Consider the following 121,896-nt stretch of genomic DNA (forward strand, 5'->3'; position numbering starts at 1 on the left):
CTGCCTTCAGTAGAGTGCCATGATGTCACAGGACTCACAGCAACCTCCAGCTCTTGGGCTTCAGCGATTCTCCTCCTCAGCCTCCCGAGTAGCTGGGACTACAGGCGCCCACCACAACACCCAGCTATTTTCTGGTTGCAGTTCAGCCGGCTGGGTTTGAACCCACCACCCTCGGTATATGGGGCCAGCGCCCTACTCACTGAGCCACAGGCGCCACCCTGGATTTTTTTTCAAGAAAAATGATGAATCAATAAGAAATTGCTAGAGCTTTGGATGTAATCTATGATTTTGAAGGTGCTCAAAATTTAATCTTAAGTAATTTGAGAATATAGTCATTTGTGATTCTTGATGTTGCATTTTTGATAGTTTTTCTATTAACTTTAAGGAAACGCTATCCTAATATTGAAGACACAATATGTGGAACTTTACACTTAACAGTTTGGGGGCAAATTATTTCTGAAAGCAAACATTTCTTGAGTCATAGTATATTGATATCAAATGTTGCTTTAAGTTGCCTACACTATATGCTAATTCTGTTTACTAATATTGTAGCCATAAAAGTCATTATTTTTGTTTATTCTTTTCTCTAATCACTAATATTATTTAATGGTCATTTTGTAAAAGAAAAGCTTTTCTTGGAAACACTTTTGTGTGAGTATATTTTGCATTTAACAATAGTTGTGTAAAAATTTTAGCCCAAGACTCATTGTCATGTATTGAATTTTTATTTAATTCTTAGAATAACATAACGTGACCTTTTTTCTCTAGTAGTTCCCGTATCACTGCTTCTTTGAACCTTCAAATACTTAGCCAGCCATCAGATTTGCTACTTTAGAAATTCTTTGGATCTGAAACACAGCACTGGGAAAACAGCAAACCAGGTAATACTTTCAATTTTGCACCGAACAAATTACTTTTTAGAGGGGGACCAGATAGCTCCTGGGATAGGTAATTGGATGCAGCGCCTCTAATCTTCAGGTCAACCTTTGCACCTAGCCTGGGTTAGTGGTGACAGAAAGCCATTAGCCTCTGATTGCTGTTTGCTGACCTGTGTGAAATGAGTTGATGGCTCCCATTCAGTTTTGAGTGGACAAGTGTATGGATCACATGTGGTATGTGATAGTTGGTAGTTCCAGAAAAATAGAGATGGATTGAGTAGGCTTTGAGGTTAAAGTGCCGACCTATCAGATTAGGATCAACTTTCCATGGAGGGGAACTTTGCTCTTTCCTGGCCCTCACTTCATACTTACTTATTAAGTAGACAAATGAAGTGCTTAGCATGCTACTTTTATTATGCTTTATTTTCTTTAAGACTGTAAATTAAAAACTTGATCTCATTTCTAAGAACGGTTTTCTTCTTACTGGATGAATGTTTTGTAATCAGAATATAATTTTATAACTTATTTATTTATTATTAAATCATAACTGTGTACATTAATGCAATCATGGGACACCATACACTGGTTTTATATACCATTTGACATATTTTCATCACACTGGTTAACATAGCCCTCCTGGCATTTTCTTAGTTATTAATTTCATACCTCTTAGTGAACTCAATAATCACCAGATATATAAGTAATGAAATGAGACAAATGATAATTTTAAATATTGCTATTATTAAATTTACAATTATTTGTTTTCTCTAGCCACTATAATTTGAACTTTTTCCCTCTGAGAGAATATTTACATTCCAATTTTCTTACCTTGGTTTGAGTTTTGGCCTCACCTGGAATACTCCATTTGTGGTCCTAAGCTTCATACCTTTACATCAGTCCCTAAGTGAAGTCAAATGTTCATTATAAAACAACCCATAAAATTCTGATCCATCCATATTTAATTCCCCATTTACCTTCTGAATTGCACTGTTGAGTAATTCATCATAGCTTCTCTGATCTTATAATTTTATGCATTTTTTCTTACTATTCTTAACTGTCAATATTTACCAGTTAATAACAATAATTAATAATATTAGTTAGGGACTTAAGTTTTATTTCTTCCACATTTCCTAGATTATCTAACTGAATAGAATTCACAGAATGTAAGTATTTGTTTTGCAGGATAAAATTGTATGCCATTTCTCTTAAGCATTTATTTTTTACACATTCACAGAAATCTCTGAGCACTAAAACTCATGGCTTCTTTCCTTTAGGTAGACATAGTCAAGTATTACTCTGAGGAATGCAAAAGGCCCTGGAGAGAAGGCCAAGTGTGAGTTCGTACCCCTGAGTGTTGGTAACATAGAAACTTAGCAAACTGAGGAAACGTGGTGATCTCTCTGGAGGCCTATTGCTTCATGTATAAAATGGAAATAAAAATAAGTACTACCTATCAAACCAAGTGGTTATGAGAAAAATAAATGAGACAATTGTGTGGGGGGAAAAAACTTGTGAATAGTTAAGAGTTATGTAAATTTAAATATTTTACTAAGCAATGTTTCATTAAATATTCAATAAGTACTTATTGCTTTGATAATGCATTCATTACAAGTTGAATTGTGTTCCCCGACATACAAATTCAAATGTTAAAGTCTTAACACTAAGTGCCTCAGAATGATGCTTATTTAAATGAAGTTGCTGCAGATATAATTAGTTTATATGACATAATACTGGAGTAAGGTGGGCCCACTAATCAAATGTAACTAATGTTTTTATAAAAAGTAGAAATTTGGATAGAGATGCACATACTAGGAGAAGACCTTGTAAAGATGAGGGCAGAAATCTCAGTGATGCTTCTGCAGGCCAGCAATGCCAAATATTGCCATAAACCACCAGAAGCCAGGTGAGAAAGAAACTTGGAAAAGGTTCCTCCTCACAGTTCTCAAAAGAAACTAACCCTGCAAATATCTTGCTTTTGGAATTCTAGCATCCAGAACTGTGAAACAGTAAATTTCTGTTGTTTAAGACGCCTAGTCTGTGACACTTTGTATGGCAGCCCTAGAAGCCTATTCAACATCCTATATTAAAAGTATTACTCATAAAGAGTAGAGAGGATAACCACTGCTTTGTAAAACTTTTTTGCTTTAGAGGACACTATGAAGAAAATGAAAATAGAAACCATAGAATGAAAGAATGTATTTTCAAGTCATATTTTTAATAAGAAATTTGTATCAAGAACTCTTTCAACTCAGAAAATAGAACACAAGCAACCCAAGTAAAAAATGGGCAATGAATCTGAATAGACATTTCTCCAAGGAAGACATGCAAATTTCCAATAAGTATGTTGAAAAGATGCTCAATGTCATTAACCACTAAGAAAATGCAAATGAAAACCACAATGAGACACTACTTAACACTAGCTTGAATTACAACCAAATAAGGAGGAGATGTGAGGAAATTGGAACATTTATGCCCTCCTGGTTGAAATGCAAAATGGTGTAGCCAAACAGTCTAGTATTTCCTCAAATAATTAAACATAGAATTATTTTATGGCCCAGTAATTCTACATGCCAGGATATTTCAAAGACAAATTAAAATCTATGCTCAAAAAAAACTTTTTTATGGGAGTATATCAATCAAATGGGTAAACAACCAAAATCTTCACCAACTGATGAGTGTATATACAAGACGATATATATCCATGCAATGAAATACAGGAGAACCTCCATAGCTGTCCAGCTTCCCACAGTGACCACCTCCCTAAGTTGGCCTATTTTTCATAGACTAGGCATGTACCACGTGTATGTAGGCCTCATTCCTTATTGTAACCACCTCTGTATGTCTACCTGTTTATTACAGTTTCATGGGTGATAAACAATTTACAGAGGTTCAAGAAATTAAATATATATATAAACTATAACATGGATGTAACTTGAAAACATTGTTAAGTGAAAGAAGCCAGTTACAAAAAAATCCCATAATTTACCACATTTTTAAGCAATGTCCTGAATAGACCAATACATAGAATAGAAAATATATTATTAGTTGCTTAAGATTTGGTAAGTGGAGTATATGGGTGTGATAGCTAAAGATATATATGATGTTTCTCTTTCAGATGATATAAAATTGTCATGATTGTTAGCTTATGTGGAGAAAATACATAGAAAACACCAAGAAAAACTGACAAAACTTAAAAAAAAAGATTTAGGAATTGACTTACTCTGTATCAAACATTTTATAAAACTACAGAAATCAGAACTACATGGTTTTGGTGCAGAAATACAGAAGTAGATTAACAGAAAAAAAATAAAGAAGTCAGCAAGAAACCAATTTATGTTTGTCATTTTATATCAAGAAGATGGCATTTCAAACCATGCAAAAATGAATTCATAAAAATTATGTTGCTTCTTTCTCTAGTGTGAGGCTATAGCTTTTGATCTACTAGTTCGGCATAGGATTGAGCACGTGGGATGCTTGGTTTTCCACATATTAGGTTCAATGTAGGGGGATATGGCACACTTCCTGGATAAAGGACTCAATTACAACTCGGACTTTGGATTTTACCTTACAAACACAAATGCTGCAATTTAATCGTATATTCTCAGATTAACCTTAAAAAAAATTATGTTGTGAAAATTAGAAAGATAAGCTACAACCAACAAAAAAAATTCTCTCTTAAAGTATTCATAAATTCAAAATTTGAATAGATTAAAGCATATGAGTGTAAAAGTCAATGCTGTAAAAGAATTAAAAGCAAAATGGGACAATTTTGTCTGGGCGCAATGGCTCACACACCCGTAATCTCAGCACTCTGGGAGGCCAAGGCAGGTGGATAGCCTGAGCTCAAGAGTTGGAGACCAGCCTGAGCTCGATAGAGCAAGACCCCATCTCTTAAAAAAAAAGAAAAATAGCTGGGCATTGTGGTGGGCGCCTGTAGTCCTACCTACTCGCTACTGGAGAGGCTGAGGAAAAAGAATCGCTTGAGCCCAAAACTCTGAGGTTACTATGGGCTATGATGCTATGGCACTCTACCATGGGTGACAACAAAACAAAAAACAAAAGATAAAACAAAAAGGGCAATATTTATTATTAACATGGCTTATAAAATAATATATTATTAGAATGCATAGATTTAAAACTGTATAAAAACAAATGCATAAGTAATTGACCAGGAGAAAATATTTACAATATGCTGGCAGACAGTATGACTTATTAATAACATATATATATTTTTTTTTTGTGGTGTTTTATGACTATTGTCATGATGTTGGGCATGGTCATGTGACTTGCTCTGATTAGTAGTATTTGAAAAGATGCGATGCATTTGCTTTCCAGACAGTGACCTTAAATATATATATGCGGTCAGACTCATTCTCTTGTACATTTACCATTAGTGGGAAAAAACAAACAAACAAAAAACATGCCCACATAGCTGATAGTTTCTAGCCTGAGATATAAGAACGATTTCTATATTTGATTTACATACATACTAGAGTCAAGCCCAGTTATACCAAGGCAAAATTTGCCAAAGCTCGGGCAATCTGCAGACCTCAGATCAAAAACAAAGTAAATAACCACTTTCAAAAGTCATAGAAACTCAGGGCTTGTTTTATGTAAAGCATTATAACAGCAGAAACATGAATGTTAAAATATATGTATATGCAAAGTATTTATAGTCATATATACGAAAATAATTTCTAGTGGCCAAAAAGAAAAATTAGCTACATAGTAACCTCAGCAAATTATTACAAAATAAAATTTTGCTAAATATTTGAATATTTAAATGTTGAAATGGAGCATGTTACTCCATTTGTATTACGCTTTAGAAAATTATATAAGAACAATGTATGAAAATTGAGAGGAAAATGATACTTTCAAACAAAGTTGTAGAAATGTTAAATATATGAATTTTTGAGAATACAGTATAAAGGATGTTATTAAAGTATCAAATATGCATATTATTTGTCTAAGAAATTTACTTCCAAGGATCTTATGATCAGAAATATATGCATTTGTGTCCAAACATATACTTAAAAGGATATCTTTTGCAATGCTGTTTTTACTAGGAAAAAAAAGGGAGGGGAAGAGAAGATTTATTTATACATAGAATGAGGTAAAAGGCAGACCTTTGAGAAATTGCATGGAAGATTTCTTAGATATATTATCATGTGAGGAACAAATCATATAACTATGTATCTACTATGACTTATCTACTGTGATTTATGTTAAGGAGTAACTATATGAATATAAAATGTTAGAGAAAAGTTGGAAAGATATATAACAAGATATTTAACAGTGTTTACTTCTGAAAAGTAAAGGTAGGCAGAGGATTAGAAGATTGAAACAGGAGTCACAATTTCCACTCTATATTTTTGGGGTGACTTCCCCCCACAAACATGAAGGAAATATTAAAAATGTAAAATATGGGCGGCGCCTGTGGCTCAGTGAGTAGGGCGCCGGCCCCATATGCCGAGGGTGGCGGGTTCAAACCCAGCCCCGGCCAAACTGCAACAAAAAATAGCCGGGTGTTGTGGCGGGCGCCTGTAGTCCCAGCTGCTTGGGCGGCTGAGGCAAGAGAATCGCGTAAGCCCGAGAGTTAGAGGTTGCTGTGAGCCGTGTGACGCCACGGCACTCTAGCCAAGGGCGGTACAGTGAGACTCTGTCTCTACAAAAAAAAAAAAAATGTAAAATATTAAAAATTTAAGTTACAATAAAAGTAAAAATAGGCAGGCATGAACTTCTTTTTTTCTCAATAGGAAGGTCATTACTTCCTGGAGTCATTAAAGTGATATTTAACATATTGATTTCATGACAGCATTAGAATAAAAATATTGAAACTTATTAGAAGCTCTTAAATTCTAATTTATGTGGTATTTATTAGATATATTTAAAACTGAACAATTCCAAATATAGAAGTCATCAATCTCTGAATGGCAAGACTGTAGATTATTCATTTAAAGAAATGAGTCATGGTGTTACAAAGACCATCTAAGCAGCCTTCTTACTGTAAAAATTTCATTGCTGGGAGTTCTATGGGTAACTCTGGATACAGAATCATTATAAAAATTGGCTTTTTGGTAATCCTTACAGTTAAATTGACTGTAAAATTATTAACACAGTGGTGGATATATTTTCTTAAATGCCGTCTTATTATTTGGTTGGCAAGAATGAGGACAACAGATTGAAACCCAATAATATTTTCTAATTCATTTTATACAACATTAATATGAAATTTCTAAAGAATGTCTATGTTATATTAAAGTAATATAGATATTTTCTTCTTAAGGAGTTAAAATGTACTGTGGGTTTTTTCATTTCTTAACTAAGAGATTATATTTTGACATTCTTTCTCATAAAGTACTTCTGATCATAAAATCTTGATGCCCCAATTAGTGTCTCAGTAAGTTGCTACATTGTGCCTCTACTTTAAGCTTTCTGGAATAAAATGTTCTCCATTATACCCATAGTAGTTATCGTATATTATTATACTGATTCTTGTGAACCATATTTTATATAAGTAATAGTTTATAGTTCTTAGTCATTATTAAAATTAATGTTTCATATTTATTTTTTCAAAGATATAAAATGTTTTGCATTCAAAATACAAGGATTTCTCTTGTGATGTGCTTTGTGCCTTGATTTTTAATTCATACATTTTGTGGCTTTATTTTCCCTGAGTGTCTCTATAATAGCTTTGTACCTTTTTCCATGTACTTAAAGAAATACATATTTACAAAATTATATTTGGCAAATTTTTAAACATCCTTATTTATTCTGATGATGTATCTTTTCTGAAAATTCTTTGGATGATTAAAAATTGTTTTTGTATGTTGAGAGAAATATTTTAATGAGTGAATTTATAAAGTCTATCTTTTTCTTGTGGTTTGTGATAGTTTGTGTTAATCTTTGAGCAAACAGAATTACTCAAGATAAACAGTGAATCCTTTTGAAACAGAAGCGCGGAGCCATTTACCAATAAAATGTTAACAATTGTTCACCCCTCCTTATTCCATGGGCATTCTCCTAAAATAGAACATTTAACACCCTAATCATTGGAAAATGTTTCTTAGGAGATTATTTGTAAATTATTGATGTAATCCTTTTCAGAATATAATTAAAAAATAATTATTTTTTCTTATTATTTTTTAAAAATATGACCTAAAATGTGCTTAAAATATAATCCATATGGACATTTTTGAAATTTTTTTTTGGTGTCTGGTTTATATGAATGGTGAGATTAATTTAAATGAATTTAGGTGATATTGCTCTCAAATCTATGATCTATAAAGTAATTTTTCCTGTCTGGACCATAATACTTTTATCTGTAAATGAATAATCTGAGCAATGCTACATACACAGTAGGACAAGCTTTACTATTTCTTGAATAGTAATAATGGCTGAAATATTTTTGTAGAATTTCATTTCTGCTTAAATAACAATATGGGTCAAATACTAAAATAGTTCCAGTTAGCAATTTTCAAAAGAATTATTATTTTTTGACATTTTATGGTATGTCAATTTCTATGTTCATTGTATAATGTAGTGTATTAAATGGGATCCTCTGATAAATAGAACCAGTAGGAGATTATATATATAATATTATGTAATATATAATCTCCTTTTAGTTATATGTATATAAAACAAAGAATTGGCTCATGCAATTTCAGATGGTGAAAGATCTCAAAATCTACAGTCAGCAAGGTGGAGACTCGGTATAGCTGACGGTGCAGCTCCAGCCCAAACTGCAGGGTCAACACACAGGATGGGCCAAAATTTTAGTTAGAATCTTAGAATCTGAGGGCAGAAAAAGACGGATGTCTCAGCTCATTCCATCAGGCAAAATAATTTCTCTCTTATTCAGCCTTTTGGTTTGATTAAAGTTTATAATTGATCAGATAAACCCCATCCATTTTCTGGTGAACAACTACTTTACTCAGTCTACTGATGTAAATGTTAATCTCATCCAGAAACACCTCATGTACACATCCAGAATAATATTTGACCAAATACCTGGGCACTTTGGCCCAGTTGACAGATAAAAATAACCACCACCTGCAAAAAAATATATGTGAATACACTCAATAAATATTTCATACTTTTAGTTAAAATAATTTGTTAAAATAATTAACTAAAATATAATTCATATGGACATTTGAAATAATTTTAGTTAAAATAATTTTAACTCTAAAAGATAACATTAGAGTGCAGTGCTTGTGGCCCAAAGAAGTAGGGTGCCGGCCCCATATGTCAGAGGTGGCGGGTTCAAAGCCAGTCCTGGCCAAAAAACTGCAAAAAAACACATTTAGAATTTTTTATTTTAGAAAATTTAAAGAAAAATGTCTGACAAATACACCAAACATACAGTGAACAGTAGTGCTTGAAATGTCATTTTTTAATTAGTGGCATTAATTTAATTTATAGCACAGTTTAAAGTGCAGTCTATCTACTGAATGTTCAAGTATATGTCTCCAGTTATAATTTCCACATTCCTATAATGGCGAAAAAATGCAAGTATCTGATTATCATTTGAAAACTACCGATTAAATATTCAAGTGTGACACTAACAGGTGACAGGAAGAATCTGAGTGTTGATTAGAAATATAAGCATGTCTAAGCATTTACTTAGCAAATTAATTAAAAATTAAATGTATCTAAGATTTGAATAAAGGTAGCAATATAGAAAAAGTATGATGAGTGTAGAAGCATGCTGAAGAAATTTTAGATGCAAACTTGAAAAGTTTACAGAGAAAAATGTAACTGATAACAGGCTCATACATAAAAGAAAAAAATGATTAAAATGAGAAATAATTGTTGACAGGTAATCTAATTGAAATACCACATGAAAATAATCAGCAGCCGTGCTCGCTTCGGCAGCACATATACTAAAATTGGAACGATACAGAGAAGATTAGCATGGCCCCTGCGCAAGGATGACACGCAAATTCGTGAAGCGTTCCATATTTAAAAAAAAAAAAAAGAAAGAAAATAATCAGCAGCCTGTATTTGAAATGAAAGATAACACAAAAATTTTAATTTTCAGTATGATATCCCTTTACCTGAAGCACATGCAAAATATTTCATATTTTTCCACTTATAATAAGGCTTTTCAATGTATTTAATCAGTTTTATAACCATTGCCATGTCAAGAAATACAGAAATTCAATTATTTTTATTGAATTTTGAGAAAATTATATTTAAATTATATTTATTGGGAACGAATATGTTGTTGCTTTCTTAATAATTATTAATTCTATTATTAAGAGATGCATCTCTCTCTGTAAATGATGACAAACTGGATTTACGCATACCTACATGGTTATACACACAAATAAAATTTTTAAAAACTTATTGACGAATATTAAGTAAAAAACGCTTAATACTATACAATCAGTACAATACTATACTTCAGGTAATGGAAAAGTTATCTTATGCATATTTGACAGAGAAACAGTAGAGGATAGAAAAAAAATAAAGCATAAACCAAATGGTGTATTTTGTGGTTAGGTGATGATAGAAACAATACTGTCTAAGCTAACTCATATTATATTTAGTGAAAAATTGTTATAGACAAAGGAATCATATCTGTAAGAAAAAGGAGTTTGGGCTCAGTGCCTGTAGCTCAGCGGCTAGGGCTCCAGCCACATACCTGAGCTTGTGGGTTCGAACTCAGCCCTGGCCTGCTAAACAATGACAACTATAACCAAAACGTATCCAGGCATTGTGGTAGGCACCTGTAGTCGCAGCTACTTGGGAGCCTTACGCAAGAGAATCACTTAAGTCCAAGAGTTTAGGTTGTTGTGAGCTGTGAGCCAGAGTACTCTACTGAGGGTGACATAGTGAGACCCTGTCTCAAAAAAAGAAAAAGGAATATGGGATTAGAAGCATTTCTCAAGCACTCAAACATACCAAGTGCTTTACATACTTATTTTTAATCTTGAGTTTAACTCAAAGGAGTGAAATTGTGCTTTTTAGAGTTAAGGAAAATGACTCAGTTTCATCAACTACACGTCTGAAGGTGAAGCAACTATTTGGAAGTTGCTGAGGGCAGTCAGTGAATGCAGACCTGTCTCTCTGACTGCACAAGTGATTTTGGTGTGTAGTTCTGCAGCTGGCATTGTATTTACCTAGCTTTCTGAAGAAATACTAGATAATCATTCAAAACTATGGGAAAAATAGCCTTTAAGTTAGAGGCTATGTGACAATTACTTAAAATTGAAAAAAAAATTCGAATGAAGGAGCGTGTAAACATTAACCGCTTTTTCTCATAATCATATGTGATCCACTAACTAATTTGTAGTTTTGTTTCAATTATTGCTATACTTGACACCAACATGTTTGCAAATATTCTACTCCTCCTTCTGGACATAGGGATCGATTTCAGCATGTATCATTATCAGACCGAAAACTAATAATAATTAGTTTTCTAAAACTAATAATAATTAGTGCTGGCATTTCCTTGTGCTCAGCACCTCTTTCTCCCACTAGGAAGCAGTCTGATGAGTACAGCTGTGTGCTGCAAGAAACATCAGGGGTCCTTTGGATACAGTAATCTTTCTCAGGCTACAGCCACTGGAGTCTCCAGGACATAAGAGTTTACTGGACAGTATATCCCAACAATGTGCCATTGACCTCTGCAAGAACAAGTATCAGTAAACTAAAAGACTTCAGCTGGATCATATCCTATGGCAAACAGAAGAGAACACTTCTTATTGCTTTTAATTGAGACGATGGCCTCATATTTTATAGAGTTATAAACAACAACAAAAAGTTCCATTTTCTAACACTCACACACCCAAGACCAGTAGCTTTTCTTCACTGTATTTAAACATGAACGAAATTGTGGCCAGTCTTGGAAATGACTAAGTGTTTGCTATTGTCATTTCCTTCTTCACCTTAAATGTATTTTTTTGAATGAATCGTTTATATCTCCTTGCATATAAATTGTTTTTATTCCTGTCCTACCAGTTCAACAGACCTCAGCATACAATTCTGAATCCCTATATTTAACATGGCCAGTATAGTTGTCAGGAGCTATCGCATTCTCCATGTAAATAAATTTCTGCTGTGTTTATTTCACCAGATATCTAGAAATTTACAGAAAAGTGAACACAATCGCATTCAAACTAGAGTTACCACTGCATATATGTTTCTATTGCTACTGACACTGACTTTTTCCCCTGACTCTCATTATCTTCAGTGGATACTGTTTCACCACCCCATTATCTAGTCTTCCTGTCACACACCCCTCTACTCTATTCTTTGCTATTTATTATCCATAGGATAAAATTCAGCAATCACAATCTATTTTTAAATTATTTTTCAACCTCACTTCCCACTACACCACCAAACCAATTATCTATTTCTTAAAAAACTGAAAATCCTACTATTGCCTTAAGCCATCCTGTCCCACCGTGCATGAGTGACAATTCTGTCTTCCATTTCGAGTGAGGATCTCAAGGTTCTATATGCTCTTCTCCTGCCTGCCCTTCAAACTCTACTTTAAAATATAACTTGCTCTCTAAGGATATCAGGCAGAATTTACCACTCGCTCTTTTGTGCTTCATTATATTTAAAATAAGCAACCGATTATTATTTTTTGAATGTCTGTGTCCACAAATAAAATCTGAGCTCCTTTGTTGACCTGAGCAATATGACCTCTTTATTATTGTAGCCCCTGATTTTATTGAAAGAGCTTCCTAAGTAAATATGATGTTCCTGTTTATTGAAGGTGGAGGGTTAACTAATAACTGCTGTAAATTATTTCACAGCTCTTCCTTGTCTCCAAGACCTGCTTTAAGCAAAAGGAACTGGTAATAAAAAATTTTGGTCAGTGCCATGCCCTTTTTGGAACCAGAACTTTTCTTCAGGAATCTAGTTTCCTTTGCATGCCAAGCCCTTCCCCCATACACAATTATGGTTTTAATATACATCCTTCTTTTCTTTTTTTTTTTTTTTTTTTTGTAGAGACAGAGTCTCACTTTACCGCCCTCGGTAGAGTGCCGTGGCCTCACACAGCTCACAGCAACCTCCAACTCCTGGGCTTAAGCGATTCTCTTGCCTCAGCCTCCCGAGTAGCTGGGACTACAGGCGCCCGCCACAACGCCCGGCTATTTTTTGGTTGCAGTTTGGCCGGGGCCGGGTTTGAACCCGCCACCTCGGTATATGGGGCCGGCGCCCTACCGACTGAGCCACAGGCGCCGCCCCATCCTTCTTTTCTTAATACAGGTAATTGCTCTGCAGAAGACATGGGATAAACTTCCAGCGAAACTGGTAAAAGTAAATGATAAACTGCATTGTTTCTTTCTCCACTAATATTTGCTGCTGCTGCTGCTGCTTCTTCTTTTTTTTTTTTTTTTAAGACAGAATCTCACTTAGTCACCCTTGGTAGAGTGACATGGCGTCTTAGCTCACAGCAACCTGAAACTCTCGGGTTCAAGTGATCCTCTTGCCTCACCCTCTCAAACATCTAGGACTACAGGCACCTGTCACAAAGCCCAGCTATTTTTTTTTTTAAATAAAAATATTATTTTTCTGGCTCAGGCTGGTCTCCAACCTATGAATTCAGGCAATCCATCAGCCTTGGCCTCCCAAGTGTTGGAATTACAAGCATGATCTACTCTGCCCAGCCTAATATTTGCCTCTTGAATATTAAGTGGTCAGGTAATGAGAGAAAATTATACTTATGGAATAGAGGATATGAATGAATTTATAGATTATTGTTTAAGGAAAAGTGAGATTTTCTTGTAGTTCCTGAAATCACAACCTGTAAGGGAGTGTCTGCAACACTGTTTCATTGCCAATATTTAAACAACTTTTTTTTTGTACATACTTTACTAATGGTTTGTTTTAAAGTTTCATTACTTCCTTAGATATCTTTCTGTGATCTTACTTCATGGAGTACCAAAAATTACCTCAAAAGGAAAATATAGGGGAAAGATTTCAAGAAAAAATATTATTTGTAGATAGTTCTTTTTTGGAATATCTCTGTGTATCTTCAGAAATATAGATAAGGCAGAGTTGACTGGATGACTAAATATTCTGTTGGGTTGAGTTCAGTTACCTACAAAGGAGTCTAATACTTAAAACATATTTCATCTAAATAAATCCAGCAAGGAAAAAGCAAGTACATTAGAGAATATATAGCATTTGAGACAAAGTCTAATAAAGGGAGAGCAAATCACATTTTAATGAATTAGGGTTATAAATTTATCTTTTTGCTCAAGGACAATGTAGATGCCTGCTTTTTTTTTGTTTGTTTTGTTTTGTTTTTCTCCTCCCCTTCAATATCTCTTCTGCAACCGTATTCGGCTGCCTTCCCAGCTGGGTTTCATTGTCATGAGCAATGGAATGAAAGGCTTTTCAGAACGGCCTGTTAGTGCTCTCTATTGATGTTTTCAATTTTTCGGTTTATTTCAGGAAAAAAAGCCAGCATGATTTTTTTAAACCTTCTGAAAGAATTTCCTTCAGAGGAAAGTGGAATCAAGTTTTCCTCTTTCCTGATGTACATTTCCATCCCTTCAGCAGTCAGGATGTGCGAGGGCATCGCACACGCCGCTTTCACATCAGCTCTTCTTTCTCCGACTATCATTTTCTGTAGCTGGATGCACTTCATAAAAACAAAAAGAAACAGGAAGTTAAAAAATGCAAACTCGGGCGTTGTGGCGGGCGCCTGTAGTCCCAGCTACTCGGGAGGCTGAGGCAAGAGAATCGCTTAAGCCCAGGAGTTGGAGGTTGCTGTGAGCTGTGTGAGGCCACGGCACTCTACGAGGGCAGTAAAGTGAGACTCTGTCTCTACAAAAAAAAAAAAAAAATGCAAACTCATTTTGAAATTTCATGGATTAGTGCACAAACAACAAATTGTTTAAATAAATAGCTCAGAAATTATAGTTATTATTTGCATCCTGGAGCACCCTCGAATGGTAACCAAATCTTTCATGGTGATACTTAATGATTATTTTAGAATATGTGGAAAAACAGTGAAGCATGTATGCTTTACTCCGATACCACATCTTAGGCTTTTGTTTTCTTCGGGATTGCACACTTTGAAAATTTGGGTCTGAAAATGTTCCTCTTAGAACACTGTTTCATTGACTATTTTAAATGGGTGTATCTTTAATAAAAATGACTATACAGAAATGTAAGTGAGTCAATTTTATAATAATAGACTTTGCAGATACATGTGGCTCAATGTCTGTACAGTGAATTAATGTAGACTGCAGAAATATTTTATTTGTATTTTTCTCTCGCACTCCTAATATTAATTTTTTTCTGCTTTACCCTAATAGGAAGCTTTTTAATATTTTCATAGGTGTTTGGAAAGAATGTAGGTTAACCTTATTAAAGGCTTTGCCATTATCTGAGTGATAATGTTGTTCATAATGCGATGAAGCAAATTGAGATGGGGAATAGTAATGAGCACAGAATAGATACGTTTCCCATGCTTACTCATCAACTGTGCCTTTTGGACTTAGTGACTATTCAGAGCACTAGAAATATTCATTTTAAATATGCTAAAGCAAACAACATCTAGGAGCCAAATACAAATTAGATGAAGATTTTTATTTGCATTGCATTATGAGATTATGGGGCTAGGTCTCTGACCATATTTCCTGGAATAATCTAAAGTTTAGCCTTAGCTTTTCTTGATATTTCTACAGATGGCCATGAGTTTAGTCATTCATCAGGCCAAATTTTCTGTAAAATACTATCTATACTTTTGCCAGAGGTTCATTAATAAATTTTACTTTCTGGGGCGGCGCCTGTGGCTTAGTCGGTAAGGCACCGGCCCCATATACCGAGGGTGGTGGGTTCAAACCCGGCCCCGGCCAAACTGCAACCAAAAAATAGCCGGGTGTTGTGGTGGGCGCCTGTAGTCCCAGCTACTCGGGAGGCTGAGGCAAGAGAATCGCTTAAGCCCAGGAGTTGGAGGTTGCTGTGAGCTGTGTGAGGCCACGGCACTCTACTGAGGGCCATAAAGTGAAACTCTGTCTCTACAAAAAAAAAAAAAAAAAAAGATAAAAAATAAATAAATAAATAAATTTTACTTTCTAGTTATTTTTAAAACTCAGTCCTGGGTAATAATTTGTCTTCAAATTCCATGTACATATTCCTAAGTATGTTTTTGTCAAAATGATTTTTTTCAGTATTCAAATTTAGTGTTTTATTTATAACATTTCTTATTTTTTTGTGTCTCTGAGAGAATGAAACTTGAGATAGGAAATGGAGCATAAATTGAGGGTATATACTTTTTCTTTTTTATTGCTCTTTATAGATTTTAAAAATTCTTTCCTTTAAATCATGTCAAAAATTCAATAGTATCTAGCATAGTTATTTCTAGACAAGAGAGATACAGTCAAATTTAAGTAAGGTTAGATACTGGGAATGGAAAACAAAATTTGTTTCCTTCAAGGATCTGGTGTATTTGTTTTTAGTGTAGTTTATAGGGGGGGAAATGACATCTGAAACTTATTTGAATCTAACATGAAAATTTACTCAACCAGCACTATGAATTATTCTAACCACAATTCCAAATATATAAATCTATACAAGAGTACAAATACTTGGATTATTTGGATCATATTCAGTACAACTTTATTATTATAATTATTACTACAATGCTTATTATAGTCAATTCAAGAAAACTACTACTACACACCACACACACACACATACACAGATCTTAATCTAATCCATTTAAGTCTTTTTAGCTTTAGTCTTTCACTTGCACAATGCTGAAGGATCAAAGGAAGATGCGAAAATTAGATGGAAAGTATATTTTTGTTGATTGCATTTCATATCATGTCACTCAACAATATCCTAAATTATAATTGTATAAATCAAAATATACTATGGGTACGGCAATAGATATACTGATCATATATATTCTTATTTATTAGGACCACAAATAGAGGTGAAATTTCAAATGAATCAGAAAAGAATAGTATATTTGAATAAAAAGCACAAAACAATTAAACCTGATATTTTGGATAAAGATAAAATTAGCTTCTGATTGTAATGAATAAGTCAAATGCATCCTAGAACATTTACACTTCATTATAATGAATGAAATTACTCAAATATTTAAAGATGATTATTTATAAAATACTGAAAGAGAATAGGCTTTTTAAAGCATGGTCCCTAATGTAAACACTGTTAAATTGACTTTATTTTCATAAACATGCAATACATGTATGTATCAGCACAGTAGGCCTAGTTCATTATGTTAACCACCTGCGTATGTTGACCAGTCTGTTAGGTGGCCAATTTATAATATATGCAGTTCTTCTTTTAACAAGAAAATATGTTCCCTTTTGAATCACATATATTCTCTTTATATTTGGACAGAAATAACAAATTATTTACCAATTAGTAAGTCCAATTTTCTAGTACATATAATTTTCTGGGAACTCACAGGGAAGTAAAATTATAATCAGATACAAAAAATAATAATTTCATTATAAAGCAAGATAGCATTACAAAATATTGATAAATACCATTTATATGATCAAAAATCCTTTCAAAAATATTATCCCAGTTTTAATAACATTGAAGTGACTCTTACTTATTTTGAACTATAACTTTGAAAATTTGTTAAGTTATTCATTAAACAGCTACATTTTAAATGTATATTTAGCTATCCACCAAGCAAAAGCCTTAAATAGTATATAGCCTAATGAATGATAATAGGAAATGCATTACTTAATAAATATATTATAATAAATCACAAGAAACTCCATAATTTGAATAAGTGAAAGCATTTTGAAAGATAAGTCATTTTGGCTTGACATTAACACATGAAGAATTGGGCAGATGGAAATTAATGAAGAATTGTGGCAGATAGCCTTGAATAAGCAGAAGCAGTAAATTCAGAGGCAGTAGAGTGAAAACAAACACAGTGTTCACTACTTATAGAGCAAAGATAAAGGTTAAAATGGAAAATGATTGGGTTATAGCTTTCATGTGAGAGTCCCAAATTAGTTTCATAGTAGGGCTGTGTACATTGGGTATTTTTTCTTCCATTCTTGGGATACTTTACTAAGAAGAATATGTTCCAGCTCCATCCATGTAAACATGAAAGAGGTAAAGTCTCCATCTTTCTTTAAGGCTGCACAGTATTCCATGGTATACATATACCACAATTTATTAATCCATTCGTGGATCGATGGGCACTTGGGCTTTTTCCATGACTTAGCTATTATGAATTGGGCTGCAATAAACATTCTGGTACAAATATCTTTGTTATGTTGTGATTTTTGGTCTTCTGGGTATATGCCCAGCAGAGGAATTACAGGATTGAATGGCAGATCTATTTTTAGATCTCTGAGTGTTCTCCATATATGGGGGGGGTGGGTAGAGGGAGGGGAATCGGTGGGATCACACCTGTGGTGCATATTACAGGGGTATTTGCGAAACTTGGTAAATGTAGAATGTAAATGTTTTGGCACAGTAACTGAGATAACGCCGGAAAGGCTATGTTAACCACTGTGATAAAAATGTGTCAAATGGTTTATGAAGTGAGTGTATGATGCCCCATAATCATATCATTGTATACAGTTATGATTTAATAAAAAAATTAAAAAAAAATGGAAAATGATTGACAAGATGAATTAGGTTCTAATGGGGAAAAATTTTCAGTCCTCTAATGGGGAGTTTTGATTTTATTCCATTGTCCACAGAGGACAAAATAAAGTTGTTAGATAAGAATGTTAGATTTTTCTTATGTAAAGGTGTTGTATGAGAAACAGATATGCTTCAAAAAACAGGTTTGCTAACATATTCTGGAGGCAGGAGAGGCTAAAGGAAAGTAAATACTTTTTTCAATATATCACAATAAACAGAATGAAAAACTACTGAATTTCTAAATTAAGATAGTGCTCCTCTGTAAAGAGGTGTATGAAAATCTACCCCCTCCATGTCCAAGGGAACTGAGAGGCCAAAGAAAGATGCTGAAAAATCTAGTTTCTCAGAAAGAAATATTCAATAAGGGACTTAGGAAGAGAGGTGACGTCTCAGACATCTGCAGCGTGGTAGATCTCTGCACTCACTGTTCTAGTAAGAATCTTTCATATGGAAACTTTAGGGTAAGGCCATGTGCACTTGGTCATGTCTTAGACTTTCTTGTCAAAACTTATGACTGCTGTGAAGGTTAAGTAAACATTTTAATGAAGGTTTACTTATGCTACAGATATTATGTATAGAATTTAGTGCAGAATACTTTAATATGCAGGAGTCATACATTCATCACAAAGCAGCTTTGTTTCAAGATGGTGTCCCTGTTGCCATGTAATAGGCTGCCTACAAGCAGTAATCATATGAAAGACAGATAGACACACTCAAGGTAACCAGATTTCAAGACTAATAACCAACAAAATAGAGCAATTGACAGACATTGATTTGGAGATGGGAGGGATGTATATTTGTGGGGGTATGTGTGTAAGATATAGAGAGATGGTGATAGAGAAATAGTAAGCAAGGGAACTAGAAAAACTTTTCAGTATATGTATAATGAATATTTCAATGACCAATGCGAAAGTAGCATTAAAAAATAAAAGAAAGCTAAACATACGGTAATGAAAGTAGTTCACAGAAACAGGGGAGTAAAGTCACGGTATTGGTTTATATTTCCTGGGCATGAGAAGAGAACAAAATAAAATCCATTCTTTGGGAGTTCTCTTATTGAATAAGGGTAACAGTGGGGAAAAATGATGCAGAAAATGACTCTGAGAGAACAACCAAAGACATAGAAGAAATTCTAAGTATTATAGTGTTGTATCAATCAAGAGAGGAAAATTGGCGCCAGCTCAAAAACCCAAGGATGAAGAGCTTTAAGATGCAGCTGTGTGTGTATGTATATATGTACACACACATACACACACACAGCTATATGAGGCATTCCTCCCCTTCTGGCTGAGGGTATCTGATAAAAATGTAATTAGGACATCCTAGGTTGTCCAGTCACCTTCTCAGTCGAGAAGGCTTTTCCTTGCTAATGAAGCTTACAATGATGACTGAAATTGGTGAAAGTTATGGAATGGCAAGGGGTCCATGGAGAGTAAGACAGCACAGCACAATGGACGAGATACTGTCCCTTTGTTATATATAGCTCAGCTGAGAGGAGATCGGAGTATGTGCCCACAGGCAAGTCATTTATCTTATCCCCGCTAACTTCCCCTCCTCTGTAAAAACATGATATTCAAATTTGTTCTCTAAGATTCAGCTCAGGACTTACAATCATTTGACCTTAAGCAGGAGAGTTTACAAAGTAGAAAGAAAAGCCTTTAAACTCATAAAGCAGACATTAACCAAAGACACAACTAAAAAAACAAGTAGACCATCCAGAGAATGAAAGAAAATATTCACCTATTATATATCTGATAAAAGACTGATAAACAGAATCCACAAATAACTCAAACAAATCATCAGGAAGCAATCAAACAAACCTTTTGAAAAATGGCAAATACGTGAACAGAAACTTTTCAAATGAAGATATACTAATGGCCAATACTCACGAAAACATGTTCAAAGTCTCTAATCATTAGAGAACTGCAAAGCAAAGCCACAAGGAAATACAATTTAACTCCAAGGACAATGGCCAATATTGAAAAGCTCCCAAACAACAGACATTAGCTTGCATGTGGAGAGAAAGAAACTTACATACTGCTGGTGGGACTGCAAACTAGGGCAACCTCTGTGGAAAATTGTATGAAGATTCTACAAAGAACTTAAAGCACACATACCATTTGATCTAGCAATCACACTGCTAGGTATATAACTCAAGGACAAAAGGTCATTTTGTAAAAAGAACACCTGCACTCAAGTGCTTATAGAAGCACAGTTCACAATCACACCACCCAAGCACCTACGATTAATAGGTAAATGAGTTAATAAAATGTGGTACATGTACACTATGGAGTACTACTCAGATATAAATAGAAATGGCAATCTAGTATCTTTTGTGACAATCTGGATGGAACTAGAGGCCATTCTGCTAAGTGAAACATCATGAAAATGGAGGGAAAAACACATGTACTCAACCACCAAATTGGAACTAATCCATCAGCACCTAAGTGCACATATGGAAGTAAATGTCAATGAAAATACAGCTGGAGGGTGAGGAGAGGAGGGTAAATTCACTCACTGGGTACACTGCACACTACGTGAGTGTAGGGCACACTTATAACTTTGACTCAATCTCCACAAAAACACAGTATGTAAATAAAACATATGTCCCCCCTATTATTCTGAAAGGAAAACGAAGTTAAGCAATTGACTAAACTTATAACACTACCTCATGAATGAGGTGACATCTGTGCTAACTACCCTGATTTGATTTGATATCATAAATGTGCAACATTGTACTGAAGCTTCAAACTGTACCCCATAAATATGTACACTGCAATGTGTAAATTAAAATTTAAGAAATTACAAATGAGAATTTTAGGAATAAAGACTTATTATTTTAAAAAAAAGTACCTCAGGACAGGCAAAATAGGCTGTGTACTGTAGGTCACATCTGTAATCCCAGCACTCTTGGAGGTTAAAACCAGAGGATTGCTTGAGCTCAGGAGTTCCAGACCAGCCAGAGCAAGAGTGAGACTCTACCCAAACAAAAAAAATTTAGCTGGTCATTGTGGCAATATGTTCATCCTAAATCAGAGGATTCAGTCCTAGTGTAATCCTAAAACTCTTTTATTATCTCCTCACAGCATATATTGAGCCCCCTACTCTGCTAGGAACTGAACCACACTACTTTTTGTTTCTAGGAAAAAGATAGTTTAATTATTAAATCATATGCTTGTTTTTGTGAGGCTTAGAATTGTTAGAGGTGTTCTACCTAGGTCAACAATCCATGCATTAAATTATGCTGTTGGCATTATCCAGGATACAGGATAGAGACCATGTGGGGCATAGTCAGTGATCTGATTGGAAGGCAATACCTGTCAACTGGACAAAGTGAAAAGCTGTATAAACAAGACTGAAAGAACTGGGGTTAAATGAAGACTATACTAGTGGGGCCCAGAAACACTTCAGATTATAGCTTAGCTATAGTTTAAAACGTTGACTGAATTCAATCCAAGGGTTCTTATACAAAGACCATGTTTTTATATAACAATATGAGACCCACCATGTTGTAGTTGCCATTGGTTCAGAAAACCATCACTCCATTACCTGCTTTGTTCTCCTTAGGGAAAAAGGAGCGTCCCCTCCCCTGCTAGGAGCTTTGTCATGTTTCTTGCTTTGGCCAATCGAAAATAGGCAGAAAAGACAACAGATAAGTCATGAACCCAAGTGTTGATTAAAGAGAATTTGTGCTAACTACCCTGATTTGATCATCATAAATGTACAACATTGTATTGAAGCTTCAAACTGTACCCTATAAATATGTACACTGCAATGTGTAAATTAAAATCACATACCCATTTGTTACTTCCAACTTCTGCTATGAGCCAGTACCCCAAGTAGTTTTTATCCCTTAAGTTTGGGCCCAAAAGAAGACAAATAGAGCAGACCCACGGCCTGAAACAAAGCCCAATCGAACAATAGCCTGTAACAGAGTTGCTCCAGCCAAACTGTGCAATTGTTAATGTCTATGCCACTGAGATTTTTATCTGTGTTTGTTGTTGTCACTGCATAGCAATCATTAACCAAGGCACCCAGATATGTTGAGCTTACTGCATTTTTCTCATGTTTCTCATGTAAGAAGATGATGTCATAATCCAAGAAATACCAAGTAAAGGTAGAACACCTTCTGTACTATCGACTGGTATTTTCTGGTCCAAGGTTCAGAACTTCTCACTTACTTGAGTTACACACTCTATTACTTATACCTCATTTTTTTTCCTGTTATTATTATGATTGTCATCAGATCTGGATATAAATTTAGAAAATTGTCATGAATTTTTCAAGAGCCTACTTGAATAGAAGAGATTCCAGAAAAGAGCCTGACATTCTTTCTGAATGCAAATGGAACATTTTGGCTGACAATTCTTTCACAGAGAGCCAGGGTTTCTTTACCAGCAAGAGTAGAAGAGGAAAAAAATAGTTATTTCTATGTAATAACCCAAGTTATCGTTAACTCTGAGGCACCAATACGCCTGATACGGAAGCAAACGCACACCAGAGGCACAGTCTTCACAAAGCCTGGGAAGGTCCATGTATGAGATTTTGTCTTGATACTCACCTGATCAAACTCGAAGGGCTTCCGATTGCATTTAAAATACAAAAAAATGAGCCCCTTCCTTGGGTCTCAAAGCTCTACTACATCTGGCTTGTGCCAGCTCTTCCAACTTTATCACTAACCAACCATTTGTCCCATTTCTCATTATGATTCAACCTAATTTGCTTTGTTTCTATTCCTTAAGTATTATTAGGCTTAAGCACGTTCAGCGTATTAATGATCTATGTAAGTAACAAACACTTAATAACTGGGAACAACAGACTTTTATTATAACATGGTTTCTGTAGGTCAGAAATCTCAGGGTAGGTTCTGTGGCTATGACTCTGAGTGTCTCATTGGCAGCCAACCTTTCACCCAGGGCCTTTGTGTTCTCAAAACTGCACTGAGGCTAAATGTTCTGCTTCTGAGGTTACTCACGTGGTCATTGTCAAACTTCAGGTTCTTGGGGACTGCTGGATCATGCACAGGGCCCTGTGTATAGGGCTACTCACAATCTGGCAGTTTGTTTCTCCAACTCCTAGGAATGAAACAGAAAGAGAGACAATGACAGAGAGACAGAGAGAGGTGTTCAGAAAGGAGAGAGGGGAGTTTAAAAGTCATTAAACTTGACTTTTTGTTTAATTCCAGAGATTCAGATATAGCACAGGATAAATTATGGCTAAAACATATAGAGGGAAATTACAGTTGTGCTTGGTTGGAGAGAGAGGAGAGGGGAGGGGAGGGAAGGGGAAGGAAAGGGGAAGGGAGGAGAGAAAACGAGAAGAGAAGGGAGGAGAGGAAAAGAGAGGAGAGGAGCAGAGAGAAGAAAAAGGAGAGAAGAGATCATTTTGGTAACCTAGTTTCAGAACTGACTTCCATTACTTTTGCCAAAGCATAACAGCACTAGTATTAGGTCTGTTGAGCACTTGGGAGGATAGTCCACAGAGCATCAGTACCAAGAGCCTCGGAATATGTTAAGACACGGCCTTCCACAATCACAGTTACTATAAAGAGTATGCTAGAACTGGTTAGCAGTTTTACACTGGATTAATTCTAAATTTCTTAAAGTGCTAGTATGTTTCTATTAAATACACCATTATAATACTTGGAACAACAAAGAAATTTGGTGATTATATGTGAGACCTTTTCGAAGGAAACATTTGAATGCAGAAGACTCAAGAATTAAAATAACATAGTATGCCAGTTACATTCATTTATTCATTCATTAAGTTAAAATAAGACTTGACAAGTATCTATTATGCCAAGAACATACTAAATAAGGAGAGCATATTGAGTAAAATAAAAGAAATAAGCTGCACTCATGGAACTTAACTATTGCAGAGAATAACCACATTAATTAAAAGCTTAATTGCATTCAGACTTTTCTGGATAAGTGGATAAGTCCAATAGACTTTCTTTCTTTCTTTCTTTCTTTCTTCTTTTTTTTTTTGTTTTTTTGTTTTTTTGTACTTCCACAGATTCAGATATACCACAGGTTAGTCTATATCTAAAACATACTGGTAATACAGAGTGAAATCACACCTATGTTGGTTAACTTAAAAGAAAATGTTTAAAGTGTTTCCTCAACATTAATTTTATAAAGATGTTGCATCGTATCACCGTATGTACTTACTGCAATGGTAAACAGATAACCAGCTATGGGGGATAACATTTACTTCATATTGGTTTGTGACTGTGTTTTGATGGGCTAAGAATCTATGTTTATGGATTAAAAGCATGACATCAAATAGCTAGCTAGAGGCTTATGTACAGCATCACCGAAATTCATAGTAAACGTAGCAGGAGAGACTGCAGATTTGTTGAAATTCATTGTCAAGAAAGTATTGCCTTTTTGCCTGAAATTGATAAGGCCTGTCTAACCATATCAAGGAAAAGTTCTTCTTGATCATCTTAGTATTTTTTTAAAGCTTACAATATAAAAAGAGTGAAAAAACCTTCAGACAAATAGAATTATGAATCATGAGCAATTATTCAGCAGGCAGCATACATAGTTTGTTGGCATATAACATGTAACTTGGAAAAGTCAGAATATGTTTCTTCTTATCACCCTTGCCTGTGCTATCCTTTCTCTTGGCCAATTTTCCAGGAGTCTTCCCAGGGGAACAGAACGAAACTAGCCTGCTTGAACATTTTCTGCTATGTGTTTGACAGAAACAACTTTTGTCTTTCAAAGGGAAAGTAAACAATTGTTGGAGGATTGAACTTATTTTCAGCCTAATTACTATGCATATTATGGACTGAAACAAATGACCTAGGAGGACTTTCAGATGCTTGTATTTTTAATACAAGGTGCCTTCGTGTTTTTTTTTTTTTTTTTTTTGTAGAGACAGAGTCTCACTTTATGGCCCTCAGTAGAGTGCCATGCCCTCACACAGCTCACAGCAACCTCCAACTCCTGGGCTTAAGCGATTCTCTTGCCTCAGCCTCCCGAGTAGCTGGGACTACAGGCGCCCGCCACAACACCCAGCTATTTTTTGGTTGCAGTTTGGCCGGGGCCGGGTTTGAACCCGCCACCCTCGGTATATGGGGCCCGCGCCTTACCCACTGAGCCACAGGCGCCACCCGGTGCCTTCGTGTTTTAAGAAGTTTAATGATTTGGGATTTCATTTACACCAAATAATGAGAGCCGGTGCAAGACTGCAAATTGTGTCTTGGGTGTTGCCATGCACTGCTGCACTTGATAGATAATTTATTCAAAGTCCTGGAAGGCAGCTTTTTAAAAATAACTGTCATTGAGGAAGCCAATAAACATTAGTAAGTGAAACACCCTACTGGGCCAGCAGCTTCAAGCTGGTTTGAGGAGGGATGTATTTTAGCCAAAGTCATAAATGAATTCATGAATTTGTCCTAATTACAGTTCTCTATTTTAGTTCTATCTTTTTAAATTTTCGTTTATTCATGTCTTATATTGGTTTAGGTTAGTGGATATAGCATTTGAAAAGGCAGACTGATCTATATTTTCATTTTTCTTCCCAACTCATTAAAACTGTGAGATATTTTCATATTTTCTAAAAGGCAATTGCAATTATAATTATGTTAGTGGAAGATTATTATAAAAAACGTTGTCCTTCTAATTAGCTAGTAAGTGCCAAGATCAGTTGAGTTTTGCTTGGAACGTTTTAATTTAAGGCTAGATTTTGTGAAACCGTGCTTATATAGTGGTTTTAGTCTGTGAAAGACATAGACACACATATTATTTCACTTCTGCCTCCAGAAACAATGAAAAATAATTAACTTGTTGTATGTATCGTAAGGAGTAGAAACAGAACCTATGGGCACAGAATAAAATAAATCAAATGTTCAATAAGGGAGAATTTTCTAAAGATTTAGGTGACCAGAAGGAGAAAAAAAAAATTTTTTTTCCACAGCCAGTAAGCTTCAGATTCCTGAAATAAATACATGCTGGATAGCCACTTGGTAGCAACGTTGTACCGAAAATATAGGCTTCAAATAGCAAGGATACTCTGCCGGATGGTTTCAAAGGCACTTTTCAACCTTTTATTTTCTATCATTGTTTCCTCATAGAAAATTCCTCTAGGATAATTCTATCTTTATAATATGGGAAGAGGTGTTATGAAATATTACAGCAGAGAAAAATAGAAAATAGAGTTCCCTACACCATCACTGGGAATATTTGTTTTCCTCTATTTATATTATAAAACAAAATCTTTGGGGAAAAATGCACTGGAGAAGCAGTTATAAATTTGGAACTTCTGCTTGATTTTACAGTAATGTACAGTAATCATTCATAGTTCTTTTTATTGTTATTTACTTTCTCTTCTTTCCATCTTTTTGCATTTCTTTTTTAAAGTGCCCAAATAAGCAAATAATAATTTTAAGATTCATGTTTGTGGAACCAAAATATGATTAGCTAAATGCAACCAATTTCACAGTTAATAGTACACTGATTAGAATAGCATTTTATTATGCTAAATACCCACTGAAAATAATTCTTAGTAGCATGTTACATTTATCTGAATTTACTACTAAGTTGCAACATATGAAATTGCTAATATTTCACCAGTTTTGCATTAGAAATATGCCAACATATATTGTGATAATAAAAAAAAAAGATATCACTGGCTTAAGGCAAAAAAAATAAAAATTCTCGCACAAAAAATGACAGAGAAAACTGGGGTTTCTCTTTCAGGCTCTTGCAATTTTGTATTCTTGTCACCAGACCATTACAGATAGACACAACATCTATAGAAAAGGTATGGTGTCTGTGTCAAGATAGTCTTTTCATTACTCAGGTTAGAATTAGTACTTGCTATTTCTCCTCATAAGTAAGCCAAAAATGGTGTCATTGTCCTAACAAAACAGCAATTGATGTAAGGAAATTCAAGGAGCACCACAATGTTGTAGGTCTAATCTATAGAACGAATCCCTTGCTAGATAACACTGGCATTGGTCCGTTTTTCCCTCAGGAACTTGGACTGTCTGATAAACACACCAACAGAAAGGCACTACTATCGTTTTGCATGGCAGATGGAGACATTCAAGAGAGAGATGACAGAAGTCATGCATCTCATAAGTGAAGGATCCAGAACTCGAACTCAGGAAGTCCTGCAAAAGATAGTCTTTAATCAACATGTCTACTAAAAATCAGGTTAAGTTGTGGAGAGGGAAGTATAAGGGATTGCATATAAAAACAGTCTGGATTTAAGTCCTAGCTTTACCACTAATTAGTGACCATCAAACTGATTTAATTATTCTTTCATATGGATAAGAATTGGATAAGAATTACAAGATACTCCAGTTTAGTGATATTTAATATTTTTCATTTTTAAATATTTATAAATTTAATTCTCTATCTTAGTACATTATTTTCTAAGTAATATTCTTCCCTGCACAGTAATATCCAAGGATAATTGATATCCAAAATGTCTCTGGTATATAGGCTCTGAAGACACAGTCTCTTCAATTGAATCCAGGTTCTACTACCTGCTTGTGGTAGGCAAAATAATGACCTCGCACAAAGGTCCACTTCTTAATTCCTGGAACCTGTGAATGTGTTACATGGCAAAATGACTTTGCATATGTGATTAAGTTAAGGATCTTGAGATGGAAAGATTATCTTGGCTTATCCAGTTGAGCCCAGGGTAGTCACAAGGGACCTCATAAGTAAAAGAAACAGTAGCATAAGAGTCAGAAGACGAGTTGCAAGGACATCACCAAAGGTTGGAATGACAAATAGTCAAGAACTAAGGGGTATGGGCAGACTTTGGAAGTTGAAAAATGCAGGGAAATGGAGTCTCTCTTACAGCCTCCTAAAGCCCCACTGATGTACTTTGGATTTGTAACTTCCAAAATTATAAGCTAATACACTTGTATTGTTTTGTTTAAGCCAGTAAGTTTGTGTGGATTGTTTTATAGTTTCAAACTAGAAAGAAGGCAATGCCTGACATTGTACTCCCTGATGACTCATTTAAGCATCCATCTTCTTCCCTTTTCTGTCTGCACACTCTCCCTTAGTGATTGGTTTCATTATCACAATGATCAATGCCATTTATATGAAGTGACTTTTTTGACAACTCAGACTTTTACTGAGTTTAAACTAATATATCCAACTGTCTAGTTATACCTCACCTTTGATGCCTAATACCCAGCTTAAATTGTTGTCCTCCCCCAGGCCTCCCTGTCTCAGAAAATGAAACAATTATCTTCTCTGTTGTGAAAGCTTCATATTTAAGAGTTATCCAAGATTCTATTATTCACAGCCACCCTAATATCTAAATAAATTAGCAAGTTCCATAGTATTATCTCCAAAATATGCCTCTCTTTCTCAATATCTAAGCACTAATTTAAGACTTAATTATTTTTCATCTGAACTTCTATAGCAGATTCCTCACTTGTCTCCCTAACTCTACCCTTTCCCCACTCTGAGCATTCACCATGCAGAATCTTACTATTTTTTCATATTACACTAGATTATGTCATAATTATAATTAAAATCATTCAATGGATTCCCAAAACTCTAAAATAAATCCCCAGCTCTTTACTCTAGTATCTGGACATGATCTAAGCCTCTATCCTCTTTTAATATCATTTTGCTCTTAAGTACCACTCTGTAGGTTCCTGGTCTTCATGCTCCCAGAACTCTGTGAATGTATCGCCACTTAGGGTCTTTGTACTGCCTTTTCTCTACTGAACTGTCCTTTCTCCTTTTCTGAAAATGTGGATTGTTTGCTTCATAGAAAGTGTTGGGGAAGATTCCTTCTTCCTAAATTTTTTGGAATAATTTCTGCAGTACAGGAATAAGCTCTTCCTTGAAGGTTTGATAGAATTCTAGTGTGAAGCCATCTGGACCAGGGCATTTTTTGCTTGGAAGATTTTTTTATTGTTTCTTTGATCTCAGTGCTTGAAATTGGTCTGTTCAGGAACTCTATTTCTTCCTGGCTGAGTCTAGGGAGAGGATGTGATTCCAAATATTGATCCATTTCCTTCACATTGTCAAATTTCTGGGCATAGGGTTACTGGTAGTATTCAGAGATGATCTCTTGTATCGCTGTAGGATCAGTTGTTATTTCCCCTTTATCATTTCTGATTGAGGTTACTAGAGATTTTACTTTTCTATTCCTCGTTAGTCTGCCAATGGTTTATGTATTTTATTTATTTTTTCAAAAAAACAACTCCTGAGACATCTGGATCTGAGGCGGAGCAAGATGGCAGCCGAGTAACAGCTTCCTTGCATCTGGGCACCGTGAGTCTGGGGAGATAGGACTCCAGGCATCTCTGGCTGGTGGGAACTGCCTATCATCACTCCTATGAGGATACAGGGAGTCAGCAAGAGTCTTCTGGACCCCAAGAGGAGGACTAAAACAGTGGAAAACCGGCAAGTGGTTGCGTGTGTTCAATCCGTCTAAACCCGCCCACAACTGTAAGTTCAGTAGCAGCGAGACTGCAAACCAGAAAGGCCTTACCTGTGAACTGTTTTGATGTCCTTGGACTTGGCACTGAGTTGAACTGCCTTGGGGAAGGCCTGAGCGGGAGTGCGGAGAACTTTGGCAGTTGTCTAGGGCCCCAGTCTGACCCGCTGAGCCAGACGGAGCTAATAGTGTTTGGCGGTGGGTCACACGGATCCATTGTCAGTGATCTGCCCCGGCAAGCTCCGCCCTCAGGGTCGCAGAGCTAGAAACGGGTGGGAGCTGGTAACCCAGCAACCAAGTAGCCTAAGGGTGGGGTCTGAGCCGCCTTGCAGCCCTAACCCTCAGGGGCAGAGTGAGACCGCTTTTGGCACACTGGGTAAGTGGATAGCCACTTCAGCAGTGATTCCAGCGAGAAAGCTGGGAAAGCTTCTGCCCAGCAAGTTTACAAGTTCAAAGTGCCTTTTAAGTAGGCTGAAGAGAGATTTAGGGTGTCTACCTGCTGGGGTTTGAGAAATCAGCAGCCCCCAGTCGTATCAGAACTGTGACTAACATCTCATACCCCAGAAGACCACGTGTTTCCCAGACAATATTCAATAACATATACAAACTGCTTTGTTTTTGGTTGTGTATTTTTTCTATTTTTTTGTTGTTTGGTTTTTTTTGTTTGTTTACTTTGACGTTGCTGATGTTCTTTTGTTTTTTTTAGTTTCAATCTTTTCCATATAGATCCCTTTTTCTTTCTCAATTTTCCTAGTTTAATTATAATTTCCCATTGCTGCCTTTTTAAATAACTACAACTTCATTTTTGCTAGTGTTTCTACCGATATCATTTGTTTTTTCACCCAATTTTATCCCTATAAAGCTTTCTGTTTGCTTGTTTTGGTTTGATTTATAGCATTTTTGTCTTTCCTCTCTACTTGGTGGAGGTGGGGTACTGTGTCTGATCAGGTTAGCAAAGAGCTGCTGACCTCAAGGGTACCACCCAACTGGGTACCCCCATAACGTGGGGTTTTTTAAGGTTGTGTCAAAGTACCCTACTGTACACCTATATTGCCCTGTCTCCCTCTTTCTGTGCCTCTCTTCTTTTTGTCAATATTCCTTATACCCAACCCCTCTCCTTTCTCTATCTTTCTTTTTTTCTTATCACTCGGTCCTCCTTTCTTTCATCCTCCTTTTTTGCTCTTCAACCTTCTCACCCTTCTGGTCCTGTAACCCTTAGTCCACAGGCACAAGAACTTAAAGAGCAAGAGGAAGTGAAAGGAAAATTAGGGTAAGGAAACAGATGAAAGAAATCACTCATGAGGAAGAATCAGCAGAAAACTCCAGGCAACATGAAGAACCAGTTTAGAACAACCCCACCAAGGGACCATGAGGTAGCTACTGCAGATGATTCCACCAGTATAGAAATGTTAGGAATGACAGAATGGGAATTTAGAATACACATGTTGAAAACAATGAAACAAATGATGGAAACAATGTAGGAAATTGCTAATAAAGTGGAAAATAACCAAAAGGAAATCCAAAAACAGAATCAAATAAGAGATGAACGATATGAAGAATATAAAAAGGATATAGCAGACCTGAAGGAACTGAAACAGTCAATTAGGGAACTTAAAGATGCAATGGAAAGTATCAGCAACAGGTTAGACCATGCAGAAGAAAGAATTTCAGAGGTAGAACACAAAGTTCTTGAGATAACTCAGACAGTAAAAGAGGCAGAAAAGAAGAGAGAGAAAGCAGAACGTTGACTGTCAGAATTATGGGACTTTATGAAGCGTTCCAACATAGGAGTTATAGGAATTCCAGAAGGGGAAGAGGAATGCCCCAGAGCAATGGAAGCCATACTAGAGAATATTATAAAAGAAAATTTCCCAAACATCACCAAAGATTCTGACACACTGCTTTCAGAGGGATATCAGACCCCGGGTCGCCTCAACTCTAACCGAGCTTCTCCAAGACACATTGTGATGAACCTGTCCAAAGTCAAGACAAAAGAAAAGATTCTGCAAGCTGCCAGGAGTAAGCGCCAGTTGACCTACAGGGGCAAATCCATCAGAGTTACCGCAGACTTCTCTAATGAAACTTTCCAAGCAAGAAGACAATGGTCATCTACCTTTAATCATCTTAAACAGAACAATTTTCAGCCCAGAATTCTGTACCCTGCTAAGCTAAGCTTCAAAATTGACGGAGAAATCAAATCATTTACGGATATTCAAACATTGAGGAAATTCGCCACAACAAGACCAGCTCTACAGGAAATACTTCAACCTGTTCTGCACACTGACCACCACAATGGATCAGCAGCAAAGTAAGAACTCAGAAATCAAAGGACAGAACCTAACCTCCACACTGATGCAAAAGATAAAACTAAGCAATGGACTCTCACCAAATAAGACGAATAGAATACCACCACACTTATCAATTATCTCAATAAATGTTAATGGCTTGAATTCCCCACTGAAGAGACATAGATTGGCTGACTGGATTAAAAAACATAAGCCATCCATTTGCTGTCTGCAAGAAACAGACCTGCCTCCAAAAGACAAATTAAAGCTCCGAGTCAAGGGTTGGAAGACAATTTTTCAGGCAAATGGAATTCAGAAGAAAAGAGGAGTTGCAATCTTATTTTCAGATACATGTGGATTTAAACCAACTAAAGTCAAAAAAGACAAAGATGGTCACTTTATATTGGTCAAGGGAAAACTACAACACGAAGACATTTCAATTCTAAATATTTATGCACCCAATTTAAATGCTCCCAGATTTTTGAAGCAGACCTTACTCAGTCTGAGCAATATGATATCGGATAATACCATCATAACAGGGGACTTTAACACACCTCTTACAGAGCTGGACAGATCCTCTAAACAGAAATTAAACAAAGATGTAAGAGACTTAAATGAGACCCTAGAACAACTATGCTTGATAGAAACATATAGAACACTCCACATCAAAGATAAACAATATACATTCTTCTCATCACGCCATGGAACATTCTCCAAAATTGATCATATCCTGGGACACAAAACAAATATCAACAGAAACAAAAGAATTGAAATTTTACCTTGTATCTTTTCAGACCATAAGGCACTAAAGGTGGAACTCAACTCTAACAAAAATGCTCGACCCCACACAAAGGCATGGAAATTAAACAATCTTCTGTTGAATAACAGATGGGTGCAGGAAGAAATAAAACAGGAAATCATTAACTTCCTTGAGCATAACAACAATGAAGACACAAGCTACCAAAACCTGTGGGATACTGCAAAAGCAGTTTTGAGAAGAAAATTCATCGCTTTAGAGGCCTACATTCGAAAAACAGAAAGAGAGCACATCAACAATATCACAAGAGATCTTATGGAATTGGAAAAAGAAGAACAATCTAAGCCTAAACTCAGTAGAAGAAAAGAAATATCCAAAATCAAATCAGAGATCAATGAAATTGAAAACAAAAGAATCATTCAGAAAATTAATGAAACAAGGAGTTGGTTTTTTGAAAAAATAAATAAAATAGATAAACCATTGGCCAGACTAACGAGGAATAGAAAAGTAAAATCTCTAGTAACCTCAATCAGAAATGATAAAGGGGAAATAACAACTGATCCCACAGAGATACAAGAGATCATCTCTGAATACTACCAGAAACTCTATGCCCAGAAATTTGACAATGTGAAGAAAATGGATAAATATTTGGAACCACACCCTCTCCCTAGACTCAGCCAGGAAGAAATAGAGCTCCTAAAGAGACCAATTTCAAGCACTGAGATCAAAGAAACAATAAAAAATCTTCCAACCAAAAAATGCCCTGGTCCAGATGGCTTCACTCCAGAATTCTATCAAGCCTTCAAGGAAGAGCTTATTCCTTGAAGGAATTATTAGAATTATTATTAGAATTATTAGTACTGCAGAAATTATTCCAAAAATTGAGGAAGAAGGAATCTTCCCCAACACAGTCTATGAAGCTAACATCAACCTGATACCAAAACCAGGAAAAGACCCAAAAAAAAGGAGAATTTCAGACCAATCTCACTCATGAATATAGATGCAAAAATTCTCAACAAAATCCTAGCCAATAGATTATAGCTTATCATCAAAAAAGTCATTCATCATGATCAAGTAGGCTTCATCCCAGGGTTGCAAGGCTGGTTTAACATACGCAAGTCCATAAACGTTATCCACCATATTAACAGAGGGAAAAATAAAGATCACATGATCCCCCAATAGATGCAGAAAAAGCATTTGATAAAATCCAGCATCCTTTTCTAATTAGAACACTGAAGAGTATAGGCATAGGTGGCACATTTCTAAAACTGATTGAAGCTATCTATGACAAACCCACAGCCAATATTTTACTGAATGGAGTAAAACTGAAAGCTTTTCCTCTTAGAACTGGAACCAGACAAGGTTGTCCTCTGTCACCTTTACTATTCAACATAGTGTTGGAAGTTCTAGCCAATACAATTAGGCAAGACAAGGAAATAAAGGGAATCCAAATGGGAGCAGAGGAGGTCAAACTCTCCCTCTTTGCTGATGACATGATCTTATACTTAGAGAACCCCAAAGACTCAACCACAAGACTCCTAGAAGTCATCAAAAAATACAGTAATGTTTCAGGATATAAAATCAATGTCCACAAGTCAGTAGCCTTTGTATACACCATTAACAGTCAAAATGAGACGCTAATTAAGGACACAACTCCCTCCACCATAGTTTCAAAGAAAATGAAATACTTAGAAATAAACCTAATGAAGGAGGTGAAGGACCTCTATAAAGAAAACTATGAAATCCTCAGAAAGGAAATAGCAGAGGATATTAACAAATAGAAGAACATACCATGCTCATGGATGGGAAGAATCAACATTGTTAAAATGTCTATACTTCCCAAAGCAATCTACCTATTCAATGTCATTCCTATCAAAATACCAACATCGTACTTTCAAGATTTGGAAAAAATGATTCTGCGTTTTGTATGGAACTGGAAAAAAACCCGTATAGCTATGGCAGTTCTTAGTAATAAAAATAAAGCTAGGGGCATCAGCATACCAGATTTTAGTCTGTACTACAAAGCCATAGCGCTCAAGACAGCATGGTACTGGCACAAAAACAGAGACATAGACACTTGGAATCAAATTGAAAACCAAGAAATGAAACTAACATCTTACAACCACCTAAACTTCGATAAACCAAACAAGAACATACCTTGGGGGAAAGACTCCCTATTCAATAAATGGTGTTGGGAGAACTGGATGTCTACATGTAAAAGACTGAAACTGGACCCACACCTTTCCCCACTCACAGAAATTGATTCAAGATGGATAAAGGACTTAAATTTAAGGCATGAAACAATGAAAATCCTCCAAGAAAGCATAGGAAAAACACTGGAAGATATTGGCCTGGGGAAAGACTTCATGAAGAAGACTCCCATTGGAATTGCAACAACAACAAAAATAAACAAATGGGACTTCATTAAACTGAAAAGCTTCTGTACAGACGATAACCAAAGCAAAGAGACAACCTACACAATGGGAAAGGATATTTGCATATTTTGAATCAGACAAAAGCTTGATAACTAGGATCTATAGAGAACTCAAATTAATGCACATGAAAAAAGCCAACAATCCCATATATCAATGGGCAAGAGACATGAATAGATCTTTCTCTGAAGATGACCGATGAATGGCTAACAAACACATGAAAAAATGTTCATCATCTCTGTATATTAGAGAAGTGCAAATCAAAACAACCCTGAGATATCATCGAACCCCAGTGAGAATGGCCCACATCACAAAATCTCAAAACTGCAGATGCTGGCGTGGATGTGGAGAGAAGGGAACACTTTTACACTGCTGGTGGAAAACTAGTACAAACTAGTTTCCAAGGCAAACTAGTGCAGCCTTTCTGGAAGGAAGTATGGAGAAACCTCAAAGAACTCAAACTAGACCTCCCATTTGATCCTGCAATCCCATTACTGGGCATCTACACAGATGGAAAAAAATCCTTTTATCATAAGGACACTTGTACTAGACTGTTCATTGCAGCTCAATTTACAATCGCCAAAATGTGGAAACAGCCTAAATGCCCACCAACCCAGGAATGGATTAACAAGCTGTGGTATATGTATACCATGGAATACTATTCAGCTATTAAAAAAAATGGAGACTTTACATCCTTCGTATTAACCTGGATGGAAGTGGAAGACATTATTCTTAGTAAAGCATCACAAAAATGGAGAAGCATGGATCCTATGTACTCAATTTTGATATGAGGACAATTAATGACAATTAAGGTTATGGGGGGGAAGAAGAAAGAGGGACGGAGGGAGTGTGGTGGGGCCTTGGTGTGTGTCACACTTCATGGGGGCAAGACATGATTGCAAAAGGGACTTTGCCTAACAATTGCAATCAGTGTAACCTGGCTTATTGTACCCTCAATGAATCCCCAACAATAAAAAAAAAAAAAAAAACTCAAGGCCTTCTTCCTCTTAAAAATCCTGTTTCATGATTTCTTTGTGTCTACTACTGCTGAACCACAATCACCAAGCATTTCTCATTGTGCTTTGAAATTGCCACGACACACTGCCTACAGTGTAACCCAATGGGGGATGACATGATGTTTGTGTCCCTTACAAAACAGATCTTCCATTCCCCTGGTTCAACAGTAGCCAAGGACTCCCCAGGGCCACAATTCCTGGAGTCACATCCTGGTCCTGCCATGTCCCATGCGTGTGATCGCATGTAACACGCTTGGAACTATGTTTTGTCCACAGGAAGCTGTTTTTACTAAGGTGTTTTCCTTGGCTTATAGGCTCCCCTAGCACCCTGAACTTCCCCTATTATAATACACATCACACTTTATTGGAAATAGACCAATTAACCACAAAACAATTTGCTGCATGACAACTTTGCTGAATAATCAGATCACCAAGACAGAGGGAAGACAATTAGATGAGACTCGCTGAAGGATCAATTAGGAGAATGGCCAATTTGGAGATTTGTTCTAAATATTATCTGAAGTTTTAGTGCAGCTGAGAGTGTGTGCAGGTTGAGAAGTGGGGATAGGAGGGTCGAAGGGAGTAGTGGCACTCCCTCTCATCCCCTTGAATCTGCTGAACATTGCTTTTGACAATCACTTAGTAAACTGCATGGCAGCCTGTCCCACAGAGGACAGTTTCAACAGCTTCTACAGATGGGTTTGTCTGGTGGAGACCTTTTTGCAAACCTCCCCCACCCACATCCCACATGGCTGTGCCCAATATTGATTAGGAATTGGGAGCATACCCCCAGATTGGCTTCTTCAGTCACCACGATGGGTCCTGGTGTGGCGCAGGGAGCAGGCTTTGCTGCCGGAGGGGGAGTCCCAGGCCCCACTCCTGCCCCAACACAACCTCCCTTGGGTGGGGGATGGGCAGCTGGGAGGTCTCTGCCTACGATTTTGTGGCAGAGACAACCAGTTCAAACTTTGGTGGTTTTCAGGGAATAAGCTAATTCTGTTAGTTGATTTTTAGCTACTGATTTTCAGCAAAAATGAGACACTTGGCAAATGGACCTCAGAATACACTTTGCCTATTTAACCCTCTATCTCCCTTAATGCAAAACATGCTCCCTGAATCCTGGCCTCTGCTCCCTCCACCCTCACACCTGAGCTGGCAGGAAGGACATCCCTGCCACCTGAAAGGGACAGTTCAAGTTAGAGAGACCGGCCCTGGAACAGCTGTAGAGAACCAGCCAGTGGGTCTGCGGGCACATAGAAATGTTAACAACCCTGTCCTCCAACTCACACATACGGATGCTCTAGAAGCAAGATGACACAGCTGGAGGAAGCCAGAGAATTCCTTCTGGAGGCAGAAGGTCAACAATCTAAGGTCAGGAAAATAGGAGCATGGGGTTGGGGGGGACAGTCTGTCCAGGTGGAAAGAGCTTTGGTATCAACTGGATTCCAATGTGATTGTGGGAAGTTACCAAACCTCTCTGGGCCTGAACATACATTTTTTTTTTCTTATTTTATTATCCAAAACAGATATGATGGTAACACCTACCTCATTCAGCTTTTGTGATAAATTCTATGCCTCTAAATACACAAACACACACACATACATACATAACACATGCATATACATATGATGTGTGTATATAATTTATTATGCTTGGTAGCACATGGAAACAGCGCAATAAATGACAGAAAGTTATCATTACACCTTGAAGAATTCAGCAAAGCCCAGACGGGGGATATTTACTGTAGGGATAAAGAGCTTTCTTCCCGTGGTCATTAGAAGGCTCTGAGGAAGAAACTGATGCATCCTCAGAACAAGAAGGAAGGAGTGGACATTTAACACAGACTGGGCCTTGTATATTTTTTTATCTGCCAGCATATCCTGTTTGTTCTCCCATCAGAACACAACTCCAATACAAGCATGTCCCAGCAATTCCACAGCCACCTGCAGCTGTCCGGAGAGGCCAGGGTCACCCCTCTCTGGACAGCTGCAACTGCTTCCAATTGGTGCCCTTTCTTCTGCTCTGGCAATACTGCAGTCTAGTCTTAAAAAAGCAGTCTGATTAATTATTTAAAAATAAATCGGATCACACTCACCCTCCAATGCCTCCATCACACTTAAAATCCCAAGTATTTCCCATGGCCTCCAAGACTCTTGGCTACCTCCCAGACATTATACCTGAAGCACTCACCTGTACTCCTATACTGTCCTATTCCTGGGAACCTTGACAATGCCTCAACCACAGGGCCTTTACACTTGCTGCATGTTATCTGGCTCACGTCTTCACATTATTTAGGTTCCTTTTCAAATGTTACCTGCTCAGAGAGTCCTTCTGTGATCACCTAAAATAGCATCACACCCTGTTTTCTACTCCTTCCCCTGCTTTTCATTCCTCTGACTATTGTGTAACTATAGCAGGCACGCTACATTTAAGTCTGCTTATTCATGTACATGGTTTTGGATCTTCTGTTCACTAAAATGGAAGCTCTTTGCTGGAGGGCTTCTCCTGACTTATTTTGAGCTACGCCCCCAGGGCTTAGAACAGGTTTTGACACACAGAGAGAGAAGGCAGAGAGAAGTCCAAGTTACCAGCTTGGCCTCCGGGCTGGGCTCAGAATTAACATCCCCATTTTAAAAATGAGACCCCAAGCGACCTGCCCGAGGGCACACAGCTAATAAGAGGGACTTGAAACCTCTTCATCTTGGAACAAAACTCTTTTGCCTGCTTGGGAGCCACTGACCTTTCCAGAGCGCTTTGGCTTTCACCCTTAGGTGTATTTCTTAATGAAATGTAGACTTAATGAAATGCACCTCCATGGATGCATCTTCACACATGAGAGAGGGACCCCTAATTGTCAAGCATACATGGATTTTAGACAAACACAATGGGTCCAAATCCTGCTCACTATGTGGGCATGGCCCAGACAACACCCCTCTCTGCGCATCTATGTTCTTACCCCTAAAATGGGAATGAAATACTAATCCTGTGCAATGAGTGGATCTCCCTACAGACTAGCTAGAAGGGGCCTAGCAGGGAGTATTATGGTAGATGATCACTTTTGTCCATTATTGATATTTTTATTATCATGTCCATTCTGGAGCTGAAGAATCAACAACAGCCGAAGAAGCAAGGACCAGAAAATACAAGTCCCCACAGAGGCCCCGTCCCACCCCCCAGCCCTTCTGTGAGCTTCCGTCTGAGTTGTTCCTCAAGTCCTAATTAAAGCACTTCCCTCCAGCTCTCTGCAGTGTGAGTATCTCCGATCCCGAGGGGTACATTGACTCCAGTGACTACCCACCGCTGCCCTTCAACAACTTCCTGGAGTGCACGTACAACGTGACGGTGTACACCAGCTATGGAGTGGAACTCCAGGTAACCCCAGAGAGGTGCCTGAAGCAGTTGCCTCTCCTGACAGGAAGTCTATGGAGGATTGTCTGAGTCAGACTTACTGTTAACCATCCTAACCAGTTTGGTGCTCTCTTTTCTTTAACCAGGGCAGTTTTGGCTGGGTTTTGATGAGTGAATAGGAGTTCCCAACTCAGTGACCCTCTGAAATAGCTTGTAATACATGGGTGAGACATGTTGATGAATAGTGAGGCACTATACCCAATAGGAAAGTTCCTTGATGCCCTCTCTCTCTCTCTCTCAAACATATAACCTGCACACTCAAGCAAGCCCCACTTGGTTCATTTGATTCTTAAAATTTTGCCTACAAAGGAAGAAAGAAAAAGCAGGGAGGCATAGTGCCCATACATCTAGGTTTTAGGTCCTACCGCTTCCAGCTACAATTGCTTGACTTTGACTAGGAACTTCAACTTGCTGAGCCTCAGTTTCCCCCTTGTAAAATAAGGGGCAGTATGACCTTACCAGAACATTGTTTAGGAAAGCTTTTCTGTTACTTGTACAAGACAGATTAAGCCCCTCAGAAGCTCTTTGCAGTCCCCAGAGCTTTGCATGGTGTTTGGTCCGTTATAGGTGCTTAATAAATATACACAGAAATAAAGTAAACGGGAGGAAATTTGTAGTCCAACAGCTTTTGGGCTTAATAAACCCCTTTCTCCCGCCATAAATGAAGAGACCCACTATATGTCTAGTACTGCGTGGAGCCCTTCATCAGACACAGTAGAATTCATTCACACAGTGCAACGTGGTGTTGTGCAAAACCATGCAATGCCTTCCCTAACAGAGTTCACAGACTGAGATATAGAAACACCTAAGATACTATTTGATAAGGATTCCAGCGGGTGTTTATAGAGGATGTTGTGGAATCACAGTGGAGAAATAGGCAAGCTCCTAGGAAGTCAGGTGAGGTCTCACAGAGGAGGGCGGCTTTCATGGGGTTTTGACGAATGAGGAGTTTAACAAAGAGAAACAGAAGTAAGATTTATAGCTTGAAAACGAGGAAGAGCTGTGGGTGAGGCTTGCCCTGCTGAGACAAGGGGCAAAAGGGATAGAATTCCAAGCCCTCATCATGGCGTAAATCTTCAAACTGAGAACTGGGAACTGACTGAAGTTCCCCCCACCACACACACAGTCCATTTATCCAACCTCATGGTGTATACCTACAGCATCTCCTTTCTTTCTCGTCCAAACCTGGAAAATGGAAATGGCAAAGCAAGTGGCCAGTTCTCTGAAGAAAGAATGGATTGCTCTGGAGCTGTAGCCACCATTTGGGAGGGTAAAAGAGGGGCCTGAGAGGGCCCTTAGAAGCGCAGCCCTCACTCCCCACCTCCCAGCTCATGCAGGAGGGGAGAATGTATTATAAATATTGATTGAGCACCTACCATGTGCCAGGCACCAGGGGCACAGAATACCATGAAGAAATCCCTACCCTTGTGGATGGAGCTCACGTTCTGGTGGAATCTTTCTCCTGTCTCCCTGGAGACTGGACCTTAAGCACAAGTTGATCAAACCCCTGCCTCCATTCAGCAGCTCCAGGAGAATCAATCCCACCACCAGCCAGAGCTTCTGTCAAGGGCCTCTCTCATAAGTGGCAGCTGTGGGGGTCTCAGAGTCACGGGTCCCTTGCAATGAGTCTGCCCCACAGCTTGGTTTCACTGTCCCCTCAGCCTTTATTACTTGTACAAGACCGATGAAGCCCCTCAGCAGCCTTGATGCTCCCAGGGCCCCTGTGGGCTGGGGCACATGGACATGGGGCTAGTTGGCAGGTGCTGCATTGATACCTTCGCAGCCTGGGAGGCCTTGTCTCACATGCGACTCAGAGCTCCTGTGTGCTCCTGTGTGTCCCCAGGTGAAGAGCGTGAACCCGTCTGAGGGGGAACTGCTCTCTATCCGTGGGGTGGACGGCCCCACCCTGATGGTCCTGGCTAACCAGACACTCCTGGTGGAGGGACAGGTAATCTGAATCCCCACCAACACCATCTATGTCTACTTCCGGACCTTCCAGGATGACGGCCTTGGGACCTTCCAGCTGCACTACCAGGGTAGGGTCGGGCCAAGGCTTATGAGATATAGGTGTGTGCCTCAGTTTCCCTCTGTAGCCAATTCTCAAACTTTTTGTCCAACGGACCCCTCTGGCAGTTTGGCAAAACCTATTATTCTCAGAAGGGGTCCGTTGGTGAACCTCTTCTGAGAATAAGATTTTTATTTTTTTATTTTTATTTTTTTATAATTTTTCAAAAAGATTTTTTATTAGAAGCAAAAATAAAAAAATAGTTTCTCAGAGAAACTGAGAATAAGATTTTTAAAAGCATAAAATAAAATACATGCAATTTTTAAAAGAAGACGGTCATGGCCAGGTGTTGTGGTGGGTTCCTGTAATCCCAGCTACTTGGGAGGCTGAGGTAACAGAATCATTTGAGCCCAGAAGTTTAAGGTTGCTGTGAGCTGTGATGCCATGGCATGTTACCGAAAGCAACATGGTGAGACTGTCTCAAAAAAAAAAAAAGAAAAAGGACAAAGATAGTATCCCATTATTAGGTATCTGCTCAGCAGAAAGAAAATCATTTGACCATAGGCCATTTGCACTAGAATGTTTATAGTAGTTTAATTCACAATTGCAGAGATGTACAAAACAACCCAAGTGCCCATTAACCCAGCAATGGATTAATAAACTGTGGTATATGTATACTATGGAATACTTTTCAGCCATAAAAAAAGATGGAGACTTTACACATTTTGTATTACCTGGATGGAGCTAAAGAACATTCTCTACTTAGTAAAGTTTCTCAAGAATTAAAAAAAAAAAAAGAAGATGGTCATAATGAAGTACAGTTGTCAAAATGTTGTTCTAATCCAGGATATAATAATCCATGTGCTTCTTTTTTAATTCATTAAATAATAATATCTCTTAGCAGTTCTGATAATTACTGTAATTTCAAAGTACTAAAGAGCTTAAGAAGTATGTCAAGAGATTCATTCTGATATGAAAAATATCTGGGATTTTCTCTTGATGACAAAATCACAGGTTCTGCTAAAATGTTGCAGTTTTTTGCCTACATTCATAATTAAAGGAAGTGCTGTCATTCATTTAGAGATTAATGAAAATGAGAAAACCACTCTTCCCCATTCAAGTTCACGGTCCCCACATTGAGCACGTGGATCCTGAGTGAGTTTGTAGACTCCTGGAAAAAAGCCAGAAGCACTAGGGTCCTTCTCTTTTTTTCGTCCTCCAACATGTTTCTCTCTCTCCTTGTAGTCTATTTCTCAGTCTCCTCTCTTTTGCTTCTATTCATTCTTCTCTCTTTTTTCCTTTCTCCTTCCTTCTCTTTGCCTCCCTCTTCCTTTATTTCCTCCTCTGCTGCTGTCCCTCTCTTCCTTCCTTTTCCCTTTCCTTCCTTCCTCCCCTTCCTCGCCCTCCCTCCCATTGGCTCCTGGGCAGATCTCAGGTCTCCCTTCTCTCAATCAGGAGCTCCCCTTAGACTTGCCAGCCACCAAAAGAACTGAATGGAAAGTGGAGTCGTGAGCCATCCTCACAGCTCAGCCTCCCAAAGGGCTGGAATTACATCAGGATACGGGGAACCATTCACATTTGTATCAAATTAACATCTGGAAAAAAAAATTTTTTTACTTTTCTCTCACCTGTTTCTGAAACAGGCAGATGACTACGTGTGGGTGTGTTCTCTTTACCACAACTTTTCAATGTTGCTCTTTGCTGGTGGTGGAAATTTAAAGATGAAATAATAATCATAATAATAACTTGTTGAGCCATGAACTTGAATTTATGCCTCCTAATTAATCAGATATTCTAGGCTGTAGGAGAATTCAGACCATGGTCTAGGGTGAAGCTAGGATAAACCTGATGTTCTGTTTTGAAAACTGAGGGGCTCGACATGGACTGCACGCCCTTGTCCCACCCCCATGTCCTGTGAGTGTCATGTGCTGGATGTTGTGCTAAGGAGGCACTTTTTCGGCATTATGGCTTTCAGTTCCCACTACCATCTGTGAGGTGGGGGAAATTCTCAGCTCCATCAGAAAGATAAAGACAGTGACGTTCAGGGCACTGAGTCCTTGTTTCAAGGTCACATGGATTCCAAGTGATAGAAAGGGAATATAAGCTCCTGTTGGTCTCCTTCCAAAGCCCAAGCACTTACCTCCCACGCCAGTGATGGGTTTTTTTCTTTTTATTGTTGGGGATTCATTGAGGGTACAAAGAACCAGGTTGCACTGATGGCATTTGTTAGGCAAGGTCCCCCTTATAATCATGTCCCACTGCCAGCCCCTTCCCTCCTTCCCTCTCTCTGCTCTCCCCTTCCCCCTCCCCCCACCATGTACTAGGTCAGTTGTTTTAAGTTTTCACATCCTTGGGCATTTTTCCTCAAGGGCTGGTCCAAATACCTACTTTTTTTTTTTTTTTGAGATAGAGTCTCTGTCACCCAAGCTAGAGTGCAGTGGTGTCACCATAGCTCTGCAACCTCAAACTTTTGGACTCAAGGGATCCTCTTGCCTCAGCCTCCTGAGTAGCTGGAAGCACTGGTGTGTACCACCATGTCCAGCTAATTTTTCTATTTTTGTAGAGACAGGAGTCTCACTGTATTGCTCAGGTTGGTCTCAAACTCCTGACCTCAAGCAATCCTCCCACTTCAGCCTCCCAAAGTGTTGGGATTACAGGTTTGAGCTAACACACCCGACCTCAAATGCCTACATTTTAAAACAAATACCCAAGATGTGGGTGCGGGTGGGCCAACCTTTCTGAGTGATCCTTCTTCTCATGTTTCCAAAGATAAGGCCATTCTATCTCCCCGTAGAGAGAGGCTCAAATGAGGCATGGGGACTCACTTTTCACTCCAAACCTACTGTCCCTATTTAGTCAAGATGGGAAGTTTTGAACCCCAGGAAAGTGCTCACCTGGCAGCTTCAGCGCCCTGTGATCAAAAATCCCATCCTCTGGTGCTCTGCAGTCCCCAGCGGCCTCATCTTTCCACCTCAGCACAATCTGGCCCCAGGCTGCAGGCCATGTTCGTGGCCTCCTCTTCAGAGGGATAACGTGGCCTGCCTTTGCATTTCTTCCCAGCCTTCATGCTGAGCTGCAACTTCCCCCGGCGGCCCAACTCCGGGGATGTCACGGTGATGGACCTACACTCGGGCGGCATGGCCCACTTCCACTGCCACCTGGGCTATGAGCTCCAGGGTGCCAGACACTGACGTGCATCAATGCCCCAAGCCCCACTGGAGCAGCCCGGAGCCCATCTGCTCAGGTACATGCCAGCCTCAGATGGACCAAACTCATGGGGAAGACCAACCCCCAGGACCTCAGAAGTGACCTCAGGGAATGGCTCTCAGCCCAGGGGAACAGACGGCTCCCAATACAGATGACTGCTGCCCTTGAAATTTTTTTATTGAAGCAAAATACACATAACTTGAAATTTACCATTAAAGACATTCCACATGTTGACAATATTGTGCGACCACCACCGCTACTTGCTGTAAAATACCTTTAGCATCCCAAACAGAAACTCTGTGACCCTTGGCAGTCACTCCCCAACCCCACCCCCAACCTTGGCAGCCACCAGTCTGCTTTCCATCTCCAGGGATCAGCCTATTGGGAACGTTTGTGTAAAGGAGCCATACAATATGTGACTTTTGTGTCTGGTTTCTCTCACTTACCCTTGTGTTTTCAAGGTTCATGCCCATTGTGGCGTGTATCAGAGCTTCAGTCCCTTTTATGGCTGAATAATAACCTACTTTGCCACATTTTCTCTGTTCATTCATTAATAGATACATTTGAGTTGTTCCCACTAGTTAGCTACTATGAACAACTGCTATGAACATTCGCACGTATTTGTGAGGATATAGATTTCATCTTTCTTAAGGATATGGAATTTCTGAGTCATCTGATAATTCTGTGTTTAGCTTTTTGAGGAACCATCAAAATGTTTTCCACAGCAACTGCACCTTTCTTTTCTTTTCTTTTCTTTTTCTGAGATAGAGTCTCACTTTGTCACCCCAGGCAGACTGCAGTGGTGTCATTGTAGCTCCTTGCAACCTCAAGCTCGTGGGTTAATCCTCTTGTCTTAGCTTCCCAGAGTGTTAGGATTACAGGTGTGTGTCCCTGTGCCTGGCCTGCACCATTTTATTTTCTCACTGGCAATGTACAGGACTACCAATTTCTCCACATCCTTGCCAACACTTGTTATTTTCCATGTTGTTTTTACTATAGCCATCCTAGTGGGTATGAAGGTAGTGCATCCTGGTTTTGATTTGTTTTTCTCTGATGACTAATGTCAACCATCTTTTGATGTGCTTGATGGCCATTTGGATGTCTTCTTTGTGGAAACGTCTATTTGAGTCCTTAGCCAATTTTTTAATTGGGTTATTTTTGTTGTTGGGAGGTAAACCTTCTTTACATATTAGGGATGATTTGCTATCTGATTTGCAAATATTTTGATCCATTCTGTGGGCTGTGTCATAACTTCTTGATAGCATCATTTGATGCTAAAAGGTTTTAATTTTAATAAAATTAATTATTTTTTCTTTTGTTTCTTGTGCTTTGCCTGTGACTGCTGCCATTTTCTTAGCTCAGCCAATATGAGGCAAGCATCATACTAGGAGCTGCACTTGGTTCTCACAGAAAACCTATGTGATGGGAGCCACTATCCCCATTTTACAGATGAGGCTTGTGAAGGTGAAGTCACTTGCTCAAAATCACCAGACAGAAATTGTTGCGGTTAGCCTGCTAATGCAGTCTGATGCTCTCTAATAAGGAAAAAGCCTTCTGGGTTTGCAGATAGAATCTGAGACTTCAAGGCAGAGGAATTTTAAGCATATGTTGCTGCTTCTTTGTCATTCGAAGACTTTTCTATGTGGATCTATGTAATCATTCAAGAAACTTCCACTGGGTGACTGTTGGCTGCCAGACACTGCCTGGGTTCTACAGCTACTGCAGGGACCCTGCCCCCACAGAGTGTCTGGTCGAGATGAGGATATAGTGTGTGTAAATGACTAAACAAGGGGGCAGATGTGATGCTAACAGACTGTGCTACGTACCGGGGCGGACGTTCACAGGGCGGAATGCAGCAGAGTAAGCAAGCACAGAGGAGACATGGGTGTAATTGTGAGAGGCGTTACAATGGAGAAAAGGCATGCGGGGAGAAAATGGCGATGGGGCCCGACCTGGGACAAGGACAGTGACGTGTGAAGGGTCAGGGAAGGGTCACCAGGTGATGTGTGAAGGGTCAGGGAAGGGTCACCCAATGAGAAGACTCTTAAACCACGATCTGGAAGTTAAGTTGGAGATCATCAGACTGAACTGTAGATGCAGAATGGAAATGATTAGTCCAGGCAGAAGAACCAGACTAGGAAAGGTTCAGAGGTGAGAAGGCATTTGGTAAGTTTGAGGAAGTTAAAAAAGAAAGTACCAATCTGGTGAAACTGTAGGTAAAAATGGCAGGATAGGAGGTGGAGCCGTGGGCAACAACCGTATTGCTTCCTAAATCCCAAGAGGATGTGAGCAACCGGAAGGAGGAATCTGTAAACACGTAAGCAGAGGAGTGATTGTTCTGGCTTCTATGTGGAAAACAGAGGGTTGAGGCGGTCAGAATAGGTCTGTGGAAATCAGTTAAGACAACAGCAGCTGCTATTTCACTTGAGCTCAGGGAGGAAGGGTTGCCCCTCGACAGTTGAAGAGAATGAGGTTCAGGGAGAAGTCTCCTGGTTAAAGTGGCAGGACTCCGTACAGCATCCTTTTCTCCTGAGCGCTTTCCCTTATCCCTTCACTACTCAGTATGGTCCTCAGACTGATGAGATTATTAATGCAGAATCCTGGGCCCCATGAATGATCGACTGAATTAGGATACTTTATTTTATTTTATCTTATTTTATTTTTAGAGACAGGGTCTTGCTCTGTCACCAAGGCTGGAGTGCACGGCAAGATCTGGCAGCTGTGACCTCCTGGGTTCAAGCAAACCTCCTGCCTCAGCTTTTCAAGTAGCTAGGATTATAGGAACATAACATCACTCCTGACTAATTTTTCTTATTTTATTTTTTTTTGTAGAGACAAGGTCTTTCTATCCTGCCCAGGCTAGTATGGAATCTCTAGCCTCAAGCAATCTTCCTGCCTCAGTCTCCCAAAGTGCCGGGATTCAAGGCATAAGCCATGCACACAGTCAGGATTTTTATTTTAACATGCCCCCTGGATGATTCATGTGCAAATTAAAGTTTAAGAAGCTCTAGGCTGCAGAAATCTGTCCTTGCACTAGTGGGCCCAGCCTCAACCATCTTCAGCTATCAAGAAAGCAAAAATCTTTTTAGATTTTCAACAATCCTGATAGTGGTTGAGAGAGTATAGGTTTTGCATGTTAATTGAGCACCTAATATGTGCCAGGCTATGCTGGCAGAGAGAGAATACTGGAAATAATAAAACATAAATTCTGCTCTCCAGGCATTTACAGTCAAGCGGAATTCAAAAAGTAAATGAGAGCTGATCATAAATTCTGAGATTTCATTGTGGCAATATTGTTCCCCCAAGGCCCTTCAGAACTTCACTTTTTTTTTTTTTTTTTTTGGTTTGTTTAACAAAAAGCAAATTCAGACCATAGGGCAGTTAGTCTCCCTGCCTGTCTCATGTTAATTTTTACCTATGTGCAAAATCAGAGAAGAATTAAGCCTCAATTTGTGCTAAGGAAGATGGATGGGGAGCCATGGCTGGCAAACTGAAGCCAGACAGAGCCATCAATTGGCTTAATAAGGCCAAAAGGGGGCAGAAAGGCAGGAAATGATCAGCAGCTCGGGTGGACAGATGGCTGGCACCCCCCACCAGAGGCAGTGCCCTCCATCTTCAGCTCTCAAGCCACAGGGCAATAATGCTGGCAGCATTTTGACCACCTCCTTTGTGCCAGGAATGGTAGCAAGCTCTCTGTACACATCATTTCATTGATTTCTCGCAGCAGTCCTGTAAGGAGGGTGGAATAATTACCACCATTTTACTCACCTCATATGGGTAAACTCAATTCATAGAACTTAAGTGACTTGTCCTAAAGCCACAGCAAATAACTAGCACAAGCAAGGGTTGAACCTAGAACTAGCTTGCTTGAGAGGACAATCTCTCCACCTAAAAATAAACAGCCTGGAGAGTAACCTCATGCTGTCTGTGATCCTGAGAGAAGTGTGGCATTTCTTGGCAATGGCTTTGCTGACTGTCACAGCAGAGTTTGAAGCACACAGGACGGCTATCTACCCTTTCCTCCTATCACAGCCCTATTCAATCATACAGTCATTCAACAAACATTTAATGAGTGCCTGTCATGTGTCAAGCTTTGAACTTGTGCCAGAGGACAAGAAAAAAAAAACAAAAACATTCATTCTTTCAATCAATGAACATTTATGAGGAACCCACAATGTTTCATGCACCTTTCTGGATCAACAGAGTATCATCAGGAGATACAGGGTGAAGCAGAGGCTTCCATAACAGATTCTGGAGCGAGGCAGACCGAGCTCAAGTACCATCTGCTCCACTCACTGGCTATGTGTCCTTGAGCAAGTGACTTAACACCTCCAGTCTCTTTTTACCTCTTTTTCAAAATTAATGGTTTCTGTTTATTTAATAAATATTTACTGATCATATCCTATGGGCTCTTCTGGCTTCTGCTGGTATGATGAAAAACAAACAAAATAACAGTCCCAGCTCTTGTGGAACCTACAAACTTCTTTAACCCTCTGCGAGATGGCTCCAAACTACCTGTTCAATTTTTCATCCTTGTATTCCATCCTTGTATTCTTCTGAAAATGGAGGGGAAACCAAAGGACATGTTCTTGGGCCGAAAACATTTTTTTAAGCTTCTTTGATCTAAAAAACAGAAATGGATCTCAAGACTTGAAAACCTGGTCATGGTTCGGGGCTTTCACCCACCACAACCCCCTGGTTATACTTCACGTCCCTTCCTGTGGTGAGAGGGGTCTGCTGCCCACCAGAATAACTCTCCCTAACCATGCACATGAAAACTATTTCCCAATATCTCCGAAGAATACAGATAAGAATACCTCCTTATTTGTGAACTAGAAAGAGTTCTTTCCAGTGTACAAATCACTTGGTAATATTTCCTTATTAGATTTTTATGATAAAAGTAATATATGACTTTGGTTAAAAAAAACTCAAGAAATATAGAAGTGTATAAAGTAGAAAGAAATCACTTTTATATTCCTGGTCTCAATTGATCCTTGCAAATAGCTCATTAAAATAGGTATGACAGACCATTTTCTAACTTGCTAGGTTTTTTTCCCTTAAAAAATAGTGAACATTTTTCTATGTCCTTTTTTTTTTTTTTTCCTTTGAGATAGAGTCTAACTCTGTTGCCCAGGCTGGAGTGCAGTAGCACAGTCATAGCTCCCTGCAGCCTTCAACTCCTCGGCTCAAGGAATCCTCCTGCTTCAGCCTCCTTAGCAACTAGGTCTATAGGACTATAGGCATATGCCACAACACCTGGATAATTTTTCTGTTTTTTTTTGTTTTTTGTTTTTTTTTTGTAGATACAGGATCTCCCTATGTTTCTCAGGCTGGTCTTGAATGCGTGGCCTCAAACAATCCTCCTGCTTTGGCCTTCTAAGGAATCCTATGTTCTTTTTTTCTTCTTCTTCTTTTTTTTTTGAGACAGAGTCTCACTATGTCACCCTCGGTAGAATGCTGTGGTGTCAGCAACCTCCAACTCTTGGGCTTAAGTGATTCTCCTGCCTCAGCCTCCCAAGTAGCTGGGACTACAGGCACTCACCACAACACCCATCTATTTATTTTATTTTATTTTTTTTGCAGTTTTTGGCTGGGGCCGGGTTTGAACCTGCCACCTCCGGTATTATGGGGCCAGCACCCTACTCCTTGGAGCCACAGACACCACCCAAAGCCCAGCTATTTTTTTTTGTTGTGGTTGCCATTGTTGTTTTTAGCTGGCCCGGGCTGGATCAAACCCACCACCCTGGGTGTATGTGGCTGGCACCCTACCCACTTAGCTGGCCTGGGCTGGATTCAAACCCGCCACCCTGGGTATACATGGCTGACACCCTACCCACTAAGCTATGGGTGCAGCCAGGAATTCTATATTCTTAAGCATTCCTTGAGGACATGGTCTTTTCTAACTATAGCAGTGGCATTATTTACAGTTATGTATCATGACTTAATGACAGGGATGCATCCTGAGAAATGTGTCCTTAGGTGATTTTGTCATTGTGCAAACATTACAGAGTACATTCACACAACCTTCTATGGTATAACCTCCTCCGCACCTAGGCTATATCCCCTGTTACTCAGAGATCATAAGCCTGCATAGCATGAAACTGTACTGAATTTCCCAGGCAATTGGAATACAATGGCAAGTATTTCAGTATCTAAACCTAGAAAATGTACAATAAAAATAGGACACCATAATCTCATGGGACCAGTGTTTTATATGTGGTCTGTCATTGACTCAAACGTCATTATGTGGTGCATGACTGTATTTCACTAAACATCTGGAGTGGACATTCATATTATTTCTCACTTTCTACTCTTCAAAACAAGAGAGCAGTGAAAATGTTTATTGCTAAATCTTTGTGCAAATCTCCAGATCTCTTTCTAGGATAAATTTCCAGAACCCTAATTACTGGGTCAAAGTACTAAAATTATTTTCTAGACTTCTCACTGAAAGCTCTCCTGCAAGCACATCACAGTTTGCATTCTAACCAGTTGTGAATAAGAATAAGCTTTTACCATTTTCAACTTTTATTACTGCTTTTTACTTTGGCCAATTAGGTGGATGAAAGTGGAATGTAGTTTAGATTGACATTTCTTTTATTATTAGCGAAGCTGAATTTTTTTTAGTGCTTACTAAGTACTCAAAATATACTTCTTCTGGCTTGGTGCCTATGGCTCAAGAAGCTAAGGTGCCAGCCTCATACACCTGAGCTAGTGGGTTCAAATCCAACCCGGGCCCGCCAAGCAACAATGACGGCTGCAACCAAAAAATAGCCAGGCGTTGTGGTGGGCGCCTATAGTCCCAGCTACTTGGGAGGCTGAGGCAGGAGAATCGCTTGAGCCCAGGAGTTGGAGGTTGCTGTGAGCTATGTGATGCCACCACACTCTCCAGGTCAACAGCTTGAGGCTCTGTCTCAAAAAAAAAAAATATATATATATATGTATATATGTACATATATATGTATATATGTACATGTATATATGTACATATATATACATATATACATTTCTTCTGTTGTGAAATGCCTATTTACATCCTTGATTACCATTTTATAATTAAAACCAGGGCAAAGCTAGTGCCATGCAAAAGTCCTTAAGCAGCAGTCATTCCCTACCATGAAACACACACATTGAAGGTTCCGACTGTGGAGTGAGAGCCTCTGTAAAATAGGACGATTTCCTCCCAAGAGAACAAGTTTCTTCCAAGCTTTCCTTTCCTTGCCCTGTTTTTCCCACCACAGGTCTCTGGTATTTCACTCTCGCTTAGGGTTAGGGGTAAGGGTCGGGAAAGAGCCAAACACTAACTTCCTCTGTCTCTGCTCTCCCTCTCACCCTCCCACCCCTACTTTCGCATCCAGCCCCTTGTGGAGGGGCAGTGCACAATGCTACCATTGGCCGCGTCCTCTCCCCAAGTTACCCTGGAAATTCCAATGGGAGTCAGTTCTGCATGTGGACCATTGAAGCTCCGGAGGGACAGAAGCTGCACCTCCACTTTGAGAGGCTGTCGCTGCATGAGAAGGACAGGTAAGCCTCGAAAGGTCTGCACACAGCCCCTTTCCCTCCCGGAGTGTTAGATTGTAGCCAAGGGTTTGGAGTCCTGACATGGTGAAGCTTTGACTCATGGAATTCAAGAAAAGAAAAGGTGGGTGAATGACAAGGATCTCAGAGACCATCAGCTTCAATCTCTTCTTTTTACAGATAAGGAAACTACAGCATAGAGAGGGAAACAGACTTACCCCTGGCCACACAGCAGGGGGGAGGCAAAACAAACCGGGCATCCAGGCCCCACATTGCCTGCCTCATTCTTTCTTTTGCACCACCTTTTATTATCATTATTATTGTTGTTGTTATTTCAGGTTCATTGAGGGTACAAAGAATTAGGTTACATTGATTGCATTTGTTAGGTAAAGACACTCTTATAATTGTTTCTTGCCCCCAAGAGGCGTGCCATACACCCTAACCCCCAGCCCTCCTTCCCCTGTCCCCCACCCTGACTTGATTTGAGTTTTTCTCGCATGAGGCTAATGCACATCCTTTTCTGCAGTGGAATGAGGAAGGGGTGTTTACTGATCACCTGCTCTGTGCCCAGCCATGTGTTAGGTGCCGTGGGGAACAGCAGAGAATTAAAGAACATTGGTTCCTGGAATGATAGAAAGTCGAAATGGAAAAATTAGCCTAATACCCATAACACAACTCAAAAGAAGTTCCAAGGCAACATCTAAGCAAAAGCACGTCTGTACCCTCTAAGTAATAGGCATAGAATCCAGAACCTTAAAACTTTAATATTGTAGGAACTTATTCTAGAATATTCTTTAAAAACGAGGGTCTCAGTTGCTTTCTTGGCTCAGGTTCCCTTGGAAGCAGACATAGTGATAAGAATGGGAAAGAAAGTGGTTGATCTGGGAGTTGAACTTTTTTTGAGTGACCCTTTTTGCCAAAGACTTCTGTTCTTTGAAAGAGGAGCCCTGGCATACAGCCCCCAAGCTATAACAGAGTCAGCTGAGATTAAAAGTCTGTGGGATGCCCCTCCCCACTCCTGGGACGGCCCCTGGCCTCCACAGCAGCTCCCTCCTTGTCTCAGCCACACTTGACACATGGCAAAATGAACAAACTTTGCTCCCACATTTATGCGTCTTACATTACAAATTCATCTGGGCAACATAAACCGATTTTATGAGTCACGGTAAAAGGCTCAAAGGATTAAAACTGTGTGTTTATGACTCCATAAAAGAAAGTTATCTAATTTGTATACTGTTTTCTTCCTCACTTTTGTATAATTTCTTTAAAAATACCAGGACTAGCAAGCAGTCAAGTATCAAACGGTCTTAATAACCATAAAAATAAACATCCAACATTTTGTCGAATACATTTTATTTTTCAGTGCACTTTATTTTAAAATTTTTTCAAAGTGTATTTATAAAATAGGTCAGAAAGACGTAATCCTTCCTTTCATGCTGAGGAAATTGAGGCCCAAAGATGTTTTGAGACTTATGTAAACTCGGTTGATTGAGAGTTGGAAACTGGAAATCAGAGCTCCTGACTACTTCCCACACAGTGCTCTTAGGAATCGAGGATCATAGTTAGAGCCTTATAGGGATCAAATTCTTAATAAATGGGACTTAAACACCAGCTCTGTCCTGGATACTTTATATGCACGATCTCTCATCCCTGCATTCTGACATAAGTCTGATTGTACCCACTTTACAGATGAGAAAATAACAGATCGGAGAGGTAAATTTCTCTTGCTCGAAGTCATACAACTTAGAAGTTATACAGCTGGGACTCAAACCCAGGTCTTCCTGACTTTATATAAGCCACTGTTTCAGCAAAGATATTAGTTCATTAATCCCAACTTCTCAATGACTGATATTATAATAAACATCAATTTGATAGTTCATTAATTGGTTTATTACATCACACTTACCAATTTCCCTATAACCTCAGAATAAATCCATAGGGAGTCCAGGACAAGCATTTAATCCCACTCTGTAGAAGAAGAATCAGGTCCACCATGGTGACACAGGTCGTGTGGGCAAGCAAGAGGCAAAGTCATGTTTTGAATCCAGGAATGCGACTTTCCAAAGGAGGCAATCATAGCACAGTTCTTTCTTTGCTGAGTCAGTGGCACAGGAAAATCTCTCAGAATTCATCATCTCCTTTTGTACCACCAGGATGATGGTCCACAGCGGGCAGACCAACAAGTCAGCTCTTCTGTATGACTCCCTCCAAACCAAGACTGTCCCCTTTGAGGGCCTCCTGAGTGATGGCAACACCATCCGCATTGAGTTCACATCCAGCCAGGACCGGGCAGGATCCACCTTCAACATCCGATTTGAGGGTGAGGGTCCCTGGAGGGCCCTTCCTTCTCTTGGGCTGGGGGCCTGGTGAATGAGAAGCATTCGGTGGGGTGGGGGGGGCTGGTGCTGGGTCCTGAGAGATAGAAATCTGGGCTCCTAAGGATGGGGAAGACCCAGTGGCCATAGGGATCCTTTGACTCCTGGTTCTATTAATAATTTCACCCACCATTTACTGGGTGCTTATTATGTGCCTGGTGCCTTGTATACATTGTTTATTTGATCCCAACCACATTGAAATGTTAGGATTAGTATTATCTCCAGTTTTAGATGAGGCAACTGAGGGAACTTGGGCCACTTGCCCAACACCACCAGCAGACAAGAATGGCGCTAAGATTTCTTTCCAGCACTTACAGGGGTTCCTAATCTTTCACTTTACTTTCCCCAGTGGACCTCTTAGAGTCCAGCAACCTCTTCCTCCAAGAAGAACTAGCAAGGGCCTCTCCTGCTCCAGCCTCAGGGGGAGGCACTCTGGGTATTTCATGTACATTGGGGGAATTTCTGTTCTGGCTCCCCCAAGAAAAGTTGGCCATTATCACAGACAAATGTATGGTTTCTGGTGGCAGAAATCAGGACTCTGAAGTGGGAACCCCATGGGATATGAAAAGAAATTAAAACACAACTCTCTGCAGAGTAGAGAGCCAGAGAGTCTTATTCCCAGTTTAGATTTGAAAACAATTAGGCCCCAAACAGGCAAGTGAATGGCCCAAGGGGTCTCATCAGGTCAGCTGGAACAAGGACACATGTTCTGGTACTTATATTCCTTGGGATTTTTCTAAACAACAAGAGGGGCCTCATCTCCTGGGATGCAGCACCCTGGGGTGGCCCCGACTCATCTGAGTGGACGTCTCCCTTTGTATTCCCACCCCAGCATTTGAGAAAGGCCACTGCTATGAGCCTTATATTCAGAATGGGAACTTTACCACATCGGACCCAACCTACAACATCGGGACCATAGTGGAGTTTGCCTGTGACCCTGGCCACTCCCTGGAGCAGGGCCCGGCCATCATAGAGTGCATCAATGTCCAGGACCCGTACTGGAATGACACAGAGCCCCTGTGCAGAGGTAAGCGGCTCTCTGCCCTCTTCCCAGGGACTCTACCCTTCAGATGGGAGGACTAAAGCCACAGCTCACAGGCATGTCCCCCATTTACATACCAATATTGGGATTAGAAACCTTTCCAGGGCTCACTACCCTTTGGATCAGGGCTGCTACCTGTCTTGAGAAAATTGCAAAATGGATAAACTTTAAAAGGTGCTCCTTCCTCCAAGGATGCTGCACATCTCGGACCCCTGCATGGACTTCAGCTCCTACATAACACCTCTTGCGCACACACTCGTGCAGTGCCAACCCACCCCACAACACTCGGCAGTCCTGAATCTCATTAATAGTGGTAATAATAATAGCTGTCAATTGGTGTGTAATAACTACACTACCGGCACTCTGCCAAGGGCTGTATGTGCACTATCTAATTTCATCCTCTCCACAATCTTATAAAGCAGATATCATTAGTCCCACTTACAGATGAAAGAACTGATGCTATGAAGTGACACATCTAAGAACACATCGAGGTCATTGGCAGAGACAAAAATGGAACTCAGGTCTCCCTGTTTTTAGAGATCTACGCTCTGGACAAGGTTGGCTGTGTAGGGGCCCTTACCTACACAGGCCCCCAGCGTCCCTCCCTGCCTGTTTCCCCATATCCACTGAGCTACCTTGAGGCTGGATCTCTAGGTGGCACATGGAATAACAAAGGCTTCTCTTGCTCTTGGCAGCCACTGCCTGGATGGCAGTTGGCATAAAATCACAGCCTTGCCATGGTGAGGGATTGATCCCTATATTAAATGTGCTGGTTTAACAGAGTGGAATTTATTGGTACTTTGGCCTCTGCCACGTTCAGAACTTTCCAAAGCAGTAAATACAAAATGGAATTTAAAAAGCACCAGCCATGGCCACATCTCTGCTTCCAGTTCAGGGCCAGGAACTGTCACAGTAAAGTCATCTAAATTACTGAGCACTACCATGTGCCAGGCACCGTGCTGTACATTTCACATTCATGAACTCAACTGAGCTTCAAAATAACCCAATGAAGTCAGCAGTTACCCTAGTTTTATAGAGAAATGGAGCTCAGGCTCCAAGCCGTTACATGCCTTCTCCTAAAGCCTATTGGTGGCAGATACAAGACTGGCCTCCAGGCCCCCAGGCACCTGACTTGAGTGACTGTCTCTTGGCCACACTACTTGCCCTGTGCAAAGGGCAGCTGGGGATTCAGTCCGACCTTTAGGCTCTGCACTTGGTCCTGAAAGAGCTACAACACCCTTAGCCCAACTTTTACCAACCCTTATGTAAAGAGCAGGCAGGTGGCCAGCTCTCATTTAATTATTCATATACACATGCTGCCTGCCTGAGGTGAAAACACCTGTCCACGACCCACAGAGACCCATAGCTGTCTGACTGCACAGCCCACACTCTTAGCCACTTCACCATACAAACAAAATCTATCTGTCTTTTACAGCCATGTGTGGTGGGGAGCTTTCTGCTGTGGCTGGGGTGGTGCTGTCCCCAAACTGGCCAGAGCCTTACGTGGAAGGTGAAGACTATATCTGGAAGATCCATGTGAGCGAAGAAAAACGGATCTTCTTAGCTATCCAGTTGTGAGTGTTTATCGTGGGTGACCTCCCCCCCACCCCACCCCTGCCAGTCCAGACACATTTAAGACATTGGGGAGGAAATTGCTCTTGTTTTATTTTTTCAACCGATGTTAATTAAGCATCTACAATGGGCCAGGGATTGTGTAAATAACTGGTGAGACCAACGATAGCAGCAGATGCTGCTCTAGTCCCTATCTTTGAGGATCTCTCCCGTGGGATAAAATGGGAGGATGTTTGAACTCTGCCCACTTGTTTGTAGAAAGTATACTGCGGGCCGTTCTCATGGGTGAGGGGACTCTATCCACTCGGTGATGGATTTTGTACCTATTGTTCGTATCCTTGGGGTCACAGCTTACCTCAGCAGGGTTAATGTGCATCCTTCAACCTTCTCTCTTGGCTCAGCTCCAAACCATCAGCTTACTTGCTAAACTTCTGTCCTTTAACTCTCCTTCAGGATGGGAGCCTCTGTGGAAAGCTGGCTCCAGTTGGCCATCTTGCTCCGTACCCCACCCCAGTTCCTATCTTTGAGAAATTCAGGGTCTGAGGAAACATATTAAATGAGTATGCACATATATAATTGCATACAGGAACTTTAACAAGAAATATAAGGAAAGCCTGGTGGTACTATGAGATTCTATGATGGGGATTTGAAATAAAGAGGACCATCAGAAAAGGCTTCCTAAAGCTTGGAACTAAAGGATGAGCTGGAGTGATGCATACCAAAGGAATGGTATGTGCAAAGGCCCTGTGGCAAGAGCAAACACGACATTTTCAAAAGCCCGAATGCCCAGTGAGGCCAGGAAGAGGGGATCACTATAACACATGCCCACTGTGCTACGGTAGTTTATTTTCCTATCTGTCTCCGTCAGTGAGACCAGTCAGGGTCTCATTTACTTGTTTGTAGGGTCTAACACAGAGCCTGATGCATAGTAGAGACTCAGGAAATGATTGCTGAATGAAAAACTGTTTAATGAATGGACAGTGTAGCTGTGTTTTCTGTTCTCAGAGGGAGTAACCATAAGATGCTTCATCCAGAATATTCCCCCCACCTCCCCAGGAGGATGACACTCACAGGAAGCAGGGAAGCACCTGCTCTGGGCCAGATAAAACAGTGATTGGTCTAAGCATTTATATCTTAGGTAATTCTCATGTGGAACCCTGCCTGGAAGGTAATTATCCCCATCGTCTGGATAAGACAGCTGAAGTGCAGGGAGAAGTCCCAGCTAGCGAGTAGCAAAGCTGAGATCTAAGTTTTGTGGCTTCTCAGCTGTGCTCTTTCCACTGCCCTGTGTGAGATGAGCGTGAGAAGGGGACAAAGACAGATGGTGGTGTCTGGTGAGAGCAAAATAAAAAGACTCCCTGGCAGACCCAAGTGGCTGAGGGTGAGGGGGGATGCCAAAACCCAGCAGACTGGAAACAGAACTCAGGGCTGCCTGGCTCTGCAGAGGAGCCTTGCAAGAGAGAAGGGAACTATCTGCAAATTATTAGTGACTGGCGTTTTAGGTTGTTTCTTAGAGGCAGCAGAAGTGTTCTCCAAGGTTGTCTCAAAAGCTTCTATTCCAGTGGAGTCAAAAACTTCCAGAGCTCCTTGTGGAAAAGGACCAGGCCAAGCTGAGAACAAACCTCTTCACCTCCCCGCTGTGTGGCTTTGGGCTTCCCTGTGGGCCTCTGTTTTTCTCATCTGTAACGGAGGTCTTGGAACGGCAGTGTTTTGTGGCCACAGGAAGCAGAGGGTGTATGCCTCTACCCCCGGCCTGAGTCACGTGCTCACCCTCTCTCCCCTGTTCCCTCCCTTCTGCCTTCTAGAGTCTGGAAGGAGATGCTCATTCATTCATTCATTCTAGACGTATTTTCTGAGTATCTGCTATGAGCCAAGCACAATTTTAAGTCCTGCAAAGTTCTCATAGGTGTGGTAAAATTTATTTTGGCAAAGCATGGAATGGTCTCTCTTAACTCTGGGGGGAAAAGTGGCTGTGTACCTACTGTGTGCCAGCCCTAGGATGAGTGCCAGAGATACAACTAGAAGGAAAACAGAAAAGTCTCCACCTCCATATGTGGTGGGGGGTGTCCTCCTCCAGGTCGAGCAGAGAGGAGGAGGATGGCAGCTGAGAGTGCTGGGGTGGAGTTAGGGGGGCTCCCGGGAAGAGATGACTTCTCCACCAGGATGAAAGAGAAGGTAGGCAGGCGAGAGGGGGAGCAGAGTGTCCCAAATGACAAAGACAGCCTCTTCAAAGAGAGGAAGTGAAAGAGTATGCCCCACCTCCGTGCATAAAGGAGGTTTAATATAGCTGGAGCATAGTGGTTGGGTAGGAGTTATAGAAGGAAAAGGTCAAAGAGAGGATCTGGAAGGAGTTTAGGTGAAACTTCAAGTAGAAAACTTCATTTAAAAGCTGTGCCTGCTGGAGGCTGCATCCTCTAGGAAGCCTCATGATAAATATAAATTTATAGTCCCAGCTTACGAATTCCCTCTCCCAGAAGTCACTGGGCAGCCACCTCAGTCTTCAGCCAAGAGAAGGTAAAATCAACTCCAGGGTGCTTGTTTTATCCTGCAGAGGTTGTCATCTGTCCCTGAACCCTGAGAAATTGTCTGTGATCCCCTCTCTTGCATGTAGCTCTGCTGTTCTCTTCTCACAGGGACAGTTTAGGGTGGTTTTGCTTAAATAAGACTGGCCCACATCTCTCTTTGGTGCCAGAGATTGGGATGAGGACATAGGGAAATGGGGCTCCTGCTTTCATCACTTCTAGGCATCAAATATTCAATTAACCTCCAGCTTCACCCCAGATTGGGTTTTATTCCCACCACTCACGCGAAGAGCTGGCTGATCTGGGAAACACAAGCAATTAAAGTTTCCCCAAATCCAGGCCACTGGCACCAGTACCAGAAGGAAGGAAGGGGACCCTTCCAGGGACAGACTTTCTCTCTTCTGATCATTTGTTTGGCGACATTAAATGTGAGCATTGACTGGCAGAGAGGATCCCCCAGCTCACCCTTTCCATGCCATCAACAGCCCTGGACCCAACACCAGCCTCTTCTGGCCTCAGATTCCTCCTCTGCATAATGACAGCTGCCATTATCCAGGGTAGGACAAACTCTAACCCTTACAGAGCCAGGCAAGTAACCTAAATATGGGAATTGGGGATGGTGTGAAATAGTATGGAGTGCAGGCCCTGTGATGACCCATCTAAATCATCTAAATTTGATGTTTTAAGGTAACACTCTTCCCCACACCCCCAAAAATAAAACTGTCTACTGACTGGATTCAAGTTGAGAGCTGCCAGTTTTCAGCCCTTGCTCTAGGTAGTGATGATGGCCCTTTCTCATCATGGCAATGAAGAAATTTATATTATTGAGCATTTATTCTTGGTAAGGTCTTTGCTAACATGAATTTCTAGTAAAAAATAAATTTCCTCACTTGTCTCCCATAGCAATCCTATAAGGTAGTTCCAGCTATTATATTCAACATATATTGACTTACTGCCTCACTGAGTCATGTGGATGTTTAAGTGGCATCTCAAACAAAATGTATCTGAAATAAAAACTCAGATTCTCCTTCCTGATACTTATTTTACTCCATCTGTCCCATCTCAGTAAGGAGTAATCCATTCTACCATCTGCTCAGGCAAAAAAAAAAATAAAATGTAATTGAAAGATTTTAAGTAACCCCTTGAAGTCCCTCTGGCCCCGTGGGATGCTGGTAAATGCTGAACAACTGGATTTCTCAGCAGGGGAGGAGGGGGTGGGCTACATCCTGATTTGTAATATTTGCCTATTTCCATGGTGTAAATATTCCCACCATAGCCGGTTTCAAAACACCAATGTAATGATAATAGGCTCAGCAAATGCCTGGGCACTTAACAATCTGCCCTTACAAACCAGGATCAGCTGGCTCCAGCACATTCACTGTGAACGGAATTTTTTTCTTTCTCTCACATCCTGTATCTAAATCCTCGGTAAATACTGTTGAGTCTATTCAAAAACCGAAACATGCCCAGAGTCCAAGCGCTTCTGACACCTGCTCTGCTGCCTCCCGGGTCCAAGATACCCCTATCTCTTCCCAGGATTATTGCAACATCCTCCTCTCAGGTTTCCCTGTTCCCACATTTGTCCCCTTTGCACTATTTCTAATCTACCATTCTGAGTGATCCTGTAAAAAGATTCTGTTAAGTCAAATCACATCATGCTCTGGTCAAAACTCTACCATAGCTCCGCATTTTATTCAAAGTTAGAGCCAAAGTTCTTACAAAAGGCCATACGTAATCTGGCTCTCTGCCCTCCTCACTCTTTTCATTTGACTACACTGACCTCAGGGCCTTTGCACTGCTGTCTTCCCTCTACTGGGATGTTCTGCCCCAAATGTCTGAGTATCTCTTCATCTTCACATCTCCCATGCTTATTGCCACCTGGCACACTGCACATTGCTGTATCTGTTGAAATGTTTTAACTCCCACCTTCTCTACTTAGAATGTCACCTCCATGAGAACAGAAGGATTTTTTCCTGTTGTCTTCACTGCAGTAACCCCAGCACAGATGCTAATGCATGACTCATAGTAGAGGCTCAATAAATAAAAGCCAATGAAACAATGGTAACTTGTCATAGTCATACAGCCATAAAGTTTCAAAGCCAGAATTCAAGCCCAAATTCATGTCTAGTCGGCTACAATGTACAAGAAAGGGGAGAAAAGACAAATATAGGAAGGTCTTCTAGGGACATGGCCTCCATTTGTCAATAAACTTACATATATTATACAATAAGAAACCTAGATGGTAAGAAATAACATTTTGGCTTTAAATTATCAGATAAAGTAATGTTGTGCCCAGATATCAAAATCCCCCACAAAGACCACTAAGGAGCCGAGTCCGATGCAAAAGCAAAAAAGCCATTTTATTGCAAGCTCGAGCTTGGGCCCCCAGGGTATCCCTTACAATGGATCAGAGCCAGGAGCCCCAAGCTTTGGAGCAGGGGGTTTTTATGGTTCCACACAGCGGGTGGGTGTGCACAGCTTGAAACAAAGGGGGCGCTTCTGGATTGGTCAGGTGGGGGGATCCCTGATTGGTGGGCAGTTGTCTCATGATTTGGGGGAATTGCCTGGGCTTGCCTGGAAAGTTAAACTTACTGAGTGAAATGGGGGGGGGAGAGCGAAACTCAACTCCTAAGATGGCGCTGGTCTGGTTCTTTCAGTAACAGTAGCCGGAAGACCATCGAGAGGTTTTATAGAGTTTTAATATCAAAGCATCCACCATCAAAGACCTCAGAATCAGAATATCTAGAGTGGGAGGACTTCAGAGGGCCCCAAGTCCAGTGATGTTCAAATATGCTGGGAGAGTTTGGGGACCAAGTAGGGTGAAGTATGGGGAGGCCATACTGTTTTTCTGAATAATCGGGGTACCAAATGCTAAGCCAACCTGAAAGTGGTGGTGTATCCACAGCCAGGGTCAGTATGGAGCCAGTGAAGAGGGCACTGCTCTCCCTCAGGCAACACTGTGCCCTCCCAAGGACGAAGCAACCAACATCGTCCCACCTGCGAACTTGCAGCAACATCAGAATTGATTCAGTTTCAGTTTCATCCACCATAGACATGTTGTGAGGGCTGTGACTATTGTCATTAAGCAAGTTCAATTCTATTCTACAAATGTTTTTGAGCACCTACTAGGTAGCAGGCATTGTGGGTGAACACTGGTGGGAAGCAAGTCAAATGGAGTCCTGCCCAGGGAGGGCGTTGTAAGCGGACCTGGTGTGCGCGAGGGGAAATGCAGGGCCCTTGGGGGTGCAGAAGCAGGAAAAGCTTTCCTGGAAAAGTAATCTCTACATCAGAGGTTCTCAATTTTGCCCCAGGGGACACGCTCTGATATCTGAAGGCTTCTCTGGTTGTGACAGTTGGAGGGTGGACTGGAGGGTGCTCCTGGCATTTGGTGGGTAGAGGCCAGAGAGGTTGGTTACCCAGCATCCAGCAATGCACAGAGCAGCCCCCCACCTGAGAAAATGTCAATAGTGATGAAGGAGAGAAACCCTAATCTGTGCTGAGACCAGAAAAAGAGAGAGAAAGTGGGCCAAGATGGAGGGGAACGGTGCTGCAGCCAAAAGGAAGAGAATGTGCTGAGGTCCAGAGGCAGGAAAACAACAGCTCTCTTATTTGTCCATGACACTTAATATGTGCTTACACTTAAGACATCCCAGGCACTTACGTCCTAGGTATCCTTATAGCAAGCAGATACAGTGGTTCTGTTATTATCTCCATTTTACAGATTAGTAAACTGGGGCTCAGGGAGGGGGAAGAGTGCTTATGATTGCACAGCCAAGAACTGGCAGGGCTCAAATTTGAACCCTGCTTGCCATGTCTCCACGGCCCTGCCTGTGTTTCTGGGGCTCAATGACTCATCAATAAAATAGGACATCCGGGGGGTTAGTGGGATGGAGGAGGGCCTCAAAGGCCGCATTAGGGAATCTGGGCTTTCCCAAACTGGGCAGCAGGGAAAAGGTCTTAAGCACTAAAAGGGATTAAAGCTTTGCAAAAGGGAGCCGAGTCCTCTGGTCACCAGCCCAAGGCTTGCTCTGACAAGCTCTGGCACACACTTGGCAGAGTGGTATCTGGGCTTGGCACCTCCTCCCTCCCACAGAGGGAGAGAAAATAGCATCTCACCAGCCAGGGTTATGTGAGGCCCAAGAGCTGCTGGGTTTAATTTATCTTGCTTGGTTTCCACTGACAGTTTTAGTAAACCAACTTGGGTTTGATAGTAAAAATAATTCCGTCCTCCGGGCCCCTCAGCACTCCTAAGTGTTTGCAATTGTTATTTATCACATCAACAAGGGGGAAGGAGTTTGCTCGGCAGACTGAACTGGGTAGGTGGCCCGTAGTGGGCGCTGGGCAAGGTTTGCTGAGTCATGAATGAGGACATGAGCCACGTGGGCCAGGCAAAAGGGGACCTTTTTCCCCTCCTCGTCTGCTAGCAGTCTGTTGATGCTGTGGGCATAAAGACAGTTCTCACTAGTCACCCTTTAAGAGCCTACTATGCGTTAGGCCCTAAGCTGCATAGTTTATGTCCATGAGCAAAAAAGAATGTGAATATTATTATGTAGAGATAATAATTACATAAATTAGAGCTAATGTGAGTAGAGATAATTACAGAAGGGTAATTACTCAAATTAGAGATAATGTATGCAAAGCACATCGCATGGTATCTGGCACATAGTTGGTGCTTCATAAATGGAAACTATGATTATCAGGAATCCTCCGACAAGGCAGATATTATCAACATCACTTTATGGATTGGATGATGATAGCACAGAGAGGTTAAGTGGCTCTCTCAGGTCGCATAGCTAAGAAAGGTTGAGCATACGCCATAGCCTCCACTTTCACTGACCTGCACAGGCTTCTACAGGGCGAGGTGGGGGATCAGCTGTACCTCTTAGCAATAATGCAGAGAGGCTACCAGGCCTGCAGGAGCTCAAAGTTCACATAGGGAAGAAGAGGCATGAGCAGACAACCTGGAAAAATGAAAGCAAATGGCTATGGCTTGGAGGATGGGCTGGGGAGGTAGAGGTGCACTGATTATCTCTGCATGGAAATGTCACAGAGAGGGTGACATCCAGGCAGAATTTTGAAGAAAGTCAGTTGGCCAAGCTATAATGGGGGTGGGGGGTGTCATGCGAGAAGGATCAGGGCTGTGAAGACTATCACTGTTAGGCGTGGGATGGATGCTCCGAATTGAAGCAGTAAGAACTGTGCACCTTGGGCTGGGCACGGTAGTTCACACCTGTAATTCCAGCACTCTGGGAGGCCAAGGCGGGAGGTCACTTGAAGTCATGAGTTTTAGACCAGCACGAGCAAAAAGAAACCCTGTCACCACTAAAAATAGAAAAATTAGCCAGGTGTTGTGTAGAGTGTCTGTAGTCCCAGCTACTCAGGAGGCCTGAGGCAGGAGGATCTCTTGGCAGGAGTTTGAGGTTGCTGTGAGCTAGGTTAATGCCACAGCACTCTAGGCAGGACAACAGAGAGACTCTGTCTCAAAAAAAAAAAAAATACAGGAAACAAAACAAAGCAGATCTATCTGCCTTGCATTGCTTATGTGCAGGGTTGGCGGCGAGAAGGACGGTATAATGTTGCAATGAGCCAGGAAGCCCCAGGCTTAACTTCCTTCACACCAAAAATGCCTTCCTAACCTCCCACAGACTTCCCAGCTCCATCAGGAATCTGTCTGTTACCCTCAAAACACAACTGAACATAATAAGCCTTTTAAATCCTTATGAGATCTCGATCGCTCTCTCTCTCTCCCCTGCCTCCCCGGAAAATAAATTATGGGCAAGAAAATAAGAAAACTAAGGAATTATTTGTGAAGGTATCACAGAATAGAAAAGCTTGGAGAGGCCCAGAGAGGAAAAATAACTTACCAAGCACCCAACAGCAAGAGTTAGGACCCAAAAAACAACCTGTACATGGCTGCAAAAGCTCAGCCCAAGGGCCCCAACCTTGAAAATGCTGTGTGGCAAAAAAGACATAAAAAATTCTAGTGTCAAAAAGACTAAATTTAAATTCTTATCCTGCTGTTCACCAGCTCTGTGGCTGTGGGCAGATTATTGATGGTGGTAATACTGCCTCACGATGGAATATTTTGCTCACTTTGTCACATAGAAAGTGCTCAATAAATACCTATCAAACACAAGAGAGTGAGTGTGTAAGTTAATTATATAACAAAATTAAATAACATTAAAAAACTAAAATAGCATAAATATCATAAGGCTTCTGGCACAAAACAGACAGATAATCATCAGCTAAAACTATTTTAACCCCTACCACATTTCAGACTGTATGCTACAAGTTTGGTGTACATGATCTCATTGGTTAGAAATCAAATCCTACCATTCATTGAGTATTTACGATATGCCAGGGACTGAGTGCTTTACCTGTATTAACTCACTTAACTCTCTAGTGTGATATTAGTACCCTGTATAATACCCCGTGTGTAATCTCAGTGTGACTATCCCTTTTTACAGATGAGGAGATGGAAGTTGAGAGACATAAAATTGATTGTCCAATATCAACAGAGCTAGGAACTGGCAAGGCCAAAGCCAGTGTCATAGCCACACCATAAATGGTAGTGAGGTTCTCTACAAGGGGAAAATTCCTCACCTCATTTTACAGAAGAAGAAATTGAGGCTCAGAGAGGTGCCCCTTCCCATTCCTGAGCATCTACTGCAGACACTCAGAGGTCTGACAATTAAGTTTGCAAACTCATCCTAGAAAAAACGCTTCACACTTCACTGCTGAATATCACTCTGGTCACCTTTGAGGTACTCCCCTTGGGAAACTATGCACTGACTCAAGTGCCTAGTCCATCCTTCAAAGCAATTTTGGAACTCTTTTTCTGGAATGAGCATCAGAGTTGTCATCATATGATACACAAAATACCCAACGATAATAATGACTGCCACTCAGCAAGACACCACCATATACCAACACAAACACAGCTCTGAGACCCTGATAGACCAAAGTTATGAGACCTTACCTAATTGTCTGTACAGTGCTGCCCAGACAAGTGCATGGTGGCAAGTTCTCGAACTTAATTGTCAGACCTCCTATGATGATGACAGCTTTGACGGTCATGCCGGAAAAAGAGTTCCAAAAATGCTTTTAAGGGTGCTTGAGTCAGTGCTCAGCTTCCCAAGGGGAGTAACTCAAAGGTGACTGGAGGGATATTCAGCAGAGAGGTATGGTAGCACTTTTTCTGGAATGAGTTTGCAACCTTAATTGTCAGACCTCATACATACGTCTCTAAAGAGTCTCAACCAAGCTCCAGCTCACCTTCCTTGGCTTTAATACAGAGCCTAGTCCCAACATCACTCTCTGTTTATGGGCCCCTGTACAGATCTCTAGCTAGAAATAAAAGGACGGAATAACAAACCCCAGTAACCATATGATTGATAGCCGCAGAGTATTTCTCTTTGGCTGCTGCCAACCTGTTCTGTGCTAAGTTAATTCCAAGCCCTAAAACTTAAGTGCCTTCTGCAGAGGCACTTCAGTTCTTCAAACAGAGATATAGGTGCTTTGGGCTGCAAGAATTCCACCTGAGAGCCAGGCAAGGAGAAGGGGGATTCAAGAGTTGAGGCAATATTGGTCCCAGGAGAAAGGATTTCTAGCTATCAGCAGAAATCATGGGAGAAATGACCATGATAAAAATAAAGCTAGTTGAACCCAGGTTTTCCAGCCCATTAGAAGAGAGAGACAGGATTTCCCCAGAGCCAAAATTTGTAAGGAAAGGAACAGCAAAGTTGGTAGGAACCCAAATTCTGTCATGGTGCTGATGAGAAAACTGAGTCCCAGAGATGGGAAGAGACTGCTACAGGACCACTCTATCAGTCAGCTTTTGCTGTGTAACAAACCACCCCAAACACAATGGCATAAAACAGCAAGTGTGTATAATTGCTCATGTGTCTACATGTCAACACAGTTCTTCCGCTGTCAGCTGGGCTCACACAGGGGTCTGTGGGTAGTCAGTTCTGCTGATCTTGGTTGGCCTTTCTCATGCACTTAGGGGTGAGTTGTCTGTTGGATGTCTAGATGGACTGGGATGGCTCCCCTCTGCTCCTCATGTCTCTCATCCTCCAATTGCTAGCTTGGACTTGTTCCCACGGTGACAGGACAGGATTTCAGGAGAATGAAGGGAAGCATTCAAGGTTTCTTGAGCCTACATGAGGAAATATCAGAGCATTATGTCTGCTATATTATATCACTAGTCACAAAGCAAGGGCCAGCTCAAATGTATGGTGTGAATACAGAGAAGGACCAAGCTTTGAGACTATTTTGGCCTTTGAGATACTACAACTCCAAAAGAATGGCGATTAGAAATCAGGTCTTCTAGTTCCAGTTCCAAGCTCCAAATGAAATCATGTTCAATGATCCTGTGAGATGGACATAATGGTGCCCATTTTACAGATGAGGAAACTGAGCCTCGGAGAGATGAAGGAACTTGTCTACTATCCCAAAGCTAGGAAGAATAAGAGATAAGACCTGTACCTAGGGCTTGGTGCCTTAGCATATAGAAAGATCAGAAAATATTTCTTCCTCCACACAATGCTTTTGACATATGGAGACACTCTGGAAAGATTCTGAGTTTTCTCAGGGAGAGGAAACAGCCTTTGCCAACAGTAGGAAGTCTTGGGTTCAAGTCCCAAACCTTTTACCTAATGGCTGTGTGACCTTGGGTAAGTCACATTACTTCTCTGAAACTCAGTTTTTTGTCTTCCTAATGAAAATAATAGTGACACTCATCTCTTAAGAATTTTTGAGAGGATGAAACAAAGCCATTAATAGAAGCACTCAGTAAGGGCCTGATACACACACTCCACAATTTACTTGACAGCTGTAATGACGATGATGACGATGATTAATCCCTTCCCGCGGCCCATGAGCTCATTATGCCATTACACACATACACACACACAAGGGTTGATTCCTCTGAGCTTGTGGTGTAAGTGGGACTGTAGGAATGATTCTTACACAGGTGCTCTCCAGGTAGCCCACCTGATGGATTACCTGCCCCTTCCCTACAGTTTGTAGGAGATCATGGTGGTAACTTGTAAACACAAACACTGGAGATAGGTCCTTCACCACACACACCTGTCTTCCTCCTCACCACCCTCTTCTCAGCTTTGATGATTACAAGAGCAGCTGTGGCAGGGGACCGTCCCCTGTCTGAGGTGGGATATTGCCTTACTGAGGTACACCTACAAGTTCAAGGCATTTGGATGCAATTAGCCCTGACATCTTGGGGAGCCACAACTGCTTGTTTTATGAATCTCTGACATACACTGTGCTCGTGTGCCTACTAACCAACAAGTGTTTATTGCAGGCCCACCACATGGCTAATATTTCATTCAATTATCACAGGTCTGGAGATAAGAATAACTCACACAGATTACTGTTGTGCCAAAATACTAATGTGCCCTTACTCCAAGCCACACTCTGTTCTGAGCACATTACCTCTTGCAACATATTTAATTCTCAAAACAACCCAGGAGATTCACACTATCATAGAACTTCTGTAAGTTGACCACCCAAGGGACTGTAACAAACTGGTCAACATACAGAGGTGGTCAGCATGTTCCACTGAGTACATGTAGTGCATGTCCAGTCTATTAAAATCTATCCACTTATAGAGGTGGTCAATGTAGAGAGGTAGTCAACTATGGAGCTTCTACTGTATTTGTTTCCCATGTTACAGATGAGGAAAATGATTGTCCAATGGGGGAAATGCTTAACTGTTGGACACAGTTTCAGACCTGGCTGTCTAATATTGAGACCATGTCCCTTGTCTCCCCTCAATCCTCGTTCACAAAATAGAACTGACTGATCCTGAGGGCAGCCTCTCTTGAGAGTTCTGAGCAGGTGAGCAGGTAAGCAGCATGCTCAGACCCAGGGTGAAACAGAGCCACACTCAAGAAGGCAGAGGGTGGGGTGGAGGTGTAGGGAGCCAGGCAGGAGGCTGAGGGACTGTGGCTGAGGCCGGGGCTGTGGTCTTGTGACAGTCAAAGCCCAGGGAAGACCCTAGAAGCCCCTTGGGGGGCTCCCAGGGAGAACTCATGACAAGCCCTCCAGGTTTCCAAGGGTTTGTTTTTTCCTAGCGGAGTTCCCACCCCAGGTGGGAGCAGATCTCCAGGTGGGGGTTATTGGAGTGTCTTGGCTGCTCAGATGAGCTGCACCAAGGCCGAGCCTTCAGGACACAGGTCCCAACAAGGATGTGGAAGGACTAGAAACAACAGCAGCTGTTGGCATCTGCTAGAAAAAGCCCTCTAATATCTTCCTCCAGCAATTCAGAGCCCTGGGCCCACCTCCCTCTGCACACATGCACGTGTGTGTGGGCACATGCAGAGATACCAGGTACATGCCACACATCACACTCACAGATATACCACACACACCACACAGACATCCCACACTACACATACACACATCTCACGCACAAACCACACCACACACACAGAGACATATGTCACACACACATCACACCACCATACACCACACACAGCATACAAACAAACACACCTCTACATGCAAATCCAACCTCCCCCATTGACTATGCTGCCTCGAGGTTAGCTCTGAGAGGGTTGGCCCAGGGATGTGGAAAAGAGAAACAGCCTGAGCAGCCAGAGGCATGCCCAGAGGAAAGGCACGCCCTCTCTTTCCTTTGGGAATAAGAGGAAAATAGGTTGAAGTGGGGAGAAAGGTGGACAAAAGAAGGAAAGGGGAAAGGCAGTGGGAAACAGTGTCTCTCTGAAACTGGGACTGAGACCAGGTTCCCTCCAGGCTGCAACTTTGAGCATAAGTCTCTTGGTCCTGGCTGCCCAGCGGAGCCTCCTCCAAGGGCCTGAGTCTCCAAGAGCCTGACTGGTTTGAAAGCAGGTTTTAAACATCCCCAGAGATTCTGATCCACAGCCAGTGCTGAGAACCACTGGGAAGGGGGTGAATACTTGGAAAAGAGGAAGGAAAGTATAAGGAAGGAAACTAAAAAACTGTTAATTTTTTATGTTTTCCTTTAGGGAACCAAAGAAATTGGTTTTCTATGCCCTCCCTGCAGCTGACATGTTTTCTTGTCCTTTCTGCCATTTTATCAAATTTAATTGAAACCAAATTAGCACTGGGCCAAAGGGCCCCTTGGAAATTCCATGGTGCCGAGAAGTGCCTGGTGCCACCTGTGTGGCATCATGAAGGGGCAAGGGGCCTTGGTGTCTGGACTTCACTCCTCTGTAAAATGGGATTAATAACATTTTCTCTGACCACCTCACTGTGGGGTTGAGGGAATCAGATGAGAGAATTGATACATAGATATTTGTACCAGAATGTTTATTGCAGCCCAATTCATAATTGCTAAGTCATGGAAAAAGCCCAAGTGCCCATCGATCCACGAATGGATTAATAAATTGTGGTATATGTATACCATGGAATTCTATGCAGCCTTAAAGAAAGATGGAGACTTTACCTCTTTCATGTTTACATGGATGGAGCTGGAACATATTCTTCTTAATAAAGTATCCCAAGAATGGAAGAAAAAATACCCAATGTACACAGCCCTACTATGAAACTAATTTGGGACTCTCACATGAAAGCTATAACCCAGCTACAACTTAACAATAGGGGGAAGTGGGAAAGGGGTGGGTGGGTAGAGGGAGGGGGATCCGTGGGATCACACCTGTGGTGCATATTACAGGGGTATTTGCGAAACTTGGTAAATGTAGAATGTAAATGTTTTGGCACAGTAACTGAGATAACGCCGGAAAGGCTATGTTAACCACTGTGATAAAAATGTGTCAAATGGTTTATGAAGTGAGTGTATGATGCCCCATAATCATATCATTGTATACAGTTATGATTTAATAAAAAAAAGAAATTAAAAAAATAAAAAATAAATAAATAAAAAAATAAAAAAAAAGAAACTCTAAACAGGTTTTTCTTTTTCAAGGAAAAAACTATAAATGTAATTGTATTGTACCCACAACTGCATTTATAGGTTTTGGTTCTCTTGTCCTCCTTTTTTATATCCTAGGGTTCATTTAATCATTATCTCTACCTTCCCATGGAGATCCTAGCTTTAGTGCAAAGTAGTGTTTTCTTAGAAAAAGTTATTTAAGTCCTTGAGCCTCAGATTCCTCATCTGGGAAATGGAGATAAACTCACTTTAATCTGTTCATTTAAATGACATTTATTTCACCTGTGCCAAGCCCTGTGCAGGCTCCAAAGATTGGGGTGAAGAGCATGTATCTTCAGAGAGCCAACACAGACAGGTGGAGTTTGGTGATTTTATTACTCATGTTCTGTCTTCCAACAACATGCGTCTGGATTCTGGCTGTCCTGTTTGACTAGCTGTTTGAGCTTGAGCATGCTTCTTTGCCTCTCAGTGCCTCAGTTTGCTTGTCTGTGAAATGGGCGTGAACACCTCTTATTTATAATGTTAGTCCGAGAATAAGATGAGATGGTACGGGTAAAGTGCTTAAACAGGTCTTGACCTAGGGAGAGTCTTAGGAAAACCTTGGCTAATTATTAGATAGCTTTAAACACAGGCTGGAGCACAGAGCACAGAGGAAAACCTTGCAGAATTAGTTAGATGTCCAGCAGAGAAGAGAGGGCAGGGCTTTCTAGGTAGAAGGATCCGCATGGACTAAGGCACAGAACATGGAGGCAGGTCTAGGGGGCCCCAGGGGTCTGCTGTACTGGACGTTTGAGACAGCAAAGGATGGGTTAGGATCCAGCTGCAGACCTCCTGGAAGGAAACAGACTTTATTTTGTGGGCTAAAGTGTTGCTATTTCCCTGGACCCGATCTGTTACCAGCTACTTCTCTTTTGTTGTTGTTCTTCCTAAAATCCCCATGTAAATTGGCTCTCCTTTTTCACTTGGCTTACTCTAAGCAAATAATGCCCATGAAATTAGAATTTGATGTGCAAAACCTTACATTTATATATTTTTCTAATTCTCATTTTAATGAATGTGTAAGCATTAGACATTTTAAAATATGTTTGTCTGCCTAAAATTATCTTGTGACTATCACTAGAGGAAGCCTTTATTTATCTTTTTAAGACAGTCTCACTCTGTCGTCCAGGCTAGAGTGCTGTGGCATCAGCCTACATAACAGCAACCTCAAACTCCTAGGTTCAGGTGATCCTCTTACCTCAGCCTCCCCAGTAGCTGTGACTACAGGCACCCTGCTAATTCTTCTATTTTTAGTAAAGATGGGTCTCCCTCTTGCTGAGGCTGAGCTCATATGCCTGACCTCAAGTGATCCTTCCTCTTTGGCTTGCCAAAGAGCTAAAATTATAGGCTCAGACAGTGTGTCTGGCAAGGAAGACTTTCAAAGGCAAGATTTCTAAGCAAGGGTCAAATGTTTGTTCGGAAAGAAATAAAGAAAAGTAAGATAGTTTGCTCATCATTTCTTTCTCCACCCTCTGTAAAATTTGACTCCTGCTCAATAGTTACAGACTTCACCTACTACCATCTCCTCACATCCTGATGGTTTGGATTGGAGTAAGGCGGGGATCACCTGCTTGGGGGCGGGGAGGGCAAGGCCCGATACTGCGCTTAGGCATACACTGCCCTCTGCTGGTGAGGAGAAGAATTACCTCACAGAAGAAGAGTGCTGACATGCGTCAAATTCTAATTTGCATTCTATTCTCACCTTTTCCACTCTCTAGACCCCAGTGAAAACAATAATGAGAGTCCTTTAGGCTGTTTTTATCCTTTTTGAAGAGGTAATACATTCACATGATTCAAAATGCAAAGGTACAAAAGGGTCTACTGTGAAAATTGTTTTCCACCTTTCCCCAGGAAACAGCCCCCTGGTGGGCTCCCCTGCCTAGAGGCAACCACTGCAATTTCTTTCTTATGTATCTATCTCCAACTCTTTCTAATATTTCAAAAACCGTTACAGAAATCTCTTATCTACCAAAATAAAGCCACCCAGCCTGAGTAACAAGTTTAACACTGATTTCATTGCAGACTCTGCTCTACATGATCAATAATAACAACAAAAAAAAATGAAATAAATGTGTTATGGAGAAATGTACAATGTTTAAGAGACAAGATGGGGTTTTTTTGTTTGTTTGTTTTTATTGTTGCAGTTTGGCCAGGGTTGGGTTTGAACTCACCACCCTCACTATACGGGGCCAGCACCCTACTCACTGAGCCACAGGCACTACCAGAGACAAGATGGGTTTAAAACAGGGAGTCTGGAACACAAAATGACGGCCAGATAGGATGACTCAGTTCTAGAATTCTTTAGCACTGGGTGGTAACAAAGAAATGGTAACTGTTTGAGGTGATAGAATTGATCGTTGCACTTTGCATCCATGTATCAAAATACTACTTTGTACCCCATAAGTATGTACAATTATTACATTTCGATTAAAAATATAAATAATTTTTTAAATTAAAAATTAGAAAAAGAAACAAAGAGTTGTACAGAAAATAATTATTACCTTGGCAGGGAAAAAAAGAGTTGGAAATAACAGGCAAAATCAAATATATGTTAGCAGTGACGTCGTAAGAACACAGGCACACCAGGATTGGGGAGGCAATAAATGTGGCGTTCTCACCCGTATTTGGTTGGTTTTATTTGCAGTTTTTTGTCATATTTTCTAATGTAGGACTGAAGCTAGGGAGGCTTCTTGGAGACATGCTTCTGTGGCTTTCACAGGTCTTCGTAGAAAGTGATGGCTCAGACCTAAGGCCTGAGTCTTGGGTTTGATTCTTATGTGACCCTGGATGAGTGGTTTCTCCTGGTCAAGCCTCAGGTTTTTTATATGTGAAGTGGAGATAATCATAAGTCTTAGTTTATGGAACTGTTTGAATGCTTAGTACTTAGTAGGCAGCACTGTTGTTATTCAAAAGATAGAGATGGGTTCCAGGAAATACTTTCTCAGACATCTGATGAGATCAGAGTTTTTACTGGCTGGAGAAAAGCAGGAGATGAAAGAGGCAGCCAGCTGGGGAAGAACTGGGTAGCTCGCCCGCTACTGGCTACTCAGGCCCTCCAAGGGGCTGTGAGGTGTGCCCAGAGCAAGACCCACATGGGGGAGGAGAGGAGGCTGGAGCCCAGTGGACAAGGCAGTGGGCTAGCCCTGGACTGTCCTCTCAAGCATGCAGGGATGTCAGGTGGTATCAGACTTGACCCTGCTGGTCTTCCTAAGAGCTGAGGGCATGAGCAACAGGAGCCCTGGAGACAGGCAGGCAGAAATCCTGTGGGATAGGCGACAGGGCTGAGGTTTCCAACTTACACCTCAAGAGTAAGTGCTGAACGTAGTCAGGGCCCTGGATGAGCCAAGTCCCCATCCCAAGGCTGGACCAGGTAAGAGTCCGATAGGGTCAGGGCCCCATCCACTCTGAGTGGGAGCTGAGGCCAAGAGCCAGCCACCTGCCATGGGCCAGCACTGATTCACCTGGCACACACTTGGAACAGTGCCAAGCGCTGGGGACACAGTAATGACCAAGATGGGGTTGGGGAGTGCACAGGGAGCTCCTGGTCTCAGGCAGACGTGTTCCACACCACTGCAACACCGGATGCTGAGCTCCTTCTGAGGGGGGAGCACAGAAGGGACTGCAGCCGAGACTCAGAGGGAACATCTGGGGATCTACATGTGAGCGAATCCTGGAAGAACAAGACTAATGGGCAGGCAGGAATTACTCAGGTCTAGAGAAAAAGGCTAAGGAAGCCCTTCAAGGCAAAAGGAAGGTAAGGAGGAAAGCTGCAAAGGAGAGATTGACGAGTAGTGCAGACGGGGTGGTGGTAAAATATTGGCTTAGAAGGGACAGCCAGAGATCGAGGCTACAGGGAGGGAAGGGGATGCAGAAGAGAAATATACAGAGCCTCAAAACTAGGATTAGAAGTTTGCATTCTGCACTAAGATGAGGTGGTGGTAGCTGGTTTTTATAAATTGAGGTGAATTTCACAGGGGGGGCATACAATTTAACGTATATGTATTACATACATTTAGTACATTCACAATGTGGTGGACAACCAGCACCTCTATCTAGTTCCCAAACATTTTCATCAGCCCAAAAGAAACCTCCACACCTATTAAGAAGTCTTTCTCCATTCCCCTCTCCCTCCAGCCCCAGCAAGCACCAATCTGTGACCCGTCTATAAGGATTTGCCTATTCTGGATATTTTATATCAATGGAAAGAATTCTACTATGTTGTATGTGACCCTTAGGTCTGGCTTCTTCCACTGAGCATCTTTGGGGGGTTCACATGTATCAGTCCTTTGCTCCTTTTCACGGCAGCATAATGTTCCATTACATGGGTGGACCACATTTTGCTTCTCCATTCATCTGTTGAATAAAGGGATCAGATTTATGTTCTGGGAGGATTGACTTGGCCGCAGAGAGGAGGAGGGCTTGGGGCCAGGTGAGGATGGAGTCAGGAAGCCAGCAGGGAGCTGTCCAGGAGTCCAGGTGAAAGATGGCAGTGATCTGAACAAAGCTGCAGACGATCACCAAGGAGAAAGGGGGAATTGTAGAAGGAGACTCGGAAGCTGGGGTCCTGCCAAGAACCCATACTCTGTCCCTGTGGAAAGCTGAGCAGGCAGGTTGTGGCCTTGGGAAGCTCTCTTGTCCTGCAGAATCCTCCCTAAGGGGATCCCAGTCAGAACAAACTTGCCTGCCTGTCACCACCTCTGCATCTCCCCTTGGTCCGGAAGTCAAACCGACATCCTGATTTTTCAGCGCCTCCCTGGATTGTACATGGCTGACATCTCAATTCAGACCTCAGCAGAAAACCCGATCTGCCCTGTGGCCAATCTCCCTGTGGTCAGTCAGTTCTCCACATTTTCGTCTGAGCTGCTAAGAATGGTCCAATGCTGGGATGCTGAATACGTTCAGCAAATACGTGGATGAGCAAAGAAAGATGCAGGGGCATCTGTGCATAGGGGAAGGGGAACTAAACTGCCAGTATCCGTGTGTGCATGTCATTGGAACCAGTCTGTCCAAAAGGCAGATTCGGAAGGATGCAGCAGAGAGTCACTTCACTCATTCTCCCAATGCCCCTTCAGGTGTGTTCTCTGTCATTTTTCTTCTCAGGGTGAAAGCTGCATTTTCATGGGTCTTCTGCTCATAAGAAGTGCAGTCCAGTCTAATAATCACATAACTCTAAGCATTATTCATTTGAAACTTCACCTTTCCCTTGGGGCTCCCTTAGCTGGGAATTTTGCAGTGAAAAAGGACAAGGGGCTGCTTCTTTCTCACGGGAAAAGGACAGGGGAGCCTCAGTCAACTGCACTGTCATGTTACAGAATGTATAGAATGCTGGGGGGCGGGGGAAACTCTTTTGACAGAGCACTCAGTGAGGGTAAAGTCTCCTGAGCCTGTCTACTCTTACTTTTCCCCTTTGATTAGTTTCTATCAGCAAAGTTCTTTTTTTCTTTTTAATTTCAAGTCAATATGAGGATACAAATTTTTAGGTGGCATTGTTCTCACTTCTAAGGCCAAGTTCAAGTCGTAGTTGAGCCCTTCGTTTCTAAGGGGAACTATTGTTGGCTGCTCCCTGGAGGGAAAAATAAATTGTTCCCCGACCTCATCAGTCATGGGAAGCTCACTCTCAATACCCCATTTCCCCTCTTTGATCTGCCCCCAGGAAAGTAGGCAGGCCCAGCTGGATTTTACTCTTACTCTTCTCTTGGTGGAAATCAAATCCAGCCTCTCGTCCCTGTGCCTCAAGAGAAAAACACCTGCCCAGTCACCAGGAGTTCCCCTGAAGTGCTCCATGTTGGGGCTGAAGTGAAAATGATACACTTTCTCCCCTCCTCCCTATAGTATCCCACAGCGACAGCTCCCCTGCCCACGCACCCTACCTGCTGGCCTCTTCAAAGGCCCAGTGGATTCATTACCTTCTCTCATATGGTGCTGGAGTAAGGGTGCAAACTGGAAGAGCTACATCGACGGTAGAAGATCTTGCCATCGGTACCCTCTCCAAGGCCTGCAGCGCTGGCCACAGGTGCCCATGATGACTTCCTCCAGCAAGCCCGGGTCACCGGAAGCCTTTCTGCGGTACCACATGGGCAAGCCGAAGATTCAATATACCTGGGAACAGCCCTCAGCCAATAAGGGTAAGAAGTTGGAGGATAAGTACCCCAGCTCCCTCTCCCTCCGGCTGTGTCCTACGCTCTCTCTAAAGGTTCCTGCAGGACCACATCCCAGACGCACTCTGCATCAATTCCGTCTCTTCATCCTCCCGTTTCACTTCCCCACCAGGCACTGCCGGGGACAGTCTCCCAGACAGCCAAACACTCCAGGCTTTGCTTGGCTCTGCTTCTTCTAATCTCAACCCGCAGCCAAGGATCTCCCTTTAGAAAGTGGGAACATTCAGCACCTACTGTCCAGTTCTTAGCTTAGGGGACTGCTGGTGAATTCCAGGACCACAAAGGAAGCTGAGTTTAATAGTCTGTTGCACATTCTTTATGAAGTCAGGGTCTTTCGCCCTCAGCACTAGTGACATTTTGGACTAAGTATTTCTTTGGAATGGGGGCTGTCTTACACACGTGGGATGTTTCACAACATTCCTGGCTTCTACTCAGCAGTGATACCCACTTAGTTGGGAAAATCATGTCTCCAGTCATAGTAAATGTCTCATGGGGGACAAAACTGCCTCTTGCTGGAAACAAGACCTTAATTAGCATAAACAGAAATGCAAAGAGAGAAGAATGAAGATGGTGGTGATGATGTTAGGGTGAGCGTGACGATGACAAAGGCCATAATCATGATGACCATAATAAAACTGGAACATAACAACATAACATCCAGACAACCCAGACTTGTTCTGGTGCTAATGGTGAGTCTGGAATTTGATTCCAAACTCTGTGCATGCCTTCCCTCCTTCCCAAAGCTCAGGACATAGACTAGAAACATTAAGTTCAATTCACAGGCAGAAAAAAAATCAGAAAGACTGCATGCCTTCCGTGAAAGTGACAAAGAGGAGAATCAGACCTCCCTGATTTCCCAGCCAGCATGCTCTTTCCACTGCATTGCTCCTTGTCATTTTGCAGAGAACAAAGAGTTGTGGTACAGTTTTTAAACCAAAGCTATTTGCACCCTTGAAGATGCTGCTGACACATTTTAATCATTGAAATGAACGATAGAATAAAGCCAAGTTGCACACGGTCTGGAACCCACTGCTGCCAGAAGATCAGCTGTGATGTCAGCTTTAAGGAATAAATATCTGCCCTCTACCATGTTTCTCACCAGCCTAATCCGAGACTTTCATGAGTGATTGATGTTCTCATGGTACTCAGAGCTTCAGCGGCTCTTCCCTCGCATAGGTCAAGAGCTGACATCAACCCCAGTGTTTCTGCTGTCAAATAAACTCTCTGGCAGCCTCTTTTATACGATAGCATTTGTTGAGCACCTACTGTGTGCAAGAGAAGGCAGGTGGCAACTCAAGCATTTCAACATAGTCGAGATTTGGAGTCAACTCTCAAGTCAAGAGCAGACAGGCTCGGGAAACTTTGCCCTCGCTGAGTGCTCTGTCTAGATGAAAACTGGCAGGGGGCTTTATCTTGAAGCCATGTGTGCAAAGCAAGCAGACAGCAGTTATTAGGAGAGGCTGTTTAGGGGTAGCTGTGGAATGGGGGAAGCTGATGAAGATTGTGGGAGGAAGGCAGTTAAAATCTCCTCCAGCCACCCATTGGAGCAACTTAACATGAGGAACCATGAGAGGTATGAGAATGTATTGGAGTGAATAAAATGCAATCCCTGTGCCCCAGAAGCAAACCTTCAATAGCATCCTTTGCGTTTCTGTTGTTTTGTTCATACCACTTGAAACACCAACATGGGTAGCTGGCAGTCCTCCTCCCCTCTCCCAGACAAGCATGGCCTTGGATGAAGCTGTCAGTGGGGAGAGCTGCTGTCAACCTGCATCAGCTCCAGGAACTGTGCTCAGGGCCGTTTCCTGGAATGCCTCTCCGCTGGCAATGAATTGCTCAGTCATGCAGCTCTCACTTCAAACCAGTCTGTATCTCTCCATCTCCAGCAAGATGATGTCCTGAGCTTAGCTCTGTAAGCCATAGTCTGGTCCCTGTGGAGCTCGGCAGCTCCCATGTCTACCCCCAACCCTGCATGACTACCTGCCTCAAGGTCCCCCTACTCTTTCTTAAGGCTTCAGAGTAAGAAGCAATACCTCACCCAGGGAGGCGTCCATGATGTCCTCAACCTGAATTTGAAGCTCTTCTCTGCTCTTACCTTGATCATAATTCCTGCCACAATCCCTGGCTTATGATCTAGCTACATCACTATTCTGTGACTCTCTGCCAGGCAACACAATGCCTAGCATACAAGAGGTGCTCAGAACAAAATGTTAAGGAGGGAGGACAAAGAAGAGGAGACAGAAGTAGAGAGAAAGAAAGAGGGGGGAGAGAAGACAGAAAAGAAAAGAGCATGAGTTAATGCTCAAGACTAACGCAGCCAAAGCTGAACTAGCTGGCATTCTTTCAATCAGATCAATTTCATCAGCATGCCTAGGATGGCCCGCATTGCTGTTGTATATTGAAGTGTTTTCCGGATTATTAACTGTCCATTGTGGCCCAATTATTTAGTGTCAAGGTACTTTCTTGTACTTAAGTCTTTGAAAATGTGTCATTCTTTAATGCTATGAACAGTGATAGCAGGTTTGGGCTTATTTCATGAATAAAGTGCCTCTGTCCCACCCTCTGCCCCTCTTAAGTGAAAACTCAGTTGACTTTGAGGTATTTGCCACATGATAAGTGAAAAGATCATTTCACCTTACATGAAAAGGTGAGTTATAATTAGCAAGCTGTCAGCATGTTCTGCATCAAAGCAGAATGAAAGGCCCATGTCACAACCCAACACGTAGTTGTCGCCCAAGAAATGGTTGTTGATAATGGGGTTGTCAAAGGAGATTCTTCTTACAGTGCAGTATCTGACTTTGCAGTGGGTCCTGTGCAGGCAAGACCATGTCGTAAATGTATCTTCAAAAACCCAATTCATCCACAGACCTGTGTGTCACGTGTATAGGAAGGGTCACTCCTAGTAATGTGTTAAGCCTGGGACTTAACACATAGTTTGCCTTAAGAAATTATGTGTTGCCAGGCACGGCGGCTCACACCTATAACCCCAGGCTGAGACAGGTGTACCGCCCGACCTCAGGAGTTTGAGACCAGCCAGAGAAAGGGCGAGACATCGTCTCTAAAAATAGCCTAGTGTTTGGGGGAGACACTTGCAGTCCCAGCAACTTGGGAGGCTGAAGCAAGAGGATCACGCTAGTCCAAGAGTTGGAGGTTGCTGTGAGCTGTGATGCCACTGCACTGTACTGATGGTGACAAAGTGAGACTCTGTCTCAAAAAGAAAGAAAGAAAGAGAGAGAAATTATGTGTTGTCTGAAAAAAGTAATTGAAGGCTTATTGAATGTCCATACTTTGTTTTGTGTGACCCCTGTGCTTCTCCCTGCCCTTCAAGCTTGAACCTGAGCAACAGTGACATCTTAACCATCTATGACGGTGATGAGGTCATGCCCCACATCTTGGGGCAGTACCTTGGGAATAGTGGCCCCCAGAAGCTGTACTCTTCCACACCAGACCTAACCATCCAGTTCCACTCGGACCCTGCTGGCCTCGTCTTTGGAAAGGGCCAGGGATTTATCATGAACTACATTGGTAAGTGTCTCATCTGGTAAACTTTCTTTTTCCTGCTTGGATGCAGGTTAAGATGGTTCCCTCCAGATATGTCTGTGTGAAGGTTTTGTGCTAGGGTGGTCTTTTAAGGTTTCAGTGCAGTTAGTAAATGCAGTTTTATCTCCCTTTAGAAAGTGGGAACATTCAGCACCCACGGTCTGGTTCTTAGCTTAGGGGACTTCTGCTGAATTCCAGGACCACAAAGGAAGCTCAGTTTAATAGTATGTTGCACATTCTTTACGAAGTGCATTTTCGTAAGTCAGGGTCTCTCGCCCTCAGTACTAGTGACTAGTTAAGAGGACCAGGGTTTGAGCCCCAGCACTGTCACCAAGGGCTTTGTGACCTTGGGTCAGTCAGGGAATGTCTCTGCACCTTTTTTGTGCCATGTGTAAAATGGGAGTAGTAAGACCTACTCCATAAGGATGAAATCAGGATTTAGTAGATGAGGCCTCCTAACTTTAAGGTTCATTGTGTGTCCTTCGATGTGAGCTGAGATTTGTATCATCATCAACACACTCTCCTATCATGTGCAGCTTCCCAAAGCATTATCTTTACCTTCTTGCCTGAACAGAAGCTTGGTTCTCCTCTGAAGACCCTTCCTGAAGCCCCATCAAAAAATAACAGCTCCCATTTCATGTACTTTAGTGTCTACAGATGCGAGAAATACCTTTTTTGATCCTTAATATGGCTGCCAAGCCTTTCTCTCCTGCTCTTGTTAAAACAAAACAAAACCTGCTATTACATTGGAGCTAAGTTCACACACTGCGATACCCATTCCTGGGGTCTTCAGCCACTGTCATCCTTCCCTTCTCTCTCCCCGCCTATAACTCTCCTTCATTCATTAGTGGCCACACCACCCTAGTCCAAGCTGCCAACATCCCTGGCAGTCGGAAGACTGGACTTCACAAACTCACAGCCTCTGGTGCAGCCCTGTCATGTCACAGCAGAAGCAGCTCTGTACCAGCAAAAATGAGGGGCTCCTCATCAGGGGCAGAGCAGTGCCCACACCTGGGCTTCCTCAGTTCCAGCTGTAAATTATCTCCACCCCCAAGATTCTTGGCAGCAGCAGAGAAGCTGGGAGAAACAGGGCAAGGGATAGTCTCAGGAATTCAATAGGCAGGATTCAATCAGCAGTTCAGTGATGTGCTTACACTTCCCAGAAACTAGGCTGGCATCTCAACTTCCACGATGGAGCAGTGACAAGGAGGACTCATCCTACCAAGCCCTCCGCCACCACCGTCACCACCAAAGACCCTCTGGCTACAGCAAGACTCCATGTCTTTGCTTCTTTCTTCCCCTTAGCTTGAAGAATTGCCCATCTCTATCTAATATAATTGTCCTCTCTCTACCCCACCTTGGGTCTAAAATACACGCCACCCTCCCCCAGACCACTGGCTGTCTTGACAAGCCTCGTGCATGCTAAAATTCCTTCCTTGCATTTTTTTACTTCCAGCCGGAAAACATTTTTCATCCCCGCCTGTTACACGTCCATCTCTCAGAGAGGCTAACCCAAGTATTGATCTTCTTTTTTATGTTTCTCAGGGGCCTTTTACCTTTGATTGTGCTGCTAAATATTTTCAGAATGTTATTGCTACTACTCTTTAGGTTCTCCATTCTTTACTGGGCATTGCCCTAGATGCCAGGGATGACTCCTGCTGGCTGCGCAGGCGAGGTACCCCCCCAGAGTTGGTTGCCTTTGGGAGGAGAGTTTCTGGTGCCCTGGCTTCAACCTCTCTCCGTGGATTTCCCCTCCCTCCCAGCTGAAAGCTGAGGTCATCATTTTGCTCATTTGTCTCCACTGGGGCCCAAGTCAGTCTTCCAAAACTGCATTTCAGCCCAATGACAAAAATCTGACTCCGTCCAACCAAAGCTGATCAAGGTTAACCATAAAGTCTGGCCATGTTATGCAACATCTTGAAGAGGAAATGTTCTCATTAATTGAACTTGAAACTTAGATTTGTGTGACAATCTATAGTTGGCAAACACTTCTACATGCATAATTTAATTACATCTTTAAATGCGTTATCTCTGTTTTCCAGAGAATTTGGTTTATAAAAATCTTGTGGCACCTCCTATATCCTAGACTATGCACTAGGCACCAGAGTCAGGAATGACTAGAATCCCTGCCCTTGAGCCTGACCAATGAGACTAAGAAAGGCAGTCCCATTAATAGACAACTCCCGGATGCAACTCCGGGATGCAACTCCCACTCAGTGGAGGAATCAAATGGTAGGATCAGGGGTTTCTGAGGTCAACTAGAGAATTCTGCTGCTTCTAGACTGATGTAGAGGCCTAGATCCAGCCCAGAAAGGTGGCCAAGACTGATCTGCTGTTCTTGCAGTCAGAGTCTTCCATGGGAAGACTATATGCCCTATGTGGTTCTGACCTGGAATTCTCCTTTGCACAAAGAGAGGCAAAGACCCATTCTCCTCACTGCTTCCTGTTCTTTGCCTGGTGTCTGTGACCATGTGCATGGGAGGGAAGTGATTAAAAAACAGAGATGGATAAGCAATGCTTTTTGAAGAGGTATTAGTCACTTGCTTTTGTGTTTATTCCTCTAATCCTAGGATAATAAATAAGTTTCAATAAAATAACAGGGGCTCCCCAGAGTACTATACTGAGAAAGACTGGGAGGTTTCAGTTGGAATCAAAGAAAGAGAAGGCTGTGATTGATTAGTGATGTCTGTTATGAGCATGAAACTGGTAGATGGTGGTGCATACTCAATGCATTCAGGCATTTACTTTTGCCAAACTTTGGACTTTGGCGCTAATCTTGACTAAGAGACTGAAATCTTGACATCAGATCTCTGTGTTCCTAGTGTCAAAACCTTAGTCAAACAAATCACTGAATCCATATAACTCATCTCAGTGTTCACACAACACTGCCATATCCCACTTTCACATTGGCCTTTGGGATAAAAGGATTCTTGATTCTACTCCACAGATGAGGACAATAAGGCTTAGAGCAGTTAATTGACATGGCTGGAGTCACATTGTATCCTTAAGAAAGAAAGAGGAGTAGAAGAGAAGTTCCCCGACTCCTCGGACAGTTTTCTCATTCTTAGCAAAGTTAACGAAGGCCCATGGGGACAGATAATTCCAGAGCCTCCACTTAGGGTGCTTTGTAAACATGCAAATTCCTGAAGCAGTGTCACAGGGGTGCAGTCTAGGAACTGAACAAAAGGAAGGTTAAGTGACTTAGCCAAGGCCACCCAGTTGGTGAACAGTGAGGACAAGAGTTAAGCCCAGGCTCTGCTACATGGTGCCAGCAACTGAGTAATTACAAATGCGCTGAGCGCCACAGAGGAGACAGGAGGCCCTGCGGGAGTGTGCGGCAACAGTGGCTCATGCTGAGAAGTCAGACAAGCAAACCTTTCTCAGTGTCATAGCATTTGGCACAAGGCAGACCACATCCCTAATGTCTGCTCCCATTTTCCCCCTTTCATTCATAGTTTGTGCATTTGCAGCTGTGTCCCAAATCCAGAGCTTGGCTGACTTTTTTCAAAGGCCTAAAAATAGAGGCTCCTATTCTCCACCAAGCAATTCTGGAAGCCATTTCTCTGCCCCTTCTTCTTGAAGACACCCATGAGATCTCCTTTCCCCAAATAAAATCATGATGAAATCCCGGGAAAAGCCATTGCTTGCTTCTCAAAATGATTTTCCTGCAGACAATGCTGGTGCTTTGCTTTCCCCAGAAGCACATAAGAACTGCAAATTAATTATACAACATAATTAGCTCTCTCCTCCAAATCTGTGCAGTGGGCACTTGGAAGCAAGAATAATAATAGCGGGCTTTGGATTGCTACCTTAGTAACAAGAGTTTGTAAGAGGGAAACAATTATTCCCAAGAAAGACCCTGGGTAGCATTTTCTGGAGTATGGTAAATGTTCATTGATAATAAGCAATTTCATGTGAAGAATAGACCAACAATTTTTTGTGTTGTAATAGTCCATTATTTATCTTAATGTGTATTTCAAATGTATGTATTACTAACTCACCAAACTCATGGATTTACAGATACTCTTAGGATGGGGCTGAGTGCATTACCTACTGCTGTGTAATATATTAATGTAGTGCTGTGTGACATATTACATGCCAAATCAGCTATAAGCACTTCTTATCTCACAGTTTTTGTGAGTTAGGAATTTAGGAGCAGCATTAGCAGAATGGGTCTGTCCTGGGATCTGTCTTGTGTCAAGGTGTCAGGCAGGGCTGCAGTCATCTGATGGCTTGACAGGCTCTGAGTGCTCCACTTCCAAATGGTTTGCACATGTAGCTAGCAAATCAATGCCAATTGTTGACAGGCGGTCTCAGTTTCCCTCTACGTGGATCTCTCCAGAGGGCTGCTTGAGCTTCCTTACACCATGGCAGCTGCTTCCCCCAGAGTAAGAGATCCAAGAGAGAGCAAGCAGGGAGCCTCAAAGTGTGTGATGGCACAGGGTCACATGGGGGAACCTGTTCCCATGGGTTTGGTGAGTTAGTAGTATCTACAAATATGGTTGATAATAATTCCCTCATGATGGGTGCGGAAACTGTGTCACAGGGACAAGAAGTCACCGTTTCCTGGTTATGTTGCTAATGAGTGGCAAAGCAAGGATTCTGCCTGACTCTCAGTCCTAAACTGGGGTTTTTTACACCGAGAGACTGTTCCCTAAGTTCAGTGGCCCACTGAGAGAGGTAACTGTAAAACCTTGCTATGCAAGAGTCCTTGCCATTTAAGGAATTTCTGAAGTGTGTTACTTATTTCTGAAGCCTTTTCTTCTATTTTCTCTTCTTGCTTTTATTCATAAAGGGATTCCCCCCACCAAAAAAAGGCCACCTCCCCATCTAAGGTTGATGTTTTTGTTTTAAAGAGGTGTCAAGGAATGACTCCTGCTCAGATTTGCCGAAGATCCAGAATGGTTGGAAAACCACATCTCACATGGAGCTTGTGAGGGGAGCCAGAATCACCTACCAGTGTGACCCCAGCTACAACATCGTGGGGCGTGACACCCTCACCTGTCAGTGGGACCTCAGCTGGAGCAGTGACCCCCCATTCTGTGAGAAAAGTAAGAATAGTCTTGTTTCCTCTCGCTCAGTCACTGAGTGGCAAATCCCTCCCAGAAGTATCTTTCGTGTGAACATAGTGGCCTATCCCCTGCCCTTCCAATTCATTGGTTTTGTTCAAAAATGTCATTTTGTAGCCCTCAGTGGGATCTCAGAGTCAAGTGCCTTCAGAAGTCTGGCAGATAATGTAAAGGAGTGAAACAAGGTGAGTGAGAGACAATAGGGAGTAGTGTGGACTGTGGAGAATGGGAGTATATGTAGCCTGGGTTAAAAACAAAAGAAGAAAAAGAAAAATTCAACTCAGATCTTAAAAGACCTGTAGGTGCTAAGTAAAATAAGCCTAAGTTGGCCCTGGGAGCCCCAGCTCTAAACATTTACAGAAAGTCTTTCCATCAGAGGGCATTCTCTTGCTCTCCTGATCCCTTCTGCCTGCTGACTGTTTCTGTTCTCCCCAAGAACATGACCCAGTCATATGGCAAGAACAGAGTTTAGTGTCTTGAAAAGGGATATAAAAAGGAAGTCTTTCTGGTTTTTACACTGATGCCTTACTGGCCGAGGGCCGAGTTAAATTTGAAAGTGGCCTCGTCCCCTGGCTTCCCATCTCCTATCAGGGGTGTCCAACCTGTGGCCTGCTGATTTTGTGAGGACCTTTTTTTTACCTGTAGTGCCAGATATCACAAGAAGTATGCATGGATCTCTCTATCTCTCTCTTTTTTTTTTTTTTTTTTTTTTTGCTAATCGGCTTTCATTAGTGTTTGTGTATTTAATGTGTGGCCCAGGACAACTCTTCTTCTTCTAATATGCCACGGAGAAAAAAAAAAGTTTGGACACCCTCCTTATCACCTAAATGGATCTCTCATCCTCAACCCTCTGGTTGGGAATCCTTGGGGATACTGTGGTAGACCTACCTGTTCCACGTGACTTGAATCACCAGTTACACAGTAAAAGATATTGTTAGCAGAGAAAGAGGGTGTCAGGGAAGGGGTGGTAGTGGGGGGTTGCCTACAATTTCTATAATGAATATTTCAACATAAAAGAAAATTGCAATTGTGGGAAATGTGAATGAACCCACCAAAGTCCCACAAAACTGAATACATAAGGCTAAGTGTGGTGGCTCACATCTGTAATCCTAGCACTCTGAGAGGCCAAGGCAGGTAGATTGCCTGAGCTCAGGGGTTTGAGACCAGCCTGAGCAAGAGCGAGATGCCCTCTCTACAAATAGCTGGGTGTTGTGTCAGGCACCTGGAGTCCCAGCTACTTGGCAGGCTGAGGCAAGAGAATCATGTGAGCCCAAGAGTTTGAGGTTGCTGTGAGCTGTGACACCACAGCACTCTACCTAGGGTGACAAAGTTAGACTCTGTCTCAAAAAAAGAAAAAAAATAAATACATAAACAGTTCTAGGTATCCTACAACAGTATGCAGGGAGGGGTGTTTGTGTGTGTGTGTGTGTGCGCACGCACATACGTCCTGTACATACATGTACATGTGTGTGCAGTGCATGTAAATTAACAGATAGACACATAGAAATAGCTGCAGAGGTTGTTGCCCCCAGAGAGAATTGTTACAAGCTTCCTGCAGCTGCTTTTGTTCCCAATTATAAATATGGACACCTTTTCATATCGCACGTTGTCCACTTTATTCCTCTTTAATTGGTTTATTGCTTTCCCTTTACCTGTATTGATTTTTTAATTAAAAAAGTAATAGATGCTTGTTTTACTATATTCAAGCACCGCTAAAGCAGCGGCCAGGCCACTCCTCAGGCGCTGGGATCATGCGGAATGGCTGTTCCGTTATACTGAACTCTCCTCCATTAAAGGAGTCATTGTAAAATAATTTTCTTGTTTCTTTTTTTTGAGATTTTTTAAATTTTTCCTGCCTAAGGCTGGGATATACAATCTATTTTACATAGACCTTTGGGCCCTGATGCAAATTCTCCGGGGAAATTCCTAAAAGAGGAATGAAATTCAAGTCTCTTTCCTACTGGTCTAGCTTCCAGCCACCTTTAATTTTCTTCCAAAAGGGGAAAGAACTGAGTCAGAAAACTTCCTAGATGATCCTGTAATTCTGAGCACACCTCTGATGGTTGAGAACTCTGACACCCACGTTGGTCTGATTTCGTTTCCTGTAGTCATGTACTGCACCCTGGAGAGGTGGACCACTCTACCCGCTTAATTTCCAACCCTGTGCTTCTGGTGGGGACCACCATCCAGTACACTTGCAACCCCGGTTTTGTGCTAGAAGGGAGTTCTTTTCTGACCTGGTACAGCCGCCAAACAGGGACTCCTATCTGGACATCGCGCTTGCCCCACTGTGTTTGTGAGTCCTGTTTATTGCCTTGGGCCTTCTGTATGTAGACTCAGATTCACTAACTCTTACTCTCAACCAAGAGCTGAGCTGCTAGGCATCCTACTCTGGGGCAGGGGGAGGGCTTTTATTATTTCTACTACCACACAGCAGTAGCTTAAGCTGAGGGGGCGCTTATACTACAATATTTACAGTCATTTTATCATGCACTGTGGATGGAGCTAAGTCCTCCACTAATTTCCCTTTTTCCTTCCCCCGAATAGCCCTGGGAGCACAGTATCATTGCCTTTGTTTTAAGAAGAGGATACTGAAGTCAGAGAGGTGAAATCATGGTCCCAGGGCACACAGCTAGTTAACAGCAGAGGCCTTTTTCAAAGCTCCCCAGGGATTCGAATGTACAACCAGGCTTCACAACTGCTACTCAAAGAAACCATAAGGTTATATGGGAAGAACAGAGCTGTAAACCATGTGCGGGGTTTAAAAACTGTCAGCTGCACTACTATTTTTAATGAGTGTGCTGTGAACAGGTCCAATTAGGGACACGGCTAGCACAGAGGCCAGAAGCCACACTGAGGTCTTTGGCAGGGATGGAGAACTAAGAATTTCACTTTAGGGAAAAAAAAAGATAGACTTTCAAGAAGCTTATTGTAAGTTCACCTACACCTGATATGAATAACACTGAGTAAATTTATGGCTTTGGCGCCAACAGTGGCTATGTTTTGCAACTGTTCACAATTATCTAAAATGGGCTTCACACTTTTACAGATTAATATGAGGGTACATGCAATTAGGTTACATTGTTTGCATTTGTTAGGAAGAATCCCAGTTGTCCTTGAGCCCCTCCCATAAGAGGTGAGCCATTTACATTGCGCCCCTCAGGTGGGAACTTCCTGAAACCCCGCCCCCTCCCCACCTCTCTCTCCCCTCACTCTTCCCCTCTCCCCCTACCGCCCTTCTTGAATTTAACTGTATTTTTCTCTCGAATGGGCCTGTAGTTGTTGATCTACTAGTGTTAACACAGTATGGAGTACATGAGACGCTTGCTTTTCCCTTCTTGAGATACTTAGGAGAATGTTCTCTAAATCCATCAAAGTAAATACAAAACATGCAAAGTCTGCATCTTTTTTTTTTATTATTATTTATATTCTACATTTACTAAGTTTCACATGTACCCTTGTAAGACTGCATCTTTTTTTTAATGCTACCTTTTAGATGGGCAAAAGCTACCACTGTGGGAAGACAACTGGAAAGCCAGGAAGTCTTTTCCTTTTCCACTAGATAAGCTGATGCTTGCTGAGTCCAAGCCTTAGAATTGACCCTCCCCACCTGGGCCAGGCACTATTCTAAGGATGTCACATGCGTTAACTCTTGTATTCCTGGAAGGAAAATAAAACGAAGAGTCTGTTGCTTCGGCAGAGAACAGAGCACAGTCAAATTCAAACTCACACGAGACCTTTCTCTCTGCTCTCTATTCATGAACCAACCAAGGCCAAGATCCCACTTTTGCTAGTTCATTCGTTCAGCTTCCTCAGCCTACAGAAAGGTTTTACCACATGGAACCAAATAAATGAACAATTTTAGGTCACATTTGCCTCGTACATTTCCCTTAATTAGCTTCTGATTCCTGCATTAAAGGAAGATTTCTATTTCTATATTTCTACTTTTGCTTCTCAAAAGGGGGAACATTATTACTCTGTTCCCTCAAACAAAAGGGGTTCTTGGACCACACATCCCTGTGTCTCCATCAGCCTTTGTAGTTAAGAGTTCGGATTGCAGTGGCTCATACCTGTAATCCCAGCATTTGGAGAAGTTGAGGCGGGAGCATCGCTTGAGGCTAAGAGTTCAAGACCATCCTGAGCAACATAGTGAGACCATGTCTCACCAAAAAAATAATACTAATAACCAATTATTAGCTGGGCATGGTGGTGGATGGTAGTCCCAGCCACTTGGGAGGCTAAGGCAGGAGAATTGTTTGAGCCCAGGAGATGAGGTTGCTGCAGAGGAGGAGCTCTGATGATGCTATTGCACTCCAGGCAGGGCAACAGAGTGAGACTCTGTCTCAAAAACAACAACAACAATTCTGGAATTTCAAAGCTGAAGGAAATCTGGGGGCTAAAGTACAACTGAAGGGTAACATAGATAAAATACAGCTGCCCCATTTTACAGATAATAGCAATAGTTATCATTTATTGAATGTGCAAGACACATTTTATTTATTTATTGGTGAATGTATATGTGTGTATGTACATTATATATGCTATATCTATATAGATGTAAACTGAGACTCAAAAGGGAAATGGGATGGAGATTACAACACTCCTTTGTAGACAGAACTAGGATTCAAATTTAGGACTCTGGTCTCCAAGTCCCCTGCCCCATGCCAGCCAAACCCCCACCATCAATTCACCATGGCTGACAGGGTACAAACCCCTATGGGGACATCCCAGTGGAATTTTAGGTTATGTCCCTAATCCCCTAACCGCAGTGATACCTGTGCCCATCCCTAGAATTCTAGGCTGTGACCACACTGATTGGTTCCTGCTGTGGATTAAATTTAGTCCCCAAAAGATATGTTGAGGTCCTAACCGCCTCCCTACTACCAGGAACTGTGACCGTGATTGGAAACAGGGTCTTTGCAGAGGTGATCAAGTTAAGATGGGGTCACACTGGATCAAGAGGGGCACTGATTCAGTGACTGGTGTCCTTGTAAAAATATGGGAATCAGGACACAGATAGAGACACAGGCATGGAGGTAATGTGCTGGGATGGCAGAGGCAGAGACTGAAAAGCTTCACTAAGGGTTGCCAGTTTCTACCCAGATGCTAGGAAGAGGCACAGAGGGCTTCCTCGCTGTGGGTTTCAGGGGAGCGTGGCCCTGCTGACAGCTTGTTTCTGGACTTGCAACCTCCAGAACCTACAAGATCGTAAGTTTCTGTTGTTCTAAGCTCCCCCCACACCCTCAGCTCCTTGTTTTTTTTTTTTTTTTTAATTTTTTTATTAAATCATAACTGTATACAATGATATGATTATGGGGCATCATACACTCACTTCATAAACCATTTGACACATTTTTATCACAGTGGTTAACATAGCCTTTCCGGCGTTATCTCAGTTACTGTGCCAAAACATTTATATTCTACATTTACCAAGTTTCGCAAATACCCCTGTAATATGCACCACAGGTGTGATCCCACCGATTCCCCTCCCTCTACCCACCCCCCCCTTTCCCACTTCCCCCTATTGTTAAGTTGTAGCTGGGTTGTAGCTTTCATGTGAGAGTCCCAAATTAGTTTCATAGTAGGGCTGTGTACATTGGGTATTTTTTCTTCCATTCTTGGGATACTTTACTAAGAAGAATATGTTCCAGCTCCATCCATGTAAACATGAAAGAGGTAAAGTCTCCATCTTTCTTTAAGGCTGCATAGTATTCCATGGTATACATATACCACAATTTATTAATCCATTCATGGATCGATGGGCACTTGGGCTTTTTCCATGACTTAGCAATTATGAATTGGGCTGCAATAAACATTCTGGTACAAATATCTTTGTTAAGTTGTGATTTTTGGTCTCCTGGGTATATGCCCAGCAGAGGAATTACAGGATTGAATGGCAGATCTATTTTTAGATCTCTGAGTGTTCTCCATATCTCTTTCCAAAAGGAATGTATTAATTTGCATTCCCACCAGCAGTGCAGAAGTGTTCCCTTTTCTCCGCATCCACGCCAACATCTCTGGTCTTGAGATTTTGTGATATAGGCTAGTCTCATTGGAGTTAGATGATATCTCAAAGTAGTTTTGATTTGCATTTCTCTGATGATTAAAGATGATGAGCATTTTTTCATATGTCTGAAGGCCGTGCGCCTGTCTTCTTCAGAGAAGTTTCTCTTCAAATCCCTTGCCCAGCCTGCGATGGGATCCCTTGTTTTTTTCTTGCTGATGCGTTTGAGTTCTCTGTGGATTCTGGTTATTAAACCTTTGTCAGAGTTATACCCTGCAAATATCTTCTCCCATTCTGAGGGCTGTCTGCTTGCTCTGCTTACTGTGTTCTTAGCTGTGCAGAAGCTTTTTAGTTTGATCAAGTCCCAGTAGTGTATTTTTGAAGCTGCTTCAATTGCCCGGGGGGTTCTCCTCATGAAATACTCACCCAGACCAATTTCTTCAAGGGTTTTCCCTGCATTCTCCTCTAGTATTTTTATAGTTTCATGTCTTAAGTTTAAATCTTTAATCCAATGAGAGTCTATCTTAGTTAATGGTGAAAGGTGTGGGTCTAATTTCAGTCTTCTGCAGGTTGCCAGCCAGTTCACTCAGCACCATTTGTTAAATAGGGAATCTTTTCCCCACTGAATGTTTTTAATTGGCTTGTCAAAAATCAAATAGCGGTAAGTAGCTGGATTCATCTCTTGGTTCTCTATTCTATTCCAGATATCTACTTCTCTGTTTTTGTGCCAATACCATGCTGTTTTGATCACTATCGATTTGTAGTAAAGTCTGAGGTCTGGTAGTGTGATTCCTCCTGTTTTGTTTTTATTTCTGAGTAACGTCTTGGCTATTCGAGGTTTTTTCTGATTCCATATAAAACGAAGTAATGTTTTTTCAAGATCTTTAAAATATGACAGTGGAGCTTTAATAGGGAGTGCGTTGAAATTATATATTGCTTTGGGTAGTATGGACATTTTGATAATGTTGATTCTTCCTAGCCATGAGCATGGTATGTTTTTCCATTTGTTAACATTTTCAGCTATTTCTTTTCTTAGAGTTTCATAGTTCTCTTTATAGAGATCTTTCATGTCTTTTGTTAGGTAAATTCCCAAATATTTCATCTTCTTTGGCACTACTGTGAATGGGATAGAGTCCTTAACTGCTTTTTCAATTTGACTGTTGTTGGTGTATATAAAGGCTACCGATTTATGAATGTTGATTTTGTAACCTGAGACGCTGCTGTATTCCTTGATCACTTCTAGGAGTTTTGTAGTAGAGTCCCTAGTGTTTTCCAGATACACAATCATATCATCTGCGAAGAGTGAGAGTTTGATCTCTTCTGACCCTATATGGATACCCTTGATCGCCTTTTCTTCCCTAATTGCGGTGGCTGAAACTTCCATTACAATGTTGAAAAGCAATGGAGACAATGGGCAGCCTTGTCTGGTTCCTGATCTGAGTGGAAATGATTCCAATTTAACTCCATTCAATATGATATTGGCTGTGGGTTTGCTGTAGATGGCCTCTATCAGTTTAAGAAAAGTCCCTTCTAGACCAATTTTCTTGAGTGTTCTGATCATGAAGGGATGCTGGATATTATCAAAAGCTTTTTCTGCATCAATTGAGAGAATCATATGGTCTTTGTTTTTTAATTTGTTTATGTGCTGAATTACATTTATAGATTTACGTATATTGAACCAGCCTTGAGATCCTGGGATAAAACCAACTTGGTCATGATGTATAATTTGTTTGATGTGTTACTGGATTCTGTTTGTTAGGATCTTCTTGAATATTTTTGCATCTATATTCATTAGTGATATTGGTCTATAATTTTCTTTTCTTGTTGGGTCTTTTCCTGGTTTGGGGATCAGGGTGATGTTTGCTTCATAGAACGTGTTGGGTAGTCTTCCTTCTTTTTCTACATTTTGGAACAGGTTGAGTAATATAGGTACTAATTCCTCTTTAAAGGTTTGGTAGAATTCTGACGTGAAACCATCTGGTCCCGGGCTTTTCTTTTTAGGGAGGTTTTGTATAGTTGATGCTATTTCTGAACTTGATATGGGTCTGTTCAACATTTCCACTTGATTCTGGTTAAGTCTTGGAAGGTGGCGTGCTTCCAAGTATCGGTCTATTTCCTTCAGATTTTCATATTTCTGAGAATAAAGTTTCTTGTAATATTCATTAAGGATTTTTTGGATTTCTGATGAGTCTGTGGTTATTTTGTCTTTGTTGTTTCTGATTGATGATATTAGAGATTTTACTCTTTTTTTCCTGATTAGGTTGGCCAGAGGTTTATCTATTTTATTGACCTTTTCAAAAAACCAGCTTTTTGATTTATTGATCTGTTGTATTATTCTTTTGTTTTCAATTTCATTTAATTCTGCTCTAATTTTGGTTATTTCTTTTCTTCTACTGGGTTTGGGGTTGGAATGTTCTTCCTTTTCCAGTTGCGTGAGATGTCCCATTAAGTTGTTAACTTCCTCTCTTTCCGTTCTCTTGAGGAAGGCTTGCAGTGCTATAAATTTCCCTCTTAGAACTGCCTTTGCAGTGTCCCAGAGGTTCTGATAGCTTGTGTCTTCATTGTCATTTTGTTCCAAAAAATTGGTGATTTCTTTCTTAATCTCATCTCTGACCCAGCTATCATTCAGCATAAGGTTATTTAACTTCCATGTTTTTGTATGGGTATGCAGATTCCTGTTGTTACTCAATTCAAGTTTTATTCCATGATGGTCCGAGAAGATGCATGGAATAATTTCTATTCCTTTAAATTTACTGAGGTTAGACTTGTGACCTAAAATGTGATCAATTTTGGAGTAAGTTCCGTGGGCTGATGAGAAGTATGTGTATTCAGTTTTGTTGGGATGAAATGTTCTGTAGATGTCTGCTAAATCTAAATATTGGATGGTTAGGTTTAAATCTAAGATTTCTTTGCTCAGCTTCTTTCTGGAGGATCGATCCAACACTGCCAAGGGAGTGTTGAAATCTCCAACGATTATGGAGCTGGAGGAAATCAAGTTACTCATGTCTGTTAGAGTTTCTCTTATAAATTGAGGTGCATTCTGGTTGGGTGCATAGATATTAATAATTGAGATCTCGTCATATTGAGTATTACCCTTAACAAATATGAAGTGACCATTCTTGTCCTTCCTTACTTTTGATGGTTTAAAGCCTACTGTATCTGCAAATAAAATTGCAACACCTGCTTTTTTCTGATTACCATTTGCCTGAAATATGGATGACCATCCTTTCACCCTGAGTCTGTATTTGTCTTTTAAGTTGAGATGTGACTCTTGTATGCAACAAATATCTGGCTTAAGTTTTTGTATCCAGTCAGCTAACCTATGCCTCTTTAGAGGACAGTTTAAGCCATTCACATTGATGGAGAGTAAGGATAAGTCTGGTGGAATTTTGGGTATCGAGTTTTTCAAAGGTCCAGTGGACATTTTTAATCCTTTCGCCAGTGTGGAAGTTGGAGTTTGATCCGAAGTTTCTGAGTGAGTTTACTTTTGTGGTATAGGATTGGGTTGGTCATTGTGGAGGATAGGTCTGAGAACATCCTGAAGAGCTGGTTTACTTATGGCAAATTTTTTCAACATATGAATGTCATTGAAGTATTTAATTTCTCCATCATAGATGAAACTCAGTTTAGCTGGATACAAGATCCTGGGTTGAAAGTTTTTTTGCTTTAGGAGATTAAAAGTTGATGACCAGCCTCTTCTTGCTTGAAAAGTTTCAGCAGAGAGATCTGCAGTTATTCTAATATTCTTACCTTTGTACGTTATAGTTTTCTTTCGCAGGGCTGCTTTGAGAATCTTCTCTTTCATGTTAACTTTAGTGAAGCTAATTATGATATGTCTGGGAGATGGCTTATTGGGGTTGAATCGTGCTGGGGTTCTGAAGCTGTCTGCTATCTGAATTTCAGATTCTCTAGGCATGTCTGGAAAATTTTCTTTCATAATTTCATGTAGAAGGGCCTCTGTGCCCTTGGCTGCAACTTCATCCGTCTCCGAAATTCCTATAACCCTTATGTTATTTTTTTTCGAATTATCTGAGAGCTCTCTGAGTGAGTGATCCGTTTTTGCTCTCCATTTCTCTTCCTCTTTGAGAGATTGGGAGTGTTCGAAGACTTTATCTTCAATGTCAGAAATCCTTTCTTCTGCTTGCTCCATTCTGTTACTGAGGGATTCTACTGTATTTTTCATATCTTTGAGGGCTGTAAGTTCTTGTTTCAGTGTGTCTAAGTCTTTGGTGGTTTTGTCTTTAAATTCGTTAAATTTTTGAGACAGTTTTTGAATTTCTCCTCGAATTCCTAATTCCATTTTATTAATCTTGTCTGCAAACCAAATTCTGAATTCGACTTCTGACATCTCAGCCAGTTGTTTATGAATGGGATCTTCAATCACATCTGCCGTATCTTTTCTTGGGGGGGTTGATCTATTCTGGTTATTCATGTTACCAGAGTTTTTCCGCTGATTCCGCCCCATGGTTTACTCCCTTTGGTTTTTCCCCTGGGGTTTTATCAAGGGCCCGTACAGTGTTGTGGCCTGAGAAACTGGGGCCCTGTCTGGTGTGGTGGAGCAAAGTGGTTCTGTCTTGTTTTCAGCTGGTTTCTGTTCGATCCTCTTGCAACTTCTACTCTGGCTTGAAGTCTCAGCTGTGTGGAAAAATCAGCAATTAAGTCACCCCGCCTGCCCACCTCTGGCCCCAGTTGGAAAAGGAGAATCAAACCTTCCTACAATCGCACACCCAGGGCACCACCTGAAAAGTCCTCAGTCTATTAGCCCAGTTCAAAAGGTCCGAATCAACTGTCTCAATCGGCACTTGTCTCAGGTGGAAGGGTTCAAGAGGTCTCTGGGAACTGGATCACAGGGGCCTGGTGACTCCTCTGACACAGCTCACCCCAGTGCAGCGTGGAGTCAGGAGGAGCCACCCCGCAAACAGAGCAGTCTGGGAAGGTTGACGTCTCCTTCCCCACTTTGCCCCTCCGTCGGACCCAGTCACTGGTATCTCTGCAGATGGCTAACCCAGTTGCCTGCAGTGAACAGACACTCCAGGGGTTTGCACCTGCCTGAATCGCGAGGAAGTCTGCCAGGCCCCCGCAGACTGCCGCTATCTAGCAGGAGGAGATGGGGCCTGACATCTTTGAGTGTTTGATGCAGGTGATGGGAAGGAGGTGTTCACTCAGGCTTAGCCCCGTCCCTGATGGATGCTGCTAACAGAACAGAACAGAACAGACAACTTTGTGAGGTTCTGTCTCTGTTCCTGTCGTCGCCTACAGGAGACGGGCTGTTTTGAGTTCAAACGTCTTTGCTGCTGGAGAATTGCGTCTGAACACCTCTCTGGGTCGCCCCGCCCTGGAGGCTTCCGGGTTTGTGAGCTGTGTCACCGGTGGCCTCCTCTGGTTGCCCAGGGAGACAGGGGGTGTGGCCTCAGAATATCCAGAAGTGAGCGTTCTTCCGTTAAAGAAAAAACGGCTGTTGATCTACCTCCAGGGAACTGCTGCTCTGGTGTGGGCACTCAGGCGACCCTTTTCTCCTCTGTCCTTCGCCCCAGAGTCAGCACTGAGCGGCCGCTGTTTGTGCTGGGTCCACACCCCTTAAGAGATCCCCCAAGAATCAGAACTCTTGGGGGATGGGCCCCCAGACCCGGATTGGGAGTGGGGCGGGGGGAAGCTAGAGTTTCATTCAGTTTCACGCAATACTACGGTCCGGGGAGGGCTCCTGCACTGCACCGCAGGGAAGTGCCGCCAAGGCTTGATTTCCCCTCAGCGGAGTGCCCTCTCCTCGCTCACGTGTCCCAGAGTCAGCGCTGACCTGACGCAGCTCAGGCACTGTGCTCTCCCCTCGAGAAATCACCCAAGGAGCCGAACTCCTGGGGGATAAGCCCTCAGACCCCGAGTGAGAGTAGGGGCTCTCAGCTCTCAGCGGGGAGGCCAGAGTCTTATTCAGTCTTGTGCCCGGGGAGGGCTCCTGCACTGCACTGCAGGGAAGTGCCGCCAAGGCTTGATTTCCCCTCAGCGGAGTGCCCTCTCCTCGCTCACGTGTCCCAGAGTCAGCGCTGACCTGACGCAGCTCAGGCACTGTGCACTCCCCTCGAGAAATCACCCAAGGAGCCGAACTCCTGGGGGATAGGCCCTCAGACCCCGAGTGAGAGTAGGGGTTCTCAGCTCTCAGCAGGGAGGCCAGAGTCTGATTCAGTCTTGGGCCCCCTATGCCCGGGGAGGGTTGGTGCACTGCACCGCAGGGAAGTGCCGCAAGGCGTGACTCCCCCTCAGCCCGGTGCCCTCTCCTCACTCGGCGCGCCTCAGAGTCAATGCTGACCAGTCGCAACTCGGGGACTGTCCACTCCCCTTGAGAAATCACCCAAGGATCTGAAGTCCTGGGGGACAGGCCTCCAGACCTCAGTGGGCGGGAGGGGAGCGCCGGGGATTCAGGGTTGCCGGCAGAGGATTCCCAAAGTTTTATTCAGCCCTATGTCCGGCAGGAGAACGCCACGGCACCCCAGTAGGGGAGGTAGGTCCAGTTTTTAGAAGGTCTCTCCCGTGGAGTGTAGTGGGAGGGGCTTTAATTTCTGCCCGCTTGTTCAATTGTGGGGCTCCAGAGCCGGTCTCATGGGGGAGGGGGACTCCCGTCCGCTTGGTGGTGGATTTTGTACCTTTTGTTTGCGTCCTTGTGATCACAACTTGCCTCAGCGGTGTTGATGTGCGTTCTTCAGCCTTCTCTCTTGGTGAGGCTCAAGTCCACCAGGATACTTACTAAATTCCTGTCCCTTAACTCTCCTTCTGGACGGGAGCCTTTGTTGAAAGCTGGCTTCAGTCCGCCATCTTGTCTCCCCCCTCAGCTCCTTGTTACTGGCAGTCTTAGAAAATGAGCAGAGCTCCCATTTCTTCTAGTGACCATAAGAGTGATCAGTGGCAGCTTTGGGAACTCACACTGTAGCAACCCAGAGATGCAAAGCCAAAAATAAAAGCTGATTTTAAAATACAGAAAGGTAGAGATATCATTTTTTATAAAGGAAGCGCACCTCACTAATGAAGCCCAGCCTCTGCAGACCCTGTGGGCTGCAGCATCCCCTCTGGGCCCCTTTCCCTGTAATTTGATGTTGGATCTGCAGCACCAAGTTGAGACAGCTTCCCTGACACCATGCTAATGAGTTCACAAGTCAAGTGGCGTGTTGGGAGATGCATGGTCCTTCGAAAAGCCTGAAGAAGAACCCAGCATAATGTGATGCCACAAGCAGCCAGGGCTAATGGGAGACAACTCAGGAGACAAGAGGCTGCAGTCAAAGCTGAGCGGCAGGGAACTGGAGTGACAGTTAAGGATTTTTAAGGATGAGGCTGTTAGACAAAACACAGCTTAGAAATGTTTCCCTTAACTGAACAATGGAAATAGAACCCATTTGGTGAGTGCCTTTAGTATGCTAACCTCCTCTCCAACATTAACATGCCTCACCCTCACAAAACTGCACACATGGTAATGTACATCCAGTTAAAAGTGGTCAAAGGCGGCCCAGAGAAGGTGAGTAGCTTTCCTGAAGTCACACAGTAGAAAAGAGGACAAGGTTTCTAACTCAGCCTGACTAAACACAAAAGTATCTTCCTACCTCACCGCCTTGATGTTCCAGCTTTTAGGCAGAGCTCTGAGGCTTTACAGCTTCCACCAACAAGCTCATGAAATAGACAGAAAATTGTTTAAGCTCTGGTTGTCTACAGACTCTTGCCTAGTCACTTGCCCAAGGCCATGGTCTGGCCAAGCTGGGGCTCAAGGTCTAGTTTTTTCAATCCTTGTCCATTTACCTCAGGACAATTCAAAAATAGTTCAGGCATAGACAGAGAGAAGAGCCTGAATTTCCCAGTCAGATATACCCCCAGATCTGCTGGTGTATCTTGGGCAAGTAACTTACCCTCTCTGGACATCAGAGCTCTCATCTGTGAAAAAGAATCCTACTCTACCAAGAAGGGTTGTTGGGAGCAACTCTCTCAGTCATTCAACAAGACCTCCTGTGTGCAAGTACACTGCCAGGACAGAAGTTCCCAAACTTTCTCAACTCACAGCGCCCTGGCTGTTGCAGAAATTTTTCACAGGTTTCCTAGGCCAAAATGCCTAACAGTTGCCATTTATTATGCAGTTAAGTTTAAACAACATAATGAGTAATTAGTAGCCATTTGGAAAAGTAATGCATAGTTTTCTTTTAGAAAAGAAAAATGAAGTTTTTCATACTTAACAACATTACTGCTACAGGGATATATGCACCTGTTGAGCCATGCAAAAATTCCCAAACTTTGGGATCAGACTGGACTCCACCACCCTAGTGTGCTTTTCCATGTTGATTTTGTCACAATTCTTGCTTTTTAGCACAGCAACCACAGAAAACCCAGCTTTGCCAAGGAGGGGCTTTATCAAAAGAAACTGTGAGCTATCAAAAGAAACTTTATCAAAAAGAACTGTGCCTCAAAGGCACCTGCAGTCCCAGCTATTTGGAAGGCTGAGGCAGGAGGATTGCTTGAGCCCAGAAGTTCGAGGTTGTTTTGAGGTAGGCTGAGGCTACAGTACTCTACTCAGGGTAACAGAGTGAGACCATGTCTAGAAAGAAAGAAAGGAGAGAGGGAGGAAGGAAGGGGAAGGGGAAGGGAAGGAAGGAAGGAAAGAAGGAAGGAAAAAGAAAGAGAGAAAGAAATGAGGGTAGATCTATCCATAAGGCCATCAGTCCAATTCACCTGAATTCTTTAGGGGGAATAGGATGGAGTCACATCAGTTACAATCACAATTGTTTATAACCAAAGACCAGTGGTTTTCAACCAGAGGCAATTCTGCTCCCCTGGGGACATCCGCCAGTATGATTTCTGGAGACATTATTGGTCACCACAACTTGCAGAGGGTGCTACTGGCACCTAGAGGGTAGGGACCACTGATGCTGCGAGGCCCAGGACAGGCTTCACTACAAAGAATTATCCAGACCAAATGTGAAGGGCATCAAGGTGGAGATAACCTGTCTCAGATGATCCTTTTTCAAAGCAAGACCACATGTCACTGCACAGTCATGTCTCAGCTGAGAATGAGGTCGTGGTCCAGCCCATTTACCAGCAGAGACATAAGGTGATTCACCCAAGGTCACACAGCAAGCTCAAACCTCCAGTTCCAAATTCAATTTACTTTCCATATCACTCTCCTGCCATCTTCTGGGCACTGAAGATGCACACAAAGGCCTTCAAGGAACTGATTCCTGACAGGGAGAAATTCCATGTGACATCCGTCTCAAAAACTCTTACTGATGGTTGGCACAACATCGAATCAGACTGACTTGAGAGCCAGAGAATCCTCAGCTTAAATCACAGCTTGGCCTTCCTGTGGGATTGTCACAAATAAGCCCCACCTGAGGGACTCAGTTTCCTCATCTGTAAAATGGGCACATGGTGTGGTAGTTAACAATAGAGTAGGTTGAACCCTATCTCTATCCCTCCCTAGCCTGTGACCTTTGACAGGTTACCCAACCGTTTTGTGCTTTCTTTGCCTCAGGTATGAAATGGGGATGATGATGATGATAATATCTGTGCCTTGGGGTTGTTCTGATAATTGAGTTTATAGACAAACAATTCAAAATAGTATCTGGCTTGGGGGATGCTCTCAGTAAATGTTGGCTATTTTGGTCTTGATTGCTCTAACCTTCAAAGATTTGGGGGAGGATTAGAAATAACATATGCAAATCGTCTAACACAGAATGGATGTTGAAATATTTTGGAAATTGATGAATAAATTAATGAAAATGATAAATCAATTTGTTAATCATGCCAAGACACCAAAGCATCGGTGCCAAGCTTTAGAATTGCCTGGAGAGTTTTAAAGAGCATACACTGGGGAACTAATTAAATGAAATTACCTTAGGGGTTGGGGGCAGAGCCAGGGCACTAGGTAACCCAGGGTGCTGTCAATATCCTCCTTTGCATACAAATCTAATAATTTATCCTTCATCTGCTTTCTGCCTTCTGAGGGCCAGGACAGTGCCTGGCACAAGACTGGTAGCAGGACATATCTGTGGAATACTCCATTAACATACTGTTGTCAAGTTACACAAAGGCAGGGGCCATGTCAGTTTTGCTTATCATTGTAAGCCCATGCCCAAGACCAGTGGTTGGCACACAGAAGATAATCAATAAATACCAGGCTATTAATTAATCTGTTAATGTATGAAAGAAAATTTCAGGGAAAATGACAAGGCAGTGGTTCCCAACCTGTCTAGCACCAGGGACCAGTTTCATAGAAGATAATTTTTCCATGGGCTGGAGTAGGGGTGGAAGTGGGGGTGGTTTGGGGGTGATTCAAGCACAGACTATATAATGAAATAATTGGACTACTCACCATGGCTGAGGATAAGTGAGCAATGGAGAACAACTGTAAATACAGATGAAGCTTCTTTCACTCAACTGTTGCTCACCTCCTGCTGTGCAGCCCAATTCCTAACAGGCCGGGGACTGGTATCAGTCTCAAGGCACAGGGTTGGGGACAGTAATATAAAGGAATCTTTTCCTGTTTATCACTGCCATCTGCTGGTTACTTTGCTGCAATGCAAGTAATATACAAGGGTTTTGTCAACTATTCACCTATTTTCTGGATATAAACACAGTACACCAAATTTGACATTTGACGTTATTTTCACAATATTTAATAAGTTGTGTGTCTAAGTTTGTCCAACAAGGTCAAGATTTCTTTTCTTTTTTTAAAGTTCAGATTAATATGATGGTATAAATGATTAGGTTACACTGTTTGTATTTGTACGATAAAGGTCAAGCTGTAGTTGAGCCCTGCACCCGGGGGTGGGCTGAATACCCTTACCTTGTGCACATTATGTGACAGCCTACCGATCTTCCCTACCTCCTCCCTCCTCACTCTTCCCCCCACTTGAATTTAGTTGTTTTTCTCTCATGTGGGGGTGTAGTTGTTTGTCTATTGGTTCATATTAGTATTTCACACTATGGATACCTGGGAATATCACAAAGCTACAGATACTGGCCTGGATGTGGAGAGAATGGAACATTTTTATACTGCTGGTGGGATTGCAAACTAATACAGCCTCCTTGGAAAGAAGTATGGAGAATCCTCAAAGAGCTAAAAGTAAACCTTCCATTTGATCCTGAAATCCCTGAAGAAGAAAAGTCCTTTTACCATAAGGACATTTGCACTAGAATATTCATCACAGTTTAATTCACAATTGCCAAGAGATGGAATCAACCCAAGTGTCCATCAACTCATGAATGGATTACACTTGGGATTTTTAAGAATCACTGTGTAGCCGGGCGTTGTGGCGGGCGCCTGTAGTCCCAGCTACTCGGGAGGCTGAGGCGAGAGAATCGCTTGAAGCCCAGGAGTTGGAGGTTGCTGTGAGCTCTGTGAGGCCACGGCACTCTACCGAGGGCCATAAAGTGAGACTCTGTCTCTACAAAAAAAAAAAATAATAATCACTGTGAAGCCACCAGTGTCCCCAAGAGGAAGCCTCCTCCACCCCAATGAGAGAGAAGGAAGTTTCTCCTCTGTGCTTCTCCAGCACAGCTATTATCTCTTTGGGTTGCAATGACTGGAAAACTGCTCCCTATTCCCCACTAGACTGACTTCTGGGTGAATAGAAACCATGGTTTTTGAATTCACCCCTCTATACCCAGTTCCCAGCTCAGTCCTGGCACAAAGGTGCTGCAGAATCTACAGGACCGGAAAAAAAAAAAAAAGTGAATTCTGGACTCTGAAAGTTCATGAACTGTGAAGTACAGAGCACGGGGCTGCATCTTCCAGGAAGGATTATATGGTGGTGCCCACCTGGCTTTAAACCTGTTCATGCCCAGATGAACATTTTTTTGCTTTATTTGGCTAAGAAAATGAGAAAAATGAGAAAAAGACTAATATTTGAAACCTGTGATTATAGAAATATTATTATGTGGGGTGAGTCTAAATTATATAGCACAATTTAAATGGAAAAATAAGTCAATAGAAATTCAACAAGTATCAAGGCAGTGGCTCTCAACCTGTGGGTTGCAACCCCCTTTTAACAATGAAAATACATTGCATCATTAGGAAGATTGAGAATCACTGTATTAGGGAAACAATAGTATAGTTGATATGAGACTAGACAGCAATTATAAAGCTCATGAAAATAATTCACGTTTATTGGGTACTCATTATATGCTGCTCTTCTCATGTTCATGAGCTAGTAAGATCCCTCATAACAGCCCTGTGAGATAGCCCATTTCACAGATGAGGAAGTTGAGGCCCAGAGAGGTTAGTTATGCTCACAGACACACAACTAGAATACAAATCCTCAGCCCTCAGACACTTGAGCTCAAGCACTTCTCCTCTGTAATCTTCCTTTAATTGAAATGATATGTGGTCTTTCAAGAACTATTTATTGGGCACCTCCTGTGTACCAGGCTACCAGGGACAGAGCAGTGAATTCACCCAGGCTGAGGACCAAAGATTTTTCTCAGAATATTTTCAGAGGAAGCTTTAGAACACAATAGTCATTGGGTCCCATTCATAATGCCGTTCATGTTTGTTATAGAAATGATGGAGGCCCCCCACTTAAAAAATAACATATCAAAACATAGACTGGAAAAAATAAAAATGAAATTCTCCCTTCCTATATCCCATCCCTACCCAGGCACACTTGCAAGTTAATCATTCCTTGCCAGCCATTTTGTGTCTCATCCAGAAACACATCATGGGGTGTTGCGTCAGAGGGGCCTGCATGATTGATTTAAGGAAGGCCTGGTGACTTGATTCTGGGCTTAGACGCAGAAGCCTGGCTTCCTCTCCAGCTTGATCTGGAGAGCCGGGGTGGGGGGTGAACTTCAAGTGTAGGGAGATCTTCATTAAATGGAAGGATTAGCCTTGATCAAATATCAGCTCAACCATTTGGAGCCTCATCTCTGGGAGTGTTTTCGAAAGAGAAATGTATACAACATCTCTGCCTGTCTCACTCAACTATTCTCACAGCCCCTCCCCTCAGATATATCAGGGGTCCCCTCCAGGCCAGAGTCTTGTGAGTTTCTCTCTCTTATAGCACCTGCTATTTTTAATTAAATTGTCCATTTACACATCTGTTTGGCCCCTTGGGTCACCCAGGCCATGAGCTCCAGAGGGCAGGAATGGTGTGTGATTCACCTCCTGACCCCTCTGTTGGATGCATTGCCATGCATGAAGTAAGCACTTATATTTTCTGAATAAATGCATGAGTGCCTGCCAGAACATATTTATGTTGTCATACAAGATACCATTCTAACTGCACAGTGACCTGGAAAGTTCCATTCCATAGTCTAACTTCTAGGCTGGTTGGATTTCCAGGGTGGGAAGAAAATAGTGAAGATGGTTACTGAAGTATACAGGAAAATCGTTCAATCTCAAGAGCAGAAGTCAGGTTTCTACTGACTCACCCATTGGAGGGTGAGTCTTATTAGTGGTGATAACTTAATACTAACACATATTCGTTCACTGATTCATTCATTTATTTTCATTGGAAACGGTGATAGGCCATTAAAATGCCTACCAGGCCAGGTAAGTGAAAGAGAATAGGGAGTGGTAGGGATTGTGGCTAAAATAAAGCACGTTCCTGGTCTAAGGGGGCACAGCCAATCATTGTCATGTGATTTTGTGAGCCCAAGATCATCCAATCTTCCAGTGTTTCAAAAGAAGCCAGAAATCTAAATTATTACTTGAAATATTCTTACCTGTCAAAGCTCAGTAACTATTCCCTTAATTTACATTGCACTAGCTAAATAGAGTCTACAGATGCATTATAGTCACACAGAAAAAAATTTGAATCGTGACCTGTCTTACACTGTGTTCTTCAAACTGTGAGTTCAGGGGGGCCAGGCATTGTATCTGTATCATTCTGTGTCTTCAGTGCTACCTATGTGCTGGCCCATAATAGCTGCTCCATAAACCCATAAACGTGTATAGACTGAATAAGTGAATGCTTTCTATGAATTAGGCATTGTGCTGGGCACTGGGGTTCCTGACATGTGCCCAGTCTGGGAAAGAGGTGCAGAGATGAGAGCCAAACCATGCTAGAAAAGATTCTGATACCATAATAGAGATATAGAGGTTTGTGCAGGTTATAGAAAAGAGTTCCAAATTGAGAGGAATTCATGCCATTGGGGGCAGATCTGGGTCTTGAGGGAATTCTTGAGATTCAAACTGCAAAATAAGATGCTTCAAACCATATGTTATTTGTTATCTTATAGTTTCTGTGGGTCAGGAAGCTGGGCACACCTTAATCGGGTCCTCTGGTGTGGGAGCTCTCACCACAGAAACCCTAGGGATGAGTCTCTTCTGAAGGTTTGACAGGGGAAGGACCCACTTCCATTCTCACTTGGTTGCTTTCAGGATTCAGTTCCTTACCAGCTGTTGGCCAGAAGCCACCCTCAGTTCCTTGTCCTTTCCATAAGTCAGTTTACAGAGTCAAAAACAATTATTTCACTGAAGAAGAGAGAATCTGCTAGAAAGACAGAAGTTACAGTTCTATGTAACATGACAGAAAAGGACATCCCATCCCCTTTGCCATATTCTGTTAGCTAGAAGCAAGCCACAGGTCCCACCCACACTCAGAAAGAGTGAGTTCCAGGAGGCAGGGGTTATTAAGAGTGTCTTAGAGCAGAAGTACCCAGCCTTTTTTGGCACCAGGAACAAGTTTCATGGGAGACAATTTTTCTATGAACTGGGTGGGGGGTGGTTCAGAATGATTCAAAAACATTACATCTCCACCTCAGATCATCAGGTTTTATATTCCCATGAGGAGCATGCAACCTAGATCCCTTGAATGCACAGTTTACAGTAGGGTCAGTGCTCTTATGAAAAGCTAACACCACTGCTGATCTAACAGGAGGCAAAACTCAGGTGTTGATGCAAGTGATGAGGAATGGCTGTAAACACAGATGAAGCTTTACTCACGCATTCGCCTGCACTTATCTCCTGCTATGCAGCCCTGGGGGTTGGGGACTGCAACTTTAGAGTATGGCTACCATATTCCCTATAGATGAATAGAAAAAGGATGTTCCAGGCAGAGGGAACAGCATGAACCAAAGCACCAAAGGGTAAAATAGTGTCATCCATCTGGCAAAATGCAACTAGTTCAATGTGAGTTAAAGATTGGTCAGAAAGGGAGGCAGGAGATGAAACAAAGCCTTAAGAGCCAAATCTAGAGAAAGTGTGTCCCCTCAAGGTACATCAGAATCATCAGACAAGATATCAGCCAGCCACCTGCTCCATGTCCTATATCAAGGATCTACAGGGTTGAGATACTGAGAAGCTGGGAAAGTACACTGGTAAGTTTGCAAAACTCCCTCAGATGTTACAGGAATATGTTGATGCAGCATGCCATTCAAAAAGTTTTACTAAACAAACTGTGGACAGAAACCCATTTCATCTTGTGTCTCTGAACTACTGATGGCAGGTGCCAGATGTGACATTTGAAGGCATGGGTCTTTTTTTTCTTTGAGACAGAGTCACACTTTGTTGCCCTCAGTAGAATGCCACAGTGTCATAGCTCACAGCAACCTCAAACGCTGTGCTCAAGTGATCCTCTTGCCTCAACCTCCCCAGTAGCTGGGACTACAGGCACCCACCACAACACCTGGCTACTTTTAGAGATGGGGTCTCACTCTTGCTCAGGCTGGTCTTGAACTCCTCTACTCAAGCAATCCAGCCACCTCATTGTCCCAGAGGGCTAGAATTTCAGGTGTGAGCCATTACACCTGTCCAGCCTGGGTCTTCTTAAGTCAAACCAAGGTCCAGAAGAAAATTATCAACTGCTTTAGGATTCAATGTAGAGAAAGTGGAACCCCTGCACACTGTTGGTAGGAATGTAAAATGCTGTGGCCATTGTGGAAAACAAGGCAGCAATTCCTCAAAAAAATAAAAATAGAATTACTATATAATCTAACCATTTCTCTCCTGGGTGTATACACAAAAGAACTGAAATAAGGGTCTCAACAAGATAAGTGTACACCCATGTTCATAGCAGCCTTATTCATAGTAGCCGAAAGGTAAATCAACCCATGTGTCCATCAGTGGATGAATGGAAACACAGTATGTGGCATATGCCTACAATGGAATAGTAGTCAGCCTTTACAAAGAAGGAAATGCAGGCACATTTGTGACATGGATGAGGCTTACAAACATTATGCTAAGTGAAATAAGCCAGTCGCAAAAGGACAAATACTGTATGATTCCCCTATATGTGGTTTCTGGAGTAGTAAATTTACAGAGACGGAAAGCAGAATGGTGGATGCCAGGGACTGAGGGGAGAGTCAAATGGGAAGTTGTTTAACACTTACAGTGTTTCAGATTTGCAAGATGAAAAGAATCCTAGAGATTGATTGTACATTGTAAATGCACATAACACTGTTTAACAGTACACCTGAAATAGTTCAGATGGGAAATTTTTTATTATGTAGATTTTACTAAAATTTAAAAAAAAATTTTTTTGAGACAGAGTGTCATTTTGTTACCCTCCAGTAGAGTAATCTGGTGTCATAGCTCACAGCAACCTCAACTCTTGGGCTCAAGCCATTCTCTTGCCTCAGCCTCCAGAGTAGCTGGGACTACAGGTACCTGCCACAACGCCTGGCCATTTTTCGAGATGGGGTCTAAGCCTTGTTAAGGCTGGTCTGTAACTCATGAGCTCAAGCAATCTGCCTGCCTCAGCCTCCCAGAGTGCTAGAATTACAGGTGTGAGCCACTGTGCCCAGCTAAAAAAAAAAATAAAAAAAAAATAATAATAAAACATATTTTAGATATTTTAGTATTTGTAGTCCTGTATGGAAAGAAGTGTTGGCTGGTTGCCTCTTCCAGATGAGTACTAAAAAAGAACTAGATTACATTCAGGGACTGGAAGGGGTTAACCATGCAGGTTCAACTGTCCAACAAGTCTTAGGCTACCAGCGACTTTGTGCCTGCAGTGAGCAAAGTAGCCAACAGATGGCAGTGTGGGCTCAATACTTGGAGGCATTTGTTGCAATGTTACTCTGTCCCAAAATCTTATCTTCGAGCTTACCTTAAAGTCTCATCTCCAGTGAGGGAAACAAACATTCAATAATTCAGCACCAACCAGTGTGGGAAGTGCTGGTGTGGAGGAAAAACTTAAAAGACTGGTAACTCAGTAGTAGGAGGCACCAAGATAGGCCTCCTGGAGGAGGAGAAATAAGGACTGCCCTGGCAGGGTAGGTGTAAAGTGAGATACAGCAAGAATATTGTGTAATTAAAGCATCCATCATTTGTTGATCAACTATAACATGCCAAGAACATCCTAAGTATTTTCTTACTTATTTTATTCAGTCATTCAAATCCATGTGAGAGAGGTCCTACTATTATTCCCATTTTGCTGATGCTGGCAGTCACTCAGCTAATAAGTAGCAGAAACCACATTTTAACCCAGATTCCACAGCCCAGTTCATTCTACCATGACCACGTGTCATCTGCACCTAAATGTGGCAGAGGGAAAGGTTGAGTTTGAGGAATAGCGAGAACTCAATGCTGGTGGGGTTGTAGAGAGATGACACTGGAAAGGCTGGCCACATTGTTTCAGACAGGCTACATATTAGTAGGACCCCACAGAGATTGGCATCATCTCATCAGAGATACTTTTGGCTTGCATTTCAGCGGAGGAGTCCCTAGCATGTGCCAATCCAGGATTGCCTGAAAATGGATATCAAATCCTATACAAGCGACTCTACCTGCCAGGACAGTCTCTCACCTTCATGTGCTATGAAGGCTTCGAGCTCATGGGTGAAGTAACCATTCGATGCATCCTAGGACAACCATCCCACTGGAATGGCCCACTGCCTGTTTGTAAAGGTAAAGAAGTCTTCTCTGCACACGGGGGCCAAGGGGCCAGAGATGTCAGGACTGGTCCCCAGGGTTTCCAAACTTGCTTTAAAAAGCTGGGCTACTGTACTTCATTAGATCTAAGATGTCACCATGATTTCATGCACTACTGAGAAAGAAAAAAATTACTGCCAATTAAACTATGACACCATATCTTCTCCTAGTTATAGCATTTCTATTTTTACCTCAAAGGAGCTTTTTCAAGCTCAGATCTTTATGTTTTGTCACACTTTTGAAAACGTTAAAATGAAAATATAAACAAAATAAATCTTCCCCACCTTCAGAGTCTTGCGTTTTGAAATCATTTTTGACTCAGAGACTTCAGAGTCCTTTCCCCCCCCCCACCCATTCAATATGGCCCGATTCCCTAAGGCAGAATTCCTCAGGAAGGTCCTTTTTTTTTTTTTTTTTTAAAGTAAAGTCTTTGGTAATAAGGGTTTGCAATTATGTGGAAGCAGGGCTTGGGACAGGGTAAGGCAAGATAGGTGTGGAAGCAAAAAAAAAAAATGTAAAGAGATCCTGAGTCCTGTGATGTACGGTCCTCCTCGAGAAACAATTACCTCCTTACATTTTGTGATCTAGACGTCTGTTTTGTATCGCCCAAGTATTGGCCCTGAGAGCCAGCCTGCTCTGACATCCGCTTAGAGAACGTGGCTTGAATATTTCCCACCTTCTGCGCCCACTCCCCGCAACCACTTGATTCCCGTAGGTTCCAAGCCCTCCCCTAGCGCTTGCAAGATGTCTCAAAGCGCTCACACTCGTTCTGCGAACGCGCGCGGGGTCTTGCTCTCCACATTTGCCCACACAGGGTCTCATGAGCGCCTCCTAGTGGCAACGATTACAACACACCGTTGATTTAAAACAGACCTCCCCCCATCCCCCACGCCCGCACCGCCCAATAGGGAAGATAGAAAAATGGGGAAATTGCACCTGAGAATCCATGAAAAAAATACTTATCATTGAAATGAAGTTGTGACCTCACAAGTGAAATTTGTATCTGTTTATCTGGGCTTTTGCAGCGTAAGGTCAGTAATAATATCCTAAATATGTTCAATGTTTTAGGCCAGGGGATCTTAACCTTGTGTGGTGTGAATACACCCTGGAGAATAGGCAAAAAGCTCTGAATTCACTTCCGGGGGGGTGCAGAAACATGAAGTTTCACATTTCTGCTTGAGGATCTCTAACTTCTGTGGATCCCTGAATGCCTTATTCATGAACCCCAGCTTTAAGACTTAAAAATACTTTTTCAGTTGGCTTTTCCATTCCTAGATATAGGTCCAAAAGAAATGAAAACTGGTATTCAGACAAACATGTGTACATTAACGTTTATGGCAGCATTATTCATAACAGCCAACAGATGGAAACAGCTTAAATGACCATCAGCTGCTGAACAAATAAGCAAAATTTTGGCATATTCATGCAACATAAAAAAGATGGGCAGCGCCTGTGGCTCAGTGAATAGGGCGCCGGCCCCATATGCCGAGGGTGGCGGGTTCGGACCCAGCCCCGGCCAAACTGCAACAGAAAAATAGCCGGGCGTTGTGGCAGGCGTTGTAGTCCCAGCTGCTCGGGAGGCTGAGGCAAGAGAATCGCGTAAGCCCAAGAGTTAGAGGTTGCTGTGAGCCGTGTGACGCCGCAGCACTCTACCCCAGGGCGGTACAGTGAGACTCTGTCTCTACAAAAAAAAAAAAAAAAGAAAGAAAGAAATATAGTACTAATATACACTACAACTTAGATGAATCGCAAAAGCTTCATGCTAAGTGAATAAAGCTGGACACAAAAGGTCAGATATCAATTTCTGTGAAATATCATATCCAGAGCAGGTAGACCCACAGAGACAGCAAACTAGTGGTTGCCCAGGGCTTACAGGTAGGAGTGGGCAGTAACCGCTTAATGAATACAGAGGATTCAAAAAAGTCAGGCCATAGTGTCCTCTGTATTTTGCTTTTTCTCTGCTTGGCAGAGTCATTTAAAAAAATAAAAGTTTTTCAAACACATGGCTCCATCTTTTTTTTCTTTTAACCGCTACCCACCAGTTCACACTATACATGTTTCTCAATGTATCAGTCTTTTTTTATCTGTTGATAAGGCTCCCAATTCTCTTCTGGGGTTTTTGTTTGTTTTGTTTCGCCAAAAACATCCTTGTACATGACTCTTGGGTGCTGGCAGTTTCCATCCTGTAGAACCTAGTTCTTAAAGCAGGCCTGATGTTGTGGCAAAGACCTGAGAATTCCAGGCTGTTGTGGATGGTGCCAGACTGTTTTCCAGAATTAGAGTGATCCACCCCCCCCCAATGGTGTGTGATAATGTCCATTTCTCTACATCCTCACCAGCACTGGAGGTTATTGATTATTTTTGAAGTTGTCAATCTGATAGGAAAATGCAAGTGCCATCAGAAAATACACAAGTAACCAAACAACAGGAAAAAGTTTTTAAATATTTAGTTTTACAGGCTGTCCCTGAAACCTCTATTTGCCATTCTGTGGCAAACCTCTTATTACTATCCCTTGAATCCCCACCAGGTGATCACTGCCCTTTACCTTCATCCACAATTATGACATAATTCCCAGCAAGTAAGTGTCTTGGGAGACCCCTATACCTTGCTGCCATATCCATTTCTACTCCAGAGGTCCTTCTCTCCCACCACCAACTCTAGAAGGAAACGACGTGGGGTCTGTGACTTTATGATCTGGATTGCAGAAGTGATTCCCTGCCAATCTGAGACCTCCCAACTAGGACGCAGGGGCCCTGGACTCCATCCTAAGTCATCTATGGACCATCTGTGTCACCATGGGGGAGCCACTCTCCCTCTCTGACCTTAGTTTCCCTTTGTATGAAATAACTGAGTGAGCCCAGATCGGTGTTTCTGAAGAAGAGTCAGTGGACTGGCCTGCTTTATCAGAATTACCTGGGGGGCTGGGGAGACCTATAGGAGTTCACCTCCAAAAATGCTACCACCTTGGCAGGTCCCAGAAAGGGCTCAGAAACCTTCATGTTAACATGTTCTCCATGGGGTCATGGACTTGGGGCTCCAGGAGATGTAAGATCCAATGCCTCCTCATTCTAAGATACTGTGGACATTCACGGGCTCCCACTACTCAACCACAGTCAAACACATGCCTTGGGTGGGTAGCATGTGCCTCAATCTTTCCATGTTCTTGATGCCAAAGCCCCAGCAATGCCTGTACTTAACTGTCTGCTTTTCAACTGCCTTTACTGTCATCACATGATGATGACAAGGACATAAATCAGAGAGTAACATTAAACAAGTCACTAATTAGGAAGTCTTAGGATTTCTGGAAGAAACGCTCCTTCTTGTTGGTATATTTTTATGCTCAGCAACTGTGATGACTTTTATTCCAAAACATGGGCTGCCAGCCCCCAGCATTTTGAACCTCCAGAGAAGTTTTACAAAAATTATAAATGAGTGAAAATAGTTTTATGTGAAATACAAAGATCCTAGTCAAATAAATGTGGGGAAAAAATGAGATTAGAAAGATTTACATAAATATAGGAGGTGCCAAAAAAGTGTATGCACAATTTAAGCAACCTTGTAAGTAAAATCGATGATTTGCAGGTAAAATCAATGTACATAGGTAACATGTCTAGGTACACTTGACCAGTAATGGTACCTTCCATTCAAAACTTGGAAAAGTAACACACACAAAAAAAACACTTAAAATATGTATACATTTTTTGGCATCCTCTATATATACCTCAAAGTAGGAAAATAGTTTGACTTCCATCTGGATTTAATAAAGATCTAGAGCCTCATGATTCATGGGGGCTTTGTCCCACATGAAAACCATGAAACAACCCTAACCACAAGAGAAAGTTGACAAGTCCCAATTTAAATCCTGCCTCCATCACTCAGAGGCTGTGTGATGACAGAGAAGTTGCTTCACTTCTCTGAACCTCTGCTCTTCTATAAAATGGGATGATAACGGTAGCACCCTAACGAAGTCACCGTGAAGGTTAGAGGAGCGAGTGTATAGAGAACAATACTGGACAGGTGGTGAGTGTTCAGGAACTACCTGCTATCACCATTTTGGCTCATGTCTTATGCATCTTATTTTCTCTTGGCAACTTATGAAGTGAATATGCCCTGACATTTCACAGACCCTAGTAGCTCAAGATAAGTAAAAGCACAGCAGTAACTTCAGCAAAGTGTGGCATGGGCTTTTGCATCTAAATTTGGGGTGGAGGGGGCTTCATTTCATGCAAACAGAGTAAGTTCACTTTACATTGACCAGTGCTTCCTGATTTCTCTTTCAGTTAATCAAGACAGTTTTGAACATGCTTTAGAAGGTGAGTTTCAGAATAATAAAAATCCAATAAATCAATCTAATCATAGAAAACAAGGACAGGCCTTTGAATATCTTCATCCAGGAGCTTAAACATAATAAATAATACATTTTGCCTGGACACTGTCAAAGATTATTTCAAAACAAATAATATCCTAAGAAGAAAAAAATAATAATGGGACTTGCAGGTCAGGGTCCTAGCTATAACCTGGAAGGGACGTGGCACCAGTTCTATACATGACAGTGACACTGATGTGAGAAAAGTTGAGAGTACACAGGAAAGAGAAAGCGTGAGGGAGACATACCACTGTTGGAAAACTTTTTGTGATGCTGTTGGGGGGAGCTGGGTCCAGGGACATCTCGCCTTCCATGCTGAGCATCTCCTGGTTTCTGGTGGGAAAAGTTTGCCCCGGCTGCATTCTATGGTCCATATTCCCCTGGGTCTTTTTTCTTCTCCAAGATACCAGTCCCTTTCCCCTTCTTCTCCTTGTTCCTGTTCTCCTTTTACTGGGAATTCCCAAGTGACCTTTACTAATGTGGACCAGATCTTTCAAACTCTCCAGGATTTTATTTTTGTTCTGTTTTCATTCTGCAGTTCTTTCCCAGAGCATTTTGTATGCCTTGTCACCTCTGTTAAATTCGGTATAAAACCATTCACCCAAGCTGAGAGATCGGAAAAAAACATACACTGTCATCTACAGTTTCATTTTTTTAATGTTGCAACCCATTAAGCAGTTTGTATAATTGTTTCTGGAGTCATCTTTAGCTTTCTGACGGTAATGAGTTCGCTCGGAAACCAGGGGCTATGTGGATTATGTTTCATCAGTCGCTCTTACTGGCAACAGACAATGTTTCCATCCACGCAGGCAGAGCCGAGTCCCTAGTATAAGGAAAGGGAAGAACATGTATCAGTCACTCCACTTGGAAAATAGAGGGCATTTCGTGTTAATCTCCACTCAGAGCATCCTTTTTCTGTCTTTTGCCAACCAATGAAGCATGAGAATATCTCAGACGGCTGCCGTTGCTCAGAGATTATGAGCACCATCGTAACATTTTGTGCTCAGGCATTTATCGCAGGTGCTAGGATTGATTTTTCAGACCTCATGAAGTGGCAGTTAATGGATTATAGATTGGTGTACAGCTAAGCTCAGTTAGATGGGACCATGGAGAATGGCAGAGGAAACCCAGAGGCCAAGTTTCTAGAAGAAATGTGGGGTTCCCCCATTCAAGCTGTGCTGGGCAAAACACACCCACTCCCCACAAACATCAGGAGGTAGCAGGAGCCTCCAAGGTCAGCCCAAAAATGTGAAGCAGTGGCCTCTGAGAATCAAAACTGGTTCTACACAGTTGGGTGTCACTGGGGTATGCAGATGTGACAGGTGTCCCAGCTGCTGTTCTGGCTGCGCACAGCCTGCTCCTGGAGAGTGTGACTCGGTAGTTCTGGGAGGCGTCCACCAGTCTGGGTGCAAGAGCTTCGCCTCTCCAGGTGAGCAGCCAGGGGTGGGAAACCCTGCTTAGAGACCTGGCGTCTGGCCCCCAGCACCACCCACCTCACGGACGTAGGGGCAATCTGACCCTGCCCACCACTCCTGAGTCTCAGGTCCAGACCCCTTCCTCTTTCCCCTCTCCAGTCCATGAAACATCCAGTAAATGTGACTTCTCAGATACTGCATTTGGGGTTTTTGCCAAGTCTTCTTTTGAATTGGATTTTAACCATATTTCAACTATGGTTCCCCCAGAAATGAGCATGGCATGATCAGGGTTCAGCAGTATTAATTCTCCTCTGCCCCTGTGGCCAGCCCACCCAAGGATGAATCTGTGCCCCATTGCAAAGAACCAGCACTCTTTCCTCCTCTAGAGATGGTTCTTGAAAATCTAAGGTTCTGTGATGCCAGCTCTTTGAGTGGTGCAGAACTGGGAAGGTGGGTGCTCACCTGGGAGCCAGGGCCCTGTGTGAGAAATGAGGATCTCATTGGCTCCTGTGTTCAGTAGCAGAAGCAGCAGCGGAGATGTCGCTGAAAGGTGGAAACATGGCCCTGGCTATCTTCATCCCAGTCCTCATCATCTCCTTACTCCTGGGAGGAGCCTACATTTACATCACAAGGTAGGGGACTGAGAGGGCTGCCAAGCACTTGGCACACTGGGGGACTGGGCAGTTCACCCACTGAGACTGAGGATCTCCACCTGCAGCTTGGGGACAGGAGCATGGGTGTGATTGTAGAGATGGTGAGATTCAACTCCACTGTATGAGATAAATATTTACACTGGGCACCTACCAGGCCTCCATGAGTGCAAAGCAGCAAGTAAGACAGACTTCAAGGAGCTTTATAGTTCAGAAAGGACATAGACGTTGCACATCGCTGGGCACAACGACTTATCCACTTCTTCATTCAAGAATTTATTCAACAAATATGAATTGACTTCCTTATTGTGCCCCAGACATTGCCCGAGATATTGAGGATCATGTAACTTGCATTTGATAAAAAAAGAAGATATTAAACTGTAACTAGGATAGCCACTAATTCATTCAAATCCACAATTATTTAATGCCTACTATATGCCAGGAAGTTTTCTGTACTCTAGAAACATTGTTTGAGAACAAAATAGAAGAAAAACTTTGTCTGCGGAGGGCTCAGGTTCTAATGGGGGAAGACAGAAAATAGGCAAAGTACATAAGAACAGCATATAGTATATTAGGAGGTGATAGATGGGGAAGAGAGGAAAGGGGGTTCTGGAACAGAAGTGGTGGTTACATTTTAAATGAGGTAAGTAGAGGAAGCCCCATTGAGAAATGACATTTGAGCAAGGACTTGAATGTGATTAGTAACCCATACAGATATGTGGGAGAGGAAGGTTTCAGGCAGAGAAACAGCATGTGCAAAGGTCCTAAGGCAGGCATGTGCCTAATATAAGTTTCTCCTGACCTCACAGGGCTCACAGTTTAGTAGAGCAAGAGGATAGTAAGTACAAAAATAAATGATGACACACCAAGATAAACCCAGTGGAGAAAAGAGATAGGCTGCAGTGTGTAACAGAGGAACTACCTTTAAATAGGTGGTCTCTGGTTTCTCTTCAGAGCAAATAAATCTTTCACCTTTTAAAATAGGTGGTCACAGAGGGCTGCTCGAAGGTGACATGGCATATAGAAGGTGCTCAATGAAAGCTCATTATTGCTGTTGTTACCCTTTAATAAGAGGGACTTGGATTACCTTACAGGTGAAAACAAATTAAGCTCCACCCCTTCCCCAGTAAGGGGAGGTCACAGGCTTTTGTTGTCGCGGCCTGGGTTACAGGTTGAGAACAATTATGATTTCTGTTTGCACCTCACTAGGATTCTCGGGGCTGTTTGCACACATCCTCATTGTCACTCATGGAGGTGCTGCTGCTTGGGAATTGGCACTGACTCTTCACGTTCTGATACCATGGTGATGCGTCTCGCAGTCAGGGAGTAACTTCTCTCTCACTCTGTCTCTCCCCCAGACGTCGCTATTACTCCAGCCTCCGCCTGCCCCTGATGTACTCCCACCACTACAGCCAGATCACTGTCGAAACCGAGTTTGATAACCCCATTTACGAGACAGGGGTGAGTTCCTTCCTCTTTGCTCTGAATGAACGCCCTCATGATGAAATCAAAGGTTTCATTTCCTTTTGCTGACAAGAGGCAAACCCAGTGGTCCTATCCCATCATCACTAAGACCCCTACAAAGATAGCTGGTGGGAGAACCCAGCTATCTTTGAAAGGAGTCAGAGCTGATGATGGGCCTCTGAGGCTCTTCATCTCAGCAGAACACTCACAGAAAGAAGGGTCTGCACCCAGAGAGGGGCCATGATGGGTCAGTCAGTGCCCAGGGGTGCAGCACTTCCACATATCCTGCTACGGTCCCCCTCCTTACTACGTTGGACATGTAGTAAGGACATGTGTGCCACATGCCTGCACCTCTGAGTGGCAGGCCCTGCGTCAGGTACTGGAGACACGGTCATCAGTCAAATAGACATCGATCCTGCTAGCAATGAGCTTACAGTCTCACAAAGGAGAAAGATATCAATGAATCAACTACTGATAATAATAATATGCACTGTGTGCTGAGTGCTTTAAATGCATCATCTCCTTAAATCTTTGCAACTCTTTGCAATAGGTTCCAACAGTATCTCTGTTTAATTATTGGGGTCACTGAGGACCAAAGATAGGAGAAGATGATTTGGCCAAGGTTGCACATGGCCAGAATGCACAGTGGCGCCAGGATGCAACCCAACCTGATGCCCTCAATCATTATGTTATCCTGCCCCACCTTGAACCTCAAAAATCAAATGTGCCAATAAATACTTGTGTTTTTATAAATCATGATTTTTTAGGACTGTGAAAAAAATGGACAGCTTTCTATGAGGGCATATTTTGGGGGACACGGGGAGAATGTTGGAGAAGACATTGTTGAGAAAGTGATGGTCAAGCTGAGATGTAGGAGGTGGGCGAAGAAGGGACCAGGGAGGAGAGAGAGCACACAGGCACATATGAGAAACACAAAGGCTGAACATGCCTTTTCAAAACCACAGACCTTCAAATTCACTAGATGGGTCATTATGAAAGTTCTGAGATACATAAAAATCAAGAAATGTGAAATCCACAGGAACAGAAACAAATGGAGCCCTCCCAGCAACACCAACAAGATAAGCAAGTTGAAACCTGCACGCGTGAATCTGAAAGGACGCGGCTGACTGTGTTTCTTGGGAGTGAAATAATGGACCGTAACACAGTCTGTCTCAAAACTTCTGTAGTGACCTACATTTAATCATCTCCCAATATTTGGGGGAAATAACCTTGACTTGTTCCTTGTCCCTGATACGTTCCCCGCATCCCACCTCCTCTGATCTCCCCTATTAATTATCTATTATCTATATTAATATCTAGTAATATCATTACTAACAATATTATTACAAATTGAGGGGCCTAGGCTCAGCACCTGTAGCACAGTGGTTACGGCACCTGCCACATAAACCAAGGTTGGTGGGTTCTAACCCACCCCAGGCCAGCTAAAACAGTGGCAACTGCAATAAAGAAAAAAAAATAGCTAGGCGTTGTGGCAGGCGCTGTGGTCCCAGCTACTTGGGAGGCTGAGGCAAGAGAATTGCTTGAGCCCAAGAGTTTGAGATTGCTGTGAGCTGTAACGCCTTGGCACTCTGGCAACATAGTGAGACTCTGACTCAAAAAAAAAAAAAATTGGGGGGCCTAAAACAATACACATTTATGATCTCATAATTTCTAGAGATCAGGAATCCAAGTACAATTTAGGTGAGTTCTCTGCATCAGGGTTCACAGGTTACATCAAAGCATCAGCTTCAGCTATGGTCTCATCTGAGGCTAGAGCAGGGAAGGAGTCACTCCCAAGTTCATGCAGTTGCTGATAGTTAGAAGAGTTCTTGCAAGTTCATGCAGTTCTTTGCAGGTGGTTAGAAGAAGGGTCTCGGTTTCTTGCAGGCTGTCATCTAGAGGCCAGCTTCGGTTCCTTTCCATGTGGGCCTCTCTCGACAGCACCTCACAGCATGGTAGTTTGCTTCTTCAAAGCAAGACAGAGAGACAAAAAGAGAAAGGAAGGAAGAGACACACCTTACAAGACAAGTCAGAATCCTGTGTCACATACACAGAAGTGACATCCTAGCACCTTAGTATTCTATTTATTGGTTGGAATCAAGTCACAGGTCCTGCACACCCTTAAGTGGAAGGTACCACACAAGGCCGTGCACCCTGCAGTGGGGGGCAGTCCACCAGAACCACCTTAGAGTCTCCCGTACCATAGATGGGACTGCACATCTGTGTTGACTCGGCAGGAACTAGAGACCTGTCGTAAAGCATGTAACAGTGACCACTTCCAGGGCTGACCGATGACTTCTTGTATTTCTCAGCTCTTTGTCCCTGGGGTCTAGAATACATTAGGCGTACTGCATAAATATTGGAGAACTCGAACTTGTTGCTGCCCACACACACACACACACACACACAGCCATCATTGCAGTGGCATGTGTTATTTTTCATTCTTGTTGCTTACTTACAAATCTTGAATAAAAGTCAGCCTGATGAAAAGAGACATGTTTCAAGACTAGACGTTATTAAAACGTCGTCAGTAGAGTAAAAGACAATCCCAAAATTCACTGGCTGAAAGCTGCAAGCATTAATTTGCTCATCAGTGTGTAGGGCAGTGATTGAAGCTAATTTCGGCTGGGTGGTAATCCTGGAACTGGCCTGCTGGTGATTCAATTCTCCTGTGTGTCCTTCACCTTTCTGTAGGGATTAAAGGCCTGCAGAACGTGTCCTGTTCATGGTGATGACAGAGGAGCAGACACAGAAAAAAGAAGCACACGTGCCCTTTTCAAGCAGCTGGCATGTGCCATTTCCCCCTAAACCATTGGCAAATGCAAGGTGGGGTCAGGGTGGAAGGGCACTGCAAAGTCACAGCCAAGGGCATGGACACAGGAAGGTGTGAAGAAATGGAACCATCAGTGTGTTACTCTACTACACAAGATGTAACAAATCTGTGCTTCTCTCTTGCAGGAAACCAGACAGTATGAGGTTTCCATCTAAAGAGAGCACGGAAGAAGGGGACTTACAGATATGAACACAAATACAACCTCCTCAAGACATCCATCCAGAGACCATGTGGCATTTGATGGAAACCCCGGAGTGTCAACTGTCTTTTCTTTAGACTCTTTCTTGAAGATTTCTTGTTTTCTTCACTGTATTTATTATATTTAAAAAAAAAAAAAGTGAAATAGGTGTGCTTTGGATGTATTGTGGCCATAGCCAAATTCATGTTACAGCCTCAATGCTGAAGGCAGGTGGAAGACTTGCAGCAGCCAAAACAGAAAACAGCAGGTCAGGTGTTTCCCATCAGTCATGCCATGCTGAGGCTGCATCAAATTGCGCCCTCTTTAGGATCCATGCCCTGAAGAGGTGTTTTTAGGACAAATCTCAGTCCCAAGATTAGGTT

General features: G+C 42.0%; 1 non-coding gene and 1 pseudogene across 1 annotated transcript; both read left to right on the top strand.

Moving 5' to 3' along the window:
* Positions 1-9,736: 9,736 nt before the first annotated feature.
* LOC128574443 (U6 spliceosomal RNA) lies at positions 9,737-9,843 on the top strand. Its single transcript, XR_008376794.1, has one exon. It is a non-coding gene; the product is annotated as a U6 spliceosomal RNA (small nuclear RNA).
* Positions 9,844-39,500: 29,657 nt separating this feature from the next.
* On the top strand, positions 39,501-121,676 carry LOC128574182 (seizure 6-like protein; annotated as a pseudogene).
* Positions 121,677-121,896: the final 220 nt, after the last annotated feature.

This window comes from Nycticebus coucang, chromosome 21, assembly GCF_027406575.1.
Source record: "Nycticebus coucang isolate mNycCou1 chromosome 21, mNycCou1.pri, whole genome shotgun sequence".
NCBI lineage: Eukaryota > Metazoa > Chordata > Mammalia > Primates > Lorisidae > Nycticebus > Nycticebus coucang.